Source organism: Vespa mandarinia, chromosome 1 (genome assembly GCF_050613455.1).
Source record: "Vespa mandarinia isolate Hongniang chromosome 1, ASM5061345v1, whole genome shotgun sequence".
Classification (NCBI taxonomy): domain Eukaryota; kingdom Metazoa; phylum Arthropoda; class Insecta; order Hymenoptera; family Vespidae; genus Vespa; species Vespa mandarinia.
In genome coordinates this window covers 16,471,492-16,605,000 of record NC_140810.1, presented here as the reverse complement: position 1 = coordinate 16,605,000, position 133,509 = coordinate 16,471,492, and the positions used below count along the sequence as shown (strand labels likewise).

At 30.1% G+C, this 133,509-nt stretch overlaps 22 protein-coding genes, 2 long non-coding RNA genes and 1 pseudogene across 55 annotated transcripts in view; 13 read left to right on the top strand and 12 right to left on the bottom strand.

The window, feature by feature from the left end:
• mgl (low-density lipoprotein receptor-related protein megalin) overlaps positions 1-6,585 on the bottom strand; it is a 47,471-nt gene extending 40,886 nt beyond the window's left edge. Inside the window, exon 1 of the mRNA XM_085661881.1 lies at positions 5,729-6,585. Within this exon, the coding sequence (XP_085518007.1) occupies positions 5,729-5,921 (193 nt within the window). The 5' untranslated portion in view covers positions 5,922-6,585. The remainder of the gene's footprint in view (positions 1-5,728) is intronic.
• A 6,093-nt stretch (positions 6,586-12,678) lies between these two features.
• Positions 12,679-15,526, top strand: COX6B (Cytochrome c oxidase subunit 6B). The gene is made up of 3 exons (XM_035871188.2): positions 12,679-12,817; positions 15,063-15,149; positions 15,231-15,526. The coding sequence occupies exons 2-3, from the start codon at positions 15,085-15,087 to the stop codon at positions 15,397-15,399; spliced, it is 234 nt and encodes a 77-aa protein (XP_035727081.1). The 5' UTR covers positions 12,679-12,817; positions 15,063-15,084; the 3' UTR covers positions 15,400-15,526.
• LOC146873333 (uncharacterized) lies at positions 12,682-14,977 on the top strand. The gene is made up of 2 exons (XM_085661911.1): positions 12,682-12,817; positions 13,710-14,977. Exon 2 carries the CDS (start codon positions 13,761-13,763, stop codon positions 14,568-14,570), a length of 810 nt encoding a protein of 269 aa, XP_085518037.1. The 5' UTR covers positions 12,682-12,817; positions 13,710-13,760; the 3' UTR covers positions 14,571-14,977.
• Positions 15,527-15,772: 246 nt separating the features above from the next.
• On the top strand, positions 15,773-17,059 carry LOC118443750 (U6 snRNA phosphodiesterase 1). Its single transcript, XM_035871192.2, has 4 exons — positions 15,773-16,086; positions 16,156-16,298; positions 16,397-16,728; positions 16,828-17,059. Exons 1-4 carry the CDS (start codon positions 15,989-15,991, stop codon positions 17,014-17,016), a joined length of 762 nt encoding a protein of 253 aa, XP_035727085.1. The 5' UTR covers positions 15,773-15,988; the 3' UTR covers positions 17,017-17,059.
• LOC118443744 (tonsoku-like protein) lies at positions 16,987-21,989 on the bottom strand. Its single transcript, XM_035871178.2, has 6 exons — positions 21,382-21,989; positions 21,012-21,269; positions 20,753-20,921; positions 20,256-20,671; positions 18,135-20,183; positions 16,987-18,048 (listed from the first exon to the last, which is right to left on the bottom strand). The coding sequence occupies exons 1-6, from the start codon at positions 21,392-21,394 to the stop codon at positions 17,102-17,104; spliced, it is 3,852 nt and encodes a 1,283-aa protein (XP_035727071.2). The 5' UTR covers positions 21,395-21,989; the 3' UTR covers positions 16,987-17,101.
• A 1,637-nt stretch (positions 21,990-23,626) lies between these two features.
• LOC118443687 (SUN domain-containing ossification factor) lies at positions 23,627-47,661 on the bottom strand. Of its 4 annotated transcripts, XR_014983098.1 has the most exons (8): positions 46,952-47,661; positions 46,448-46,628; positions 46,088-46,206; positions 30,976-31,625; positions 28,809-30,730; positions 27,242-28,528; positions 25,949-26,103; positions 23,630-24,644 (listed from the first exon to the last, which is right to left on the bottom strand). XR_014983098.1 is itself a non-coding variant. In XM_035871035.2 (6 exons), exons 1-6 carry the CDS (start codon positions 47,008-47,010, stop codon positions 27,224-27,226), a joined length of 4,236 nt encoding a protein of 1,411 aa, XP_035726928.2. In that variant the 5' UTR covers positions 47,011-47,661; the 3' UTR covers positions 27,127-27,223. The 4 variants fall into 4 exon arrangements, 1 of the variants encoding a protein (XP_035726928.2); XR_014983099.1 differs by lacking the exons at positions 46,448-46,628; positions 46,952-47,661 and adding an exon at positions 31,907-32,161 and having other exon boundaries at positions 23,627-24,644; positions 46,088-46,204; XR_014983100.1 differs by lacking the exons at positions 46,088-46,206; positions 46,448-46,628; positions 46,952-47,661 and adding exons at positions 31,907-32,161; positions 42,242-42,497 and having other exon boundaries at positions 23,627-24,644.
• On the top strand, positions 38,980-41,993 carry LOC118443688 (uncharacterized). The gene is made up of 3 exons (XM_035871041.2): positions 38,980-39,276; positions 39,538-39,705; positions 40,185-41,993. Exons 1-3 carry the CDS (start codon positions 39,187-39,189, stop codon positions 40,386-40,388), a joined length of 462 nt encoding a protein of 153 aa, XP_035726934.1. The 5' UTR covers positions 38,980-39,186; the 3' UTR covers positions 40,389-41,993.
• LOC118443689 (oligosaccharyltransferase complex subunit ostc-B) lies at positions 47,647-48,620 on the top strand. Its single transcript, XM_035871043.2, has 4 exons — positions 47,647-47,907; positions 48,032-48,105; positions 48,172-48,389; positions 48,472-48,620. The coding sequence occupies exons 1-4, from the start codon at positions 47,769-47,771 to the stop codon at positions 48,488-48,490; spliced, it is 450 nt and encodes a 149-aa protein (XP_035726936.1). The 5' UTR covers positions 47,647-47,768; the 3' UTR covers positions 48,491-48,620.
• Positions 48,621-48,746: 126 nt separating this feature from the next.
• On the bottom strand, positions 48,747-50,317 carry LOC118443797 (calcium and integrin-binding protein 1). The gene is made up of 5 exons (XM_035871274.2): positions 50,019-50,317; positions 49,858-49,892; positions 49,527-49,774; positions 49,257-49,455; positions 48,747-49,191 (listed from the first exon to the last, which is right to left on the bottom strand). The coding sequence occupies exons 1-5, from the start codon at positions 50,067-50,069 to the stop codon at positions 49,170-49,172; spliced, it is 555 nt and encodes a 184-aa protein (XP_035727167.1). The 5' UTR covers positions 50,070-50,317; the 3' UTR covers positions 48,747-49,169.
• Positions 50,318-50,571: 254 nt separating this feature from the next.
• LOC146873332 (uncharacterized) lies at positions 50,572-51,265 on the top strand. Its single transcript, XR_014983112.1, has 2 exons — positions 50,572-50,769; positions 50,971-51,265. It is a non-coding gene; the product is annotated as an uncharacterized LOC146873332 (long non-coding RNA).
• Positions 51,266-51,680: 415 nt separating this feature from the next.
• LOC118443736 (maestro heat-like repeat-containing protein family member 1) lies at positions 51,681-58,876 on the top strand. Of its 4 annotated transcripts, none has more exons than XM_085656914.1 (23): positions 51,681-51,698; positions 52,040-52,096; positions 52,181-52,326; positions 52,399-52,607; positions 52,690-52,856; positions 52,941-53,235; positions 53,309-53,512; positions 53,590-53,680; positions 53,756-53,908; positions 53,984-54,127; positions 54,213-54,493; positions 54,580-55,105; positions 55,181-55,338; positions 55,427-55,511; positions 55,580-55,767; positions 55,868-56,126; positions 56,188-56,365; positions 56,444-56,637; positions 56,745-57,119; positions 57,191-57,508; positions 57,588-57,938; positions 58,017-58,186; positions 58,253-58,876. In XM_085656914.1, the coding sequence occupies exons 2-23, from the start codon at positions 52,054-52,056 to the stop codon at positions 58,440-58,442; spliced, it is 4,725 nt and encodes a 1,574-aa protein (XP_085513040.1). In that variant the 5' UTR covers positions 51,681-51,698; positions 52,040-52,053; the 3' UTR covers positions 58,443-58,876. The 4 variants fall into 4 exon arrangements, 3 of the variants coding, with proteins under 3 accessions (XP_085513040.1, XP_035727053.2, XP_035727052.2); XM_035871160.2 differs by lacking the exon at positions 51,681-51,698 and adding an exon at positions 51,735-51,916; XR_004838777.2 differs by lacking the exon at positions 51,681-51,698 and having other exon boundaries at positions 51,735-52,096; positions 58,096-58,186; positions 58,253-58,302.
• LOC118443737 (uncharacterized) lies at positions 58,233-60,447 on the bottom strand. The gene is made up of 6 exons (XM_035871162.2): positions 60,261-60,447; positions 59,977-60,200; positions 59,700-59,889; positions 59,485-59,627; positions 59,207-59,419; positions 58,233-58,373 (listed from the first exon to the last, which is right to left on the bottom strand). The coding sequence occupies exons 1-6, from the start codon at positions 60,354-60,356 to the stop codon at positions 58,355-58,357; spliced, it is 885 nt and encodes a 294-aa protein (XP_035727055.1). The 5' UTR covers positions 60,357-60,447; the 3' UTR covers positions 58,233-58,354.
• Positions 60,448-60,563: 116 nt separating this feature from the next.
• On the bottom strand, positions 60,564-62,107 carry LOC118443634 (uncharacterized). 3 transcript variants are annotated; one of them, XM_035870898.2, is made up of 5 exons: positions 61,966-62,107; positions 61,600-61,896; positions 61,319-61,532; positions 60,920-61,036; positions 60,564-60,849 (listed from the first exon to the last, which is right to left on the bottom strand). In XM_035870898.2, the coding sequence occupies exons 2-5, from the start codon at positions 61,753-61,755 to the stop codon at positions 60,650-60,652; spliced, it is 687 nt and encodes a 228-aa protein (XP_035726791.1). In that variant the 5' UTR covers positions 61,756-61,896; positions 61,966-62,107; the 3' UTR covers positions 60,564-60,649. The 3 variants fall into 3 exon arrangements, with proteins under 3 accessions (XP_035726791.1, XP_035726790.1, XP_035726792.1); XM_035870897.2 differs by having other exon boundaries at positions 61,600-62,002; XM_035870899.2 differs by lacking the exon at positions 61,966-62,107 and having other exon boundaries at positions 60,920-61,000; positions 61,600-61,755.
• On the top strand, positions 62,078-65,310 carry Kpc2 (Kip1 ubiquitination-promoting complex subunit 2). 4 transcript variants are annotated; one of them, XM_085658587.1, is made up of 10 exons: positions 62,078-62,186; positions 62,572-62,758; positions 62,837-63,030; positions 63,100-63,260; positions 63,329-63,540; positions 63,606-63,790; positions 63,930-64,063; positions 64,136-64,274; positions 64,355-64,588; positions 65,294-65,310. In XM_085658587.1, exons 2-9 carry the CDS (start codon positions 62,580-62,582, stop codon positions 64,495-64,497), a joined length of 1,347 nt encoding a protein of 448 aa, XP_085514713.1. In that variant the 5' UTR covers positions 62,078-62,186; positions 62,572-62,579; the 3' UTR covers positions 64,498-64,588; positions 65,294-65,310. The 4 variants fall into 4 exon arrangements, with proteins under 4 accessions (XP_085514713.1, XP_035726779.2, XP_035726778.2 ...); XM_035870886.2 differs by having other exon boundaries at positions 63,873-64,063; positions 65,294-65,308; XM_035870885.2 differs by lacking the exon at positions 62,078-62,186 and adding an exon at positions 62,322-62,452 and having other exon boundaries at positions 62,565-62,758; positions 63,873-64,063; positions 65,294-65,308.
• Positions 65,035-66,347, top strand: LOC118443636 (coiled-coil domain-containing protein 25). The gene is made up of 5 exons (XM_035870900.2): positions 65,035-65,162; positions 65,294-65,341; positions 65,422-65,513; positions 65,593-65,975; positions 66,079-66,347. Exons 1-5 carry the CDS (start codon positions 65,138-65,140, stop codon positions 66,158-66,160), a joined length of 630 nt encoding a protein of 209 aa, XP_035726793.1. The 5' UTR covers positions 65,035-65,137; the 3' UTR covers positions 66,161-66,347.
• Positions 66,332-68,954, bottom strand: Tgt (tRNA-guanine transglycosylase). Of its 2 annotated transcripts, XM_035870888.2 has the most exons (8): positions 68,589-68,954; positions 68,095-68,274; positions 67,918-68,007; positions 67,673-67,826; positions 67,460-67,592; positions 67,211-67,372; positions 66,934-67,102; positions 66,332-66,851 (listed from the first exon to the last, which is right to left on the bottom strand). In XM_035870888.2, exons 2-8 carry the CDS (start codon positions 68,272-68,274, stop codon positions 66,507-66,509), a joined length of 1,233 nt encoding a protein of 410 aa, XP_035726781.2. In that variant the 5' UTR covers positions 68,589-68,954; the 3' UTR covers positions 66,332-66,506. The 2 variants fall into 2 exon arrangements, with proteins under 2 accessions (XP_035726781.2, XP_035726780.2); XM_035870887.2 differs by lacking the exon at positions 68,589-68,954 and having other exon boundaries at positions 68,095-68,495.
• Positions 68,955-69,846: 892 nt separating this feature from the next.
• LOC118443633 (dolichyldiphosphatase 1) lies at positions 69,847-72,254 on the top strand. Of its 2 annotated transcripts, XR_004838754.2 has the most exons (7): positions 69,847-70,070; positions 70,393-70,493; positions 70,593-70,771; positions 70,853-71,080; positions 71,167-71,324; positions 71,790-71,881; positions 71,951-72,254. XR_004838754.2 is itself a non-coding variant. In XM_035870896.2 (5 exons), the coding sequence occupies exons 1-5, from the start codon at positions 69,971-69,973 to the stop codon at positions 71,294-71,296; spliced, it is 738 nt and encodes a 245-aa protein (XP_035726789.1). In that variant the 5' UTR covers positions 69,847-69,970; the 3' UTR covers positions 71,297-71,509. The 2 variants fall into 2 exon arrangements, 1 of the variants encoding a protein (XP_035726789.1); XM_035870896.2 differs by lacking the exons at positions 71,790-71,881; positions 71,951-72,254 and having other exon boundaries at positions 71,167-71,509.
• A 282-nt stretch (positions 72,255-72,536) lies between these two features.
• On the top strand, positions 72,537-77,634 carry EndoB (SH3 domain containing GRB2 like, endophilin-B). 5 transcript variants are annotated; one of them, XR_014982310.1, is made up of 10 exons: positions 72,537-72,695; positions 73,375-73,516; positions 73,608-73,736; positions 73,821-73,983; positions 74,051-74,114; positions 74,202-74,237; positions 74,837-75,027; positions 75,619-75,732; positions 76,536-76,750; positions 77,411-77,428. XR_014982310.1 is itself a non-coding variant. In XM_085657882.1 (10 exons), exons 1-10 carry the CDS (start codon positions 72,633-72,635, stop codon positions 77,519-77,521), a joined length of 1,149 nt encoding a protein of 382 aa, XP_085514008.1. In that variant the 5' UTR covers positions 72,537-72,632; the 3' UTR covers positions 77,522-77,634. The 5 variants fall into 5 exon arrangements, 3 of the variants coding, with proteins under 3 accessions (XP_085514008.1, XP_085514027.1, XP_085514012.1); XR_014982309.1 differs by lacking the exon at positions 77,411-77,428 and adding an exon at positions 76,890-77,170; XM_085657882.1 differs by having other exon boundaries at positions 76,536-76,671; positions 77,411-77,634.
• Positions 77,635-77,920: 286 nt separating this feature from the next.
• RpS18 (ribosomal protein S18) lies at positions 77,921-79,259 on the bottom strand. The gene is made up of 4 exons (XM_035870903.2): positions 79,121-79,259; positions 78,581-78,766; positions 78,405-78,506; positions 77,921-78,131 (listed from the first exon to the last, which is right to left on the bottom strand). Exons 1-4 carry the CDS (start codon positions 79,121-79,123, stop codon positions 77,964-77,966), a joined length of 459 nt encoding a protein of 152 aa, XP_035726796.1. The 5' UTR covers positions 79,124-79,259; the 3' UTR covers positions 77,921-77,963.
• Positions 79,260-88,738: 9,479 nt separating this feature from the next.
• On the top strand, positions 88,739-89,758 carry LOC118443660 (uncharacterized). 2 transcript variants are annotated; one of them, XR_014982432.1, is made up of 3 exons: positions 88,739-88,970; positions 89,083-89,409; positions 89,494-89,758. It is a non-coding gene; the product is annotated as an uncharacterized LOC118443660 (long non-coding RNA). The 2 variants fall into 2 exon arrangements; XR_004838758.2 differs by having other exon boundaries at positions 89,083-89,422.
• An 11,031-nt stretch (positions 89,759-100,789) lies between these two features.
• LOC118443860 (histone-lysine N-methyltransferase SETMAR pseudogene) lies at positions 100,790-101,251 on the bottom strand (annotated as a pseudogene).
• A 2,572-nt stretch (positions 101,252-103,823) lies between these two features.
• On the top strand, positions 103,824-109,001 carry eve (segmentation protein even-skipped). The gene is made up of 3 exons (XM_035870982.2): positions 103,824-104,010; positions 105,056-105,255; positions 108,345-109,001. The coding sequence occupies exons 1-3, from the start codon at positions 103,824-103,826 to the stop codon at positions 108,999-109,001; spliced, it is 1,044 nt and encodes a 347-aa protein (XP_035726875.2).
• A 12,072-nt stretch (positions 109,002-121,073) lies between these two features.
• zetaCOP (COPI coat complex subunit zeta) lies at positions 121,074-122,696 on the bottom strand. 3 transcript variants are annotated; one of them, XM_035871277.2, is made up of 6 exons: positions 122,594-122,647; positions 122,402-122,523; positions 121,854-122,099; positions 121,641-121,774; positions 121,484-121,574; positions 121,074-121,244 (listed from the first exon to the last, which is right to left on the bottom strand). In XM_035871277.2, the coding sequence occupies exons 2-6, from the start codon at positions 122,486-122,488 to the stop codon at positions 121,197-121,199; spliced, it is 606 nt and encodes a 201-aa protein (XP_035727170.2). In that variant the 5' UTR covers positions 122,489-122,523; positions 122,594-122,647; the 3' UTR covers positions 121,074-121,196. The 3 variants fall into 3 exon arrangements, with proteins under 3 accessions (XP_035727170.2, XP_035727173.1, XP_035727174.1); XM_035871280.2 differs by lacking the exon at positions 122,402-122,523 and having other exon boundaries at positions 122,594-122,696; XM_035871281.2 differs by lacking the exon at positions 122,402-122,523 and having other exon boundaries at positions 122,605-122,628.
• A 230-nt stretch (positions 122,697-122,926) lies between these two features.
• Positions 122,927-126,955, bottom strand: Sqor (Sulfide quinone oxidoreductase). Of its 12 annotated transcripts, XM_085659609.1 has the most exons (10): positions 126,785-126,901; positions 126,558-126,669; positions 124,932-125,046; positions 124,750-124,861; positions 124,437-124,661; positions 124,143-124,343; positions 123,849-124,058; positions 123,588-123,774; positions 123,246-123,492; positions 122,928-123,161 (listed from the first exon to the last, which is right to left on the bottom strand). In XM_085659609.1, the coding sequence occupies exons 3-10, from the start codon at positions 125,042-125,044 to the stop codon at positions 123,095-123,097; spliced, it is 1,362 nt and encodes a 453-aa protein (XP_085515735.1). In that variant the 5' UTR covers positions 125,045-125,046; positions 126,558-126,669; positions 126,785-126,901; the 3' UTR covers positions 122,928-123,094. The 12 variants fall into 12 exon arrangements, with proteins under 12 accessions (XP_035727136.1, XP_085515735.1, XP_035727128.1 ...); XM_035871235.2 differs by lacking the exon at positions 126,558-126,669 and having other exon boundaries at positions 126,887-126,955; XM_035871241.2 differs by lacking the exons at positions 126,558-126,669; positions 126,785-126,901 and adding an exon at positions 126,909-126,943.
• Positions 126,956-129,753: 2,798 nt separating this feature from the next.
• LOC118443867 (uncharacterized) overlaps positions 129,754-133,509 on the bottom strand; it is an 18,032-nt gene continuing 14,276 nt past the window's right edge. The window contains exon 8 of the mRNA XM_035871458.2: positions 129,754-130,978. Within this exon, the coding sequence (XP_035727351.2) occupies positions 130,907-130,978 (72 nt within the window). The 3' untranslated portion in view covers positions 129,754-130,906. The remainder of the gene's footprint in view (positions 130,979-133,509) is intronic.

Below are 133,509 nucleotides of genomic sequence, written 5' to 3'. Positions count from 1 at the left end.
AAAAACAAAAATAAGAAAAAAAGAAGAGAAAGAAATTAAAAATCCATGTGAAAATAATTACGATGAAATATATGAGAAACTTTTCAAATATCCGATAATGGAAACATAAGATGTTGGTATATTCCATCGAACAAAACACGCTATCGTACCCATAAAATTCCTCTTCCATCTTTAAACGGATAGGAAACGACGTACGATGAATACAAAGTTAAATAGCGGCACCAAAGGAAACTCGTAAAGTCCCATGGATCGAAAGACAGCCAATGGTAATCCAATGTCTCGTTGAAGTTACAAAGTTAGACACGGACCTATTATATAAAACAATATATCATTTTATCCTTTTTTCTTTCTTTCTTACGATACAACACAAGGTACGTAACATACGTATAGATATTTTGAAATTTGCATTCGTATCTTTATAATGAATATTTCTTTTTTTTTTTCTTTTTTTTTTTTAATTCTTTTCCTTCTTTAAAAGATGGGATTTACACAGTCAGCAACTTTCATATAGCTTTCGAAAGATTCTTGATCGTTAACAAAGCAAGTCCAATTTATGCTAGCAAAGAGAAATAAGAATCGCGTGCTTGCGAAAACTTTCTCGCGAAGGAATCAGAGCTTACAAAAGTTCGTCTGTGCCGTTAACGAATCGTTCCTCTTCGTTGTACATATATGTACATACATACATACACGTACGTACATACATATATACATACGAAGGTTGTTTCATTGACCCACTGATTCGTCCCACTTCCTTTTTACCGTCTCAACACTCTCAAAGCAAAGTATCTATCATTTACCATGGATCTTCAACGATATGGATCTTTTCTTTTTCTCCATCCAGTAAGACTTTATTATAAATATCACCCATTAATATAACAATCAATGCAATATCATTGGAAAAAGAATTTATTATGTGTGTGTGTGTGTGTGAGAGAGTGTATGCGCTCTCGCATATATATATATATATATATATATATTATATATATATATATATTATATATATATATATATTATATATATATATGCACAAAGCAAGACAGCAATTCTCTGGTTTATGATTATTATGATTTATGTAAACTTGTCGAGCATGTAAGATTAACGTTTTGCCAAGCAGAAACCGGGTAAAGCTAGGTAGATAGGTACGTAGTTAGGTAGGTAGGTGGGTAGTTAGGTAGGTAGGTAGGTATGTAGATAGTTGGTAGATAGATAGAACTTCGTTTTGAATCGGTTAATCCTCCTTGTCAGGATATTGGAAACAGAACATTTCTAGGGTTTCGAGTTCGCCTAGCTTTCGTGGCAATCACGAGTAAGATAGATAACATGATTACTCATGGAACGAGAAGAGGATTAAACTCTCATACTTTCATCGAATAGATATATATTAAATTAATGATATTGAGGAAAGAAAAGGCTTTAAAATCGGCGAGTTACGTGTAAATTTATGTATCAAAAAGGAGAGAGAGAGAGAGAGAGAGAGAGAGAGAGAGAGAGAGAGAGAGAGAGAAAGAGAGAAAGTATTTTACATATATGTGTATAAAAGTATTTATATGTATACACATATCTACATATTATTCACATTATTATATATTTACTTATATGTATATATAATATATATATATATATATATATATATATTAATATAAATTTTATATTACCAATTCGTTAATTATTTCTTTTTCTTTTTTTTTTTTAAACTTTATTAATATAAAACTCATAATTGATTTTATATCAATTATTAAAAAAGAAAAAAAAAAGAGCGAAAAAAAAAAGAATATTTTTCAAAAGAAAATTTGTACAATCATATAATGCCTTCTTTAATAATATAAATATTTTTGCAATTTCTAAATTTATAATAAAGTATAAAGAAGCGCTTAAGAAAAATACCGGAAAATATAAGAGCATATCGAAAGACAGAATATGGCGGTTGGTGGTTGGTTGGACGATTTAAGGAACATATATAGTTTGTTAGAAGTCACGGCCGAACGAGAACGAACACGAGCACGAGCACGAGAACGAGAACGAGAACGAGAACTTTTATCCTAAGCGTGCGTGAATATATGGGCATACGTATGTATATGCAAAAGGAAAAGAAGAAAAAAAGAAAGGAAAAAAAAAAACGAAGAAGGAAAAAAAATCGTTCCATTAGAACGCGTTTTTTTTACGATTAAAACGAACTAAACAATTTCGATGTACATATTCGCATACGATCTTGACGAATCGCTAAGTGAAATTTAATAATAATATCGTTCTTTTTTTACAAAAGAAAAAAAAAATATTCGCGTTAAGGAATGAATTTATGGTTTTACGAAAACTAAAGAAACAAGACATTAAAAAAACAGAAGCGTTAAATTAATTTGTCAATTTGCCGGTAGACGGACAATAAAACTCTACATCCGCTTGATTCGACTGTACGATAAATTTCTTCTCCTTCTTCTTCCTCTTCTTCCTCTTCTTCCTCTTCATCATCATCATCTTCATTATCGTTCTTTATTTTGCCTTTTTATTATCGCATACGTTCGTATGTAACACACACACATACACACAGCCAGACAGACAGACAGAGAGAGAGAGAGAGAGAGAGAGAGAGAGAGAGAGAGAGAGAGAGAGCGAGAGAGAGAGAGAGAGAAAGAGAGAGAGAGTGTGTAATAAAAAAACATGCACTCTTCCGTGTGCTATATCTTCGTGCATGCATATCAACCATATATGACACAAGATACTAAATATGTCACTAATTGTAAGTAGAATGTTTATTTCTACTTTCTCATATACATACATGCATACATACATGCATGCATGCATGCATGCATATATTAGAGATACGGATCTTTGCGAGTTGTACTTTATTTGTTTTTTTCTCCGTACAAAATTAAACACACAAACGCACACATGTTAACGCGCATAGAACAAAATAATTTTATTGCCAAGCGAAGCTGTCGATTGATTAATATAAAAACACAAAATTCCTATCAGTAAATATATATATATATATATATATATATATATATATATATATATGTATGTACTAAGATTAATAATATTTCTTTATAATTCGAACGTGTCTTTCGACATTCGAACATTCAAAAGATGAAAGTTTGACTTTATCGATAAATAACACAAGACGAATAAGGAATAAGGGGAGAGAAGTAGGAGACGAGCAACGGAACCAAGGTCAACACTGTTACACCTTCCTTTTTATCGGCTCGACGAAGCAGGTCCAAAGGACTGCCTCCCTCCCTCCTTCTTACTTCTCCTTCTCCTACTCCACCTCCCTCTCCCCAACCCCGTTTCATCCATCCATCCATCCATCCAACTAACCAACCAACCCCTCTACCCCGCTATATTACCAGCACAAGCTAGCACAGCACACTGCACGAGACACCATCATCGTCATATCCATCTCGGTATAATGGCTTGCGCGTATACTTTTTTCGGATCTCTTACAATATCCCAATGGGAAAGGAAGGAAACCGGTTTGAGTTTGGAGGAGGCACCCGTGTAAACACATCAAATGCACCGAATTTTCTTCCACCTTACGCGCAGATTAATGCCTGTTAACCTTATTATTTTTTCTCCAATGTTTGATTGTTCCAAACAAACAAACAAAAAAAAAAAAAATAAAAAGAAAAAAGAAAAGAAAGAGAAAAGAAACAAAACAGAACATAAAAAGTACATTCTTTTTAAAAACACTTGTAATAATACCGAAAATGGTATACATTTATATGTATATTTATAGGACTTATACAGATTTTTATATATACATATACATATATACATACATACACATATATATTCATTGTCACTTTCCATTTTTGTACGTTTTCAATAACTTTTTATACTTTTTCATTTAATCGATTGAATTTATTTCGTTCGATTTATTTCGTTTATTTGCGTGTAATTTTTTGTTTTTTCTTTTTTATTTGTTTCTCTTGTTGGAAAATTTGCGAAAATCTTTCAGACCATCCGTAATATGAACTTAACGTTTGATACTCGTCTAAAAGGCGACGATGGAAAGAATTCTTGTGAAAACCGGTTTCACGTAGTCGTGTCGTGTCGTGTCGTGTCGTCGTCGTCGTCGTCGTCATCGTCATCGTTGTGTTGTCGTCGTCGTCGTCGTCGTCGTCGTCGAAACTCAACGGCATTCGTGTAGTTCGATTACAATCTTTCTTGCCTAGCCAAAAAGAGAAATCTCTTTTTGTGTTTCTTATATTCTCTCTCTCTGTCTGTCTGTCTTTACGCTCCCTCCTTATCTCCCTCTCTCTTTCGAGGTGACACTATGACCAGAGAGGAGGCCACGTGCCACGCGTATTATCTTGTTGAACATGCATCGCAACTCGCAATTGAAAGCTATATTCTTCTTAAGATTACTAGTGTTTCATTTTTTTTATTTATTTTTTATTCCTTTCATCTTCTTTTATTTTTTATCTTTTTTATTTATTTTTTTTTTTTTGAATCTTTTATTTCTCTCATCTTCTTTCATCCTTTTTTTTTCTTCTTAATTCTTTCATTTCTTTTATCTTCTTCCATTTTTTTAAATTATTTTTTCTATTTCAATTTTTATTCATTTAACAAAATTAGTTCATATATCATTGATCGTAGATGATAAGAAAAAAAATAGAGAGAGAGAGAGAGAGAGAGAAAGGGTGAGAGAAAGAAAGAAAAAGAACAAAAAAAATTGATTGTAATTTAATGAGAATTTATGTATCTGCTTTGGTATTCTCCTTTTGCTTCTTGCAGACGATAAACATATTCAAAGCAATTATATCTTTTATTCGTTTTCGATTCATTCAAGGTCCCTTATCGAGAAGAATTATTACTTGATCTAACGTTACCAAGAATGAATACGCTGAAAATAGCTAATGCTACTTCGCGATAGACCAGCATGCATTATCGATGAACTTGAGTCTCACGCGTAAGACGAGAACGGAAAAAAGAGAAAAAAAAAGAAATAGAAGAAAGAGAAGAAAAGAAATGAAAAAAAAACAACTGGGAGATAAAACGACAGAATGTTTACCAGTCGAATGAAAACAGAGATCGGGACATGTGCATAACGGCACAATGCTGGTAAGGATGGAAAAATATTTTTCACACAAGATTACACTTCGACAAAGACGAGAAAAAGAAAAAGAAAAAGAATGAGAGAGAGAGAGAGAGAGAGAGAGAGAGAAAGAGAGAGAGAGAGAGGCAAAAAACGAGAATAGTTTCTTCTTACTACGTTGTTCGACGACTTCGGGACAATTTTGTATATCCCGAAGAGATTTGAAAAAAGCGCTAGGGGTTTAGGGGAGAAAGATTACAAAAGGTATTCTTCCTTTCCACGAAAAGGATAACCTAATACAAAAAAACATAGCATCACGTGGGGGGACAGACATATTTTTGAGGATCAGAGTTCAGATATCTTTCGTCTCTTTTGGTCAACAAAACTTTGCGTAAGTTAAATCGTTTTATCCTTTTTCCATTTCGTGTCGCAAATAGCCGCAAGATCTTTATTTCGAAAAAGAAAAGAGTAAAAAAGAAAAGAAAAGAAAAGAAAAAAACAACATAAAAAAAGAGAGGAGAGAGAGAGAGAGGGAAAGAGAGGGAAAGAGAAAGGGAGGAAAAAAAAAGATCAATCGCGCATAACGGTCGGTCGAACTCTCTTTTTATGCACTATGAGCGCGGGAAATTTAAAATAGGAAGAGACCGTATAAGTAGGTGTCGTTGACCGGTGAAACATTGCTAAATGACTTACCGACTCTGAGGGCGTCGATCTTAATGCCGAAGAAAAAGAGCAGTAGGACGAAGGCGTGAAAAACGAAGAGAGAACTGGTCCGATTCAGCCGTAAAGTTCTTTGAGGGCGATAGTCCGTAGCACATCCGGAAGCACGTTCACCACCAGAAAAGACGGTGCGCGGCCGCCGTGGCTCCGGCGCAGCCACCGCCATCGCACGCCTCCGTGTCGTTCTCCCTCACCGCACTCCGAGCACACAGAGCCGAGCCACTTTTCCTTTCCCCGCTCGATAGAGGAAGGACCGAGTGAGTGAGTGAGCGAGAGAGAGAGAGAGAGAGAGAGAGAGAGAGAGAGAGAGAGAGAGAGAGAGAGAGAGGAAGAGAGAAACAGAGAGTGATCCTCGAAAATTCGAACGGGAACAAAAGCTTTTTCCTTTCGTATTGTTTTCTTTTTTCTTTCTCTTTTCTTTTTCCTCTCTTTTATTCCCTTCGATACGAGCTTCCCGTCGTAAAAATTTACGAACGTACTAATTACTAACACTATTACTTACTAATACGTATGATATTACTTTTCTTCTAAAAACTATCTTATTACTAGTAACCCACCGGTCCGGGGTTATACCTGGAGACTGCGTCGTTGACCGCTCTCACGCGTTGAAACGAAAGAACAACAGGGATGGGAGAGGGGGAGGAGGAAGAGGGGAAAAAAAGCGTGAAAAAAAAGAAGACGCGAAGAACGAGACGGCACGAGATAATCGTCCGAGCCTTCAATTCATGGCTCGTACGAACGACGTTTACCCGGTCGCGGACAGTAAGCGACTGACTGCTCGCTCTCGCCGGCAAACTAACATGGTGACACGGCGTAGCGGCAGGTTGGCCTGTACGAAGCAAGCTCCGTCAACCAATCATAATGCTCCAAAGCGAGAGCTACTCCGCACCCTCGATGATCGGTCGACGATCGACGCGCCGATCGGATATCTTCGCCGATCCTTGTATATATACATACATACATACACACATATATACAAATATACGTAAAATATATATAATACGCACCATCGTCGTCGCGTTGTCATGTCGTTGTCGTCGTCATATGCTTGTCGACTTTCCATCGTATACATTACGATTGGTTGTAAAACATTTTTTCTAACTTCCATTCCTTCTTCATCTTCTTTCTGTTTATCACCATATCTTTTCCGTATTAATTCTCCGTTTGTCTCTCTTCTCACTCGTCCAAACCTCATTCTTACCTTCCATTTATTTCATATATCTAGAAATATATGAAAATAAAGAAACAAGATGAGAAATCGAAGGATGGTAATTATTCTACATACATATATACATATATGTATGTATCACCTGAGTTGCCAAGGCATTATCTTTCTTCCATGTTACACAAATATCCTATTCATCTTTCATCCTCCTTTCCTCGTCCTCCTCCTCCTCATCCTCGCTAATCGACCTGTGACGTACAGATTGAGTAAAATGAGAGCTTTGCATACATCTCTTCTTTTTTTTTCTTTTTCTTCGTCGAAACGTTACGAATATAGAATTTGGAAGACCCATTGATTAAATATGTATGTACGTCAAATAAAATAGGTTAACTTGAGGTAGGCTTTTCCTTCCGTTTAAAGGTTTTATCGCTTTTACATATCGTTTTTACTTGCCGATCCTTCGATATTAATTCTAAAATACACAAATAGTTTTTTCTTTTTTCGTTTTATTTTTCTTTTTGTTTTTTTTTTTTTTTTTTATACCTAAGAAGTTTCTTTTTTCTTTTCCTTTTTTGTTTGTACTTTTTTCAAAAGAAATAATTTATGGCACGGATCTTCGTTGAAAACAAAAAAGAAGAAAAAGAAAAAAGGAAAAGAAAAAAAAAAAGAAATTTAATCAACAATTCTTTTACTTTCCATTTAATCGACATTCCTATATTATTTCCAATATTTAATTGAATTAAATGCCTAGAACGAAGATTACATTTAACGCAGATATTAAAAGGCAGATCGGTGGTTGGCTTTATTAATAATGCAATTCTGTATGCGATCTCTAATCGATCGACTAACGTAAATATGTATTATAATAGCTTTCAAAGAGAAGATAAGACCAGACAGACAATCGACGAACTCACTAACACGTAAACTTTTCATAAATTCATATCACGTTCTTATCCACTTGCCAACCTCAATAAAGACACGCATATCGTTAACATGCTGATGACGTTCCATCATTTTGGTACCATGCACTACAAAAATTCAGGACTCCTATCATAAATCGCACAATTCTAATATTTACACGAGGAAATAATTTATTTGCGATACCGTTGTCATATTAACAAAGAAAAATATGATGATGATGATGATGATGATGATGATGATGATGATGATGATGATGATGATGATGATGATGAAGAAGAAGAAGAAGAAGAAGAAGAAGAAAACTAACCAAATCTGACTTATCATAATCATTAAAAAGATTATATTTTGCACGTGATTGATCCATCAAGTTTCAAACCGATGAAAGATTTTCTGTACATAATATAACAACGAGAATATTTGATATCTCCTAGAGCTTTTGTGTTTCACAACATACATACACACACACACACACACACACACACACGTATACACTACGACATTTTTAATGACGGGAAGGATAAATTGAAAAAGTGACGGGGGCGGGGAGAAAAAGAAGGAAGAAGGCTTCGGAGAGTTACATCGGACGGAATTTTCCAAATCTATGTACATATATATATATATTTGCGAGGAAAAGCGTATTCACGAGATTTAACGTCCCTCGGAAATGACACGCTTTAATGTATACACGTTACGGTTTAATAAAAGTAAATACAATGAAAATGTTTTTCCGCCGATCCTAGACCATCCCTATTCTTCTTTTTTTTTCTGTTTTCTTTTCTTCTGCTTCTCGAAAAAATTCTAGCTCTAGTTTTATCATACTCCGTATCAAAGAAACGAATTCGTTTCATTTGCTGGCAAACCGTGAGTTTTAAGTTGCGTCTGGGTTTGAGTTACATTCCGTTCTCTTTTTTTTTCTCTTTCTTTCCTTTTTACACATCTTGCATCCGAGCTGTGTTTTGAGTTTGCAAATTTTGCGTATCATGCAAAGTGGGTTGCAAGTTCTTGCGTATCTTATGCCCGTGTTGTAACTTTTCCATATCTTTCTTATCTGAGACAAGTACACGACGACCTAAATTGAGTCTTGGTTTCGTATTTTACGTCTGATTTGTGTCTCGGGTTTTAAGTTTCGTTTACTTTTGCTTATCTGAACAAAACGCATGCGAGGATTTTTAAACGGTAAAGTAGAAATACAGGAAAAGGAAGATCAGAAAATGTTTGTAGCATGAAATAAAAAAAGAATTTATAGGAGAGAGAGAGAGAGAGAGAGAGAGAGAGAGGAGAAAGGTTTCTTAGAGAATTAGTTCTGTCAACGTAAGACCGTAACATCTTTCAAATCGTTTCGTAGCTTCTACACCGTGTGACAGATGACGAGCTAAACGTTATACCCAAGGAAGCCTTATATCAAACAATATGTATGTCTGTATATATAAAGGAGGGAATGAAAGGACGAAAAAGAGAGAGAAATCCGGATGCCACGGTGGCTTCGCTTGCATTTCTAGTCGGCGCCTTCACGGTACCGCGACATCGCTAGAGACAATAGGAAAGGTCGTGGAGTCTCTGGTATTTTGCTGGGTCTAATAGACGTATTCAAGCGCACACACACACACGCATACATACACACACATCATATATACATACATACATCATATATATATATACATACATACATACATACACCCTACCATGCATACATACATAAATGAGAGAAACGAAAGAATAAATTCTGAAGAGATAAAAGAAGAATTAAGAAAAGGAACGAAAACAAAATGATGACAAAATGATGACAAATTGCTTGAAATTGATCTTGATCGATAAACTCTTCTATGCATCTATTATTCTTATTACTAATCAAACAATATATATGTATGTATGTATGTATGTATGTATGTATATTTCAATATGAATATATTTCTCTTTTATTAATAAATATAATATTATTAAGTATTTATCAGATATAATATTATTAAACAATTATTCATTATTATTATTATTATTATTATTCTTAATAAATATAATAAGCTAATAAATCTATCATGCATTTGACATAATAACTGATTTATAAAAAAGGGAGAGGAGAGAGAGAAGGAGAGAGGGAGAGAGAGAGAAATAGAGAGAGAGAGAGAAATAGAGAGAGAGAAGAGGATACATAGATTGTTGCAAAGCATATCGGGCAGAAGAAGAAGAAAAATAAAAAAAAAACAAACATAATAAAAAAAAAAAAGAATAAAAAAGAAAAGAAAAATTGCGACGTATGCGCGCGAGTGCGCACCTGTGTACTAGTCGCGTGGCGTGCGTGTGTGCGCGCCACGAATGGAAAAAAATAGAGGGCGAGCATGTGCGCGCGGCGGCGAAGGTGCGCGCGCGGATCGTTGGAGGGAGAACGAGAAAGAGATGGTACTTTGTTATTTTGCTCGTGTGCGCGCAGAGAGCCGGCAAGCTGCGCGCTCGTGTTCGCGTTACTTCGTACCTCGTGTTGAATTGGGTGTGGGATGGGTATGTGTATGTGCATGTGTGCGTGTAAGTGTGTGCACGGCCGCCTGGCACGGCCAGGTACCAAATGCCGCAAGGTCATGACTCGAGCATACTACACACATAAGCAGTACGATGTTGCGCCCGCACAGCTCTCTTTTTCTCTCTCTCTTTCTCTCTGACTCTTTATTCATCTCTCTTTCTTTGACCCTTTATTTATCTCTTTCTCTTACTCTCTCTCTCTCTCTTTCTTTCTTTCTTAAACTTTTTATCTATCTTTCTCTCTCTCTCTCTCTCTTTCTCTCCCTTCCCCCTTATTCTTTCAATCCTTCTCCCTATGGAGAACCAATCTCGAGGACTACCTCTTACACCAGAAAGGACACCTTATGAGAGGGCAACCTCATTGGGGAAGGAGAAGAGAAATTTACACATATACATATATTTACAATATCTCTGAATGATCGGCACAAACTACGAGATTCCATATATTTAAGTTTCTATAAAGTGCAACTTAATATTATAATATACGATTTCCAAATCCCTCCCTCCTCTATTCTAAATATACACACATACACACACACACACACACAAATAGACTATGCGACGAAGATATGTAACTGTTTACGTAAAGTTTATCGTAAGAATAAAAGTTCATCGCTTCATCTATTTCTTGATTGACTTATATATATGTGTAAAAAAAAAAATAATGAAAATCTAAGTAAAAAGAATAATATCTATATTATTTTTAATGGAGTAATGGAAAAGATTCAATGACTATGATCGACCATAGAAGAACCGCTGAATTCAAAAATGTCAAGGATCCAAATTCCGTTATGCGGCCTCGCGTAGAAACATTATTATACGTCATGGTAACAACAGCTTGGATGAGTGGATGGATGGATGGATGGATGTACAGATTGGTAACTACCATAAGTGGTTTGGAAATAATGACTTTTTTTACATATATTGTTTTTCGTATATTCTTTTCTTTTCTTTTCTTTTCTTTTCTTTTTATTTCTTTTTTTCTTATTTTAGTATATCTCTGAATGAAAATGTTCCACGTAGATATGTATGTACGTGCGATAAAAGGAAAAAGTACGGATTCACCGGGAACGTTCGAAGCACGCATTGTTTTTTATTCCGTGTCTCTCTTCGCTTTAAAAAGAGACGAGTGCTTGTTTGCTGACGTCGTCAGAGAGTGGTACCGAATGGTACCTTTACATTCTCACGGTGGGTAATCTTTGCCGTTTCCTATGAGATTGCACGTCGCAACGAGAAAAGGTACACGTTTCAAAAGAAAATTTTTATGATCTGTGCAAGAAAATCAGTATTAAAAGGAAGGGGGGGAAGAGAGAGGGAGAGGGAGGGAGAGAGAGAGAGAGAGAGGGAGAGAGAGAGAGAGAGAGAGAGAGAGAGAGAGAGAGAGAGAGAGAAAATAAAAAATAAAGAAAAAAGGAAATGATCTTTTATCATTAACTAATCAAAAATAGACTACCACAATAATGAGAATGAAAAATGAGATTTTAATCTACATTGTATGCTTACAGAATACTATTAACTTTATTAATTTATATATGTTGTATATATACATGTATACATATACGTATGTATATGTTGAACGTACAAATAAATGAATTCGATTAATAAAAACATTGTGTGAATTAAAACGTAATACTCATTATATGTTTCCTAATGTTTCTATATTGTATACATTCTATCTCATGGAGAAAAGAGGTTACTAATTCGCACACACTCATCTATGTTTATATACGAGCGAAAGTATATTGTTAAAAGACAATTAAAGTATTACTTCTTTTTTTTTTCTTCTTTTTTTTATGTGTCATCAAGAAAATTACAGGATATTTTATAAGATAAGTATATTTTAATTATACAGAAATTCTCTAATGTAACTTTGACCTGCATTTGTAAAATATCTGATTATAATAAAGTGTGGTTCATGTGAGATATTAAGAACGATAGGTTAACGAGCATTATCTAATTAATATCTTCTTACCTATCTTTCCATCTTCTAATAACGAACATTCATCATTTATTACAATGCGTATTATTTAATCGTATCCATATTAACATTAATTGAATTTGTCCAAATGCTGTCAATATATTTGCGATGATAAAAATAACTTTCTAAAGACATTTTTTGACTGTATTGGACTGGTTTACAGTCAATGATACTATTTTATGAAAGGTTAGTTATAAGATATAATCATTTCTGATTGGTTATATTTTTAGGTTAGAAGAGATTTTCGTTAATTCACTTTTATTGGTTAGGTTCTTTTTTGATGCATTTTGGTAACGATCATTTACACGTCATCGAAAATCTTGCACCCTCATTCGTTGATTCCCACGGATAATTCTGCGCATGTATTCTGAAAATCGTGCTTAACTATACTCCTAGGCAGAGCAAACTTTCTTCGTGCGCATGACGTAACGAATCTTCTGGTATACCTCTAGTAGCCATTTTGTTTTCGTCGGGACGGCTGATCAAGGTATTGCATTAAAGATAATTTGTGTAATTTTAGAATATTATACGATCAATAGTATTAACAAACACTCAAAGAAAGTTTCGGGTAGTTTAATATAATTGTTAAAATTTAATTTATCAAATAATAATAATTCGTAATACATATAATCGCAGATAAGAAACTGTTCTGTACAATATAATGCTTTTCAATCGATCCAAATTTCCTTTCAATCTTCTATGAAATGGATAAAAATATTTGTAAAAATTAATGTTTATCCGCAATATTATCTTTTTTTATTCAATTACATTGTATATTTGATCGTAGAAGTCACCCCTAACCGAACGTCTGTTATAAATACATTTATCTCTTCAAAGTAATTGGTAAAAATTTGTAAAACCAATATCAATTGAGTTCTTGAGTTCATGTCGAGTAAAAAATGATATGTCATTATATTTTAAATAAAACTACAAAAGTTGCCTTTATATAAGAGTTTACGTCAAATTAATAAAATATTCTAAAATTAAACAATTTCTTTGAAGATAGTAACGCTCTGACTCCTTCATGCACACTCATGAATATAATCCATTCGTGAGATAGTTTTATAAATGTTCCTGGGAGTAAGAGAGTTGAAATTAAATTTATACATGAATAATTATAATATTCTATATCTATAGAAAGCAACGTTAAATCAATTCTATAAGCTTACTATTAAATTAAAAATGATTATATCATGACAGATATAAAAAAATGTTAAATATAAAGCACAAAGATGTTAATATATCAAAGTATTTAGTATATATTCTCTCGCTCTAAGTCTACTTGTCTCTTGCAAATGTGTATTTAGAGCCAGTCATATAAAGGCCTGATGAATTAAAATAGGCTGTGTACTTATAGAAGGCAGTTTCTATCCTTATAGGTATCCATCTGTCCGTTCACCCTGGTCAGTGAGGTATTTGAGCTCTTCACCATGGATTCAAAACGGCATGAATGCAGCGCCAGGTCACACACAGACTCACCACCTACTCCACCCTCACCTCCCCTGTATAGCTCAAGTTACACAACGCATGACAACTACAAAAGCAGAACATCTCGTCGATCGCCTTCGCCTACAGACTACAGGAGCAGTAAATCTTCCCGGAATGAATCGCCACCGGATAGACGAAGAAGGAAAAGGAGTACTTCCAGACCTTCTCCAATCCGATCTCACAGACGATCTCGTTCGAGTGACAGAGACAAAGATCGGGATAGAGACAGGGACAGGTCACGGAAGTATTCACGAAGAGATAGATCAAGATCTCGATCAAGGGGAAGGTCTCGTTCAAGAGACAGAAGACGCAGTCGTAGCAGAAATAGAAGTAGAGACAGGCACAGATATAGAGAAAGTCGTAGACATCATAGAGCACCATCGTATGAATCTGATGCTTTTGAAGATCATGCAGATACGGTTGTAGCACAACAACAGCCCGTTCCACAGCCAAATGCCTTTAAAAATGATGGAAGTTTTATGGAAATGTTTAAAAAAATGCAAGAACAAATGCAACCTGCACAACAACCAACAACTTCTGTTCTTGAGGAAAAGCCAGTAATACCACCACCTTTGATGGTTGGAAAAAGACGAGGAGGAAGAATCCTAAAAACTGGAATGGTTGCAAAACCAAAGACTGAGCAAACTGTTGAACAACCCAAGGATGCATGGTCACTTTATATGGCAGAAGTGAAAAAATATCGTGAAGTTTGTTGTCAGGAAGAGGATAATACTAGACCATTGGTCAAATAATTAATTTTTTTCTCTTCTTTGTCGCCTCATTATTCCTATAACAAATGTGCTGTGAACGATTAATTTTTTTTTATTTGACTTTCTAATGATTGAAACATTATGTGACATTCACGAATATCGAATGGTAATTTAATAACATACTTTGCACTTAAGTAATTTCAATATATTTTTTAAGGGTATGAGACATGACTTTTGAAATGAAATTAATTTTTAATCAAATCTATATAATATCTGTAATATGCTAATTTGAAACTGTATATGAATGCCTTTATAGACAAAGTATATTATTTAAACAATATTCTTATGTATGAAAGAGAGAAAGAGACTATAAAAAAAAAAAATGAAATTGTGATAGTGATTAGATGAGGCAAGAGACATATGGCCTAGAGCGAGGGACTGTATACAAAGTATGTAGCAAAGGGTTGAAGGGGTGACGTGTAATATTTACAGAAAAATTTCAATAGAAATTAAGTAACTTATAACTTGTTAAAGAGTATTCTAAACTGCTGCCATCATGTCACAAGTAGAGTGGAAGACAGCGCCATTTGATCCAAGGTTCCCAAATCAAAATCAAACAAGGTATGACTTTTTGAATATGATATTAAAAACATTGATATCATTAATAATTTGATGATATTAATGATCTTAATAAATATGTAGATACTGCTACCAAAATTTCTTGGATTTTCATCGCTGTTCCAATAAACACAGTCAAGATTATGAACCCTGTAAGTACTTCAAACGAGTCTACACTTCTGTATGCCCGAATGATTGGGTTTCTAAATGGAATGATCAAGTTGAAGAGGGCACATTTGCAGGAAGAATTTAGAAAGGTTGTTATCTATGAACTTTGCCTTCCCTTTTAGTGAATTCTTTGTGAAGAACAGGATATTCAGATCATTTTCTCCTGTTTGTAAAGTAATTAATAATTATTAAAATGAGAATATAAATATGTATGTATGTGTATATTTTGTAATACCTTAAAACCTTCTGCCGTTCTGATAATTTTATTTTTCATTTTTTCTTTATTTTCTCTTATATACGAATCTTCATCATATGTTTTGAAATATAATTTAGAGACTTCAAACTTAATGGAATTTACTTTCTATTTATAAAAATGAAAAATTACATTTTCCAAAGATTATTAAAAATTTGTATTTTACCATTTTACTTCCATTTTTATACACAAACTATATTGTTATTATACTTATGAACTATGTCTTTATCTTAATGAAAATATTGTTACACGAAAGAAAATCAATGCTTAAGTAATACGATGAGATAACTAAGTAATGTTGTTTATTAGTAGCAATCAATTTTACGTTCACCAATAAGAGTCAAGATATCGACATATACTCCGCGAAAATTATTTTCTTTATCGAATATAGTAACTTATTTGGAGCGAAAATTTTTAAAATATGTCGAGTATTAACAGTTTGAATTTAATTAGTGAATATTATTCGTCTAATTCTGAAGATGAAGAAGAAAATGAAAAATATAAAAAAATTGATGGAAGGTAATCAGATGTTTATAGGTTAGATTTTGATTATTTAGAAACATGTAAAGGTATATTTTTCATTTACAGTCTATCTGTGCCTCAAAGTATTCTATCATGGAAAGGTGTTCCTCATCACGAAGAAATAATAGATAATCCGTCAGATCATAATGGAAAGATAAGAACTTTTAAACATGAACGTGGCAATTGGGCAACGTTAGTTTATGTAAATTGTAAATGCAAGATTTTGTAGTGCACTAAAAAATGAAAGCTTATTAATGCATATTGCAGAATGTTAGAATAATAAAATGTTTAATATTTTTTGTTGTAGATACACCTAATGACGCTATGCTTTCTTGGATAAAATCAATTGCAACTTTATTGCCAAAAGATAGCAATATACTTTTCGAGCAATTCCATATTAGTCTTACTCGAACATTAATTTTAAAATTTCATTGGATTGAATCCTTCGTCGAAAGTTTAAAAAAATTATTTCAAAAGACTAACAAATTTACTATGGAACTTACTGATATAAAAGTATATTGTAATGAAGAAAGAACTCGTACATTTCTTGGAATAAATTGTTACAGTAATGTGTTAAATTATTTAATTTCTTCTATTGATAATATATTGACAGAATATCAATTACCACTATTTTATGAGGTAAGAACATGATGATTTTCTAATGTACTTAAAATAATTTTGTGAATTATGTCAGACTTATTGTCATGAGATTCACGTAATTATTTTTTTTTCTTTAAGGACCCTTCATTCCATGTAAGTATCCTTTGGTGGGTAGGGGATAGAGAAGACTACCTCAACAAAGTTCTATCTTCAATCAATTCTAGTTTTAATAAATTTTTAATTGATTATACAGAAGAAAATTATGTACATATTAATGAATTATATTGTAAAGTAGGAAATAAACTTTATACATTCAAATTACAATAAAATTATAGGTAATAATAATACTGTAAATACATAGTTATATTAATAAGACACTAAAAGCTTAATTTATCATTCTATAATGTCATAACTATGATGGTTTAAAAATTGTAAGATTGTGTGATAATTTATGTACAATACCTTTTCCTTCCCATAAAACTAACCAAGATTGACATATATCAGGTATCATATTAACAATTAAAGTACATATTTCAGGATTCTTTATAGTTATATTTGGATCAGGTGGTTCTGTAATATTTGTACATCCACTGATATCTATATATCTTAGTGTAGGCCTATGATTCAATAACATATGTACAGATATCAATGAAACTTTCGAATTGCCATTAAGTATTAATTTTGTAAGATTTGGTGCTTGTAAGAGTATAGATTTAACATCATCATCAGTAATGTCACAACAAGCAAATTCAAGTGATTCTAAAGTCATAAAAAAAAATTTGGAATTCTGAATGATATCAGTGATAAAGGAACTCCGAGTTGGATGAAGCGTATTAGATAAATTTAAATTAACTAATTGTCTTTGTAAAGAATAGCATTTGCTGTTACCATTTAAAAAATTCCACGATAAATCTAAATTTACAAGATTATTACTTTCAATGGAAAAATTAAAATCATTTAGTTCACAGTGTCGTAAAGACAAAGTTTGTAAGTTCTTTAATGGTGCAATCAGTTTGTGAATTGTTTCTTGAGAATTTGGTCCGAGTGGATTATAACTAAAATCTAGTACTCTTAGTTGAACTGGTAACTTTTCTATCCTTAACAAACAATTGTGATCAATATCACATTGTTGCAAATATAATTCTTGCAAAAGTGATAAATCTGAAAGACAATTAGACAATATTTTTCCACTATTGAGAAAAACTCCTCCAGACAAATATAGTACTTGCAAATGTTTTTGATACTCTAGAGCTTTAAGCAAAGGTTCAAGTTCTGTTTCCTTTGTTTCATCTGATTTAAGTCGGAAAACAGACGTATTTTCGCACGATTTTAAACATTTTATTGTTGTCTCTTCTGGCACTAAAAATATAAAATATTTTTAATTATAATTTTATTATTTTATTGATAATGATCACTTAGATATAAAAAATATTTTTTTATATTACCTATTTGAATAATTCCGCAAATTGTTTTATACCTCTCTACAATAGATGGTATTTCTATTTTGATAATTTCACATTTTAAATATTTTATATTTTCATTTCCTTTTATAATGTGAATTATATTTTCAGAAGAAATTGGATCTCCTTCCATTGTTTTTAAAACAAGCTCCACTATACATCCAGTTTCATCACAGAACTTTTTCCTTATATCATCTAAGATAATTCTTAATATATCATCTCTTTCTTGCTCAAGTATAACTAATTTTAAATCAAAAATTTTATTTTTTATAAAAATCTGTAAATTCGTTGATATTCCATTATTACTTTGATGAGATGAATTATCCAGAATATTTGAACAAATAGGTGAAGGAGTACGAGATATAGAATTCTTAGTAAAACCAGTAGAAAATAAGGAGATTTGTTTATTTTTCTTTTTTCTAAATTGTTTAGGTGAATTAACAGGACTGGTTACTTTACTTGCATTACTATTGTCACTGTCTTCTAATGCAATAATATTATGTATTTCTTTTTCTTCTTCTTCTTCTTCTTCTTCTTTTTCGTCATCAGTATCAATTTTTTGTCGTTTTACACGTGTACTATTTGTCTCATTATCTATATTGAAACTATTTGATTTTCTTTTGGTAGTTGTATTGAAAGTATCATTTGAAAATTTTTTTTTGGAACTTGTGCACATATCATCTTCTAACCAGTCATCAACTAAATCTTCTTCAGTATCTAGAAGAGGATTTGTTATTTTACACTTATCATTAGAATTCATGATTGGTCTTATTAAACTACCTCTATGTTTTAAATTAGCTATTGTTCTTTTATAATCTTCTCCAGCAGATATCTTCTTAGGTTCTACTTCCTCATTCTGTGTTTCTAGATCTATTAATTTTTTATAATCATGTTTAGATATAGGAGATTGTTTTTTAGATTTCTTTATACTTGTTGGCACCACAGATACTAATTTTTTATACATATTATCATATTCCATTTGTTCGTTTAATGATAAGTTGCCTGCACGATCCTTCCAACTTTCTAAGCAATCTAATACTGTATCTCCTTCTTTAGTTCTGAGAGTAACATTTGCACCGTATTCCATTAACAGGCACATCATAGATAAATTTCCGCATGATGCGGCGTCATGAAGAGGTGTAATACCCCCACACAATGATCCACCTGGATCATTCACGTTTGCTCCACTTTTAAGTAACAATTTAGCTATTTCTATGTAATCATGATTTGCAGCTTCATGGAGCGGGGTCCAACCACAGTGATCTCTTATGTTCGTTGGATGTCCTGCTGTTAACAATTTTTCTACATTTGCAATATTACCATTAATACATGCAACATGAAGTTGTGTTTCTCCTTTTTCATTTCTCCTCAATGCAAGACCTCTCTTAAAGCGTCGTTTTGTTGTTTCAATATTTTCTTTAGATTGCAATTCATTTTCTACATCCGACAAGTCTTCTAAACAAATATCTCCTCCAATATTTACACTTTCTACTTCACTTTCACTTTCACTTTCTTCATCGATAAGATGATTCGTCAGATTACTTAATTTTTCTTGGATCATTTCTGTAGTATCTTTATCTTCTGTTTTCTTTAAATAAAGTAAGAATTCTTTTAGAACAGATATTTGAAGTTTTTTATTTTCTAACTGTTCTACCGTGGATAATGCTAAATTATAAGATTTTTTAATTTCTGCATCAGAAGATTTATTAGCTATTTGTAAATCAGCTAAAAAGAGAGCAGACCTACATATTTCATGTGGATCACTACATAATTCAAGTTCTCTAATAGCAAACTGTAATGCTTCATCATATCGATCTGCATCGCGCAGAGTTTGTGCTAAACTTATTAAAGCAGCACCTATTTTCTCACTTCCACTGTCTTCTGCACATTTTAGCATTTCCTGATAATAATTTATTGCTTTTTCAAAAGAATGTACAGCTACAGTTGCATCTCCTAATGTTTCATACAATTTTTGCTTAACAGATATATCATCTTCAATAAATAAATTTTCTTCGGTTCTACATATTGTTACCACTAAAAAGAATCAAATAATATTTAAATATAAAATATTTTTCATTTCGAATTTAACAAATATTGTAAATTTACCAATTCTTAAATATTTCTCCACTTGTTCATTCACATTCTGTGGTAATCCCTTGGTCAAATATAAAGAAACTAATATTTTACGGGCATCACTCCATTCTCCAATTTTCAACAATAACTCTGCTTTAGTAAGATGCGCTTCAGCTTTTAATGATACATTGTTTATATCAGCAGCAGTATCAAGATGCTGCAATGCTAATGCAGTTTTACCTCGACGTTCATATACAGCAGCTAAAGCAATATTTGTTCTATGTAAGTCCTCATTCAAATTATGTTTTTTACATAATATTGCTGCTTTTTCAATAAGATCAATTGCTTGTTCAAGTTCTTTTTGAGCTTCAAGTATTAAACCTAAATTTAAGAGCAATCGTGTACGCATTGTCATCATTTCTTCTAATTTAATATTTGAATTTTCTAATCTATAAATAAATAAATAATATATATCATTTAATAGAACATAAAAATAATCATATATTGAAGATTAAAAATGTATAAAATACTCATTGCAAAGACGTATACTCCTTGTATATGCCTTTTTAGCATCGACTAAAGCATTTTTTTTTCCATCGGATTCTTTGGGTTGCGTTTCGGCTAAGCAAAAATATGTTCTTCCTAATGTAGCAAAAGCACGCTGTTCTTCCAATAAATTTTTTACCTTTTGGGCACCCTCTGTTCTAACATATAAATTGTAATAGAGTCACTTATCTTATTTAAAAGTTATATTAATTATTTTTATTCCTGTATATGTATCATACAAACCAAGATATTCATTCAGATGTATCAATGCCTCTTCATAATTACCAAGACCAGTATATACTTCACCGATCATTCTATGCGCAATTGCGCAATTCAACTCGTCGTTTAAAATTTGACAAATTTCTAATTGTTGCATATATTCTTGTAAAGCATCCTCTAATTTTCCAGTTTGAAAATATAAATCTCCAAGTTCTTTAATAATTTCAGCCAAATGCTGTAAATTTCCATCGCGCTTTGCACGTTGTTTTCTTTTGATAAGTCCTTATTTTAATAAATGAAAAAATATTAATTAAAAATATACTAATGTAATATATCAGAATTATTCATAATATATTTTAATTTTATTATGATCATTCGAATACAAAATACTTACTATCTTCTTCCATATTGCAATAAATTATGTATCAATAACAAAAGTCAATGGCACTGTTCATAACCTCACATTTGCACGACGTAAATATATACTTTTTTTTCAAATTGTAGTAAACTATAGTTTTAGTATAATAGTATTTGGTATATAACTATAGTATAACAACTTTTTGTTGATTTTTTTTTTATTCGTTACATAATATAAATATAATCTAAACTCTAAAATCTTTTTATTTTCAGTATATGCCAAAAGATTAGAATTTTATATTTGAAGGACTACCATAGTACATAAAGCGAATGAATTCGAAGTTCTCTTTACGCACTACTTGAGTATTTGTAGGTTATGAATATTTTGACGAAAAATTGTGTATATTTTTTTTTTTTAATATTACTAAAACGTATTTCTGTAAATGACAATAAGTATAAACAGCAATAAAGAAAAAACACTTTTTTTTTTATACGATATATACATCAACTCTTTTGGCAACTTTATTCTTTCGCATTATAGAAACTTCACACAGGCATATCTTTATAGTTGTATTTATATACATGTACATATACAATCATCACGATAAGAAATAAAAATTATTCTAAAAGTTAACATAAAAAAAAGGAAAACAAACAAAATGAAAGGGATTATATATATATATTTTTTTTTATAGTCTTCTTGTCATTTATATGATAATTGATATAATTAATAACTTATATATATTCTAAATTGTATAATAATTGACTGAATACGTAATATTACATTTATTTTAGTAAAATGATTTATGTCATTCTGCTATTTTTTTTGTTAATTTTTTTTTCTTTTCATTTTACCAACATATACCCATGTGGTATATGCTGTTTTGATTTACAATGATCTAATGTTTCGTTTTCTTCAATATACATACATAATTTATTTTAAATAATATCATTCAGATCAATAGGAATAAGCAGTCAGTTAATCTAAAAGTAAACATTTTTTTATCTTATTAAACATAACTATCCATTACGATTGAACTAATTCTTAACTAATTCTTTTACAATGATCTTTGTTATTTCAATTTTCAAATGCTATAACATTACATATCAGGCTTATTTGAAACGATATCACTTAAAGCTAATTATTGATGTTACTTTAGCTCGTTTTTGTGCATAAAATTTTCATGATAAATTATTTAATTCATTTAATTATATTAGAAATTTATGGCTGCATTTTCTTTTTTAAAAAGTCATGCTCAAAAACAGACTTTTTTATAACCATTTCTAATGAACAGAGGATATATAAAACATATTCTCTGAGAATCTTCTGAGGAACGTATGCACAAAAGCGGACTTTTCGTTACGATATTCTCGCTTTCATTATATTTACATATAATTGCAAATATCGCACAAATATTCGAAGCATAGCATATTATGATCTAACCGTGTTTGAGCTTCGAATAATTTTAATAGCTTGCTAAGAAGAAATAAAATAGGAAAAGAAGGAAAAAAAAAGAAAGAAAAATACAATAAAGATAATCACACATTAGATATTACAGAGACTAGGCAAATAATTGTCTCGAAATGACGTAGCTCGACGTTCCTTAGATTAAATAGTCTTGATGACGCGAGTTCATTATATTTTTTTCTTTAATAAATAATACACGTAACTTCTCTAATATAAGCAGATATTAAATACATTAAGCGTAAATATTATATTCGAGAGTTACTTGAATACTTCATTGTTATTCATATACTCACATGTCACTAATCGGTGGAATTCTTTTTTTTAATAATCCAATTAAAAATTTTTAATATATTTCTATTAAGATTGTCTAATTCCATTTGGATTATTATCATCAATAAAATTTACCAAACAATTTTCATAATAAAATAATATTATATTTTATATACAAATCATTATAAATAAGATGAAATATAAATTTTTAAATAAATTCAATCAAATAGATTTTTATTTTATAACAAATATTGTAAATAAAGAGAAATACTTCTCAACCTGTACATATTTCGTCGAATTAAGTACAGTCATTACAATAGAACAATATAATTATGATCAATTAATAAATTTATAGATAAAATATACACACATATATGTATATATAAATATATATATAGGAATAAACAGTGCTATTCTCACTAAATTGAATAATTGAAAGTCGAGCTTCGCATTTTTATCACACGCAGTGAAAATATATATGTATATATGTTGTATGCATGTATGTATGCATGTATGTATATATATATGTATATATATATATACATACATGATATATATATATATATCACTATCTAAAAAAAAGTGATTATGAAAATGATAATAAGCAATTACGATGAATATATGATTATGAGTACATATTTTTGTGATCATGGGAGACAATGATCAATTTTTTACTTTAGTACTATACGCTTAAATTCATGTATCATTTACTGATGTTAATAATTAAGATGATTATCTATATCTATAGAATATAAATATATATGTATATATATATGTATATATACGTATATATGTATATTATGTATGTATATATATATACTCGAATGAAACTCGAGAATCGAGAATTGATCGAGTATATAGCACGTATTCTCATCTTCATTCATTATTATCTTAGAATCTTTAAATGCACATTAAGTAATAGGACACATCTTGGTTAAAGTTTAAGTAATTCTTCTTCTCTTCCATTCTTCTCTCTCTCTCTCTCTCTCACACTCTCTCTCTCTTTCTTTTTTTTTCTCTTTATTTTCATATTTCACTTGGAAATTATGCTTCCACCATTGTCATTCTTCACAAGTTAAAGGAGTGTTTTATCACAGCTCGTTTTTTTAATTCTTCTTTTATCTTATTTTTTATTATTATTATTATTATTATTATTATTATTATTATTATTATTATTATTATTATTATTGTTATTATTATTCTCTCGTTTTACCAAATACGAAATGCTGGCACGTTATTTCTTTATGTGTCCGACATATTCTTTGCGACAGTCTTAATAGAATTAAAAGGGATCGAGTTCGTTTATGCGAGATAAACATTTATGAATTCTTTTTCTTCAATTTTTTTTTCTCCAATAGCTTTTAAAATTCATAATTTTTTTAAAGAATGAGATTAATGGCGGTAGATGAATTTTTTATCGGGTTTATAAAAAATAAAATGGTAAGAAAAAGAGGGAAAGGCTTGAAGAGGGCGGTAGGAGGAAAAGGAGGAGTAAGAGGAGGAGGAGGAAACAGCAAATGAAACGATTAAGTAACATTGCTGGAAGACATTGTGATGAATTTCTGTAAAAGAAAAAAAACAGTGAAAAGAAAAACAAAAGAAACACGAGCTCGATTAAAAGAATTATAAAATAAGTGCAATTATATTAATATTATTCTATGGATATATTGATCTATCGCAAAGCAATCGGTGATTTTTCACGTACACATTGTGACTTAGAAATTTTCGATTGCGATAATTAAGGAAATTATAAAGATGGATTTCTGTTAAGAATTTCTATGAAAAGAAAAAAATGTATGTATGTGTATAATTTATATATATATATATAAATTATTTATTATATATATATATATAAATTAAAATCAACATTTACGACACGAAGAATATATGTAAACGCATATTATAATAAGCAGGTTTCATACGATCAGAAAGATCTATTGAAATGAAATTGATAATTAATAAATTAAAATTGTAATGTGATATAAACGATATTAGGATATATATATCGATTTGTATTTATTACGATTACAATATCTGTCGATAATTAGCCTAGCTAAATCGGTCACATTCATAAGTTTCGATTTTTTCCATTCTTGTTTATTCATTAACATTAAATCGAATAATAATCGTCAATCGTCTTGATATAAATCTCTCGATATTTAAGAGTATCGCGACAGTCCATTCCGTTGGTCAACAAGAATTTTCTTTCTTTCTTTCTTTCTTTATTTCTTTATTTATTTATTTATCTATCTATCTACGTTATTCTAAATATCTATATTAAGATCACCGGTTTTCCTTTTCTTCTCTTAATGACATGTAATTCAATCTTTCGGTTATTCAAACCGCAACCTCATTTTATCAAGAATTTTATTTTACTCTCCTTCTCGCATCTCTCTATCTAATTTATGTTAATTATAACAATAATTATTAGAAGTGAGAGCGAGAGAGAGAGAGAGAGAAAGAGAGAGAGAGAGAGAGAGAGAGAGAGAGAGAGAGAGAGAGAGAGAGAGAGAGAAAGAGAGAGAGAGAGGAAGAGATCAGAGCGACTACAATATTACATTTTACGATGATTTTAATCAAATTACAAAAAAAAAAAAAAAAAAAAAAAAAGGAAAAAAAATTAAAAAAAAAAAATAAAAAAAGAAATAAAAAACTAGCTCTAGAGATGTAACATGCGTTTAAATTTTGCAAAATCGATTATGTTCTTCTTTTCGATAACATAGATAAATGGAAATAAAATTATAGGCTTCTTGCAAATGCTAATACGTAAGTATAAAAACAATAGTCATTTTCTATACGTTCTATTTAACAATTCTAATCGGACGCTGTATTAAAAATGACAAGATATTATGAAAAGAATACTCACATTTTAGAAATTCTTAAAACACATTTCTATATGATAATATATTTCCTTTTGGGTAATTTTGATAATTTACTTAAGAATTAAATTATTCAGTATCGTTTCCATCTTTGAATAAAATATTTGGAATATTAACGTATTTGGTGGATATTTCGGCAAGTCTGAAAAAATGTTAAAAGAAAAAAAAAAAAGAAAAAAAAAGAAAATAAAGAAACGATATATATATACACACACACAAATATGTATATATATCGAAAAGAATAAAAAAAAATATTTCTAATGTCTTTCTAATTTATAATAATTTTCTAATCACTGACTATGACTATATGACTAATCGCTCCAAGTCATTCATATTTTATAGTAGTTTTCTAAACTATAAATTTATTTTGAGAAAACTTTGCTTTGTTTCTAAATATACGGGGAGTTATATATATATATGTGTGTATACAAGATGTAGCAAAGCTACACGGTGAAACTTCAGAAATGGATTTCTCATATGTAGAAAGTAAAAAAAAAAAGAAAAAAAAAAATACAGGATTTATTAGCACGGATCTGGATATGTTTAATTCCTGAATTATAAAATATCTAAGTAAGGTCTTAAATGCATTGACATTCTTAAAAGCATAAAAAAAAATCTATTGATGCGAATTCAATAATTTGAGTAAATTAATCAACGCAATAGAATGAATGACACGCATATAGTATAAATCGCATACGTAAAATTTCAACAACATCTAATAAGAAGATAAAAATTTTGGAACATTGTTCGCAACTCAATGAGAGGATGAGCTAAGATCTGTATTCAAGTAGAAGGTGAATTACAATTTAAACAAATTCATTCGATAGAATCAATAGATAGAACCAATTTCTTTTTCTTCTCTACATATGAATCCATTTCTATAATTTCGTCGCGTAGTTTTGTTACACCAGGTATAAGTCTTTTAGCTATTTCATCTGTTTAAACATATCAAAGAAATAACGACTTTATCGTTATACGATTGACACATCCATAAAGTTCATAGGACCCAGTGTATTTTAAAATCATAAATAATTTGACTTTAGAAAGAAAAACGTCAGGAAAAAAAAGAAAAAAAAAAAAGAAAAAAAAAAGAAAAAGAAAAAAGAAAAGAAAAAAGAGACAAAAAAGAAAAAGGAAAAGAAAAAGGAAAAGCGAAATCTGAATGTGTTTCCGAAGAAAAACGAGATAATACATTCCGACAATTATTTTTTCGAACAACTACCGGATCCCTGGTATCACGCACTGGCAAGTATCTACTTCAATCAAAAAATCTTTCTCACCATCTTCTTTAGACCGCTACTTTTCTTCTCTTTTTTCCACGAAGTCGGAGTAACGCTACTACTTCTCGATTCATCACTTTCATCCAATAAACCGTTCGCAGCACTACCGTTTACGTTGCCAACCTGTATTAAAAGAGTTCTAGATGTCTCTGGAGATTCCTTGTGGGAGGATCTATCGCTCGAAGAATTTCCTGAATTAGTTTCCCACTTTTCTTCTTTAGTACTTTGCTGCGTTTGGCCAGTGTTGTTAATCGAGCTTCTCTTTTTTCTTGCTCCTAAAGCTGTCTTCATGAAGGATGGAGAACTTAGTTTTCCTTCCTTCAATATCCCACCATACTTGGAAGAGCCATTTTTGGAAAAATCAGTAATCTGTGAGGTAGAGACAGGTATGATAGATCTATCTTGATTAGTTGAAAACAAACGTGTCTCGATAAAATCGGCATCTTCTGAATGGCCAAGTATAACATTACTTTCACGAGCCGTTACCGATTCTTTCATACTATAAATCATTTTATCATCATTACTAAGCTCGCTCGTGATATTTGTCATATACTTCGAATCTTTGACTTGGCTATGTTGAACTTGTATTTCTTCGATTTTCGGTGGATCAGTCGACGAAGCTCTTTTCGTTTGAACGAACGTGTTCATTGGAGGTACAAGACTTGAAGTACTTTTATATTTGATCGTTTCGCGTTTTCCTTCAATACCAACAACAATCTTTGTATTTGCTTCCTTCTTACGTTTCCTTTTTCGTTCCTTTTTGGTTTCGTGGCAGTGATCGTCAATCATAAGATCGTGATAAGTGGTTGATATATGAGAGGCGATCTCACTTGGTCGTCGTTTCTTGATCTTCTTGCTAATAGTTGAAGTGTTTGACAAATTTTCAGCACTTTTTCTACGTGTCGTATTTTTCTTAGACGTTGCCTGTTCTTCATCTTCATCCTCGTAATCGGTGGCTCTTCGGCAATAAGAAAGGACAAGAATAACCACGAATACTTCGAGGCAAATGAGAAGAGCGTGTTGGCCAATAGCAGAGAATCGTCCACGCCAACTGTCTCGATCATGTAGAATCGATTCGACCGATTTCGAGAGTACTGCTATCTCTTCTCGTAAGGCAGCGATTTCGTTGAGTCTCTTTAAATCACGTTCCTCACCTTTTCTCGACTCTTCGCTCATTGCCGTTATAGCACGTTCCAAAGAACGTTGCATTTCTTCCACTTGCTTTTTGTAACGTCGACTCAGTTCCTCTAAATATTGACCGCTCAGAGACATGTTCCTTTCGAGTGCCTGTCGAATGAAATTATATTTAGTAAATAAGAAATATTTTGTTTCTTTTATCATAGAACACGCTTACCTGTATAAAGTTTAATCGTATATCTTAATTAAATCCCTATCGGGTCAAATAGAAAATATTATGAGACTTTGAAAATATGTGGATTAAAAGGGAAACCAATTTTTTTTTATATAAGGATATTCAATATATACTTCGACAATTTTATCGTTTAAAATATTTTTAAACTGACTATATTATTCGTCTTATTTTTAATTAAACAAAGCTGTCACTGACCTTGATTCTGTTGGATAACCTGAGGAAAACGGACTCTTTTTGTTGTGGCGTCGTACTTGCAGTCGGTTGCGCGTTCAAGGCAGCAGCCGGTCCATTTTGCAAATTGATTGCATCGTTCTCTAAGTCCTTCAAATCCGAAAGCAATGTGTCAAAATTCAAATGATCTTGTGAAGATAATTTCCCTTCTTGTTCACTAGACTCTCCCTTCCCTTTACTATCAATTTCCACTTGTTCTAATTTCTTCGTTCCAACGTTTTCACTTTTCTCTGTTCTTTCAGTTTTACTCTGAATAATAGTTTCACCGGATTCAATTAGAGATGAAGGAAGATTATTATTGATTTCTTGAGTAACGTAAGTTGTTATTGGTACACTAGCTACTGTTTGAGTTGCGGTCTCGGTAGCTCCAAAGATCGATAATTCTTCAACAATTTTCAACGTAGGTGTTGGCAAATTTTTAACAAGTGGTGCAGTTGTAATAATTTCACCTTGTAAAGTCTCTTCCGCCGTTTCTTTGCTAGGTTCCAAACTAGATAAAGACGGCTCTTTCCTTCCGAGATCCTCCTTGCTCAATGTTTTTGTTGGTTTTATTTGTAAAGCCAAACTCTCGCTGCTGGATAAGCTCCCAACCAATGTCGAAGTTGTAGCGTCCAATTTTTCATTAGAAGATTCTTGACGTTGCTTGGCATCCTTCGAAGTTGTCACAGATGTGGTAGTGATTTGTGATGGAGGGGATACGACAGGAAGGTCGGTGCTCTTATCGATGCTTTCCGCTTTTAATATAGCATCCTTCTGCGTTACGTTCTCCGATTCACTACCAGGGATCTCGTAGCTAGTGTTCATCACCACTTTGCGTTCCTTCGTTGCTAATACGTTGCAAAGCGCGACTATGTACTCAGGCTTGAAAACAGAAGAAAAGAATGTTGCCTGAAGATTTCTTGCCGTACTTTTTGATCTGCTTCCATTTTCTTCCTTCGTTCGATTGATCGAGGATATGTCGATACCATGATCGGCACATAATCCATCTTCTCTGAGAGTCTCATTCACCAGATGGTTCTTCAGAAGATCGTCCAATTGTCGATCCCTGCAACCGACCAATTGAAAAACTTTGGCAAATTTTTGATCGGAACATTTAGGACAGAGAATGGTGTATCTAGGTGTTGTACAACTGTCGTAGGAATTTTCTAATATCGTGCCAGAATCTATGCTTTGTTGAATCTTCGTTATGTTATTCCCAGTCAAGTCGCTAGACTTAACCAAAACTTCTGCTGCTTTTTTAACGATACTGAGAACGGCATCCCTAGCGCTACCAAAGAGATTTGATGGTACACCGTCGGCATCAAGTATCTCCTCTTCGTCGTTGTCCTCATCGTCTTCGGCATCAGAACTCGATTCCCTTGATATCTGATTCTCTGTTTCCGTTTCGAGCACCTCAAACTCGCTCGTACCGTAAGCACGAAAGAGAGAAATTGGACAAAAATGTTCGGAACCGTAATGAGATTGAAGTTCCACTTTGATAAATTGTCCAAAAAGTTGAGGATGCAATGCAAAGCTTTGAATGTCTCTCTCGTCTTTCGCGGTAAAGTGACCAACCGGACTCCAATCTCGCGTTGGAAAACGATCGCTAACGTAAACGGAGAATTCCTTTGGTGACGAACTAAATAGTTCGAAGTTTGCCAATTCAATTTTCTTTGCCTGAATGGCTTCACAGAGTTCTACCACAAACCAGACGCGTGAGGTACAAGTATTCAACATGTACTCGTCTCTAGTGGCAGCCAATACGCTTTTAGCGTGCTGAGCTTCCGGATTAACAGCAACGATCTTCGCACCGCAATCCGGTGAAGCATAATTCTTCGAACGCACCTTCATACCGCCCATACCTCGACCTGGTCCTCCTGGATTTTGCACCGAGGCGTTTGGATGTGCTGCAAGTGTATACCAGTGGTCAATTGAATATCTACGAAATTGAAAAGTATTTGAGGGAGATCAGCTATTGCCCCATCCGAGAAATAAGAATATATAAGATAACAGTCAGAGCAATAGATCCCAAATATGCAGTTGTGTAATCTAACAAATCACTTTAATTTCTAGATCAAATAGTCAATTAGAACACATGCCACTTAATCTACGTTGAATCCAAGTCGAATCTCACTAGAGATTCGATACTCACTCTTCTTCTTTTCTGCCTCCTCCAATCGTTTCTGTGCCCATTCGCTAAAAGACGGTATATCCTCGTGCGAGTCGGATGGCCCAGATGCAACAAGACCATCGATGATCACTGCAGCAGCCACATCGTCCCTATTGCCTCCACTGATCAATCGAACTCTTGCTGCTGTATCATTCAACTCGGATGCAGTTGCAAAAGCTTCCTCGACTTTGGCCAAATCTTCTGGTAGCACCTGCTCGACTTCTTCTTCCTCCTCTGATCGAACTTCCGATTGAACGGCATCGACGGCAGCATCCATTGCGACCTTTTGTTGTTCAGCTCTGACGACCACCACGATGTCAGCAGTTTTCTCGTTAACGTTTCTTCCATGTGGTGTCCCATGCAATCCCAGAAGTTCACCCTCGTCTGACAAAACATTCGTATCATTATCCTCTTCGATACTTTCTTCCTCGATCGTTGAAGGACTCGGTATCTGCGTGGATGGTTCAGCATCGTGTACATCCTCGGAGTATATCCTATCATTATTCTTCGTACTAGAATTCTTTACGGATGTATGTGGATCGAGTTCAATTTTTGGCTCAGCTAGGCTCTGCAATTCTGCCGCCGCTGTATCCACCAAGGTCAATACAACTGCTTGCCCGGTCTCCGATATTCTGTGAATAGAGTATCTGTTTTTCTCATGTTCTATTTCAAATAAATAAATTATTCTTGTAGATAAATACGATAATAATAATAATAATAATAATAATAATAATAATAATAATAATAATAATAATAATAATAATAATAATAATAATAAAAAGATTATAGAAATAAAAGAACACATCGAGTATCTCCTGATCTTCCTAAATTAATAATACTTTCAAAGAGGTAAAAAGATTAACACCGATAAAGATCGCAATCGATAAAGATCGTTTGATGATAATGTCCTCACCGATCATAGAGGCAGGTGGGGACGCACCACAAGGCTGCTACTACCGTTAAATAAAGCGCAGCAGCTCGTAGGAGGTACCTTAGCTGTCCCCCTGAATCATCGACCCAGTATAAAGGACATTCGCCTTGGTCCTTCACCATACCCTTGGCCATGTCCTCCTTAGATCGAAGGATCTCCGATGATCACGGATTTGTCATCATTTTAATTTCTATTTTCTTCACCTTCCTCGTTTAGATCTCGATCATCGATCTTAAACTTTTATTCAAGTTCAACTCTCTTAGACGACATTGTTTAAAAAAAAATCGTTAAATAGATAAATATTTATTGTTTAAAGAACAGTTTGTTAGCTCGTTGAAACGATCGCGTGATCGTAAAATTCAATTTAAACATCGTCTCGAATGTAGGATATCACAAATGAGTCATCTATCGATCGATTTGAAAGGTCATACGAATTATCTATCCTAAATCAATTTCTTCGAGCAAACTAGTTTATAGTTATTTAATCATGTAATCGAAATATTAAACTACCAGTAGTTGTAATAAATTGACAGAAAATATTGTATAGAAAATCGATTAGGAAAAAACAAGGAAAAAAATACAATATGTTCGTGTATGTGTGTGTGTATGACATATATATATGTATGTATGTATGTATATATGTATCTATCTATGTATCTATATATGTGTGTATATAAAGAAAGAAAAAAAGAACAAAGGTACGAATATATATTGCTAAGTTTGATGTGAAGGAGACTTTAAAAATGTGAGACAGCTACCGTGAATGGTAAGAAGGTCATCGATAGTTTCACGGTCTACCGAACGTTTTTCAATGGTCAATCAATCCGGTTTGCGAGTCGTGAGCATCAACGAGAAATTACTCGCTTGATGTTAGCCGAGATAGACTTGTATAATTTATGAGCCTGAGGTGCCAACTAAACCCTTTCGATACGATAATTTACAAAGACGTTGATATAAACTCTTTGAGATAACGATCTCAATACAGTTGTTTCAGTAAATGTTCATTAACTTGTTACAGATTATATTAATCGAAAAGTTTCATTGCGGAAACAACAGTGAAACTACGGGCATGCGCTGAGATAAAGTGCCGGTCATACCAATTTAACGAGAAAGAAATATATAAAGTAGGTATGAGGAACAAAAGCGTATGCAATTAAGAGAAGTCTTAGACTTTTTTTCTCTCTCTCTCTCTCTTTCTCTCTCTTTCCTTTTTCTTTTTTCTTTTCTCTCGGAAATTACTCGTCAAAGATGAGATTAGCCGGTTAAAGTATCGTTGCTTTGATAAACGAACGTTTGGAAGTAAATGGTGACAAATCGACGACTCGTTCCTGTATCGAGTGTCCTAACGAGCCCAACTAACGCTCACTCAGACTCCTACTTCTAAACATGGTCAAATCGGCTTGGAAAATCGAGAACGTCTCGTTCACCGAGTCCTGATTCGACGGGACAGGGGAAATCGCTTTAGAAAGACGAAGGAACATAATACATCGAGATACCTGATCACTGTTGCCATGCGAGAGAAATAAAGAGAGAGAAAGAGAGAGAGAGAGAGATAGAGAGATAGAGAGAGAGAGAAATAGAGAGAGAAAGAGAGAGAGAGAGACTACTGGATTAGAAAATAAAAATGGAACTACATGAAAGCACTTGAATGTTTCTTCCCTCCTGTTTCATTTCCCCACCTTCCTATGTGGCTCGATTTTAGCGAGAGAGCACCTGGACACGCTCGTTTACAGAGAGAATAATCTAATCCAGGATGAAAGTATCGCCGGTGGAAGCGTTTCTAATAAGCTTCCTCCTCTCGTGCGGTGTACATACTCGTCGCCACGAGAAAAATCATCGACCGCGCGTGCATTTATTCATTTTAACAAGACAGCCAATCAACTCTAAGTGACTACGCAGAAATACTCGTTCCGTTTTATGGATCCCGATGGCCTATCGGAAGAGTATAGGATATATATCTCCTGTTCGATCTCGTGCGATTTATCGGACGTAAACCTGTCTCCGTTTTAATTGTCGGTGAAAACGCGTTCGGAACGAATTCATAGTCTATGCTGTTTTCTAATACTTATTTCTCTTACCTACGTTAAAATGTTTATGGAGTCCTTAAGGAGAGAGAGAAAGAGAGAGAGAGAGAGAGAGAGAGAGAGAAGAGAGAGAGAGAGAAATGTGAGAAATAAACACGAGAGATCGATTAACGAGTTGTGACTTTAATCTCGAGTTAATGTCTAATCATCGATAGGAAAGTTTGCCTTCAAACGACAAGACTAGAATATCTCGTCTAGAAATGTGGGTTAATCTCATCATAGAAATCTCTGATAATTCGCGAATAGATTTGGCTCCTTGTTGAACTTTGTAAATGTCCATAAGAAGATAAACGGTTCTAAAAACTTGTTTTTTTTACGAAAGAAGAAGAAGAAGAAGAAGAAAAAGATAAATTTTATTTAAAAAAAAAAAAAAGGATTAGAAATATCTCTTATAAGACAGGGATCTATTCAAGCTGGAAAAATAGAAGACACTCGGGGCCGATTAGTTTATGCTGATAATTTAAAATTGTCTTTTCAAAAGAGTAGACAAAAAAATCATGTTCTTAAAATAGGAGGAAAATATATATATATATATATAAAAGAGAAATGAAAATGTTCTTCGCCTGCACATATCCGCATATGTCCGCATACGTCCCTTTTCCTGTAGACCAAAGAAAAAGGAACGACAAGACACTTTGGTCTTCTCGCGACATGGGCGCGGTGAGAGATCGACCCACGCGTAAAGTAGACCATTGTAGTCGAATAAAAATAAAATTCCTTATGGTTAGGAACGTTTCGAGGAGGCGGTGCTATGCTCGCGGCTAGGTCGAAGCACAAGTATCAGCTTCCATCGTAGGGAAGCCGAGAAGTCGATCGATCGAAGTACGCGATTACTTAACGACCGCCGTTAAACCGCGTTCCTTTGAAAGAACCACTATTACTCAGAGAAAGCCTGATTTACATTCGAAACGATCGAGATAAATCAGACGGGCGGGATGGTAGGCGCAGAATTCCAAAAATTTATCAACTATAAACTTGCAACGAGATCGGGCAGCGCACACCCAATTCCTCTATTCTCTAGTATTCGCTTCGAGAGATTGTTGCAACATCAATGTATTTTTTCACATGAAAGAATGACATCGTGGGCCGAATTGTCGACATCGAACGATATCGCCAACGGTTTCTTCAATACACCTAAAAAGAGAAAGAGAAAGAGAGAGAAAGAAAAAGAGAGACGTTCCCCGTCAAACATGAGAGGCGGTTCATGCGTTTCCGCTTTCGCTCGTAATGGATACTTCCCACTGATTCTCGAATAACTAGGTACCCAACATTGATTGCAAGCCGACCACGATTGATTGGGAGTCAATTTCAAAATTCGTCGATTATCCTTTTTTCTTTTTTCTTTTCTTTTCTTTTTTTTTTTTTTCGTTCAACGATTCTTCCTTCCTTCCCCTTTATTATAAAGAGGAATTGGATTAGGAAATATAAAAAGATCGAGAAAGCTTATGAATTGGGTTACCGTCATTACAAATCCCACCAAGTCGTTATTCACGTGCATACATGTTAAATAATAACATACAGCAATGTCGTCGTCGTCGTCGTCATCGTCGTCGTCCCTGCTTACGTAAAAATTCAGTTGACCTAGAAAGGATAAAAATGCTTCACCGTGTATCCATGTACATATATATATATATATATGTAGAAATACGAAAGGAAAGAAAAAAGGTCGGCGGGTGCACCACCGTCATTGGCTTTTGACGATGTCAAAATGAGCTTTTTAGAAAGCTCGCTCGGCATCGATGCAAGGAGGACAAAAATTCTTAAGACGATTTTTACAGCTTTTCATTTCTTATCCTTTTCTATCCTCCGAACGTTTATTTCAACGTACGATAAGTACGTATACAAATTATACATGAATTTTATTGAAACGTTATTACGTTATGATCGATTGTCGATTCATTTTAAAAGCAATTACTCGTAGTTTATTGAAATAGAAAGAAAAAAAGAGAGAGAGAGAAAGAGAAAGAGAGAAAGAGAGAGAGAGAGAGAGAGAGAGAGAGAGAGAGAGAGAGAGAGAGAGAGAGAATAAACCAGATTGATTTTCTCTCTCTCTCTCTCTCTCTCTCTCTCTCTCTCTCTCTCTCTCTCTCTCTCTCTCTCTCTCTCTCTCTCTCTCTTTCTCTCTTTCTCTCGAAATGAATAATGCCGAGTGATTTTTTTTTCTTTTTTTTTTTTTTTTCTTTTTTAATATATTACTTCCAACAGCTTCTCCCATCCATATTCGATTTATCATGGACGTCTAGCGTATTTCACTTACTCTCCGACGAGCACAGTTGCACTTTCGTTACGGTACACTGACGAAACGCAGTATCAAAATCGTTCGCCGTGAAAATTGGTGGATCGTGAGGCAATAGACTTTAAACATTAAATATTGACATAAATTTTCATTATCTAATTTTATCCTGTTCAATTGCAATGATGTAAAAGTAATCCAGTAATAAACGATCAAAGAATGAACAAATCAAACGATATATTTTTCAAATATTTTATTTAAATAAGAATAAACGTATGTAAAAAAAAGTATAAAATTTCTTTTCTTACATCTAATCTTATTTCTTTTATTGTTGATATTTTCGATTCAAAGAATGCCAGCAATAATAAAATATTATAAATATTAAACACGAAACAGCCAAAAATTAATTGGTTCGACATCGCCCGATCTCAAGTTAAATTAAAAACTGAAAAAATAAGAAGAATTAATATTAAGATAAAATGGAAAAACCAAAAGACATACCTCTCTCTCTTTCTCTCTCTCTCTCTCTCTCTCTCTCTCTCTCTCTCTCTCTCTCTCTCTCTCTCTCTCTCTGTATCTATCTATCTTTCTCTCTCGATAAATAATACCTCATCGTAACTCAAAGCTTGATTTCTCCATTTTACTTGACTATTTCCATCTGCCTGCGGTCGTTTCACGGTGTTCTATGTACGCGAACTACAAACTTCTTTGCAATTTCTGTTTCACGCGTTTCCGTAATCGCCGTGTCGTGCATACTAGTTCACCAACTATATAGTTTAGCTTCGTTCGAAAGTCGTTCGTTGAACGTTAAGTTTGTCTCGGACACTTTTATCAAAGAAATTGGATGTCGTTCGGAGAGACGCGTACATACGTCCGATGCATCGTAAATCCATTACACTGTGACATTCCTAAAAGATGACAGAATTGTCCTGCGAATCGTACATCAAGATGAGAGGAAATCAAATAAGAAACTTTCTCGCGATAACATTATTTTTTCATACTTTTCATATTTTTTATACCGTCGCTCGTTCCTTCGATGATAAAATTTCCGAATAAATTATTTCGAAATCGAATTCTTCGTTATTTGGAAATTAAATTCTTCAATACTGAATCCAACAAATGAAAAAAAAAAAAAATATAAGAAACAAACCAAACAAAGAACGTAAAACATATAAAAAAAATACATGTTATTAACGAACGAACGTTTGTTATGCTTATGTTAGAAAACAAAAACGAAGAATACATGTTAAATACATGACAAACGGAATACATGATATAATTCTTTTAGTTGATATCGGAATATTCCATTAAGAAAAACATAACGTGAGTCATTGAGATAAACAAATTTTATCCTGTACCGATATCATTCCTGTATATCTACTTTTTCAAGATAAAGTTAAAAAGAAAATAAAAATTGGAATGTTCCAAGTTTAAAAAAAGAAAAAAAAAAAAATAAAGGAAAGGAAACTTAAAGAAAATAAGGAACATATAAAATACGATTAAGAGAGGTGATACGTGCGTCAGTCTAGAAAAACCATGAAGGTCGATGTGAGTCCCTCTTTCTCTCTTTTTTCTCTCTCTCTTTCTCTCTTTCCAAGGGATCGGCCCACATCCAATTTCGAGTTCATGTCCCAAATGACACCATAATTGTAGCAAAGTGCGGTAAGAACTATCAAAGCATTGGAAATAGTAAAAGAATAACAAAAGAATAGTACGAAAGAGAGGGAAGTAAAAGAGAAAGAGAAAGAGAAAGAGAGAGAGAGAGAGAGAGAGAGGCAAGGAAGAGGTTAAAACTCGGAAGGACCGATGACGAGCACGATTAATTAAGAATGTGACAATGAGAGATGAATGTAGGTGTTGGTTTGCTGAGCACGCGCGTGTCAACTGGCTTTTATGCGATTCGGTGCATAATATGAAACAAGAAGGTGGTTCGCATATCAGGGCTACGATGTTCTGTTACCTGCGATTACTTTCATTATTTATTAGCAAGAGTAGAAGATGCATGTTGCTCGATCGAATATATAATTTTGTTCCAATTTCTTTGATGATCTTTTTTTTCTTTGGGAGGAAAAAAAAAATTTCATTAATAAATCCTTTAAAATATAATTTAAGAATTATTATGAATTCTAAATTAATAGCGATTTTCTAATTAAACTGGCTGTACATGTATAACAGTATATAAAATTCAATTAATCTACACTATGGAAAAACGATTTGTTCGAGCACCATCAAAAGGGCCATCGTTATAAGGATAGTCCTAATGAGGAAGGATTACAACTGGTTGTAAAGTTTCCAATTTAGTCGAGATAGCGAAAAGTTCCTGAGTAACCTGAATCTTCGCGTCGAATTATTCTCGACGAGATCTTCGATTTCATTAATCTTAGTAATATCTCAAGTCCATAGGTGTATATATATATATATATATATATATATATATATATATATTTCTTATATATATATATATAAGAAAAAAATTAAAAAAGTAGAAAGGAAATAAAAAAAATGATATCGATATTATATTAATACGTATATATTAATATACATTATATTAAATTAATTATTATACAGTTGAATAATTTATTTTCAATAAATTTTGATATAAGTATCTAAGAAAATAATAGAAAATATTCTAATATATTTGATCTAAGGTTGAGTACCAAAAACGTTGCAATTGCGAGTTAAATGCACTTAGACGGCAAGGAAGTGGGGACTTACTCTAGTTAACGTAAATCGTATACCATCGCTAGTCTTACGCGACTAGAAGCGACTAGACGGTCGGCTCTTGAAAGACGACAATTCGCAACGATCTGGGCGTTGTTTGGTTCATCGTAAAAGTGAGAAAGCGAAAGAAATAGAAAACGACGGAAAATACAAGGTTTTCGTTGGTGAAACGATCAAAAGTGTGGGGATTGGATTTTTACGATCTTTAAGTTGATCGTGAGAAAATGTCGGAAGAGAGTGAAAGACCATCTATTTCATTGAGACTTCAAAAATATTTCAAGGAGGTTCCTTTCTTCTGTAAGATCATCGAACTTGTAAGTGTTACTATAGCCATATTGATCACTTTCTCTCTCTTTCTCTCTATTAATTTTCAATTGATTTCTTTTAAATATATTTTCCCGTCGTTCCGAAATCTTCTTTTCGTATCATTAATTAAATTTAATATTATGTAAAAAAAAAAAAAAAAAAAAAAAAAAAAAAAAAAAAAAACTTTTATCTAAAACTACGATCTTAGAAAAAAAAAAGAAATAAAGAAAAAACTATTAAATACGTTTCCAAACAATTGGACTTTCTAGATCTTATGCATCATATCACTTGGTCTAATAGTCAACCCTTTTAATGAGATTCATCGAGAAGACATAGACCATGTAGCTATCGTCTACATATCTCTCTGCGGCTATATTTTGATAAATGCTATCATCATCCTGTGCCATTTACTCGGTGATCGTATACCAAAGAAAACGGTAAGTGGATAACTCTTTCTATTATGCATAATTTTACGTGTTCTTATTAAAAAAGAAAAAAAAATCACGATAATCCTTTGACGACCCTTCATGTGGAGAGAGAAAAAAAAAGGATATCACGAAAATAATTCTTTCGTTGGCACTACAATTTCCATTCTAGTCAACGAGGACACGGGACTCCTGCGAGTACAAATTATTCAAATTTGATTGAGAAATGTTCTCTGTTAACTGGAAACGTGTAGTTCATTGTGCTTGCTCGATAATAGTCTCCCGTTATGTTCTCTTGTTTTCTAAAAGACAAATGATCTAAATTTAGAATTTCCGAGGACGTATTTTATAAAAATATATTTCGAACAGAATTTTATGCAGCGAAAGTGAAAAGTGCAAAGTTGAATTGATAAAAGAAAATGTTAATTAAGACAAGACGATTAACTCGTTTAGTTAAAGACTATGTCACCAAGATCATTTTTATTTTACAGGTTATAGCATTTTCTGTAATGGGGGCGGTACTTTGTCTTACAGCTGGCTTTATCCTGATTAGTGATTGGACCGACTTCCCCAAAAATTTAATATTCCAATACGTGGAACAATACAGCCATCAGATGATCTCGAGTGGAATTTTCGCTATTATTGCGGCAATCGTTTTCGTATGTGACATATATTTCATTAACAAGTACTATTAAAATCTTTACTACTAACGAAATGTGAATCAATGAGCATTGATCTCCAAAAAGTGAAAACATTCTCAAACTTTCTTCTTTATATCTCGCATTAATTGATCTACTGACTTTTGCAAAATCATGATAACATTATTATCGCCAATGTGACGAAGTTAATATAGACATAAAGAGAGAGAGAGAGAGAGAAAGAGAAAATGTGTATTTTAGATCAAAATCAATATTCTCAAGAATTTAACGATTGCGTGATAGGACGAAACAATTATTCGAATAATTTCATTTAGAGATTTCAGAGAAACAATTAGCTTTTATAATTTGCAAAATGCGAACATATTTTCGAGACGAACTGTACGTTATCGAAGATATTATTACTAAATATTGGGAACATGAATGATGAGAATTTGTTATCTAGTTCGAATAAAAAATCAACATAAGCTAGATAAATCAACGAAATATTGCAACAACTTGTTCGATGTGAAGTAGTGCGACAGTGAAACAAGTCGACGTGTAGTCAGACCGACAAAAGATAACCACAACGAATGGTTTAAGCTCACGTTAGCGCGTACCATGATCTATTTTATTATATATGTATAGTATATACACACATACAAAAAACAAAGTTCAAAGTTAAAATAATTTGATATTATAAGAAACCAATAAATTGAAATCAAATGATTTTTTATAGAATCATAGTATTTGATCAATATAAATAAAAAAAATAAGAAGCTCAACGTTGAAATAATTTGATACTATGAGAAAATAATGAAATATCCAAATCTTTTGGCTTGAAATAGAAGGATTTTTCAAGTATCGCAATATCCAACAAATTAGGACGAAGTAAGCTATTACTAACTTTTGATTATATTACTTCAAAAATAGAAGAAAAATTTTGTAAGATTCCCTCGTCGGATACTGCAACTTTGAAAACTGAGAGCGATTCTACGCTCTTATCGATCCAAACGTCGAAACATGTCTTCCGCAATATACATACTACATCTATATATTTCGAAAATATAATACATTCTTCCAAGTAGAAACGAGATTTTTGTTTTTTTATCGAATCGAAATGTAGACCTCTGCAGAAGATAGACATTTAAATTGTTATTAAGTATTAATAACAATACATGATACATTTGTGATGAAAATTTACTGATACTTTTGATAAACGATTGACTATTTATTATCATGCGAAACGTTGTCGATGTACATAGAGATAAATATACGTGTGTATACATACATACATACATACATACATACATACATACATACATACATACATAGATGCGTACACAACAGGTATATCGTATGAAGGTAAGTATCATAGATGCAATTACCAAACAAGTAATACGAAACTCGGCCGCAGTCGAGTACATTAATAAAACATAATTAAAATAATAATACAGCGACGTCTTCAATCTCGATAACGCACTTCGATTCGAATATCGATGAAATAATCGTGATTTCGATGACCGACAAGAAGATTTTAATTTTTCGACAAAAATTACTTTTCGACGAAATATGATTTTAGAAGGAAGATTTTGAAACGTTTGATAAAGTATAATATTCAGACGCTTAAAACAGAACAGTTTCTTATTTATAAAAAAAAAAAAAAAAAAAAAAAAAAAGAAAAAAAAATATTTGAAACCGGATCAACCTATTATTGTTAATATAATTTCATCGATAGATGACGCAATTGTTTTCGAATGTTCGAGAGATACTTTATGACGATTTTAACATTTGGAAGATATAAGAAGAAAAAAAAGAAAAAAAAAGAAAAAAAAGAGAAAAAAAGATAGCGAGGAAGAGAGAGAGAGAAAAAGAGAGAGAGAGAAAGATACAAAACACCAATTGTTGCCTACCAAACTCACCACTACCGGTTCCACTTATAATATCCCAAAATTGAATTATAACACCTGTAACCGACTTTGTTTCACTTAATCTCACGAAAAAAATACACTTCTCTTACACTCTCGCATCTTGAGATGCTGTAAACCCTTTTCTCCGCATTCGTTGTAGCTAAGAAGAATGAAAACATCTACATCGGTAGACGTCCTTACGTCGACTGATGTCCTCCCTCGAGCAGCGCCTCGAACGACCCTTCGCATCGGCATCCCCCACCCCTATCTCACACCCCACCATGGCTAACAGCGCCACGCCGCCGCCACTATCGCTCTCCGCCCACATTTTACTCCATTTAGAGCATTTCCTCCCTCTTCGAAACAGTCGCGACTTTCTTCCTTTACCGATGCTTTCTTGAATCCTTTTCGTCTCGTTCTTTCGACGATTCCAATGCCCTACGAGACAGTTTTATTTTTTTTTTTGCTGTCTCCAAAGATTTATACCAAACCGTAATCTCTCTTATCTTGGATCTTTTTTTTATTAGACCTATTATTATCCTTTCTTTTCTTCTTCTTTTTCTCTTCAAAGGCATACTTTCTTTGAAGATACGACCGACCCAGAAAATGAAGACACGATAGATACGTCTAATCTAGGCTATGAATGGATAACATAAATCTCGATACTCTCGATACGGAATTCGAGAAAGCGGTTAATTCATCGAAAGTCCACGATTCGTTATCGTTTCACTCTGTGAAATTTATGGAGGACATTTATATGAAGTATCGATTTTTTTTTTCTTTTCCTAATTTTTTTTTTTCGCTTGTATAAATATGTATTATATTTGATATATGTCTTTATGAATAAATAAAATATCCTTTTTATAGAGGTTTCAATATAGTTTATTTTATATCAATTTCCTCCAAGTAGCCGCACACACGTTATCGATCTGGCTTCGTTTGATAATTGGTGCATCACTCGTCTCTCCTACGATGCACCAAATATCCGATAATGCATTGGTGGAACTTAGCCAATGCAGTAACTACGACAAATGCATCTAGTGACTATATTTTAATGTTCGATTCTTTTACAAATATATTGAACTAATATTAATCTTATATTCCTTTCGTTATATTTCGTTCATTTATATCGTTTCAAGTAATATGAGTAAATTACAAGTTAATTTGTCAATAATCAAAAACAAATATCGAAGCCACAATTAAATCCAATCGAGTTAAATTGAATCGAATAATTTTACTACTTACTATTTACTTTATAAAAAAAAATTTTATTCATTATCATCGCCTCCTCTCTCTCTCTCCCCTTCCCCCTAGCCCTCTCTAATGTAGTACTCGAAATTACAAAATCGTTTATCAAAACAAATTCTACAAGAAAATATTTAAAAAGGAGGAAATAGAGTAAGAAAAAGAGGAAAGTAAGAAAACAACTTTTAAATCCTACATCACGACAATGGGGCTTCGTTCATGTCCTAAACATGACCCTGCAAAGCCAGTTTGATTTTGCACCCAAACACTTTGCGATGGCTTCTCTTTGGCATTTCCACGTGATTTTAACATCACGTGTCTTACATCCCTATTCGATCGTTTAACCCACAGTTACCGCAACGTTTACTTGTTACATAATACTTGAATAGAAATTTTCGAGAAAAAGAAAAAATTAAAACAAAAATATTTCTTCAGTATGTATATATATATATATATATATATATGCAGATATATAATATCTATAAACGAATAAAAAAAAAACGAAAAAAAGAAAAAAAAAACTGTCACTAAACGTTTCAATTTTATCGCATAAATACAATCGGTATACAATTTACGTAGATAGAAATAATTCTTTGTAATTTCCGTTGAAAGGATATCAGAGAATGTCCATGGCATGCGATATTGAGTAACGACAGCTGTCAAAGCTACTTTTATCGACTTTTCGATGCTAGTTTCCAGCTATAGAAATATCTGATACTAGTACGCAACGTTCTCGTTCTAGGAACTTTTAACTCGATTTCGGGGCACCTTGAGAGAAGAAGGAAGATATCAAAAGCTTTAGCCCTTTAACCGACTCTTTCTTTCTTTCTTCGTTTTTTGTTCTTTTTTCCTTTCTACGACTTTAAAGTAAATGTTAAATAATGCGGTAAACTGGAAACACGGTGAAGGAAAGTTACGAGTAAATCGCGTTATGCGCTTTTAAAGCTTTAAAAGCGCGCCAAAGTTTAAACGTTGTCACCGACGACGACGACGCGGCGACGACGACGATGACGACGACAATTTTGTTCTTTTCGAATCCAATTCATTTAAATTGATTACCATTTCTTTAATTAGCATAAGACGATAAAAAAGAGTTTTCAAAGAAACCTACATCTCCCACGTGAATAACTTCAACAAATAATAAAATCGTTTCTTTAGGAAATCATTCAAATAACCTGATGTTTATTAATAGAATCCGTGAAATATAAGCGTATAAGTAATTCGATATAACATGTCTATTAATGAGAATATACTATGGCAAATATATTGTGACGCAAAAACGTTACAACGCAACTTGGCAATCACCATTTTCTTACGTTAGAAGAAATTACTCTTATAAATTATTCGATATAAATTATTTATACGTTATCGTATTTCCAGTCGATGTATATCGGTCTAATGACCATACATCTAGTTATCATAGTACATATACCTCTAGAAAATTAATTATACGCAATTTAACATACATTAAAATTCTACAAAAATTTTTTTTCGAAGGGGAAAAACCGAAAAAGATAAAATAATAATTACGGCATTTACGATAAAATAATTGTACGAAATCATTGTGCATATATACACAAGTGTATATCTTTACCTATAAAATTGAATGCATATGTGACATTGATTAACGCGTGTTGGAATAAATCATTGGCATTTCGTATTTGTCTATATTTAACGACGAAAGAGGCGCCTAATTTACATTCTAACAATAAACTACATACTCGTACGTTAACGAGCGTAACACCCAGTGCCATTAACCGAAGAGAACAAGAGAACTATTATGTCGATCAAAGTCATTGTACCAACAGATGTAAACAATTCTGCATACAATTTATTATACCTTCAAAACTTCAAAATGATTCTCGTAGAATTGCGAATGCTTGAACAAATTACAAATACTCTTTTATCAACGATTATTATCAAAAATAACATCAATATTTATTTTCTGTTTGTACTTTTTTCTTATCGCAATAAAATGTTCTTGAAAGAGCACAATTAATCTGTTACGCGAGTTTATTCAATATTCATAATTCCTCCCTACCATTTCGCCATCTACCCAATCTACAAGGAAAACAAAAATACATACAAGATAAGACGCAGGAGACGACTCGCGTGATTAAAGTCAAGATTATGATACATGTCTGATGAAATGTCTGAGTATCGAATGTCCGTAATGAAAACAGAAACGCACCAAACGATTTATGGATATTCTGTTCCGGAAGAAACGGAGCAAACATACGATTACTAAGTCTGTAGTAATAAGATACAAAACATATTTAAAAGAATAAAAAGTAAAATAAACGTAATGCTAATCTAATATATTTTTATTTGATGTATCGTGTATCAATGATCTCTGTTTAAAGAACACGATCTTGATCGGTGAAATGAATATTTTCTAATGATTTGATCATCTAGATTAATGCTTTTACATTACGTGAAAAATATCAAAATTGCATCATAAGATAACAATTAATATAAATGATGTACTCGTGATAATGCGATTAAAATGTAGATAAACGTAATAATTTGTTAACTTTAATTATCTTAGGCAGATCGATTCATTCAAAAAAATGTAACCAATTTTTAAGAAAAATAATGACTCACCCTTGGGAAAGATTAGGCTGTTGTATGATACTTTCTGCTATAATCTCCAAATCATTTTCCACACGATCATCCAATGTATTTACAGTGTCAAAACTAGAAGTTACTTTGGTAGCACTCTCCTTAGAAAAATAAGGATAAATATTCAGAATTATATAATAAACAATTATATAATATTACATAATATATATATATATATATATACATAATATATATATAATAACAATTATATAATATTGCATAATGTATATATCATAATAAAACTGATTGATTTCACAAATATATCCTTCATATTATTAATAATAAATAATTATTTGCCAAGATCAAATCCTTGGCTCTTCAAATTTATATTCTGAAACATACCTCGAGAAATTCATTCTCTATTGCTGGACTTTGTACTTGAGCAATCGTAATTTCTGGTATTTCATATTTCTGATTTTCATCATTAGTTGTAAAATTATCGAACACATACAGATTTCCATCATTTTCCGTTCCTGTACTTTCTTCTGTACTTTCTGAAGCAACTATTAGAAACAACACCCCACTGTAAAAAAAAAAAATTACAATAACAAAAAAATTATATTTATTACCATTCAAATTCAATCCATTAATGATATAAAATAATATACGTCAGAAAACAAGAATATAAATGAGGAGGTTATGTGATTTTGATTCATTGACAAATCAATAAATTCAAGAAAAAAGAAATCTTTTTTAAAGAAAAGAAATTCGGTATTACATGTACAATGTGAATTTTTATATTTTCAATTTGGACTGGCAAAATATATGTGTGTGTGTATATATATATATATACATATACTTCTTAAATTAAATGTTAAATGTGAGTAAAGGGATCAAAAATCTTACCTAGACACAACCGATGTGAAAAGTAGTGCCCAATATACGAAAGTCACACGAAACTTCATCTTTCTTGTCACAGAAATCTCATAATATCAATTGTGTTAAAATGTACGCCGACTGAACAACCATGTTTTTTTACGCGTACACAATCATCACTACCACCACTACCACACAATTGCAAAAACCTGACGTGGTGCTATCAAAGAAAAACTTCCGGTATTGAACGTGTCACATCGGCCTTTCGAAAGTTTGAAAATATTCACCGTGGCAAAAGAAAATATTTTATAATGCGATCGTTCTTCATCCAAGGCTCGAAAACTCCGCGAAAGAGCAACATTTCGATCGAGATACACGCCTCCGTGTAAAAATGGTCTCTCACTACGTTCTAAACAGCTGATCACGTTGGCGCATGCGCACACCGATTCACATGCACCATGCGACGTGATTATGAAGTTGCTACGTCTTATTTCATAAGCGGCCTCCTTTTTTTTTTATATCTATACAAACACTTTATTAAACGGAATACAAATGTTAAATAAGCAAAGATGTTGACCACTTTACGACTCTACATAAGAAACATGAAAGTTATTATAAACTTATTATAAAATTTGCTTTATCGAAACATTCGATTATTTAACGATACATATCGAAAACATCGTTATCGATATACTTTCACCTATATACTTTATGGTTTGATATTTGGTAGCATTGATAATGAAAGACGAATGATTACGTTAATACACGTCAACACCGGCGACTCCAAATTTTCATATCTTCCATATATCTTTCATAATTTTGTACTTTACTATTATTCTTTTTAAAGATGGAATATATTTATAAAATACCGTTCTTCGTTTTAGAAGTGCCCAATTTAAAACTTAAAAGGCCATCTTGGTTCGTGAAACCTAGCGCGATGATAGTTTTTTCTTTCGTTCTTTTATCATACTTTTTAGTGACAGGAGGTTAGACCTGAAAATACAAATTTTGTTTTTTAATATATATTTATTGCAATAATAATTAAAAAAAAAAAAGGTTTATTTACATAGTCAATTTTGAGTAGTATTACCAATTAAATGCATTTTCTAGGTATAATATACGATGTAATTGTTGAACCGCCCAGTGTAGGATCTACGACTGATGAACATGGTCATACGAGGCCTGTAAGTTATAATTATTAATTTCCTCAAAAAATATAATTTTATTAATTAGGTTATAAATCTTTACAGGTGGCATTTATGCCATATCGTGTAAATGGTCAATATATTATGGAAGGTTTAGCGTCAAGCTTCCTATTTACTTTAGGTGGTTTAGGTTTCATTGTACTTGAACAAACGCATAGTCCATCCACTCCAAAACTTAACAGAATTCTTTTAATATGCGTTGGATTCATTAGTATAATTGTCTCGTTTATTACATGCTGGATATTTATGCGTATGAAATTACCGTAAGCTAATTATTTTTTTAATCGTTTTAATTTAATTTAAATGTTAACTTTATTTTGTTAAATTAAATACTTCCTTTTTCAGGGGATATTTACAATCATGAATGGATTTTTCTAAGGTATACGCAAAACATAACTTTGAAAAAATTTAATATCACTTTTTATAAGAAAAAGAATAAATGAAACAAATTTCTTGTAAATATATTATTTAATAAAAAACAATGTTTTTTTTTTATTAAGAATACCTATTAATAAATTAAGACAAAATAATATCTTTAAGAATTATACATAATAATATCTAAAACGTTGCAAATACTATGACAAAATACAATAAAAAATGCAATAAATTGTAATTTTAATTACAATTAAATTAATACTTAAGTTTATACTATATAAATACGCATGTAGTATAAATTTTGTACTGCTGTTTAGACTAAAACTTTAGAGTAAAGAATATCTTTAACATCATGGCATATCTTGAAGAGATTATATTACTATTACTAATGAGAAATATTATCTTGTGGAATACTATATAAATAGAATTTAATTTGTGCATAAGATCCTGTAAAAAGTAACAAAAAAAATATTCAATTGGTGTTATTGTTATTATTAGGCCTGACCATTTGGACTTGGCACATCTTTGGACTTTTAACGTTACTTTCTAATGTTCACATGAAAAAAAAAAATTATTTAGGCCTAGTGCCAATAGCAGCTATAGCATTATTATTATTATTAATATTCAGTCTTTCATTAACTATACTTTGGTCATTTTACTATTATAATTCACAAGCGTATACGAAATGTCCTGTAAATAAAAATAATATTACCTATTTGTTATTGAATCACTATTTTATTTTAAAATATTCTTACTTGGAAAAGTCACTGCTTTTTTCTATTATATGTTCAAATTCTGCAAAACTAAGAGCACCATCATCATCCAAGTCAGCTTCATCAAGTATGTATTGAAGAAGTTGTTGCATATCCATTTCACTTAGTCTTTGAGGAGCTGTTAATCTATCAACTACCAACCTTAAATCTCCAGTTCCCAACATATCATCACCATCAAAATCTATAAATAATTAATAAATGCATTGTTGTAATCATGACATAAATATTGATAAGCGTTATAAACAACATTACCAAATATTCTAAAAGCATGTTCAGCTTTCACAGCTTTTGGAGCAGCATCACTAAATACAGACATCATGTCTAAAAAATCTTCAAATGTACAATCTCCATCTTGACTAGAACTAAAAACTTTGCAGATTCTATCTCCAAAAGGATTTACTCTTAATTCTGGATATTGTAACATCTTGGACATTGGAAGCTTTGCATTCCTGTTGTGTCCAACCTTTTCTGGAGCAAGGGCTTTAAATTTTTGATGTGCACTATCATGAATTAAAATAAAAGTATTTGTAATCATTAATATATAGAAATGTCAATTGATAATAAATAAAATATATGTACTTACTATAGTACTTCTTTTTTTGTGAAGTATGTTAGATCCTATAAAAATTAATATAAAATTAAACAATGAAACGAAATATAAATTAATGTATTTGATATATATGATGTATTGTAATAATTTTTTTTATCAATTATTATAATACATTATTAATAAATATTTATCACCTGATAATCTTGTAATTCCTCTTCAGTAAATTGACTTTTTCCTGCTCCCATTTCTTTATATTTACTTTTTAACAACAAGAAAAATTTATTTAGCTGTTTCTAATTCAAAGTTACCCAATGAAAGATATATATCGATCAGATAATTATTGTTTTTTATATCTTATGTATTGAAAGTATATTATACACTCATTGTTAAGTATTAAAAACATGATGAGATTGTTTAATTGAACATTATTTTACTAAATATACATGCCACTACTGATTAATAACACAGAGCTAAGTAAGATTTGGTAAAATCTAAAATGATTTATCACTTTGTCGCTAGATAGCGTCGTTAAATTATATTTAATTTTCTACTATTACACATTTCATTTACTTTTTAATGAAAAGTTTATTACATACTTTAAAAAATAATATATTTTTCGATTATTTGCTGTTTGTAATAATGATTTCTAATAATTCAATATCGTTTATTAAGAATTTTGATATCATTAAAATTTAAATTTTCACCCTCTTACAACGCCATCTTCCAGTCAAATGTAACATAAAATATTTTAGATCGATAAAAATAAATGGACACATTGTAGGTTGCTGCACGTGTACTACACAATCTTATCGTCTTTTCACAATAAATTGTATTCAGATAATTTTAATAAAACAATTGATAACACAATATGTTCGGAAAAATGTATAAAGAAATTAATAAAGTAACAGGTGTTATAAAAGGAACATATTACGATGGATTCAAATGGTATGTACAGTATATTTAATTTAATAAACACTAATTATACATTTTCAGATTTTTTTATATGAACCACGCATAACCTTGAATTATTTTTAAATCAGTGTTAAGGGAATAACATTTTTTTCTTGCTTTTTTGAAATACTAAACATACATAGATTTGGTTTTAAATTATTTAATATATGTAACACTGTATTTGTATTTTTATAGGTCAGTGGTAAAAAGCATTGCATTTTTTGCACTGGGAGTCAAAATTGCTTTAGAATGCAAGGGAATGGATATTATGCCACCGGTTACAGTGTAAAACAAATTTTATAACATGATGATTTGTTAAGCTTATTGACATTGTTAATATTTCATTACCAGCAACATTCAATGATGAAAAGTAATAATTTTTAATTAAATAGATTGTACTATAATTTATTATCACCCGTTATTTTATCACTTCTTTTTGTATATATAACAAACCAAAAATTAAAAATGAAAGTATATTATCGTGTATTTTCATTGTTGAAATTAACCTAACTATATATATATACATATTTATATTTATATTTATATTTATATTTATATTTATATTTATATTTATATAAATAAATGAAGACAAAATATTAAAAATAACAAGTAAAAAATATGAAATAATCATTTGGTTTTATTTAATGGATTAATATTCATTAGTTATATATCAGTCTAGTACTTTCATTTAAAATTTCTAAACATTTACACGACATTATTTATAGTTACAAAAATCACTTATTACTAATTTCATTTTTTTGTTTATTTTTAATATTTCGAAATCGTAATATCAACAATTATTAAAATAATAAATTTTATTTTTTAAATAATACATTTATGTGTATTTGTGTATGTAAAAATAAAGTATTTTCGTTTCAAATTGAGTGTAAAATATAGTTACATTCGGAGATAACACGAATGTGGTAAGTACTAACACTACCATATTGATATTGTATTACCGTATGTATATTAAACTGATAATATTACTTGTTTGTGATGGCGTGTGATGATATTGAATTTTTGTTACTTATTCGTCAGTAACGATATGATAATGCCAGTTTTCTAATCTATTGAACGATTTTGAAAGATATTCGCCTCAATTAAAGAAAAAAAAATAGAAGTTACAACGTGACACGTGAAAGTATACTTTTTTAATAAATACGATCTGTCATATATTTATTGTATAAACGAACCACTTACAACGAATATGATCAATTTATAATTTTAACTGTTTATTTATGTAATTCTAATATATTTTATTAAGGATAATAATTCATCATGAAGGAAGAAATCGAAAATTCTTGTAATTCAGAGCTACCAGGTATCATATGTTTAATAATAACACAATGAATGATTTTTAAGATATCTTAAGGGAGATATGTCAGGTTATGTTATATTTGTTTAGCGGTAATTGGAGCATTATTGGACACATTAGATGATAAATCAGTAGATGTCAGGCAATCGGTAAATGGAGCAATTAAAACAATATCCGAACAAAATCCTGAAGTTGTAATTCATGCAGCTGTATATTTTTGGGAACTCCATAGAAAGGTATATTAATTTACTATATGTTAAAATTGCATAATTATCTACACAGCTTATAACAAATTATTTTTTTTTAAGATATCTTCAGAACATATGGCTTCTTTACTAACAGTGATGTCTGAAACATGTCAATGTCATGGCGCAAACTTGAATACAGATTTAGCATCGTCAGTTGCAGAACTAGCTGTAAATGAACTCTTTGGCAATGCTGAAAAGGAAGCAGTAGAATTATTAATTTCATTGAGTCAAGTACATTGCACACAGGCAATAGGTGGCCTGTTGACTAAGTAATTTTTCATCATTTCTTTGATTATACAATTATCATCTATTAAATATTATATTTATTCATGATAATATATTTCTTTATAGATTGGAACCTGGAATACTACCATACCATACAGTAGTTCGTACTATAGGAATGATTGCAGAACGTAATCCATGTGCAATGATATCTTTCTTCAAAATCACATTAACTATTATGATCCCAATGTTAAATCAAACACGTGATGAGATATTAAAACAAGCATTCTGCCTTAGTAAATTTCAGCCATAATAATAATTATAATGAAAATAATATACACCTATAATGAAAATATTTTGTTAATGAAAAAATTTTTCAGCATTTGGAAAGATTGCAGAAGCTATAAATGATCATATATTAAATTTAGACAAAGATTCAAGCCCAGAAATTAGTAAAGAAACATTTAAAGAGGAAATATGTTCTGCATTTGATATATTAACATTCAATTGGATAAAAACATCTAAAGATTGTAAAAGTGTGGAAGCAGTGTTGTCATCAATTGTATATATGATACCATTACTACCACAGGAAGTAGATTGTGAAAGAATCATAAAGTTAACACCCATGTTGTTGAATTTTTGTAAAAAAGTTAATACACGTTTAGCAGCAGTTAGGTATGCAATCATTTTCAACTCTCTTTTATTTACCATGATGTTATAATTTCATCAATTTGATTGAATATTGTAGAGTTTTAGCAGTGGTCTTAAGTTGTGCCACAGAAAATGAGAAGGAAGCTCTTCGCTCACTTTTAGAACATATACATCAAGTTTTATCTGAATTAGTTTGTATAATTCCATTTGAAGCATCTCGAGATGTACTTCTAACACATTATCAAGTGTTACAATGTTATAGATCATTGATTATATTATATCCAGAAGAAGGCTTAGAGAGGTAATGATCTTTTATTAAAATAGGTTCATGGTATTATCACTTATAAAAAAAACTTAAATATATATTATATATTATAGAATCTTACAACAATTGAAGTCCACATCAGTATCACAAAAGGCACGGGCGTTGGTAGTTCTTAAACATCTTATTAATACACTTCCATCTGAGGTAATAAAAATATTATAATAAAAATTATATATTTCAAAAAATAATGTAAATATATTAAATCTTCAATATTATTAGGATGATACAACTTTACAACGAATTGCACTTAGTTTACAAGACTCATTGGGAGATAGTAGTGCATTGCAAATGGTTGGAGCTATTGTGACACTTGCAGCACGTCCTACAGTCCCACTTTTACCATCACAAAGAGCAATCTTTGTTCGTTACATGGTAAATGTTAATTATTATATATTGAAATTATTCAAATTAAGTAAAGAAGCAAAAATATATTGTCAATTTTTTAAGATAACTCATTGTGGTGTAAAGAATGATGAATCAGAGGCATATGCAGAAGCATTACATTTGCTTGCAACCACTGTAGAGGGTGCAGAATCTTGGTTATGGCCTTGTCTAATACGTGCTTTACTAGATCCAGCTTGTGTGTCGTCGGTATATATTGATACAATAGTTCATAATACAAAAATATTATAAAACTTAATATATAAAAATATTTCTCATTATTGGTATTTTTTAGGTAGCATCTATATTGCGTGCTTTAGCACCTCTAGCTGTAAAAATAGTTAATAATGGTAATTCTTCCATTAATCAACGAGATTTTCCTGGTACAAAAATTCTAGGCAGATGTTTGGAATTGCTTGGAGATGTACAGAATCGCCTACCGATTGTAACATTCCTAAAGTGTGCAGCACCTTTACTAGGACACCAACTTATGCCATATTGGGATGAAAAGTTAAAGGAAATTACACAATTTTTAAGAGATGATTTTTCTATTAATATCAAATTTATTGAACAGCGGTACGTTACATTTATTTATTTTTTTTTTTTTTTTTTTTTTATAACAGAGATAAATTATACTAAAGATTCTATTAAAATAACTATAGGAATCTCAACTGGGAAGAGAAAATGGTAGAATTTTTAGAAGAGAGCGTAAAGTTAGAAGGAGAAGCATGGAGCTTAAAACTCGCAGATGAATTAGCAGTAAAAGCTAGTATACCACATGTCGCACCTTTGTTAGCATCAATGTGTAGTAGTAATGCTCATATAACACTTCTCATTGAACTTGCACGTTCTGACGTATCCAATGAAGAATTTGCAAGAGCAGTTGGAATTTGTTCTAAACGACATTTGGATGTTGTAATAAAATTAATGGAAGAAGCTTGTATGGCAGAAAATACTAGAAAAATTCCTGTAAGATTATTAGGTTTTGTTAAAGATTCAAAAGCTATAGCCACAGCAGAAGCAGCAAAAGCTGGCTTGTTAAGATGTTATGCTGAGATTGCACAAAGGGGAGATGTACAAAAATTGTATCCATCATTGGAAAAAAATATATTACCATGGATTATACGACAGATAAATGATTGCAAAGAGTTAACTACTAAAGAAGTTGGATTATTAGCATTAGAACAGGTAATTTTATATTTTTACGTTAATAATAATGCAAAAGTATCATCATATGAACATACATAAATAAATTTTGTAAAGGTTGCCAATGCTGTTCATCCTAATAGATTTGAAAAATCAGCTGGATTGCATGGAAAAAGTAGTGGACTTGCAATTTTATTAGGAATTTTGCAAACATCATCAGGATATAGACCACTACAACTGTACCCAAAAGTATTGAAGACTATAGTGTCACTGGTGTATCCTTTTATTAAAAAAGAAAAATTTTAACAAATGTGCCAATTTTATTATATTATAATATAGAAAAATTCCTAAATATAATTATAGACGTATACCACCACAATTGAATTCAGAAGAAAGAGGAATTGTACTGAGCACAATTTTGGATAAAGTTATAGGTGCCAGTACAGAGGTATACAATATATAAACATATGAATCAATATGATTTCACATAGCTCATTCTTTCATTTTTTTTCACAGGTAATTCTATTGTTACAGTCAGAATTTATGCAGCAGGTAATAGATGAATTAGGAATTGTATGTAGTGAAATTGTATCCGATTCTGCTGATGCATTAGCTGATCTTATTGACATAATGTTACCTTGGATGCAATCAAAATCAACCACTGAAAGAAAAACTACCTTATTAGTATTAAGGACAACTCTTAGGTAGATTAACAATTTTTTAATAAATATTGACTTTCATTGATTGTTATTATTATTATTATTATTATTTTAGTTTTGTATTAACTTAATTTTGCATTTATAGATCATACTATAATTCTTTAAAATATACTTATCCTGGTGGTAAACTAGAACCAGGGAGGCTTATGGGAAGAGTTTTATCATGGTGTGCAGATTCAGAACATTCGCTTAGACCAATAGCAATAGATTGTGTAGCATTATCATTAAATATTGGAGCTCGACATCGCGCTTTATCCCCTGATAATAATTTAGACAAAGACTTACATAATTCCAAGAAAATTATTGTTGGTGAAGACCCAAAAGCTTGTTATGATGGCATTAAAGTAAGTTCATTAAACTTTATGGTTTCATGTATAATAAGTGTAATGGTATATTTTTATTTAGATTTTAGCTACAGCTGTATCTGAAAGAATTAATAGTGGTGACATTATCAGCCTAGCAGAAGGTTTAATAGAAGGTTTGTTATTTCGTGGAGAAGCGAGTTTTGCTGCAAGTGTAGCTCTGTCCCAACATTTTAAAATTAAGGGATCAGAAATATCTATAAGTGATATTACCTTAGTTGGTGAGTTCTATAAATTTTTAATATACATCAAAATTTAATATGATTAAAAATGTATAATGTATTTTAATTATTATATAGATAGTATTATTGCACAAATGAGACAGATGGAAGATAATAGTTATAGAAGAAATACTGCAATTGCTATTAAATTCCTAATGGAACATCATCCTGAAGAAGTAATCGAACGACTTTTATGTCAACCACTGCCATTAGATAGAGGCAGTGAAGAATGTTGGAAGGCACTTGGTGTTAGTTTAGATTTAGGTTCTCGTGTACGTTTTAATAACATTTTCTGCATTATAATTAATTGTTTTAAATTAAGTGAAAATTTTTTGTTTAATTTTATATAACATCAAAGTTTCCGATTTTATTTGTTTAGGCTTTGGAATTCCTTCTGACAAAATTAGAAAACAATAATTTATTTGCGGAAAATGCTACTGTACAGACTGCTAAAAATGGTATAGCATCTTTTCCATCATTGGCAGCTATTGTAGCTCTACGACATTTACTACAATCTCCAAATTCAAAAGAACTGGTTGATAAACAGTTATCAAATCTATTATCAGTATTATTGAAATATCTTGCAGGATGGTTACATGTTGATGCTCCTGTATGTGTTATTAGTACTAAATTCGGTTATGTGCCAAATAGAGAAGGATGTAGGATAAATCCACATACAGAAGCTTATTCTGTATTAGTCAATGTATTAACTGTAGTAGATTCAAATATAGCATCAAGTTTACTTAATGAAAATGTGAGCACAATAATAATTTTATGATTATGCATTACAGCTTCTAGTATCTATTAATAATTTACAAATTTTAGATCTTTTCCTCTGAAGCACAAGCTGAGGAAAGTGTAGTGGCAACAGTACGTACAATGATGAGATGTATATATACGAAGAATAATGTATTATCAACTTTGACTCAGTCTTTGGGAAAAATGATGACAAGTACGATTTCTGCCCAAAGAGCAGTAGCTGCAACTTTTTATTCTGAATTAATAGGGAAAGTTAATTATGATGTTATATGGCTAGATGCAATTATAAATACATTGTATGAAGCAAAAGCTGATTCATCTCCTTTGGTTAGAAAATTAGCTACTATTGGACTTGCAAGAATTGCCTATTTAGAGCCTAAACAGGTAATAAAATTTACTTATAGATAATATCTAACTGCTTATTCCATATTTAGTACATTTTTTATGAAGTATATTGTTTCAGGTTGATGAATATTTTGATAATTGTATGGATGCATTACTTGATGGTTTGGAAGAATCTGCCACTGGAGATGGAGGTAATGATGTGATTTTAGAATCACTACGTGGTCTTTCTGTACTATTATCAGTTCAGTTTGGGCGTTCAGTAAGTCCTCGAGTTGTACTTGCTTTAAAACCATTCATTGAAAAAGAAAACTGGGAAATGAGATTAGCAGCTATAAGTGCCTTAAGTGCTGTAGCTTGTAGTTGGCAGAAAATGGTTACTTCACCAGATGATGATATAAAAAATCACCTTTTGGGTTGCTTACCCTGTCTTACTATAAGACTAGAGGATGAAAATGTTACAGTAGCTAAGGTATCATATTAGTAATTAGTAATTATTTATTTGTTAACTTTTTGGTGTGTATATACTTTTATTATCTATAATCAATAGATAGCACAAGAAGCTTTACATAATACAGCAAGATTATTACAGTGTCAACCATTATTTGATTTAATACATGCTTCCTTAGGACTAAATATCGAATTTAATTTTGAAAAATTTATATCGAATTTGATACATTGTCTACAAAAAGTGCTTCCACAAAGAGCAGAAGAACTCAGGTATTTATAAATTTTGAAATATTAATATGAAATATATTTTACATGTTTAATAATTATTGTTTTCAGAAATGCTGTAGTTCGAGGATATTCAAGATCTGAAAATTCTAATACTAGGGCAACATCTGCATTACTTTTAGGATATTTTGGTTCACCAAGGCCAGAAGATATTCAAAGGTTGCTGCAACTTCTACGGGATACAGAAAGTATTGTTAGAAAGCGTGCTGCATATGCACTATCTTTATGTTTTGTTTTATGATGTAATGAATAGCTTTTAGTATCTTATTCTCGCAATGTTTAAATATTTTAATGTAAGATTAAATGATTCTACATCATGGTTGTTATATAGTAAAGTATCCTTTGTCATTTTATCTATATAAAGCTTAATATATATATATTTATACGAAATTAATAATTATAAAAAGTTTATATATTTATTTAAATAATCTACATAAAAGCTATAATATAATTATAATGTAAACACTGTGAATAATCTAATGCTACTATTATAAAAACAAAAAAAAGCATTACATTTTATATATACATTTAAATAATATTATTACAGATATATTAATAAAACAAAACTCCCTTATTAGAAATATTTTATCTATTAAATAATTAAACATGTATTGTTTCACATATATAACATTGTCAACGGTGTATGGAGTGTTGCTTGCTAAAGCGTTCAAATAATTACAGCAAATTTATAAATAAATATAATTGATTAATAATAATCTTAATTTTCAACAAAAAGTAAATTTACCATATAATATTAAGTGTTTATATAATTTTTCAAAAATGATAAACAATAAAGAATTTTTCGAGACGATTGTTTTTAATTTAGGACTTTGAACATCTGCAATATATATTTATATATATATATATATATATATATATATATATATATATATGTATATATATATATATATACATATATATATAGAGAGATTATATTCATTATATAAAATATTAGATTATAATTAAATATGTGCTATTTTAATAAAATATATAAAATATACATACCGATGAAGTGCCTGTGATATAGATAAATCTGGATGAACAATTGGTAATACCTTTTTCTCTAAAGGAATACCTAAACCTACGCATGGTCTATAACCACCATACGTCAGAGATAACTTATCATAAGCTATACGCAATTTATCTTTTTCTAACAATCTTTTCACTTCCAATCTTTCATTACTTGGTTCTGTTTCTAAATGTTTACTTTCTGAGTTACTAGAAATAATGAAAAATATTTTTGTAAATTTTCAAGGAAAATTCATAATGTAATGTAAATTTACCTATGTATAGGATCAATTTTTGATCTAATATTATTCAAAGTTGACGTAGTACTCATAGAAAATAAACGATCTTGCAATTTATCCCATTTGTCAGCTTCGGTTGGAAACCGTGCTGATAAAATACACAATGGTTTTTGCATACTCTATAAAACAATAAATGTTTTAAATAGTTGTTCCAATTTGTAACTATAACAATGTAATCATGTAGTCCATACTTCTTTACATATTTCTTCTACATTTATTTCAGTATGACATGGATGTTTTGGTTCAAAATCACCCCAAACATCTTTAGAAGCATGATTTGATGTTGTCATGTATGTAAAATCAACCAATAGTTTTCTTGTCTTAGAATTCTGTATATCATCAAGACTTATACCTGGAGTCATATACACACGTGGCCTAGATCTATATATTGTTAAAATATTTCATTATTTACATTAATCTTATTTAAAAAAAGGATATTTTACATATTACAAGTATTATTTTTCTGACCTTATTACTTCTTGATACCCATGATCTCCAAGAATTTTGTGTCTAATTGATGGCTTTACAGAAATACTTACTGTATCTCTAGATTCCCAAAGAGTATTAAATGGTATTTGCTTATCATAGCTTAAGCATTGTAAAGTATCATGGGCTCTAACTGTCTGTTTTGATAAGTCTAAATATTTTGCATCCTTTAATGGACTTATAACGTGTACTGTTGCGGAAGTTTTCTAAATGATGTGATTTTTTATGTTACAAAGTATAATTGTTTTATATGATCATAAATTTACCTCTGTTAAACTCAACGGATGATGTACATAATCATATTTATAAGTAGTTGGTTCTTCATATAACTCTATATTTTTTTTGTACATACAATTTGTCATAGTTTAATATATGTCATTCAAGTATATCAAATAAAACAAATCTGGATTTTTAATGCAATCCGTATTAATATGTAATAGTGAAGTTTGATATATATTCTAGATATATCATTGTTTTATAAAAAAAAAAAAAAAATGTATATATATATATAACCAATAAGAAATCATTTTGACAGATTATATATTATTTAAATAATTATACATTAGGGATAAAATTTGATATAATTTATTTATCTTGTAGGATTAGTATAATATGAAAATTGTAGAAAATTTACTTCTACTATTTAATATTAAATTTATTTACTATGTAGCTTCTCAATGCAAACACTAAGTTGTTGAAGACGATGAAGTAAATGTCTCATATTTGCACTTGATTGTCTTAAGCCAGATTGTTCGCTACCAACTTCTTGTCTCTGACCCAATTCAAAATGAAGTCTGGCTAGACGTTCTTGCTGTTCTCTTATCTCTGTCATATGTTCCATACTGCAATCTTTACCTATTATATGGATTAAAAATGTTATATATATATTTTACTTATGGATATAAAATTGATAGTATATACAAACCAAAAGCTCGTAAATTTCCACTATGAAAATCTTCTAATAGTTGTAATAAAGCTTGTTCCATGCGTCTGACATCAGGTACCTCTGATAAAAAACAATGATGTTTGCATGGTGTCATATCTATTATATATTATGACACCAAAACAAAATGAAAGAGGTGCAATTAAAAAATCAAAATAATTCAAAAATATTCTTGTAAAAACAAAATAAGTTTAAACGTAAATAAAAAACAAAATTAACAATTACAAGGACACATAATAAACACATTACTATAGACAACATCGCAAAAATATAAATAATAATACACACGTGTGTGTGCGTGTGCGTAAGATATATATACATATATATATATATATATAGAAAATAAAATGTATGGATAAATAATATACTATAAATTAGTACCTTTTTGTTGTCGATTGAGCCTTGGAGGTTCTGGTCGATTAGGTCTTTGTTTCTCTTTTTCATTAAGATAAATCAAACGAGACTGATTGGCAGTATGATTTGAAAAATTAATGGCTCTACCAGAAACCATAGAACCTTGACTAGTTGCTTGGCCAGAACTACCCTTACTAACAATAGGAGAAGTCTGAGTATTGCTTTCCCATAATACTTGTTGCTAAAGATGTATTAATTAATTAATACTTGTCGATATTACAAACATAAAAGACATACATAATTCGTACCGATACATGAGAACTATGTGTTTCATTTTTACTTGGATGTTGTGATCTTGCTGGTGTTGAAGGAGGTGTAGCTTCACCACCACGACTAAGTGGTTCCTCACATTCTTCTTCTTGAACTAATTGTTGTAATTCACCACAACCTGATACTTCCACCATTACGATAATTTGTTAATTATAATTTTTTTGGTAATTAAAAATTATCTTGATAGACACGTTTACAAAATAACATTTATCATATTAATAAAATGCAATAATGTCTTCTACTGTTATGCTTGTACCATAAAAAAATTTCCACTTCTAAAAAAATCACAATACTTCTCAATTTTACATATGATAATATCACTACACAACAGAACGTAATACTACCTCTATTTCTATTATTTACTTATCATCTTGGACAGAACATTTATTTTTATGTAAAATGACAATACAATAATACACATGCGCATAAAGGTGATCTATCAATCGTTTGGTGAATATCACTATATGTTTAACCAACACATGTGAATGCTCCTTAATAATATTTTAGTTGTTACAATCGTTGACGTATAGAATTATAGTGAGTGCCAATTTGGTTCATATCAGCTGTAAGAAAAATACTTTTATTGTTAGAAAAATTGACAAACAACATTAATTAATTTGATTTCGCTATATGCGAAATTATGCGAAACTATGTGTTATCTCTTTTAAGACGATTAAAACACAGTAATTTTTTTATAAGTATGTAACTTAAAATTGATGTAACTAACTTTTTGTATATTGATGTTAATAAGCATATTGCAAGAAGTCAAAATTTGAAACATTATTCAAGAAATAATTAATTACATTCCACATACATTCGTTTATAAACGAAGTGAGTAATTTGTAATGTTTATGTGACAGATTTACTTAAAAGGTCAAATAAACATTTTCTTTTATAAAGGTACAAGAGATTTGTAATATATATATATATATTTTTTGTATTGACACAAGCCAAATTGATGATTCCATGGATGCGTGGTCGAATAGCAGAAGCCTGGCATAACAGGAAGAGCTCAAGGACAGCTGAAAGGCAGTCCTTGACTCTTTCTTCTAACGATACAGGCAGTTCGGAAAATAATAGCACCGTACAAATGCTACCATCTTCAACTACTAAGTGCTTTAACGTGAACGTTATCAGGTTATTAAATTTATAATTATCAATTAATTTTGTTAATATTACAAATAATAAATAATTACATCTATTTTGTTCATATAGCATGGAAGGTCATGTATTGGACGTTGGGGTAAGAACTGATTTCACTGTAAACAAAATTAAAGAAATAGCAATGAAACATTTTTATGGCCAGGATATATCTAAATCTATTTCTAAGTTTCGTTTAATCCATTCATCTAAGTTTAAACAACTCATAGATGATAAAGATATTAACGATCAAGAAATTGATGAGCATGGTAAATTTTTAATACTGTAAACAATAAAATAATAAGTCATTTACCATACATATATTATTTTTATTTTAGATGAATTAATATTAGTAGAAATTCGGCCTGTTTCTAACAAAGAAAATTTCCCAGAGGAATCTTTAAAAGGTCCAACTGAAGAAGCAATAACAAATGTTACTAGTGATTTACCGATAAGAAATCCACCTAAATATATACCACCTATTAATTTCTCTTTTGATGTAATATTATATTTTTGATAGTAGTAGTAATAGTATTTCTTGAATATTTTGCCTTTTTTTATTAACAGTTTCAGAATGAAACTCGTAAAATTTTAATAACACTTGTGGAAGCATCAGCAAGACTATTAATGGGTAGTCGAGAGGCACCAAAGCTCTTTGAAATGATTAAAGAAAAATTTAAAGAACGATGTTGGCCAAATATTGATTCTAAAGCTATAAAAACATTAACTGATATGGGTTATTCTTTTAAAAAGGTGATTACAGCACTTCATGTACGAAAGTAAGTAATATGATGTTATATTTTTCAAATACAATATGACGAAATATAGTACCTTATATTTATAGGTCTGATGTAACAGAGGCTTTAGAATGGCTGATAGAACATCAAGATGATCCAGATGATGATTACGAAGATGAAACAACAGTAGTTTGTTTATATGCCAAAACAGATGTCAATGAAGCAGGTCCTAGTTCTTCAACAGGCAGTACAAAAATAACCTTTAAGGAAGCATGTGCTGATATTTTTAGTGGTAATGATATTACCCATTAAAATAATTTAACTTCTCTAAGTTTATCACTTATGTTAAATATATTTGTTGTACTAATGTTCAGATAGGGAAGCTCAATTCGTGAAAGAGAATCTAGTAAATATTGTAACTCTCTTATTAGAACATTTCCGGCAATTTAAGAAATTAAATTTTAAACCAAATCCAAGAATGATAGAAACATTTTTGGAAATGGGTTTTGAAGAGAAAAATATAATAGAAGCATTAAAAATTACTGGAAATAATCAATTTAATGCTGTAAGTATAATACTATATCTAATGTAATGTATTCCATATTACAATTAATTCAAAAATATCTGACTTGTACAGTGTGAATGGTTACTTGGTGAACGACGACCTAGTTTACAAGATTTAGATATTGGCCTTGATACAAATGAATCCATTTATCATGCAATTATAAGCAATCCTCAAATACAACTCAGCCTTAATAATCCAAAAGTGCTTCTTGGTAAATATAAATTTACAATTTTTGATTTAATAATTCCACAAATTTTTGATTATTTTTTAGTAACTAATAATTCTTCTCAGCATACTTAACAATGCTAGACACACCTTCAGCATCATCAGTATGGATTAATGATCCTGAAATATATCCTGTATTCAATCAAATATTTAAAACATATCATGCTGAAAAACATGCCATCCATATGAATCGTTCTAGGATGAATTAATATTATTAACAGATATAAAAATCTTCAATATCTGTGGGATAAACATATTTTCATATAAACTTACAAAAATAGATCCTACAGGAAATACATGGTATGTTATAATTGAAAAAAAAATCGGAATTTAAATGTAATTCATTTAAAAAATCGCATGTTTATTAATTTATCATTGTTCCTAATGATTGTATTAAAAAATTAAATATAATATCAGTCACTTTAATTACTAGCACCGCTGTTTGATGAAAGTAATAACTTTAAAGTAATATACAAATTTTGATTTAACCATTTATGATAGAAATGATTTAAAAGAAATAGAAATATGCTGTATCTATATATGCTTTGTACTTTATATTCAAATAATAAATTAATAATTTATCTGCAGTAGTACTAATTATATTTTTCAAATTTTTACCTTAAAATAACATTAATATAATACAACGTTAAACTTATAGACTTGAAATTGAGTTCTTTGTGTTATTCTGTTACAAAATGAACATTATTCGAGTATATATGTACTAAGAAGAATCAAGTGAATATAGTAACTGATAGTAAAACATTGGTAGTTCAGTGGCGTTAGTGTCGACATTATTTTTTGACAGTTGTTTTCGTTAACACGTGCATTTACATCAATATTTGTGGAACGATGGTATATTATTTTACAAGCGAGGGTAATTTATCATTTTCCTTTTATTTGTTTCTCAAAATGTACATAGATTATATGTTACTTGTGTATATAGTTATAATTATGTTTTTTGTAACATTTTGTAAGGTTAGAATAAATTATTATTTTGAATTGCAGTTGTACAACCGCCAGTAACATTATTTATGGGGGTTGATAAATATGAAAGTAAGTGAGATGATATAATTTCATTAAATTAGACAATTAAATAACGGTTATTATTAATATTATATTTATACAACATTTAGATGAGGATTTGATTAAATGGGGTTGGCCAGAAGATGTTTGGTTTCATGTGGACAAATATTCTTCGGCTCATGTGTATTTACGATTACATATGGTAAAGATGATATATATCTATTCTGATATTATTATAGTATATAAATATACAAATGAACTCTTTTTTATCTTTTGTTTAGGGTCAAACAATAGATGATATCCCGAGTACAGTTTTGGAAGATGCCGCACAATTAGTAAAAGCAAACAGTATTGATGGAAATAGAATGAATGACATTGATGTAGTTTATACAATGTGGTCTAATTTGAAAAAGACTCAGGGAATGGAAGTTGGTCAGGTTGGTTTCCACAAAGAGAAAGATGTTCGTAAAATCCATGTTACAAAACGTCAAAATATTATTGTTAATCGACTTAATAAAACTAAGCGTTCAGAACAAGTAAATTTACAAGCAGAAAGAGAACAAAGAGATAAAAATGAGAGAGAAGATAAGAAAAAACTTTTAAGAGAACAGAAGGAAAGAGAAAAAGCTGAAGAGAAAAGACGTCAAGAAGAAGCTGAAATGAGGTACGATAGAATGTTCATTTCAAAGTATTTCCTATTTCTAATTAATTCTTCTGAAACTAAAATATATGTATGTTATTATAAAATATATATTCCTTTTTTTTAGAAGCTACAATTCATTATTTAATTCATCTAATATGACATCAAATACAGAAAATAGTGGTTATGATTCAGATGACTTTATGTGATGAACTCAATATAATTTAATTATTACAAGTGGTGCCTATTGTAGAATATATTTTAATTGATATTATAGAGAATATAATTGAAGTAAAATGGAAAGCACTTGTATTGAATGTATAATTTGGTTACTAATTGAAAATTTGTTTTTAATATTAATACAATGTGAAATTATTAATAAATTATGATATATTATGTATTTTTTAAGTTTATTTAAAAGTATTTTATTTTAGTTGTATATTAATAACATTTGAATTATAGTACATAAGTAAAATTTAGTAATATGGTACATAATAAAAAATATTTAAAAAATTGTAAAATTATGCATTATATGGGTACCAATTTCATTAATTGTTATAATAATGTAATATTAACTGTCTGCAAGGCATTAACTATCCATTCTGGGTATTTTTTATCTGGATACACATTTAACATATAATTTTGTACAAATTCAGGATATTTTTGTTGCTTTATACTTTCTCTAATATCTTTCATTAAATTCATTTGAAATGCTATATTATGAACTGTTAATAAGTGACATGCAACTGTTTCTATTGTAACTATTTGGTGAAGATATGCACGTGTATATGTCTTACAAGTGCTACATGGACAAGATTCATCAATTGGCCTCATATCTTTACTATATTGGTTTTGTCTTAAATTAAGTTGACCTGTACGTACTAAAGCACAACCGAATCTCTGAAATTATCAATTAAAAACAAATTGTTTTTTATAAAACTATTTTGAAAGTATAATAAAGGGTACATAGTGCTTTACTTACAGCTGTTCTTGTTGGAAATACACAGTCATACATGTCAACACCTAATGCACAACACACAACTAGATCTGTAGCAAAACCAACACCCATTAAATAACGAGGTTTATTTTTTGGAAGAATATCAGTAGAAAGATGTACCATTTTCCAAAATGTATCTTTACTTTCACCACCACTATAATAAATTTTTAGTTTCTTTATATATAACTATATAATTCATTTTTTTATATACAAATCTATAATTTATAGAGTTAGGTGTATTGTATTTATAATAAAATGATACCTTAATCCTCCAATTGCATAACCATTTACTTTTCTTTTCGTTAATTCATGCGCACATTCTGATCTTAATTTAGGATCTAATCCACCTTGTACAATAGGGAATATACTTTGTTCATCAAATCTTTCATGTGCCAATAAACATCTATCTAACCATCTTACTGTTCTACAAATTAAATATTACTATTAATAGTATTTAATTATATTATTATAATATAATAAATAAAATATGATTTATTGAATCAATGTTTACCTTCCCATAGCTTCTGTCACTCTTGGTCCAGTTTGTGTACTTTTAACTACATCATCTAATTGCATTATTATATCAGCACCAATTGTATTCTGAATTTGAATAGAGCGTTCAGGAGTTAACATGCAATCAGTATCTTACAAAAAAAGAAAGAATATCTACAATTAAATACATGATTTATAAAATGATTGTACTTTTTGCACTCTTACACATTACCATTATATGGAGATTTAAAGTTCACTCCTTCTTCTGTAATTCTGGCAAGTTGTAATAATGATACCATTTGAAACCCACCAGAATCAGTTAATAATGCTCTTTTCCAATTCATAAATTTATGCAAACCTCCTGCTTTACGCAATATTTCGGAACCCTAAAACATTATAATTACACAATAAGATTTACTATTTAAACTTTGAGAAAATTTAAAAACCAAGATTTGTTAAAAATAAGAGATAAAATACAGGTCTATTCCCAAGGTGATAAGTATTGCCAAGAATTATTTGACAATTCAATTCTTCTAATTGTTGAGGTAATAAACCTTTCAGAGTACCCTAAAATATATCATAAATAATCTCATATAATAAACATTTTTTTTTAAATATATTTATATAACACTATAAGAGAAATAATTAATCTACCTGTGTTCCTACTGGCATAAAAACTGGTGTATCTACATAATGATGTATTAAAGTTATTTTCCCAGTTCTTGCTTTGCTAGTTCTACATTCTGCTAAAATTTCGAACTTCAAAGGTGATGATTTTTCTTCTGTCATTATTTGTAAATTATTTAAATTTAATTTTTTCAACCAATGATGCATCTGCATACAAAATAACTCCACGTGTGTATGTACATAAAGTACACCGTAATGTAATTATTTTCAAACTTGTAGTTATATTATTTTCATAAAAATCAATGTTATTTACAAGATTTAAATTAATACATAGTTTAAAATAATATACATAATAAACTTATTTATTAAAATATCTTTTTTCTTTACAAATAAAGAAACATGAAGACTAGAAGATATCGTTTTATATCTTATAAACATATGCATGTATGTATATATATATAAAACTATAAAGTAGCTCTGTTAATAAAACGATATATACATAGTCGATGTGCAATACTCACTTGACTTTCATTGGTAATACATTTCAGCTCACAATATAAAAGTAACAATCGCTTACATAAAGACGCGCATTATTTATTCGCCGACCAATCAGGTGGCTCGAGTTACAGATTCATTTAATGATATTTACGATTAATGATTCACTAGTTTTTTGCCAATACGCTCGTAAGAAAATCTCATTGTATTACATAGATCTATTTGTATAGTATAATTTTCATTGTTGGTATCATAAATAAATTATTTTTATACGTTTAAGACTGTTCATCAAGCTTTTGGTCGAAAAATTACCAAAATTATAAATTTATGTTTCTGCGTTTAAAAAGATAGAGAGTCGATGTGCACTCGTCGGAGTACAACAGAGAACTAATTCGCTAATCGTCAAAGTTAATGAAAATACTGTTTATGTTTATATTATACAAGGCCAACTACCCTGAGTTTAATATTATTAAGTATTGGAAATTTATTATAAAATTATTTTAAGTTTCTCGCGCGTAACGATCTTTGTAACATTGGACATGAATTTTCTTATTGTATATTCCTATATCTATATCTATATACCTATGCCGTAGTATCTTTTATTCAAAGAATGACCGAGAAAGTTTGCGTAGATTCTTTGTACGAGAATTATGAAATGCATTTTTTTGCGTTTGAAGTGGTTTAGGAAATCTGAGCATCAGCTATTCACGTACACGACAAGCAGTTAATCGCTATTTCATAACAAACATAGTCTATTCATTCGTGATATGGAAGTCAGTAATGATGATACGAGCTTCTCTTTTGCCGCAAATTTCGAGCAGCGCCACAGTATAAAACTTTCTACGAAAAAAATGTCAAAAACAGTATTTACGCCAACAATGAGAACAAGCATAATTATTGATTAATTTTGATGTTGAAGATCTCATGCTGAAGAAGAAAGTTTTTTATAAGACATATCTTTTTCATATTTTTGAAAATGCTTTCTATTTGTACGTAAACTATTCTCAAGAAATATCATTTTTTAATACGATTTTTTTCAAAGAAAGTAAAGCTTTCTCAAAAATTCGAAAAAGTGAAATTTTAGATTTAATCTTTGTATTTAAAATGATTCCTTGTTCATCAAAATCGATAAAGAATTATCCCTGTTCTCATTATTGGCATAAAGGATTATAAAAGCAGGGATGATGAATAGCTGTGCTTTGTTCGTGATTAGAATTCCATAATCGATAGTGCTGCTGCTGCTACCATCTGTCGGTAGCGTAGAGGTATTATCTTTAAAAAAAGTTATTATAGCTCATTCAAGTTTATTAGCTCTCAGCGGCTCTCAGTTGTTCTCAGTTGCTCTCAGTCTTATGATTGCTGTTTTAGAAGAGTCCGAAAGTCATGCGACTTCAAATTTTTCGGTAACATGGCATCGCTCGACGACGAGCTTAAACCACATTTCGTTCACGCGACTGATGAAGTGGAATGGGTTCCCTTGTCTTTGACTTTAATCGAATATCCACAAGGTAAAGATTTTTCAGTATTACCACAATCAGAAATATAGTCGGCGTCAGTCGGAAACAGACATGTGCGATCATCCTAATTTCGGATTCTTCGTGTATACATTTTTATTGCTACCTGTTTACATGGCAGGTATCATTGATTTTTCACAAATTTTTTTATATCATATTTTTTTGAATGAAAACATAAAATCATTATAACAATACACTTTGTGTTGTGTTGTAAAATAACAATTTCCTATTTTTATTATTTTTTCAACTTCATGTGACCAATAAGTTTTATTTTTTTTTATTATTATAATTAAATGCAATGTTTTTTTTTTTATAGGAGACATATTTGGTAAATTATTGGCCCTAATAAGCTTAACACCCTTCGTTATTTTAACTGGTTTTATGACATTGATTCTCTTCAGAAGAGATTTACATACTGTAAGTAGAAAAGATTAGAAGTTCTGTTTAATTTGTATTTATGTTATCCTATATCTACAGTAATCATTTACAAAGTTTATTTGTTATTATCTTTTTCAGATTGCATTTTTTAGTGGAATTATATTGAACGAATTTGTTAATTTAATATTAAAACATACTATTCGTGAAGTAAGACCATTAAAACGTGATGGTATTTACAACGAATATGGTATGCCCTCTACACATGCACAATTTATGTGGTTCTTTACCGCATATGCAATACTTTTCATATGCATTAGGTAAATATTTATTTTGTCATTTTATCATTATATTATCGATTAATCTAATGATGATCTAATGATAATTTGTTTGTTATACAGGTTACATCACAATAATAATAGCACAATATCTGAAAGGTTTTGGCGAATAATTATTGTGGCTGCCTGCATAATAGTAACTGTTTTAGTGTCTTATGGCAGAATTTATTTACAATACCACTCAATCTCCCAGGTTCTATGCGGTATGCTTGTGGGAGCCACTTTAGGAGTAGCATGGTTTTTAATCACACATACAATTTTGACTCCTTTATTTCCTCTTATTGTATCGTGGTGAATATTTATCTTATTTACTGATTTAGTGTATCAAAATCCTATGATTTTTATCCTATGATAATTATGAAGTATATTATTTTTAGGCGAGTATCAGAATATCTGCTGTTGCGTGATACAACTTTAATTCCAAATGTATTGTGGTTTGAATATACAAATATTCGTACAGAAGTTCGAGCACGTTCGCGAAAGCTTGTGTCTATGAAATCACAATGACGTTTAATGGCTGGCCAATGGGCTAATAGTAAGTAAACAATTGTTGCCTTTATAATGATATAATTGTGATGTCGAGCATCATTCCATTGAGTTAGCAGAACTATACCACGAACCATCATAACTCTATTATATAAATATTGCATTTATAAGTGATATTGAAATGTACCATTAGAATTATAATAAATATAGATATGACCTTTGTATATTTCTAAATCTTTTGTTACATTTATTATATGGTCAATTAAACGTTAATTCCACAAACCAATTTATGCATTAATTTTAATTGATAAAAAATTAAAAAATATTTATCACATATATATTTGGAAGTGCATGGTATCATGAACTTGTAGGAGGAACAAAAGTTTTATTGGTTTTTAATGTTATGAAAAAATGTACTTTATATATAAATAAAATTTCTAAAAAAAGAACAGTCTTCATTTTTTTTTATCTTAATTTCAACCTATTTGTTTGTTGATTCATTGAATTTTTGCAGAATTTTGCACCTTTGGACTTAATAAACAGTTCAACTCACGTGTAAATTCCATTACCACTTGTTCTATGGAGAAATTTCATCGTTTGGAACAGGTAATTATCCGATGATAACTAGATGAATGAAGAAAAACAGTATGATACAATAGTTCAATTTTTGTTTAGTGATAATTCCAGGATAAAATCCTGAACTTCCTGCAGTTTTTTCATCAAAGACATCAATATTAATTGGACTACTTTCTTGAAGAATTTCTTGATTATAAACTAAAATAATGGTCCATTGTCAGGTACAAATATTACTTTTTGCTATATGAATACCTTTTAACTGTAGGATAAGCTGATCAACCCAAATAGATTCATAGAATTTGTGATGAGCGATAATTGTATTTCATATATTCAATATAAGAACGTTTATTTTTTTTATAAATGTTGTGTCTTAATTTTCAATCTTCCTAAAATTTTTTGAATAACGTTCAGTGTCTTTAATAATTTAGTAAATAATGTATTTCAAAAGAAGTTCATAATCTATTGAAATAAAGCACTATTAAAAAAAACAACAATTTTATTTGATTTCCACCGACATGTATAAGTATAATAAATTAATTAAAGTATTTAAAATTGTTCAAAAAAGAATACGAAATTTAAATATATATTTTACTATGTATTATGATAATATTCTAGAATAAAAGGCGGGAATATTTGAATACTAAAGAATTTATACGTAAAGTTCAGCGGCGCCACTTTACGGAAATTCGCAGAATTATGGATCGATAGAAAATAAGAAGCAATAGAAAATAAAAAGCAATAGAACGTACTCGTTGAACAATCGCGTTGTTAAAGAGAAAAAATGGATTTTAATGTAAAGAAATTGGTTAAAGATGCTGGTGCTGTACTGAGCAGAGTTGTACAGGTAAGATTTTTATAATTGATTGTTGGAAAAGTTATACCTTTATAACATAGAAAAATATGATGTGCTCTACTATCAAGTCGTTTGTAAACGCTGTCACTTCTGACATTTTGTACTTTTCTTGCACAAATTAAAATTCAAATATGATTGACAACAAAACATCGATTAATTTTCCTTAGAGGTTATTTAACAACTTGACATATATATTAGAAACTTAATTTGATCTATATAATACGACCTCGCGAAGAACCGTTTTTTAACCTAATTGTAATCTATGAGAACAAAATTGACAATGAATGCATTAGCCTTCTATTACACATTTATGTTGTATGAAGTATACGCATAATTTGTCGATTGTATAATACGTCATTTGAATCCATTAATAGAATACCGTATATTTAAAGAAATAACATATAATAAAATAAATTCTACTAATGGCATTACAACTATATTGTAGACAATTCTATTATTGGATGACTCAGTTTATACGTACCAAACAATGACTAATACCATTATTATATTCTTTTTAAAAATTATCACTTATTTCTTATAATCACAAAAATTACAAATAATCTAATTTTAAATATCAGATTAGAATTTTTTGAATATTTTTTCTATAAAATGATACATTTGCTATTGAATTTTCAGAGAAAAATCCATAATCAAATTTCTATGTTATTAGTTAACAGAGGAAACATTAGGTACATCTGAGAAAACTGAATTAGATGCACATTTAGAACATCTTGCAGAAAGAGCAAATGCAACTAAAACATGGACAGAAAAAGTTCTCAGCAATATGGAAGCTGTACTTACTCCTAATCCAGGTATAAAATGACAAATTGGAAAGTTAATAAAAATAAATAAAAATAAAAATAAATAAACAAAGAAATAATGATAATTTGGATTTTATTCTAGGAAATAGAATTGAGGATTTCTTTTATGAAAAAATCGATATAAAGAAACCTAATAGGCTCAGCAATCTTGAATATGTAGGCATTGACATGATAGAAGCGGGAAATCATTTTGGAAGTGGAATTGCCTATGGTATGTGTCTAGTATCTATTGTTAATTGATTATTTTTATGAAATTTGTTATAATATATTTTCTCATTTTTATATTTTATTATAGGTAGCGCTTTGATAAAAGTAGGTCAGTGTCAACAAAAGCTGGGACAAATTGAAAGAGATTTTATTGGAATAGCGGCTAATTGTTATATACAACCATTAAGAAAGTTTCTAGATGGGGAAATGAAAACTGTTATTAAAGAGATGGCTATTTTAGAAACCAAGAGGTAATATAAAATTATACATTTAGTTGAAAGAATATTCGTTATCATAAAAGAATGCAATTATGTTTAGGTTGGATTTAGATGCATGCAAAAATCGAGTAAGGAAAGCCAGAAGTATGCTGGGTCAACAGAGTGTAAGTTCTATTGTCGTTTGTTTAACTAATGCATTTGGTCTGTATGTTTATTCTGTGTTTTGTCCCGTACATTGCTGCATTTCATAGGACTCTGGCGTTTCACCCGAAGTATTACTTGATCAGGTATTAACGAAGTTAAAAGTTCAGAAATATTCACTCTTATGCAATGTGGTTTTTTTATTTTATTTTATTTTATTTCATTTCATTTTATTTTATTTTATTTTAATATATTTACACATTGCAAACGAGTTGAAATAATAATAGGAACGAAACAGAACTAGTAATACAACTGTAAATATTGAATAACTATCCATTTTTGTTTGTCTTTCATCCTGCCATCATTTGTTATAACTTTTACTTATTATGTATTTTTATATAAGAAGGAATACAGGCATTACATTTCATACTACATTAAGTAATGTATTGCGACCGTTCAAGATTTTACATCATAAAATTATCCCTTATTGTTATTTTTTCTAATTGTTATATTTGTCTATATATGTTAATTACATCACACATAAATACCTAAACAAGTGCAAAGCCATCATTAATGCATGTACATATAATAAATTTAACAAAATATTTATTTATAAGTACTTCATAGATATATAATGGAACTATATAATTTTTAAGTAAAAGTTTAAAATTGTTTATAACATATTTTAATAACATATTTGAATTATACAAAGAAAGAAATGAAACTTGAATATTACTAAACTTAGGCAGAGAGGGAGCTGAGGGTGGCACAATCGGAATTTGATCGACAGGCAGAGATCGTGAAACTACTTTTAGAAGGAGTATCAAGCTCTCAAGCTGGACATTTGCGATGTTTACATGAATTTGTGGAGGCACAAGCACGTCACTATGCACAGTGTCATGCAACTATGCAAGAATTACAACGTGAGCTTGCTGGGTGAGTTAATTTATTTATTACATTTGTTAGTGGTGTCTTTTGGTTTTCCCGCACAATCCTTGCAGTACACAAATTCAATTTTTTCTGTATAGCTATCCTACTCTTTGGTGATCCGAGTGAGTAATGTTGAATCTTGAATATTTCCATGTACAAGATATAAAATGTTTAGAAAGGCTTTAGAACCATTACTCATTCGTAAAGATCATCATACTATGTAGTTAAAATAATTGTTAATTATTGTCTAAAGTTTTTTCAGTTTTTTTCCAAGAAGAATTATATGGGAGTAATTCTGATCTTACTTCTTGGAGAAATAAAAACATAGTTAAAAATATTTATTACGTGTAAATATAAAATATCAAGATATCTTATTGAATAATATTCATGTCCTCTTTTTTTTTAATCTATTATTATAATAGTGCATTTCATATCAAACTTCTACCATGAATATGATCAATGTTGCTAATTTCTGCTGATTTATTGGTAATGGTAAATTAAAATCAGTTTCTGCTATATCCTGCTTTTTATACTTCTTTCTTCTCTAATATTCTATTTTCCATTTTCTATCTTTTGCTTGCATGGTGGGGATTGCAGGGCACGTCAGCCGAGTCCTTTGCTAAGAGTCAACAGCGAAGAAGTGATCGAGCTAACACCCTCACCCACTTCATCCCAAAATCTGCCTATAAATAATTCTCTTGCTGATTCAACGTATGTTACTGCTACCTTTGACACCAATACCTTTAAAATCTAATTTCACATTATGATTTTACTTCTTAGTATGGTAAATGATCTCTAAACAATCAATGAAGAATTATTATATTAATGAATTGTTCTTTTCACTATTGAACAGATAGCTGTTATCAATACATAATCACTTTAAAAATATATTGAAAATATTAATTTTTTGAAATTGTTGAATTTAATTTGTTAATACATATCAGTAAATAAAATATGTTTACAAAACATTCTATATACTTTCTATAAAATATGCATGAAAAAGAAAATTTCTATAATTCAATAATTTCTTTATTTAGATAGCAGAGATAAATCATATTCTATCTTTCTTTAGATTTTGAAATTTCATTATTTAGTCTAAATCTTTTAATAAATTTATATTATGGTTCTAATGTATATAGTATAATTATCTATAAGATGAATTAATTTGTTTTTATTTATTGTATAAATAATGCATCATCATGCTTTACTTCATATTAATAAAATAATTTACTGCATTTATTTTACTAAAATAATTTTGAAGGTGTGCTTGTTTTATACGTTATGTAAACAAAAGTGTTGTATTTAGAATACATATATGTTATATTGTTGTCATTACTTTGGCTTTATTATTTGTACATATACAATGTGCACGCTTTTTTATGGCACAAATAATTTAATTTGTAGTATAAAATAGTGTTGAACACTATTTTTTTTTTCATTTTATAATTTTTCAATTTATATATTTTTTTAAGTATAATCATCAAATTCATCCCATTATAATTTATCCTACCCAGCTTATCTGGGGGTCCTTATCACTCGACTACCTCAACAAATCCTACTGTACAAGTGGAAAATGGTCAAGATCGTGCAAGAGTAGTCTGTGACTATGATGCTAGGGATTCAACCGAGCTTAGTGTCATGCAAGATGAGGTAACCAAATTTGTGATTTAGGTAGATGACAGCATGTGTTCCATGTATCCATAAACAAGGCATGATATTCATCTGAACTGTAAGTTAGATTTTTGTTGTTTTAATTACATATTCAAGTATAAGTTTATTTAATAAATTAAATTTTCTGTTTATTAGTTTAAGATAATTTATTTTTACTTACTTTTCTCAAATTGAAATGATAAACTTTTTATTTTTAGGTTATACTATAATCAAGTTTATAAATAATAAAATAAGAAGTTCCATATAATACTCAAATGGAAGTGATCTAGGATAATAAATTTGTATTGTAGCAGAATTGGCATTATACTTACCATGCGAAAAGATGCATGATATAATATTAATTTACTTTTAAATAGATTATATATATAGTAAATGAATAATTTTTATATTTTTGTTAAGAAAAGTCGTAATATTCTCTATCTGTTTATTATTCTTCTGTATATTTTGTTTATTAGAATTATTAATATTAGTTATCATATACACGTTTATTCGTTTAATTGTATATTTATTCATATTTTGCATGTTAAATAAATACTTATAATTTGATTTAATGTTAAGATTTATATCTTCCTAATCTTTTGTTGTCTTTTAGAATAGTCAGAGATAAGTAAACCGTTTAATTGAAATAAGTGAACACACATAATTATCATCTGAATTTATCAGATGCAATGTTTAGTGTTTAGAATATATACTACAGTATGTTTTATTATATTTATAGATAATTTCCATTATTGAAATCCCTGGAGATGAAGATTATTTAATTGGAATAAGAGGCAACCAACGAGGGAAAGTTCCTAAAGCATATCTAGAAACTATTATCAGTTATTAACATAAAATCAAAATTCATTATTCTCAACTGCCTTAGAGAGATATTCTATAAAAATTTTACATATATATCTATATACGTAAAATTTACGATAGCAATTCAAAAAATTCTTTACTTAAAGTTGTAATTTTAGTAAATTAAAATATGCTAAAAGTTCTATTGCATAAAACTATTAATAAATTACTATTGTTATGCTAGAAATTGCTGGAAATTTTATGTGCTTTTCCAAAACAATGTTAACAAATGAATTGTTCTATCGCAAAATAATGTTAACTAATGAATTTTATTAAATCTGCATTTAAATATATTATTAGAACTAAATACCACTTAAGCAATATTATTATCTGTACAGTCAATATTTAACTTATTAAATTTATGTAATTTATAAATAAAACTCGGAGATAAATAGTTTTCAGTATTTATTGTTAATTAATGAAATATAAAATTACTTCTTCTTCGATACACCAACAGTACGACCACGTCGGCCAGTAGTCTTTGTATGTTGACCACGCACACGTAAGCCCCAATAATGACGTAAACCTCTGTGAGCACGAATTTTCTTCATACGTTCTAAGTCGTCACGAAGTTTAGAATCTAAATTGGAGCTAGTAAGCTACAAGAAAAATTTTCTTATAGTATTTCTTTGAAATAACAATTGATTTTTAATTTATAAATATAGGAAAACAAACGATCCTATAGTTTTAAACGTGTGACGCACAATTTATATATTTACATTTAGAAGTAATAATCTAAAAAAACATGAATATGCGCAGTTAATTTTGCACAACCTACTAACCAAATTGGTATGACTATCTTATACCATTGGCCGTTTAGTTGTGCATTGAATTTAATATTAGTATTTTTTTCAAAATTGAAATTTATATACCTGAGAGTATTTTCCATCAACAATATCTTTTTGCCGATTCAAAAACCAGTCAGGTATTTTATATTGCCTAGGATTAGCCATAATAGTAACAATTTTTTCGACCTGTAAATAGCGACTATTTGTTAAACATACAATTATATACAACATAATATCATAAGATTATTAATTTGCCTTACTTCTTCTTCCGAACATTCTCCAGCTCGTTTGTTTAAGTCAATATCAGCCTTTTTAAGAACAATGTTGGCATAACGACGACCAACACCTTTGATGGCTGTCATCGCAAACATAACCTTTCTATTACCATCGATATTCGTGTTCATGACACGAAGTATATGTTGGAACTTTTCAGGAATGACGAGCGACTGTAAATATAATAGATAACAATGATAAAACTCATAAAAAATCTACTTGTCAACAAGTCATTACAAGATTTATTGATAGGAATGAAAATAAACAAATAAATAGATTGAATATAGAAATAATCGAAATAAATGTGAAGAATTGATTTGTAAACACTATGATGATCCATGATGACTGTGAAACGAAGAATAACCTCTATTTTTGAATTAAACTATTTTTTCCATAAAAATCCAAAATACCACTGATAGAAATTATATCATTTAATACTGAACAATATTAGCGCAAATATTTATACACTTTTGCTAAGATTCCTGCAATAAAAACGGAATTAAATCACAAAATATCAAACAACTCACCATCTTGCTAACTTAGCAGTCACTACAAAGAAATAAAACAGGAAGCGGAATTTGTAATATCGATGAAAAGACATCGACGACTATCGATTATCGAATATTATCGAATTTGTCGAAGAGAAATTCACTTGTGAATTTTATCTAATGTAACATTAATTTTTTATCGAGTAATATTAAATTATTAAAAGTAAATATTTTATTTTACTAATTTTCATTATAAATTTACATTATAATTTCAAAATATATCACGTAATAAACTGCGTTAATCGGAACTTCGTCTGCCATCTGTAGGATCGTTGCGTAATTATATTGTTTTATTATAGGAGTTTTGTAGTACACGTAGGCCCTCTAGTGCTAAATATAAAAGTGAAAAAAAATTGTCGGTATCGAAAAAACTGTAAATACATGAAAAATTGAATCCTACAAAATATTTTCATATATTTCGGACGTGCCTTAATCTATAAAAATAATGTGAAATATTTCTCTCATTGTTAGTAATGTGAAATAATAATTGTTTTCTTTTTATAGTATGTTTTCTATCAATCGATAGTAATGGTATAACAATACAAAAAATAATGACACAAAAAATTGTTAATGATATTAATCATCATATAACAATCAATTAGAATCCAATTATTCTAATCTTGAAGTTCATTTTTTCTTTTTAATACGAATCGAAATTATCACACGTACAATTTGATAAGAATTTGATAACTCGAAAGCAATCGCACTCGTAGGATGGTGGAATACGATTTTCTGCCAGTTAGTTATTCGAAATTTTTATCCCTTTTTTAGGAGGAAAGAGAAACGATAGCTCGTAAGATAATGCGAAGAAGAAATTTCGAAGCGTAATACCCCTCTGATTCGTTTTATAGCAGTTATTCTTTTGAATTAGCATAGAATAAGAAAAAATTTGTGAACATTTTGGATTCCAAGTGTCAAATTTGTCTATTTCTATGTTTTTTTTTCTATTTCTGTATGTTAAAATATGTTTCTTTATGATATATCAATTTTATTATATGTTAATAATCCTATTATTTAAATAATTATCTTTGCCTATTATTCATATAATCTAGAGATGAATCGTGTAACTATTCATTGAAAAATTTCAAATATTATTCATTTAAAATTTGATTCAATTATAAATTAGTCAAACGAATATGTTAAATGTTCGCTTTATTAAGGTAATTATCTAATATGATCCCTTAATCTCTTATTGAAAATAAAAAGGATGTGCTAATACCTATTTATACAACCTTCGAGGGATTGAACATCTGCATATAATCTCGTGAGTTTTTCGTATAAAATTACGATATATTTTCTTGAGATCATCATTATATTTAATGTACCATTATTGTATTTATCATATCATTATATTTATTGTACTGTCATACAATCATGGCAGACAATATCTTCGAAATAAAAAACTTTCCGAAGATAGATTTAAGTTAAACTCCAGCGAGATAATCGACAATAACTAATGTCAATTGATCCAAGAAATAATTCATTAAATGGTCCATTATCTGAGAATGATTCTGACATGATGGATGAAAGTAATTATTATTACAACTTATTACTCTTTCTTCTTTTTTCATTTTACGACTTTATTGGTTTATTATTTTTACATATTATCATTTATCATAAAATTAATATCGATTAATATCGAAATATTGATCTTTATTACTGTTTCTCTTTTTCTTAATAACTTTCGATTTATTATTTTACTGCAATACAATTATGGAAGGCAATATTTTCGAAAGAGTTACTTTCGAAAAAGACGTCTTCAATATTCTTGAGGCATTGTTTACACTCTATTTAAAAGTAAATACCTACTCGACATCGTTGGAACAAATCATTTACTGCAATTTTTCCCTACTCAGTATTTTTTTTTGCCAAGTTTTTCCCATAACATCCTCTCTCTCTCTCCACAGGCCGTAATCGCACTCACTTTACCACACAGTACTTCCTTTTAATATCACATCATACATCCTTATCTACGTATGCATCTACTAGATAGTACGATTAATATGTAAAAATAATATGCAATTACTAACATAAAAAAAAAAAAACACGTTTAGTTATTTTCCTTAAGAGTTCGAGGACTGTTCCAATCATCAAAGTAGTGTTGATTGTTTCTTTCGCCGAAAACTCAAGTACGGATAATGGTTCGAGTATGCGCAATACAACTGACATAGGGAAAGAATCAACAGGCTTTTATATTGCGAACCAAAGCTATTAGAAAAGGATTACTTTTCTCTGATTGATCAATTCTAATCGATTTCTTATATGAATCAATTAATCTCCACCTTTTAGTTTTTCTCCTTTTCAATTGTTTCCTGAAACAATGAATAATATTAGATAATTCAGGTGTGTTGTAAGCGTCGTGATGTTTACTAATCACATGTATTTAATTTTTACAAATCAAATTTGACTGACTGAATCATGATAGGCGAAATATAATAGTATAATAATATAATTATATATTGTTGTAATAATATAATTATATACTTATATTAATGATGATTTTAAATATGTTATTTTTATAAATGTTATATCATTTTTAAATATGATAAATGATTTTTATGATACACTAAGTTTACCAGTGAATCACGCTATGTGATATATGTTGAAATTCTAAGTTGTGCTTTGACAGAGAGTGCTAATTTGCTTCTTAATATGTTATTTTAGGATTATATTGTAACTCAACTAAGATAAGATTAGACTTCGGCTAACGTAATTTGTTGATAAAGGAAAATGGAAATGTTATTTCGGTTGATTTTTTATAATGTAAAATATAAGAATTTTAAATTGTAGTTGTAAAGATTTTGAATTATAATTGTGGGCGTATACGGATAGTTCGTAATGGTCATACCGATGCTAATCTAATGTATTGGTCCTTGTTCTGGTGACTGTCATAACTCATAAATTAATATATTAAAGAAAAAGTCAGATAAATCTATTTTATCTATGATTTTATCAATGATTTTATATTATAAATTTATTTATTATTAAGTTTTTTAATACATTTTCGAGAATTATGTTTAACTAAAAATGTTTAAGTTTGAATAATAAGTTTATCATATAAATCTCATTTTAGTAAATATACAATAAATTTCTAAAAACATATATTCTTTAATGATATACAGGCCTTAAGAATGAATATTAATTTATTCTTTATTCGTATTCACAATTTGATTATATACCTGAGTATCCGCACTATCGGTTATGATTAGTTATAATCTGGTTATCACATCATATCCCAATAGTTTATTATTTAATTTGGGGATTAGTTTATCTTGGATTACCATTTTTAATGGCACTATTTTCGGAAAATAAATTATAATTTTTTAAAAAGATAAAGAAAAAAAATAAACATAGAAAAGAAAAGTAAAGTTTAATATATTTAATGTTTACTTTTTTTAGTTTTATAATACTTCTATATTTATTCTAACAGAGTTGCATTATAATAAACAAATTAAAGCAAGATCTGACCGGAAGAAAATTCGTAACAAAGGATTCTGAAACGTATATCGAAATTATTATCAAACGATAAATAGAAAAAGAATATTAGTGCGGCAACGAACCTATTGTAAAATTATTGTAATTTACTTATTATTAGTTTTGGAAATTAGGGACGTAGTACCTCTCTAAAGTACCTGCTTATCTTAATTGATTTTTCTTTTATAGAAAATATAACTATAAGAACTTATAAGTCGATTTGAAAAGAACTTGAAAGAAGAATTGTTCAGACATTGATTGCCCTAAAATAAATCATTTTTAGTATTTTTGTTATAAATGAAATAACTAAAATTTTTAAACTAATTTTGTAATTGTAATTTTGAAAAATTATAAGAATCAGGAAATGAAAATATAAAGAAGGTAATTGTCAAAAATATTATATATTACAAAAAAGAAACAATAAAAAACCAGAAATAACCATTACCATTAAAAAGAAAATGGCAAAAATTTATGAGATTGAAAGACAATAAAAGAAAGAAGTGGAAAGATATAAAAAGGGAAGATGATTTTCAGAAAAATGGAAAAGGATTCTAAGGAAAAAAAAATGAAAGGATTAACACATCGAGCCTTAGTTAAACATCGTTGGAAGGAGTTAATCCTTCCTAGACAAATATTTTTTGTTGCCTCCATTTTGCTACTAGAACTACTTTTTTCGTATATTTCTCGTAAAAAAACCAGCCCTCTTTTTGCTTTGCTTTTTGTATCTATTATATAAGGTGACGAAAGAGAAACTGTTTCTAGCCTAGAAAAGTATATATCGTTGTGGGCCTGGAGTCATAAACGTGAGAAGAAAAAAAAAGAAAATAGAAGAAAAAAAAAGAAAAAGGATGGAAAAAGAACGTCTTCTTCTTCTTTTATCTAAGTATTTTTGGATTTTTACGATTTCGCTACAAGAAAATGACGAACAACCCTTTTTTGTGCTTAAAAAAGATGCCATGTTTTCTGTAAACAATATCGAAAACGATTATTCCTGTAGCGAGGAAGATCTCGTTTCTTTGATGTAAAAATTTTACTTTTTTCCTTTGGTTGACATTTCTTTACAATCTTTTTGCCTTTTTTGCCGAATCTTTTTCTTACCCAAAAGGATTGTTAAAAAATGTAAATAATCTAATTTCACGAAAATACAATACAGTTAAGACATGGTAATTTTATAAAGTATAGAAGATCCTAGAAAAAGATAGACTATCTGACTGATTCTAATGTTAATTTTCCAACATTTTCGATGATTTTCTGTACGTAAATAAGAATTGTATAATACTCTCTAACTGTGAGCTTCCGTCGTAGAAAGTTACTTCAGAGAGAAAGGTCTAGCGAGCACTGACCTGAAGAAACAGTTTTAAAATCGAATTAATGTTGAAATTTCCTAATCAAAACTTTGGTTCATCCATGATAGTGGCCTGTATTTTGTAGTCACCGGTTATATACATGAAATCTACTTTTACGTTCATAAATTCGTCCAACGATCTCTTCGATGTTTTAATCAAACTAAAGTCACTGAAGTTTTATCCAACGCTAGTACTACTATTTCATTATCAACGATACCTATCTCCCATCTATGTATATATCATCGACACGGACATTTTTTTTATAACTCCACCTGTGAATTCATCGGAAGATTGAAATACGTGAATGTCATTCTTTACCATAAGTTTTTCTTCAATGTCGAAAATTAATCATATCTTCGATTTTTAGCAATTGAAAAAAAAAAGATCAACTGAAATATTCTATTCTAAATGAATGTTTTAAAAAGAAATATATTTTTTCTTTTATATATATATATATAATAATAATAATAATAATAATAATAATAATAATAACATGACAAATATTTTATTAAATAATTATTGTATATGAATTATGGAAATGAATGAAATTTTTATTGAAAATCCATTAAAAGTAATAAATTTATATTATTCCGTGTAAATAATGAATATTAATGATAATGATAAATTCTACGAGTATACTAGACAAGAGGATTTTTTAATAACAATTTAGAAGCTCGGGAGAAGAAGTAAAAGTAAAAAGGGATGCGAGGAAAAAGTACGAATGTTCCGCACGCTCAGACGTATCTATGACTTAATAAAACATTTCGGTCAAGGCTGACAGTAGGTCATTCGCACAAATTTAAACGTTAGAAAATAAAAAGAGGAAAAAAGTAGAGGAAGCTTAGGTAGATATAGAAGAGAAGGAGCAATTAAAGTGGCACGTGCCACACTGTGGGAAGTCTACTAAAGATTTGACAATATTTACAAAGCCCCCCAGATAAAGTAAATTAAGAAGAAAGATTTATGTGTTTAACGAAGTAGATTTGACAATATAGTATTTTTCTACAGGTGTACAAAAGTTTTTTTACAAGTATACAAATATTTTTCAAGGACGAACGTTTTTTTTATAGTCGAGTTTTACGAAATATTAAAAAAGAATCATCCTCCCATCTTCCCTAAACTTTCGATTCAGTAACTGTTACTGTTACGAATTCATTGAGAAATTAACAGATCAGCTGATATATCGTAAAAGATGATTTTCATTATCCTTGGATAATGTAAAATCATTTAGGCTAAAATAAAAATTCATTTGGGCTGATTTTGTCGAATGGCTAAACAAAAAAGATAAGCATTTTGACGTATCTTTTCTAAAATGATAGCAAACTTACGAAATGAAACCTGTAATAAAATACATTCATTGAAATTACGATCGTGGACATTGTCAAACGTGGACATGGTTTCTACGTATCGAATCGCTGAAATTGTAGTTTGACAATGTGTTCAATGTCCTTGACACAATATTTGCACGTCGAATTTAAAAAAAAAGGAATGCGACCTTTTGAAACATGAAAAGGAGAATCGATTCAGTTTGCTAGAAAAGACAGCTTCTAAAGAGAACAAAAAGCATCAGTAGGACATCAGCTTCGAAGTTTATCACAGTCATCGTACCCTGGAGTTTTTGTTGTACCGAAAATAAACCTAGGACAATGTTTTGACAACAATGAATCTTCAGAATTTTTTTTATAAACAAATACGATTTTAATAATTTCTTGTCTGACTATCAGTATAATTTGCTTAAATCATTCTAATCTTTTAATGGCAATCATTATAAGCCTCGAGACACATACTCTCGAGAATAGAATATTCAATGTAATCATCGTAACATGTATATTTCATAATTGTGTAAAGTAATTCCATAAAATTTGTATAATTTGAAATAATTAATTTGAGAGTTAATTATAAAAATTATATTTCCTTATGTTTCTTGAATTTATTTGTTAAATGTATGAAAAATAATCATCATTTAAAATCTTTAATTTTTTTTTTGGAACAGATATAATTACGTTCATTTAATGCATTACATAGAGCGAATAGACATCAGAGAAAAATAGTGTAAGGATCTCGCAAGCGAAGATAAAGTTAAGAAAGGATGAAAGGAAAGAAGGATGGGGCATCGTTGAGGTCGCAGCTGGCGACGCTCAAAGCCAATTATGCGAACGTAGCACGGGATCGGCGTCGTTTTCGCAAATCCCTATCCTCGTGTACGTGCCGACGGACAGTGAGACGAAGCGAAAAAGGGTAGTTTGGGGTTGGATACGTGATACAATACGAAGAGAGAAGTACAGACTTGACTGCGCTATAACGGATTAACGGCTACGATTTATTTGCAAGTAATTGCTTCCGCCCTTTAATTAACTCGCATTTATTTCGTATAATGGCGTGTGGCAGTACACGGACAGCTATCTCGTTGCTCTATTTTTCTAGCATTTTCGAAGAAAAGAGTAGTATCACCATCAGAATATTCTCGATTATAATGTCGAATTCTGATTCGAAGAGAAATTTGATTCGAGGGGAAATAAAGATCGGCAATTTCCAAAAGACGATTCTGACTAATACGAAAAATTTCTCCTATCTCTACTAATAACTATATAAAGAACGATAAAGTATAGTCCCAATATACAGGATTATCTTATCTTTCTTATTATCGATAGTTGGCGAAGAACCAATATGAGCATTGTACGGCTGCCATGGTTACATCCAATATATTCGCTCAATGACGAAGAATCCGATCATCCGCATTATTATCGTGCTTCGTCACAAATCAGGAGAGAGCACTATCTCATTTTAGCTTCACAACATATATATGTATATATATATACACACCGTGTTATATATTCTATTTATAAAGAATCCATTTTCAAAAGACTTTCTCTGTTAAATCTTCCTACTCTTACTCTCTGATCTTTCTTTTTTTTTTTTTTTGGTAAATCAGACAAATTTGAATAGAGAAAATATTGATTTTTCTATCGTCTTGATGTTAAACGTTTATCATTGCATTCATTGCATTAGCATGTTAAAAGACGAAATTGTTGTTGAAAATTTATGGCTTTGAAATCGATTCCTTTACATTGAGAGGAAAGTAATAATCGATGTAAAACAAATCTATTGACTCACTTAAAGAAGAAGAAATGAAGAATGTCATAAAATTCAAAAATAAAAAGAAGTATGAAAAGAAAATGATAATATACCAAAGGAGATCCGCTGTATTTGCTATCAACCAATGCAATTGATTTTAATGGATCCGCCTATTCTTGAACAAAAAATAACAGATCAGGCGCTGTTATTTTAATTAGTATATTACTGCTATGAAAATTTAAATCTTCTCCTTTCCTTCATGTGACTTTTATCAAAAAATAAAATTTTCGCGATACCGTCGTTACTTTGTATTTGTTTTTCTAACCTATATATCTATATCTAGAAATAAATCAAATAAATAAATTCACATGGATATTGTAAATGGAAAAATAGTAAATAGAAAATAATATTGGAAAGATCAAAAAAGAAAGTAACTAAACTTATACCCGAAGATGAGCAAACTAATATATCTATTGAGTATCGGTGATAATGATACCTTGAACGTAAACCCAGTAGTTCAAAGTAGCTAAGAATATTCAAGACCGCATCTAATTCGTAAATATCCGAAACACAATCCATTACGGCGAGAATCTTCTTTCAATAATTGTCGAAGTCCTGTTTACCAACAAATATTGTGTATTTAAAGATATACCGACTTTCTCAAGTTTGAATTGCGTGAAAAATTTACTCCTGTCACGTTCTCATCTTTAGTCCACAACTTTTACGCTACATTATTGTCAATCAAATTTTCTTGGAGACACAAGATTCATATGAACCCCGAAAGTGAAAGTTACGAAGAAACGTTAAGAAGCATTAAGAAAAGTCTAGAAACGAAAATTGCAATTCACTGATATTTCTGCCAGAAAAAAAAAGAAAAGAAAAGAAAAGAAAAGGGAAGATATTAGTTACATGGTAAAATACTTTAACGAACTTAATGTATCATAGGAAAAAAAAGAAGAAAAAAAATGGAAATATCAAATGGTTACCTCAAATTCTACCGGATGCTTTGGTTTATGACTGAAAAAACTTTACGGGCAAAATGAAAAAATACCTCCCTTTGAGTTGAAATTCTTCTTGAATGAAAATGGGAAGCTGACAGATGGATCCTTTTTAACGTGTTTCGTTGCGGTTGTTTTTCTTCTCACATTTGATAAAAGAAAAACTTTCGTTTTGACGAGAACATTAGTAGACATTACTTGTATCTTCTTTTTGACAAACCAAGGACGTTTCATTTATTGAAAAGAATTTTCTAACCGGCTACTGAACATTCATTTATCCTGTCTTCTTCACTTTTCAAACTTTTCGTGAATTTCTAAAATTTCAAAAATATCCAAAATATATGAAAAATGAAATGGAGCATCTACGTAGTTGCTATTATATTTATCCACAAGCATACGAACACCAAATGTGAACAATAAATGCTTATTCTAATATAATATAGTTGTAAATAAATTATAATATCTAAAACAGAGTATATTTATTAATTCTACCGATAAATTCTCAAGCAGATTTGAGATGAAACTAACTTTCCTTCCAATTTCTCCATTTATATATATTATAACACATTAAGATTAGAAACTTTCCTTAGTGTTTTCTGATTGGTTGTTTGGAAATAGTGGGGATATAGTAAATAGTGGGGAGTCATAGTGTTAAATTTAACCAATATGATGTTCTTTCTTTCTTTCCAACCAGAGATCAGTTCTTCAAATTAATTTCAACTGTTTATATGTTTAATTGCTTTCACCAGCTTTCTGAATCAACGATTGCCCATGTGACTATTGAATATAATTGTCAGAAGAACTCTTAGATGTTAGAAACGATTCTATTTTACAGACTCTCCAGCTTATATATTGATTTACGAAAACGATTCCATGCGAGGAAAAGATTCTGTGTATAAATTATCCATTACATTCCAAGAGTATATAAAAGTGCGAGTGAGTTTCTAAATATTATTATTCTCTTTTTCCTCTTGCTCTTCTCGCCAAGATAAAATCCAATCTATCATTCGCCTTTCTCTAAATATATTTATATTCGATAAAATTCCAGGAACGAATTTGAAATTAACGAATTATTTTGTAAGAGAGATGAGAAGGATTGGAGATCGAATACGCTTCGTGTCAGAATGTCATCGCTATCAATGTTCTGTTTATCTTTCAAATGACTATAAATCACGGCGTTGACGGATCGTTGGAAAAAAAAAAAAAAAAAAAACAAAACAAAATGAGCAGTAAATGGAGTCAAGATGCACTTGCATCAATTCTCTTGCAATTTTCAAGAAAATGAACACTATAAATAAACATGATCGGCCAAAAATTCAATTGCATTGTCACAACAAAAGATCATCGATAAAATAGGATGCGCGTGTTAATGCTAGTATTTGTGTTTAGTATGATTATATGAGTATTTGTGTTTATTTAGATGCTATTAGTAATATCCTAATATTATAATTTTTTTAAGGGAAAAAAGATAAAAATAAAAAACGAAGAGAAAAAGAAAAAGGAAAATGTAGGAAAAAAGAAGAGATGTTAAAGAACTCCATGATCAGATTTAAAATTTTCAGCGTATAAGAAGTCAATGAAAAAGGTCTGATCAATCAAGAGTTGCGATGGAGCCGACCTAGTTATGTCACTCTAAATAAAACAATCCTCCTACTTACCATGTATTAATCTTGTATTAACCTATATTTTTTCAAAATTACAAACATTCGTGCATTTTTCTTTTACAAAAGTATACCCTAGAAACTTATAGTACTAGAACTTATTGTACTAATAGTAATATTTCTTGACTATTAATAGTTTTTTTCATAATATTTAGTAAAGATTTTTCTCCCATTATTATCGAGATAAATCTTTAACGATTTATTGTACTTATAGTTTCTGAAATAATTTTTAGCTACAAGAATACTATTGATATAATACATTAGTAAAATAAAATACATTTTTAAATACAAACAATTTAGTTAATAAATTTAATACATATCCATAATTATAATATTAAATTGTTTAAAGAAAAATGATATAATATTACCATAAATTTATTAAACATTAAAATATTTTATCCTTGTGAAAGAAATTGTCAAAACATTATTTAACAAAAAATTATTAATTAAATTATTAATAAATTTATTATAATATTGAAATACTCACTCTCATTGTATAAGTTTCATCTTGAATATCTAAGTTCTCTATAAAGTTGGTTTTTATTTATTTAACAGAATTTATTCTTGTATTAACAATAATTTTATCACATATATGCCAAAGAGCTTCCACATACTATTTGGCACCAAAGATAAAAACTAAGACATACAAGTCACTTTAATGTTGTTACTAAAACAGACAAAATAAATGCTCTTAATATAATTTACTTATATACATTTTACATTTTAAAAGTTAACGATTGTATAAATGTGTTTTTCAAAAGTTGTCCTCAGCCAGATAAATAATTTTCTATAATGTACCTGGACATTTGACAGCAATATTTGAAAATATAAATATAATTGTGTCATCCTTCGTTTTTTTTATTTTATTAAATACGTATAATACAATGTTTATAAATAAAGAAAATTTATGACTGTATATCTTATAAAAATATTACAAAAATCAGATACATATTTATATGATGTGAAATAAAATGACATGCAATTGTAGTAAAGAATATAATTATTTACCTTACTAAAAATTTAATAATGTAAAATTATTAATGAATTTCTGTTGTTATGCTAGGGATAGCTCAAAATTTTGTATGCCTTTGTAAATCTTTTAATAAACCTTTTATATGTTTAAACATTTGACATAAACATATAACATGAGTGCGACTCATATGTTCTAAGTCATTCTAAATAATTATAATTATAACATATTGAAATAAAAGAATTGATATTTAACTTATCTGAAGACAGATAATCTTGTAGTTTTAAACATATGAAGGATAGTTTATATATTCGTATTTAAAAATAAATACTAACCTAAACAATATGAATATTGCGCAATTAATTCTGCGCAATCTACCAACCAACAAATTAGTATGATTATCTCATACCATTGGCCATTTAATCAACAATATATCGGGTCATATATATTGCTTTTAAATTTCGAGCACCATCTGTACGATCGTTGCATAATAATATTCGTATCAAGCGAGTTTAACCATACGCGTTCGCCCTCTGACGATATAAATGAAAATCAACAAATATATAATTACGATAGATATCGGTATTGAAGAGAATTGAACATGAATCGAATCAGCGAAAAGAAAAAATTGTATCATTAAGTTTATAAACCTTACTATTACGTTATTATTGAATAATATATAATATCAATTGAACTTTCAAATTAAAACTTTTTTTTTAATATATGTGTATATAAAAAAGTTAAAAATCATATTATTCTAATAAATTATTTATATTGTAAGTATTATTCAAGTACATATATTAACGAGTTTAATCGTAAACGAAATCGAAAATATTGTCTTAGACATTTCATAGGAGATTGAGACTAGTCGACATAAAGGATAACGAGGATGAAAATATATCTATCCAGATCGAGCTTATCTTCTCGCGCACTCGTAAACCTTTGAACGATGCCCTTAAAAACTATGAAAGGTAGCAGTCAGTAGTGATAGCAGTGTAGATTCTATTAAATCCTAATTTTGTTGTTCTTGCTGTTGCTCCTACTAACAATACAAATGACGGGAAAAATATAAGATACATTTGTATCTATTACTACAGCAAGCAATCCAGACTCTGCATAATGAAACATTATTTCCTTCTAATAAAAACTTTCATATACATCAGACAAGCTAACACGTGGGCATCCACAAAAATAAATCGAAATATTTCGTTCATTGTTTGTCACATTTAAACGAATAATTGTTTTCTTCTTATAGAGCGTTTTCTATCAATCGATAGCAATAATATAACAATATAACAAATGATACCGTAGTAATAAATGATAAATGATATTGAAGAATGATTAATGTTTGACGAAGAGTTTAATCATAATTCTAATCTCAAAGTTCTTTCTCCTCTTCTTTTATTTTTTTTTTTTTTTAGATTGTTCTAATATTATCAAATTTATCGGTACGTACAATTCGATAAGAATTTGATAACTCGAAAGCAATCGCGCTCGTAGGATGGTGGAATACGATTTTCCACCGGTTGGTTATCCCAAATTTTCATCCCTTCTTCATTCCAGCTACGGTAGAAGGAAGGAGAAACGATCGTCCGGAGGGTAATCCGGCGAAGAAATTTCGAGGCATGATCCCCCTCTGATTCGTTTTACGGCAGTCGTTCTCTCGAATTAGGATGGAATAAGAAAGAATCTGTGAACATGTTGAATCCGAAGGAATAACTTGCCTACTTCTCTGCTTTTTCTCGAAGACGAAAGAATTAGATTTTTATGTATCGTAGAAATTATTTTTTAAATGGGTATATATTATTCTCATAAAGATTTCTTTTATTTTTATTCACATAGACTTTTTCTAATATATCCAGAAAATATATTCTTTCTTTCTTCTTTTTTTTTCTTTTTTCTTTCATTTAAAAAAACGCACCATTCATCGGAGGATTTAGCTTTTTTAATGACACGTCCAAACGCATAATTTATCATCCTGTAGTAATGCCATACTTGATAGAACTGGTCACTAGATTATCGATGACTGATGTTTTAAATGGGATTATCTATACAAGTATTATCCAACATATGTTAACGTTTCGTAAAATAACATGTCATATATATATATATATATATATATATATATATATATATATATATATATATAAAATTCAATATTTTCATTTAATAAAATAAAATGAAAATATGTATCTATTTTTATAATCGAGATATAGATGTGATTAATGAATGTAATTAACTGGATAGATATTGAACGTAGTTCTGTTTTTCTCAGACCGATTATCCTATCATCCCCTTTTAGAAACTCCCTCCGAAAAGGATGTTAAACCGAGTGATTTAACTTCTCGCAGTAGGGATCATCGCGATTGTCATCGTAACATCATGTATATCCGTTACATATGGAGCAATCGTGTTTATTATTTTGTGGGGCGCCAACATGCGTGTCCCCACGTTACACTTGCTAGAAGGGTAATCCGTACCTGCTGTCAGTAAATAAGAGAATGAGTTGCTAAGGGGTTAAAGAGGATAAAAGGGTTGCCGAAGAAATTAATCGAGCGTAGAACAACGGCTCTGCTGGATAATTCGAAAGGATTATTACATGAGGATAACGTGAAGAAAATTGTTCAAATAATGTAAAGATAAAAATCGTTGTACAATAGAGAAAAAGTGATCTTGAAAAATCTTAAATATCATTCATTGAGAAATAATTCGATTATGGATCAGTCAAACGAATACGTTAAACGTTAATCTTAGAAAGAAAATTATCGAATATGATCCCTTAATCTCAGGGCAGGTGCAAGATAGATTTTTTAAATGAAGAGAAGCTTGTCGAAAAGAAGAAGGGTGTGCAAATTGGTGGAGGAACAATAGAGATATATGGAGGAGAAATCCGCCGAAGGGATTACCTAGCAAATATTTATGTAGCGAATCCCACGAGACAGAAGAGGATCATCAAATTCCAATGACAAAACTAGCCTCGTTGACGCGACCCCTCGGCCTTCGGAGGGTTGAATACTCGCATATGCTCTCGCGCGTCTTTCATTGGATTGCAATAATTACAAGATTTTTTTTCTTCGAGGGTGTGTTCACACCCTCCTTCTCCCTTTCTATTTTCAGTTCTTTATCCAGCACTGATTTTGATTGATGATGATGCTTCCCTTATGGCTTTTTCGAAACATTTAGTTCAGCCTACATCATTATTCCTGTATGGAAAAATAAAAAGAAATATTATTGTCATAGTCGATGACTTTCTTTTATATCTAATCATTGTCGAAGAATAAAAAATGGATAAGCAATCAATAAAAAATTTGACCCGATAAAGAAAGATCAAAATCAATGAGATACAGAGTGTATACCAATCCAAAAGTATATAAATTACTTTCATTATAAATATGACGTAAAAAGGAACATAAGAGAGATTTCCCAGCGCATAACTTTTTTCGCAACCTTATCTTTTCCATCCGCAATTTCTTGATACGCTTCCAAGGCGAGGCAGCGAGTTGCCTTTGATAAATAGACCGCTATACCTTATGAATGCTTGATGATGGCATTTCACGAGGCTGCTCATCCACCCTTACCGCATTCGAGGCGAACACAGCGCTTCGTCCCTACGGTGATAGGCGATGAATCTCTCTCTCTCTCTCTCTCTCTCTATCTCTCTATCTCTCTATCTCTTTATCTTTCTCTCTTTCTTTCTTTCTTCTCCCTCTCTTTGCCTTTACCAACCTTCTATCTGCCCTTCTCCACCTTCATACGACTTCTAACCACCAATGAACGACGAGCTTGAGGATCCCTGATACGTTCTTTTCACCTTCAATAACGTCTAAGCTATCGACGTAAAAACAAACTAATATATTTTTATAAAAATTACACACAGTTTTTTCACAATTTCATTTTCTCGTCAATATATCGATATATCATTACTGTTTCTTCGGTTAGTTCTTTTTTTTCTTTCTGACAGAATATTCAATTCCATACATTCGAGTTAAAAAAGAAAAAGAAAAAATGTACAAAATAAAATATTTGCGTTTCAATTTGTTGATAAGATCTTTGATAAATCGATGCTACTTCGTATTCTAACAAACAACGGTGAGGGATTATAAGGAAAAAATCGAATATCCTTTCACATCTTTTCGGCATTCGTCTCTGTCTCTGTTCCTGTCCTCCACCCTTAACGCCTTGCCACCGCCAATCGGATGCTGCGCGAAAGAGGAGGAGCGGCAAAGCGTAAAGCTCCCCTCCATTTCGCAGAGCCTCCCTTCTTTACCTTCTCGCTTTGGTCTCTTCTCTCGTTTTGGCCCCCCACGAAGTATTGACCCGATATCTTCTTCCTCTCTCTTTCTCTCTTTCTCTTCTCTCTTCTACACCCCTTCTACCTAGCAACTCTTCCCACGTTGATAAGCGAGATTTCTCAACCATCATGGCCGCCACATTCACTGGGTATATTCCTTTATACCTTGCTTGTACGTTTGACGATCTCAATAATTATTTTCTTTCGAATTCTACTTTTAAAATTCTACTTATTTTTTTTGTTTCCTACATAATCATAAAGTTAAGTATATTATTTGAAGTAAATATTAATTTATTGTTCTAATTGATCCTTTTACAAAACATAATTCAAGATTGTTCATTGGTATATAATTATAATATTAAAAAATGTCTCGAAATTCGAATAATGATCGAATTTATTATTTGTTCTTATCAACAATATACCCATTTATATTTCATGCTGATTAATTTTGAAATTATAATTGTACTTCAGATTAGAACGTTATATCATGTAGGGTGAACGTTAAGCTAGAAGCGTAATAATCCGTATAATGAGCTGGTCTACGCGAACCAGTTAATTAGAACGCGTTTCGGTAGTTCATGCAAAACATTATCTTCTCTTCTCGCTTACTCGCAGTCATGAGGATGGCTGACCTCTTTCAAAATATTCGATATACAGTTTTTTTCCAATGACGTACACTTTTTTCAAAAGTTAACATTTGATTTGACGAAAGTGCGATAATACAAAATACTTCAAAACTTAAACATATCAGCGGATAATTTAAATTATATATCTAACAATATATATATATATATATATATATATATATATATATATATGCAAAAAGAAAAAAAAAGAAAATAGAAGAAATGGAAGAGAAATGTATTGTAGGCACTGTGTATATGCCACCTACAAATTCGTATATTTTGCGTCTACAAGAAAATGTTGCTACGTAACTCGAGATTAGTGCCAGGAATGCTCCTACTTGTCTTCTTAAACAATTTTCTTTACTTCACTTTGTTGATATTAAAATAAATCGGACACACTTATTTCAATATATATTTTATCGTATTATTATACTTAATATTTTTGTTTTTTTTGTTTTTTTTGTTTTGTTTTGTTTTTTTTTTGTTTTTTTTTTTTTAAATAAGAATATAAAATTATTACGTTGAATAATAGAATATTGTTCGATACGTATTTTCTTTTCTCCTTTTTTTATTAATATTTGTATTGAACCGAATACACGTTTTAATCGTATATCAAATTTGTTGATATAAATATTTAAATAATTTAATGTGTAAAAATTTATTATTCAAAATCTTTTGTTGGATAAATTGAAATTTTTGAGTAGCCGCGCCCCTGAGATATCCCAACGATATCCTTCCACGAGCCAGGCATGTTACATTCCCCAGGACGGTAAAGTCTTGCCGACTAATAAGTTTCATCCTCCGCGTAGTGAGCACCAATTATGAACTTGCTCTGGCCATAATTAAAAAATGTAATTTCACCGCCAGACTTCCACGATCTTAGACATTAACGTTCCACTATATTCTCTCGTATTGTACTGGTGAAAATTTAGAAAGAAAACGTGTTTTCAAACAATTTTGTCATTTATAACATGAACACGTGGAACATATGGTCAACATGAGAACGTGGTCATATTTTTCGTATATTCATGGCTACCACATTTTATTCATATCTTTAGAAATATAGTTCTTTGAAAATATACAATAGTATTAGTTCTGCAGTTAACTGTCTACAAAGAAACTGTCAAAAGAAAAAATATCAAAACAACAAAAACATGATAAAATTTTAATGACAGAAACTAAAGGAGACATATGCTTGAGACGTAAGAGAAAAAAAAATTATGCGTATGTGAGTTTACCAACGTATATATATATATATATATATATATATATATATATATAAACGTATATATATATATACGCACACACACACATACACAAATACAGACATAGAAATAGTGCATCTGTTCGCGAGGGATGATACCGTTCTTAGGATCGAGTGATGCTTCAAGTATTCGCGTACGGCCAAGTGAAGAGGTTGCGATATGCTACTTAAATCGTGAAAGCTTTACGACGTGCCGACGGTAGGGAACAGCGAAACGTGTAGACAAACGTTTCACTGTGAGAGCGGCTTAAAAGGTCAACACACAAAGTGTATCATTAAAGACTGCTTCGCCTAACCTGTTCTCTTCTTCTTATATCGTATATCGTAAGAAACTCTTATCTCATTAAGTTCCATTAATATCTATCTTGAACGCAAGAAGAAAGATATTATTTCTAAATGATGTATACTATATTTGCTATATTGTTCTCACATTTATTTATTACCTATACTTCAAAAATAATAAAATAATAAAATAATAAAATAATAAAATAATAAAATAATAAAATAATAATAATAATGATGATGATGATGATAAAGTGATAAAAGAAAAAAGAATTTGACGTCAATTAATAGTAATTTTTAATATAATACGTAAACGGTATTAATGAATGATAGATATTATCTAGGTAGATATTATCTACATACTTTATTTATTACTAATTTAAACAAATTGCTGTTTATTTTATTTATAGAAAATTCGAAATATCTCTTCAATCCTGTGACGTATAATTTAATCCAAGACTAAAGTCTAATGCAAGAAGGTATCTCCTCATAGCCGCTATCATAGCCGTTCGTTGCTAGAGAATGGTGGAAGATAAAAGGGTAGGGATAGATGGGGGTCTATGCTTTCTCAAACATAATACGGCGTCAAATTTATAACCGAGTTAGCAAAATCTCTCTCTTTCCATCCCCCTCTCTCTCTCTTCCCTCCTCCTCTTTCTTTCCCACCCACCCTCTCTCTCTCTCTCTCTGCTCGTGTTTAAAAGCACAGCCTCGAAATGACGAGGTGAAATGGTGGAAGAGATTCAGTGAGTAGTTCCGAACGAACGAGGTTGACGCTTTGATTAAATTATAGAATAATCGTGCGAAATTATAGGTATTAACTTTCATCCCGACGCGGACACCCCCTGGAGAGTATACTCCAAGAATTTATTGCAATATTCCTGTTCTTCCCGCGATCTACATCTTTCTGATAATGAAAATTGATTTTTTGTGTCGCTATTGATCACTGCGAGAATAAGTAAATAATCTAAATTTTTTTTCTCTTTTAGAGATAGAAATATATATCTTGTACTTTGTAAAACTCATTTATCAAAAAAGGATTATTAAAAATTTGTAATTTAAACAATTTCTAAATAGATAAAGGCAATCGCGTTAAAATCGTGTTAAATTCTAAATTACAGCCGTTAATAACAATTATAAAAGTATAGTTTTCAAAGATCGATCTTTATTTTAATGGTCCTAAGTAAAGTTTCATGTAATTTCAAAGAGACATTCTCTGCTACGTCGTGTTCAAAACGAACGCACCCTTGAGACGCATCTGTCTCCTCGTAATACGCGAGAATAAAAAATGTCACGGGCGCCGATCTGAAAACGTGTCTACGAGCAGAGATTTCTCTTCCTCCGCGGAAAAAGGCGAGGAAAGAGAAAAAAAATGAAGTGCAGGAAGCAGGAAGAGAGGACATACGGTTCTTAAAAGAGAAAGAAAAAATGCACTTCTACATTGTACCGTTTCCTGGAGTGCTTCCAAATTGCTCCGAACGTATGTGGTTTAAGTGGTTCGCCTAATTTCGTCCTAATTCCGGCACTCAACGTTTGTCTTTCCAAATTGGATCGGTTTCTTAAAAAAAAAAAAAAGAAGAAGAAGAAGGATTTATATGAAAAATAGAACAAAGATTCTAATGATAATTTGTATAAAAAAAGGAAAAAAAGAAACACGATAACGATATTTAAAGGAACGATAGATTAAAGAAACAAAAGAAAACGATATTTATGACTTTTCTAAATAAAATACATTTATTGTAAATAAAATTATTCCAACATTTTTAATATTCTAAATATAGAATTCTTATAATTTGAACATTCATCAAATTCCTATATACATAAATAGATGACGACTGTAAAATTTTTCATCAATGAATAATAGAAACGATCATACAAAAGCATGACACGTATGTAGTACTGCGTAAAAAAGGAAAGAAATAAGTTTTATATTTATAAATAACTGAGGATTTCACGAGTGTAATCACCGACAAAAGTAACTATTAGTTAAACAAAGTATGTAAGTACGCATTCGAATGTTGGCGAGTGTTACAGGCAGGTTCGTGAAGTCTCTAGTGGACCGTTTTAATTAACACGAAGCCACGAAACACGCTTCAACGTCGTACAGAATTCCACCCATGGAATCAAGGGATACGTACTGGGATAGTGATGCTGCAAACATGTGTGATAAAAACGAATGAAATCTCCTAACAGGGGACGGCGAAGAAAGCGACAAAGGCTTTCATCTTGCCGCTCACGTCGGCCACCTTTTCGATGATATTTTTCTACGTAAACATAAGAATAATGTATGCCAACACACAGGCATTCTATACAATCAGTAGCACGCATATTAATGACAAATAAATCTTAAAAACGTTCCGACGAATAATCCCAAATGATAGCAATGAATATGATTTTCATATGTGTGCAAATTTTTCTTTTTTTTTTTACATCCAACGAATATGCAATTGGATTAAAAAAAAGAGGCTGGATTATTGTTCATAAATTTATTTAAATCGAATAAAATAATTCAACATAATGATATTAAAAAAGATATATATATATTTTTCTTTTTAATAACTTGTGTTCATAAAGACACTGTAAAATTTAAATTAGGAAATATCACTTTAACGTAACCACAAATGTTAACGAACTTGACACGGAGTATCTAAAGATGTAGATACGCGTACTGTGAGAATCTTTCTCTGTCAGCGAACGTGTGAAATAATCTTTTCGGAGTCATTTCGCTGTTTTTTTCGTGAACAACGAATGATAAGAGAGACTTAAGAGTTTCGAGCAGTTGCGATCCGTAAGAGCGGGAAATGAGAATGCGTCGAGTTCTTTTCAAGTATATACACATGCTCCACTATCGTACAATATTTCTTTTACCTTTTTTTCTCTGTTCTTTCAGTAAGTCAGATTTGGTTCGCTCTTTATATTCTCGCTGACTAGCAGAAACATCCTCGAATGTTCAAAATAAGATAAAAATTTATAAGAAAGATTTAATAAGGAAAATAAATCGATTTACTTTAATTAGTTTTATTGTTTTTAACAAATTTTTTAATTTGTAAAAAAATTTTGGTAAAAATTATAAACAAATATTATTATGTATAGCGATAAGAATAAAACTTTTTTATTCGATCAATTTAATTCTGACTATTTCTAATTTGATACGAAAGTATAGAAATTCATCATTGATTTTAAATATCTCACAATATTCTTGACATGTTTTGACTTTCGATTTATTTTAAAAAATTATTTTTATTATCAATAACGCAAGATCGTATTGAATGGATTAAATCTTTAAATGATTCGTTATTAGAAGAAAATTTTTTAAACAACATCTGTGCAGTACGTTCTTTTGTCATATCACCGATTGATTTGCAAAGCGTACCATTTGATCGATGCATATTTGCATATGAAATCTGAATTCTACTGAAAATCTTATGAACTTTTTTTATTTATCTAATATATGTATGTTGATACCTGCAATGAACATGGCCGGAACTGTGATAATATCCAAATTATAAAAACGGACATTCATAAAACGATGTATTGTTGGATCCCACATTAGGAAATATTCAACAATAATGAAGGAAAAATATTAGGTTGGAAACTATGAAACGGGCGTTGAATGAAAATAAAAAACGAAAAGCGCAATTTTTCACATTATTTATTATATTCAATTGAAATAATTTCCATTGGCATCTACGACTTTTTGCCAACGATTGGGCAAATCATATATCTCTTTTTGAAAAAAATCTTTATTTTTAGAGTTAATAAATAATTCAAAGTCTTTTATAATATCATTTTGTTTATTGTATTTTTTTTCTCTTAAAAATAATTCATAATTACGAAAAAGATAATAATCGGTCGGTGAAATATCGGGTGAATATGGAGCATATGCTAAAATTTCATATTGTAGAGAAATTAATTTGTCAACAGTAATTGAAGCTTTATGTGGTCGTGTGTTATCATGCAGTAATATTGCGCCGTGCCGATTGAACAATACTGGTTGTTTCTTCATAAGTTTCTCATGCATGACATCAATTTCACGACAATAAGACATCGCTGTTATAGTTTCGCCTGGTTGTAGAAAGGAATAATGGATCACTCCTTGGGCATTCCACCATATGGTGACCATAATTTTTTTTTTATGCAATTTCGGTTTCGAGGTATGTCCTGGGAGTGTATTCTTATCTACCCATTGGCTTGATCGTTTTCGATTATCATACAAAATTCACTTTTCATTACAAGTGATTATTTGGTGTAAAAATGGCAATCGTGTATTGCGAAGCAACAAAGATGCGCACTTATTCTATTAGGCAATAATTCTATTTTTCCTTCACTATTGTTGTATATTTCTTAATGTGGGATCCAACAATACATCGTTTTATGGATATCCCGACGATAATCTTCTCAATAATCGATTAAAATAGAAAAGGAAGAAGAAAAAAAAATTTGTAGTCGAATTTTGAAAATTTTGTTTTTATGATGAAGTTGAAAATCTTTCTTTTCTTTTTTTTTTGGACCTATCGCTTTCCCTGAAAACAATCGAATGTACAAATGTATTTATTTTACTATCTATTCACAATGAGAGATTATTTGTGAGATAGATATCTCTTCTTCACTTGATATATATCACTTCAAAGCCATTAAAAAGTTTGAAAGACAGTTAACGATAGCATTTGTGCGAAAATCGTACAATAGACCTTCGAATTGGATTCGAATGTTTGCGATGTATCGCTTCGCATGGATAGTACGATTGCTACGCGTTATGGACTGTTATATACTGGCACGTGGATATCCGTGTGGGAGCATACATATACATATATACCTTAGCGAATGTTACCAGGTATTGAACTGCATAGATTTAACGTAGAGCAACGTTACATCGTACACACGAGTAAATTAGACGCTTAATCAAACCGTTTAATCAGCGGCATGATTGCGACCGCATCTGCTTCGGCCGTTCCCGTCAATTATCTATCGTACCTGCTCTTCAATCGTATAATCGCGTTCAAATCTACCGGATAGGCTTTATTGTTCGATACGATATAACATTCGACTTCCTGACAAAAAGGCAATAAAGATAATAAAATTTTTTTAAATGTTCACGTGGCTTTCTATAAATATTTTTTTCATCATTTTTCTCATTTATGATATTAAACAATATTAACTATCCATTTTAAACTAATCAAGATACTAATTAAGATAATGTATTAGTTAGATATATATTTCATAATTTGGTGATTATTACTCGATTAGTTAGCTCATAGTGACATTAACAAGTAATAATGTTCGTTATTCGAGAAAAAAAAGACGAGTTAAATAATAATAATTCATTAATAAATTTTTAAGGAAAATAATATTTCATGAATTACGTTATATGTAGATTAGGATATTCTTTGCAAAATATTTCTCGAAGAAGGTAGAAATAAAATAGGAAGAATGAAGTAGACTCTTCTCACTTGGGAGAAAGTTTCTTTTTCGTTTCTCTCAATTTTTCCCTTTTTCCTTTTCTTTTCTTCTTCTTTTCTTTTTCTTTCTCTTTCTTTATGGCGGTATATTTCCAATGGTTGACCTTCTGCATTTTTGTTGTGTTTTTTATTTGTTCTTTTTTTATGGTTATAATCTAATAAGGAAAAAAAGATTTATAGGAAATCTGATTACGCATTTACTATTTATTATGTTTGTAAAAAAAAGAATACTTATTCATTATTGACGTTATCATCAGATCTAAAATAAATTTACGGAACTATTCTCGCAAATAGAACTATTCTCGAAAGTGAATATGAAAAAAAGACATCTCTTTCCAATCTGATTAATTAGATTCGTATCCCTTTTGCAGAACTTTTTTCTAGCTCTACATTTAATTAACTATAATTAATATATTCTATTACTATTGGGTTGACAACTAAGTGATTGCGAATTTCAAATAAGAAGGAAACGACAAAATCCGCAATCAATTGCCAACCCAATAATTAATAAATGTTGAAGTTAAATGGTATAAAACATAATAAATAATCTATGTAGGATATAATTTCATTAAATGAATTATTTAATAAAAATAAATATGCGAAGAAGTTTGGTCGTTAGAAAAACCAATTGGATGGATTACCCTAAACCGCATTATCCTAAAAAAAAAATAAAGAAAAACCTATAGTGGTGGGAGTAAACTGGAGTCAAGAAGAGGGGAAGATACGTGATATCAAATGGGGAGGTGGATCAGAATCGACCAATCAGGGAAGAGGACAGACCTTGTCGTAGCGCTTTAGTTCGTAATATATAAACTCGTTGGTTGGTCCCTTCTTTCAGTTACCCATGGAATTGTATAAGATGAACTCATGATTCTGAAATTTTGTTTCCTATAGTGCCTATTGTTAAAAACAAAGTAAATAAAAATATAATAATTGTGAGTGCATTGATAAAAAATATAAAAATAAATGTTGTAAGAACATTTTCATGGACGTAAAGTATCGAGAGAGATTTTTTAATAAAGAGCATAATAGTTAAATAAATAAATAAATAAATGAATAAACATATATATATAAGCATAAACTGTGAAAATTAATTTAATTAAAATCCAAGTTTAATCATCTTGTATGGTTAAAAATTGATAAATCAGTTATAAAAGTGTTAAGAAAACAGAGAAAAAAGTGATAAGTGAAAAAATAACACATTCCTTTACGAAAATAATAAAATCGAATGGTGAAATGCAAGAATTTCAACAGAATTTCGATGATCAAGAAAAAGATCACAACGAGGACGAAACGATCATTGTCGTCGATATTGTTCCATCACAATTTCAACTTCGTTCGTCTGATAGTCCACCTCATAGTCCATCACACAGTTCACGTCATACCCCATCACCAGGAAGCCTATCAAAAACACCAGAAAAAGGTAATATAAAGGTTTCAAAAACTGATTATGTTTTTATGTTCTTTCGTCGCATAGCTGCAATCGATTATTTTCTATGTTATTGTTTATCACAAGATAAGTATGAATTGAGAACATGTTTTTTCTTGCAACATACAACAAAAGGAAACAAAAACAATCAGAGTACTATCTTTATTTATATATTATATATATTCTATATATATATATAATATAGAATTATCAATATAACCTGCTTTTGTTCGATAAAATATTCCAAAAACGTATTTATTCTGAAAAGCAATATTTAATTGTTCCATATAACATGTCGTAATTTTTTCTCACTCTTTTTCCTTATTTCTTATTTAATATCTTTATTCTTAATAAAAATCTCCTTATCTTCTTCCTATTTGTTTAGTCAATGATCGTTTATGACCTATTCAAACAGATTGTTCGTATATTAGTAAAAATATGTATCTCTTCTAAATTGTAGTAGTTGTATGTCTGTTGGGATAATTAGAAATGTTATTTGTGGATAAAACTTTCGTAGAAATTGACTTTATTTTTTTTTGCATAGATCTCGATAGAAAACAGCAGTATATAAATTTTAAGGTTTGAATTGCTTGACTTGCTTTGCAATGAGAGATCTTCTGAAAAGAGGGAAAGTAATTCTTCTTAAAAGAGGAAAGAAAAAGAGAAACAGAGAGAGAGAGAGAGAGAGAGAGAGAGAGAGAGAGAAAGAAAGCATCATAGTTTACGAACGATCTTTTTGCCAAGAAAGAATAATTTACAAACTTGTATCTTTTTTTATAAAATTATTTTAATAAATAACAATTTTTTAAGAAAATTGGCCTCATTTATTTATTTAGTTGCTGTATTATTTAAATAGTATGTTTAATAGTTTCACACTTTTGAAATATATAGACTAATACATTCTAAAAGAATACATCTCACCTAGCTAAACTAGAATTTGTTAATTTGTCAATTAAAGTCTTAAGTAAATAAAAAATCTTGTTAATTATTATCTTTTAAAAAATCTTATTAATGATATTATATTTTTTTTTGATGTTAGGAAGTAGCTCGTCAGACGATCATCAATTAACTCAACAACCATTATCTTCTATGGACCCCAATATTCGAAGATATAGAACGGCTTTCACTAGAGAACAATTGTCCCGATTAGAAAAAGAATTTCATCGTGAGAACTACGTTAGCAGACCACGAAGATGTGAACTTGCTTCCCAATTACATTTACCAGAATCAACAATTAAGGTTTGCATCTACAAATTATGATAACTCATCAACAGGAAATCTATATAGATAAATCTATATAGATAAATAAAAAAAGAACAATCACATTTAATTAAAATTACACTTCTTATTGAATCTAACAAACCTACAATAGAATTAAATTTACGCTCAAGTTTACAATAGAATCAAGTTTACGAAATGACCTCGTCAGCACATGTAATGCTTATTTGTTGTTACAAGGTAATCATGGTCATTGATCATGGTCATTAAAGCAACAACTTTTCTAAATAAAATTGCAAAGTTTCTAAATAAAATATTTATGAGATATCAATATATAATGTATTATATAATGTAAATTAGAGATATAGAAACAGCTTATTGCAAAAGAAATGATTTTTTTCACTATTAAATGATCTCTATATATATCATCCAACGATGAAACATGCAGATATTTACAACAGATAGATATATTATAATTTTACTTCATCTTGTAAGTACTTATTAAACGTTTATAACTAGTAATTTTTCATAAAATATTCAATTATACAAAGGATTTGTTATTATAATTGAATATTTTATGATACTATAAGATTAAAATATAATGTACATTTGTAAATTTATTTGAAAACAAATAAAACCCTCATTAATCAATAATGATTGTATAACTAATGATTCGATATCAGTCAATAATGTTAACACTTTTACATTCAGAGATAATGCTATATATCTAAATATTTTTTTTTCTAGATTTTTCTTCTAGATTTTTCTTCTAGACACGTACAATATCTCAAGTTTTCAAAAAAAAAAATATGGCCTATTTGAATTTTCTTTCAAATTATATATAAGGTGAGTATAGAAAGTATTCGTATATTGATCGTATATTGAAACAAGACCTCGTGGGATTGTAGTTTATTAATTAATTTTTTATAAGTAATAGTACATATTATATGTTCGTAAATCTCTAAAGTAAATATAGTCTAAAAAAATTAGTTGTTTGTATAATTTACTAAATTAGCAAGAAAAACAAAAATTCAGTAGAAATATGAAAGTAATAAGTATTCGTGTAGTTCTTATTTCGAGCTGTTTTAAAGAGCATTTATAGCATAAACATATCACATTATTGTTTTCTATTTATGATTGACCTCGTCAATCTATTTCGAAATGTTATAAAAATCAGCAGTGTTCAAAACTTTGTATTATTGAAAATTATTATTGTAAATACGGAAACTAAGATAGAATAAAGAAAAATTATTATTAACTTGTGCAATCAGGGTAAAAGTTTATCACAAATTTCACCGATTATAAACAGATCTAGATCTATCATAGCACGTATAATTGATAGATACGGATTAAGAAAGAAGCTGCAAAATAATTCTAGAAGTGAACGTCCACGAAAAATTAATGAATATACTGGACAAGTTGTTATTAAAATGATAAAATCTAAAAGTGCTATAAAAATATTTGAACATATTAAAAATAATTTAGATATTGATGTATCTATTAGCTATGTTGCGCAACTTTATACAAAATGAAGGGTATCACCGTCGAGTGACCCGTAAAAAATATTTTGTAAGTGAAGCGAATAGGAAAAAAAGATCGTAATCTCCAAATAATAATATTAGCACACCAATGGTCTATTAGAATAGAGTGATGTTTAAAGACAAAAGTTTTTAGACAAGAGTTTTAGACGAGATTTTCAAGTCTGATAGACATAGTACTATTTGGAGGGAAAAAATTAACTAAAATTAGAAAACTTACTACCTACAATGAAACACGATGGAAGTTTTGCACTATTTTAGAATTCTACGAGTACTACTGGTGTTGGTTAAAATATAATGTAAATTAGTTTGTAAATGTACATTATGTAAATTAGTTATAAATGGACTAATGAATCACAGGGTTTACATTGACATTTTAAAATGCACTCTTATTAATGTAGAAAAAAATCGGTATAAAGAATAATTTTATTTTTATTCAAGACAATGATCCAAAACATACTGCGTATAATACAAGAATATAACAAAACACATTAGCATATATAAAAATTCGTGCGAATACTTATTGCTTTCATATTTCCGTCGAATTTTTTACTTTTTTTTTTTTTTGTTAATTTTGTAAATTATACGAACAACAAATTTTTTTTTGTTTTTTTAGCTATATCCACTATAGAGATTTGCGAAATATGTAACAATTTATTATTTATAAAAGATTAGTTACTACATTTTACGAAGTAAATATGAACGAAGTAAATATCTTATTTCATTAATTAAATTCACAAATTGATCAATGTACAAATACTTTCTACAGTCACTGTAGGTTGATGTGTAAATAATGTTTTGGTAAAGTTTCTAATAAATTCGATCAATATCTAGACATATGATTGGTATAACAATCTGTACATTTATATTTAGATGCTAGAAAGTTTTTTTGAAAAAATCAAATAATCGAATTCAATCGAAAACAATAGTAAGACATTATTCGCGTGAACTTTTTTAATCGTTTAGATGTGCTATGGTCATGCATAAATTATTTCTTTGATTGTAACGATAACAATGAAGGTGCTTATTTTAATCAATTCAAATGAATATAATATTATAGATAAATGAAAAATAGTTAGATTTATCTCCGTCAAATGAACTAACGAAGGGTCGATCACACCGGAAACGAAGACATTAACAGTAGCATTCTCTCTTTTTCTCTTTCTTTCAATGATTCTCCTCTCATCTTGGAAGCATGCCAAGCCCGCTCATTGCGGTTGAAGGTGCTAAGCATGTTCGTTAGCGACTATCTACGGGTCTTCCTTTGGGTTTAACGGATCTTTTAATTTTTAGTATTTTGATACTCGTGCTTTTACGAAGGTAATAAAGCATATGTGAATGGAAATAATCAAGGTGCTAAATAACGGAAACGTTTGCCGCTTTGATTTGATGTTTATTCAAATAATAATAATAATAATAATAATAATAATAATAATAATAATAATAATAATAATAATACTAATAATACTAATAATAATAATAATAATAATAATAATAATAATAATAATAATAATAATAATAATAAAAATAATAATAAAAAAGAAAAAGCAATAGATATTCCTATAATTTCAGGTATGGTTCCAAAATCGTCGAATGAAAGACAAACGTCAACGTATGGCGATGGCATGGCCATACGCTATGTATGATCCAACGTTAGCTGCCAGCTTGTTCGCAGCAGCCACTGGATCGTTACCACCAACATATCATGGAACGACGCACTTAGCATCATCATATCCAGCTGCTGCGGCAGCAGCATACTATGCAGCAACTCGATATTCTCCCTATCCAAGTACAGTTTGTCCCACCACCTCAGCATCCTCCCTCCACAGGCCACAACCGCGGACTGCGGCAACCTATCCTACGACTCACTCCCATTTAATACACCATACACTCCTACCTCCCCTCCATTTAACCGGATTGGGCGTTCCAAGTGTTGGCAGTACCGCCTTTCAAATCAACGGAGCTACGACTGCTAACGAAACAGCTACTTATAGGCCACCGTTATTAAGTCCAGTAGCAACACTCACAGAAGGAAGCATTTTAAGGACAACGCCAACATCAAATTCAACTACGGAACTAACCAACGGTTTGACAGGTAGCTCTTATAGAAATCCGATACTTTCCAAACTTAATCAAGATTCTGAAACATCCAGTGATTGCGATTGTAATTCCACAGCGAAACATCAATCTCATCACGCAACTAGTTCCCAACTACTCACGTATCGATGAAAAATTCCTATTGTCAATCTAAATTGTTTGTATAATAATCGTGTTCTTGTTTCACTTTCCACATGTTTAATCAACAGTGGCTGAATAGTGTTATTATATTACTAACTTATTCAATTTTTTATTAGGGAGCCAAGCAATTATAATAAAATTATAATGAAATAAATGATTAAATACAATAAAAACAGTATTTAATTATAAGATGATATAAAGTAATATGTTAATTTAGGATGAATCATTGTTCCTTCGAATCTAAAACTAGAATACTTAGGCAATACTTTTTAAATTATTTCACATCATTATCTTCTTTATCCGATTTATTTTCCATTATATTTCATTATCATAATACATCTATATGTTTTTAGTTGCAGGGAACAGCTAGAACATTGTAGCAAATGTATATATGTATATATATATATATATACATATATATATATATATATATATATATATATATGTAAAATAAACGTGAATGATATATATATTTAATAATTTAAGTATTAGTTCCGAGCAAAACTCTCTGGTCAACATTTTATTAGTTTCATAAGCTTATTACCAAATAAACGTAGAAACAAAATTAAATAGATATGTATATACTTATATGTTTATATATTGATTAAATAAATGTTTAAGAATATACATATTTATTTAATGTGTACATATGTATATAATGTAATTAATATACAAAAATTCATAACTTAAAACGCTACGAACTTCTATTCCAACTTAATGCTAAAATTAAAAGATTGAATTTTCTTTTATTTTTTAAAGTTGGCTCGAATCATATGCTTTCTTTTATCATGTTTTATAATTACATTGCATCATTTGAGAAATTTGAAGGATCTTTCTTTAATTCCTTTAAATATCACATTAATGATATACAAGATCAATGTAAAAAAAACAATGTGAAAAAGACAAAATATATATATATATATATATATATATATTTATATTTACATATATGCTTATATCAATATATTATTTCATAATGTGAATGACTCTTATATTAGAGTAATCAAAGAAGGAGGTTAATTCAATAGAATTTCTCTTTTCAATATCACAAAACAATGAAAATAATATATAATTATACAATTTTGGCAGATCTGGTGTAAACTTATGAAATTGATACGGTGAATTTCACAATGGTCATTTTCCGCGCAGCTTTCTTATATTAACCATTTTCTTGCTATCTTATATTTAGTTATTTTCTTACTTGCAGCATTATTCCAAAAAGATATAAATATAAAATTAGTTAAAAATCATTATTTTTCCTTTGTTTTCTTGCTATATTAATATTATAATATAAGTTTCGAAATTGAACTTGTTTAGAGCATTATATCATCATAGATTATAAAAAAAATTAATGGCATATATTGCCATTAAAACAAAGATATTATTTATTGTTGATGGATTAAAACAAATCGAGAAACATTTAATCCATTTGAATTAAACATTGACGGAAAAAGGCCATTGTGAAATGTAAAATGGTGCATTTTATAACATTAAATATATCTAAAAATAATTATGAATTTGTTTGGCTCACAAAACAAGCGAGTGTGGTTCTATATGTATTATATAGTGTGATAATTACAAAAGTGATAATTACAAAAGTCAACATGTATATATATTTTATAGATTATAATTATTTATATGAAGCATAATATTTCATTTATTTATCATCTGTATATAATATAAAATAAAAAAATATAATAAGCAATTCTGTGCAAGACATAGAATTAAGAATATAATTAAAGAGACTAATGTTATTTGAAGTATTCCTATACAATTTTTATTTATTTTAATTCCTTTTTTTATAATTAATTTGATAATTACTTATAGATCCTCACTACAGTTGATTTCTGTTTTGTTATTAATTTTAAATCAATCTACCCAACTGTTATCTCTGAGAAAATAATAATTATTTTTAAAGAACGATATATAGAATGTTATAAAAATGATCTCTCATTCGAATCTGTTCACTATTTCATTCACCCAAACCAGACAACTTTATGAAATATTAATATCCAATTGATAGTATATATACGAGTATCATCCCTCTATCTTGTCGATTTCACCCTCGACAATTTTCTACCGAGGGGTTAATAGTGACGAATCTTTTGTAAAAGCTGATCTAATATCTCTTATATATCCCAGATTTAAATCTCAGCAAATTACCAGGAATGTGCCTAAAGAAATCAGATTCGATCGAGAAATTACACTATTTTATCGAAAGGACTATTGAGTTTTTCTCTAACTACTTTTCGTGACAATTTACTAGTAAATATCATAAGCTCATACGATACTCAAATTATTTCTATTTTAATTTAAGTTACAAATTTTATTTTTTTTGTTCTGTTTTAGATACAAAAAAAAATGACTCGCAGAATAAACCATATTGGATTTTGGTGATAATTTTTGGTTACATCTGATCGAGCGAAACATCACCCATTGCTTAACACTCTCACATTCGACTTACGTTTTTTAAAAACAAAAGTCCCAAAATATTTCAAATTGACGAAGATTTATACGTTTTTTCAGTAAAAATAAAAATTTGTTAGTCAAAGATTTGTCAAAAGCGTTGCACGCAAATCTCCTTTTCATATACACTTCCATTCAGTTAATATACTAATCTATTAATTAATGTTATATATATTACTTAAGATTGTTAATTGAATTTAAATGTAGATACTTAATAAAAGTGAATATAAATACTTTTATAATCAATGAGCAACGAGCAACGAAATGGTCAATAAACAGAAAGGATGGTAATAAATCGAAAAAAAGGAAGTGGCAACCGAAGTGACAAATTTTAGAATTTTAAATATTCTTTATTCATTCACATAATGAACGTCTGAAAAGAAAGATAATCAATTTGACAAAAAAGTTACATTATAAAATATAATTATAATATCACATTATAATTAATTTTCAAATCGATTATGTACTTTCGTTTATTCTTTTGTAAAATATTTTAATAAATTAAAATAAAAATTATTCTATCTTGACATTATTAGCATTCTATTATTTTCACATAATTAATATAGTTTTATAAAATATTCTTATATTAGAAATTTAAAATATAAATATTATGTAATAAATAATAAAAGACATAATACAAGTAACTACTGTCATAAAGACGGAAGATGCAAAGATTCATAAGTTCTAAACAGACATATTCTTTGTTAAATCTAATAAAAGAAAAAGAAGAAGAAGAAGACGAAGAAGACGAAGAAGACAAAGAAAACGAAGAAGACGAAGAAGACGACGAAGAATAAAAAAGATTGTGAGAAAAATATGATTTTACGAGTTGCTTGAGAAGAAAAAAGAGAAAACTAACGTACTGAGGATTCGTTAAACATTTTTGAAAAGAGTCAATCCTTTTTAGGGACATACTTTTTTTTTGTTGTCTTCATTTTGCTACTCGGACCGTTTGCTTTTTTTGTATATTTTTTGTAAAAGGGTAGCTCTTCTTTTTTTGCTCCGGTTTTTGTACCAATTATACAAGGCAACGAAAGAGGAAATGTTTTCCGATCGAAAAAAAAAATTTACTGCCGTCGGTCTTGAATCATGAACGAGAAAAGGAAAAAAAAAAACAAGGGAAGAAAAGAAAAAGGATAAGAAAAGCATTGTAGGATTTTTACGATCTCCCTTCCAGAAAATATTCGTCCATGACAATCCTTTCTTGTCCTTAAAAAAGACACCGTGTTTTCTGTAAATAATATCAAAAACGATTATTCCTGTAGCGAGGAAGATCTCGTTTTTTTAATGTAAAGGTCTTTTGTTCTTATGCTTGACATGACTTTTTGCAATCCTTGCTGCTTTTCTTGCCAAACTTTTTTCTAGCTATGGTTGACATGACTTTTGTTCTTATGGTTGACATGACTTTTTGCAATCCCTGCTGCTTTTCTTGTCAAACTTTTTTCTTGCTCGTCGTTAAAAAGCACAGAAGAATTGTTCAAAAAAAAAATATAAATAATCTAATTTTACGAGAATACCACAGATATAATATGATAATCCTATAGAATACATAAGTTCTCCCCCATGCCCTAAAAAGAAAAACGAACTATCTGATATCACGAAAATATTGTACATTATCTCAATAAATACAACGAAAGATTCGACGGTATGGAACCTGCATTTATTCGACGAATCAATTTCACGCATAGATCCCCCATACTTAATCGGCTGTATGATCTCTTGTAGGACAATATTTCTCTCATAAACCGGAGGCATTGCGAATTTTCGGCCCGAGCAAAATTGGTAACAAAGCGAGAGCTCATAAATAAAGTGTAGTAAATGAAATGTGTAACACTCGTAGCAGGAACCGTAACTGATTCTACAATATCTTGGAGATTTTCTTTCTTCCTTTCTATAAATCGAAAGTTGTTCTTACTTCGATGGCCGATAATCGGTGTTACGCGTATCGACTGTGGGAATTAATTTATATCGACATATCGAACAGTGTGGGAAAACTGGTCTACAGTCAGTCGACTAATTTCGCATGAGAAGCAAATGTGGGTTATAATGTTCTATTATCCTCTCGACATACAAATAAAATGGAATTTAACGCGCCCGAAAAATACTGCAGCGTATATCCTTTCCCTAAAATGGGTTCATTTTAAACAAAACAGAATCGACACACGAGTGAAATAATTGAATAATTTAATGTACTGTACGGCATCCACCGGAGACCATTCCTGACGTCTCGGAGATGTCAAAGTCTACAATGGCACATGAAATGAATGACGCTTCTGTTTTGTTTAAAATAAATCCACTTTAAGAAAAGGATATACTGTAGTATTTTTCGGGCGCGTTAAATTCTGTTTTATTTATATGTCAAGGGGTTAAGTACGATAACAAATTACTTGTAATAAATTTTACTTTCGATTTCAAATCACCAGTAATTTATATCACATACTCATATATACTTACCCACACACGCACACACATACACACACACCGAGATAGAGAGAGAGAGAGAGAGAGAGAGAGAGAGAGAGAGAGAGAGAGAGAGAGAGACAGACATGTACTATATATTGTACACATATATATACACACACACGTGTACAATATATTGTACATATGAGCGCGCGCGCGTACAATATATTGTACACATACACATACACACACCCGCGTACAATATAATGTACACACACATAAACACACAAGCGCATACAATATATTATAGACACACACACATATGGAGAGAGAGAGAAAAAGAGAGAAAGGAAGAAACGACGGTCATAGAAAAGAAGCAAGAGATTCCATCAGGATGTAAGTCTGCAGTAAAACGAAAGAAAGTAGATTTCACATGCTCTTCGTCAGAAGCTAATAAAGGTTAAAGAAGAGGCGGTGCACTGTCGAGCCATAGGCAAGTTAATTCCATCAAGGGAGACCTGATTCATTATCCAATATCTAGCCTCGTAAATCGTGCCACCGCTAAATAAATTATTCCCTAGAAAATCGTCGTCTTGCGTTGACCTTACTCGATGGTTCTCACGATTTTCTTTATCACGTTACGTAAACGATCGTACACGTGACATTTCTTTCGATTCTACCGTAAATCAACGATAGAATTTTTTACGTTCCAACAAAATGCTATATAATCCAATTAATTAAACTATTTTCTGTATCTATAAGTTTTCATTGTTATAAAAAAAAGCGGAAACATTGCCAAACGGATGCTTGTCCTCAATCGCGACTACTTGATCGTCAATTAATCGACCATTATTAAATTATACTAAACACATTTGAACTGATAAATTTCTCTTCTTAACGAGTAAAATATAATTTGTATCCATTAAAATTACTTGGAAATAAAGTAATATCAATTTGTAAGTTGAATTTGAATTTCCCAGCGTTTTCAATGATTTTCTGTTACTGTAAATAAACGTTGCACAATACTGTCTATCTGTAAGTTCCCATCGCAGAAAGTTACTTTATAACGAAAGTTCAAGCCCTCACTGACCTAGAGAAACAGTTTTAAAATCGAAAGTCTAACCTTGAAATTTTCGAGTTAATATTTTTGGCAATCCACTTCGGTTCATCCATAAAAATTGTGTGTACTTTGCGGTCACCGGTTATATACATGAAATCTATTCTTACATCCATAAATCCACCCGTCGATCTCTTCGATGTTTTAATCAAACTAAAGTCACCGAAGTTTTATCCAGTGCTAGTACTACTATTTCATTATCAACGATACCTATCTCCCATCTATGTATATATCATCGAAACGGACATTTTTTTATGACTCCGCCTATGAATTCGTCGAAAGATTGAAATACGTGAATGTCATTCTTTACCGTAAGTTCTTCAATGTCGAAAATTAATCATATCTTGGATCCTTGGCAGTTGAAAGAAAGAAAAAAAAAATAATCTGAAATATACCATTCTAAATGAATGTTTTAAAAAGAAATGTATACTTTGTTCTTATTTTTTTTCATATAAAATAATAACTTGACAAATATTTTATTAAATTATTATTAAATTATTAAATTATTACGAACTATGAAAACAAACGAAAATTTAATTAAAAATGCATTAAAAACTTATATAAGAAGTAAATTTGTAAGAATAAAATGTATAAGAAGAATATCGGTCAAGGCTAACAGTAGTCCATTCGCACAAAGCCAATCAATGTTGTAATATAAAGAGAGAAAGAAAGTGAAGGAAGCAAAATGGATAGATACTAAACTAAAGTGTGGCGCGTGCCACACTGCGGGAAGCCTACTAAATATTCGACAATATTGACCAAGTCCCCTACATAAAGTAAACTAATAGAAAAGATTTATGTTTCTAACGAAACACTGTTAACGACACAGTTTCTTTGTTAACAACAGTTTTTTTCTAAGTGTAAAAACATTTTTCAAGGACGAATCTCATAAGATTAGACTTTTGATTCTGTAACTGTTACTGTTAAGAATTTATTACCAACAGATCGGTTTATAATAATATCCATTGTCATTGAACAAATTATTACATAGAAATTGGTTTGAGCTGATTTTGTCATGGTTAAACAATTAAAAATACATTTTTTCTAAAATGTAAGTAAGCTTCAGAGAAGAAAATTGTAATAAGAAATGTTTGTCAAAAGTAGATTGCCCGTGAAATATTCTCATTCGGGTCGAGGACGTTGCATCCTCCCTACGTGTCGAATCGCTGAAATTTTTGCTAAGAATTATGCTCGACAACGTGTTCAATGTCCTTGACATAATATTTGCACATAGAATTTAAAGAGAAGAAATTCTGTCTTTTAAAACACGAAGAAGAGAATCGAGTTTGTTAGAAAAGACGACTTCGAAAGAGAACAAAAAGTATCAGTAGGACATCAGTTTCGAAGTTTGCCAGAGTCATCGTATCCTGGGGTATTTATTATGTCGATAATAAACATTAGGACAATGTCTTGACAACAATGAATCTTTACAATTTCTTTTCGAAAAAACCCGATCGAATTGATTTTAATAATTTCTTATGTGAATATCAATATAATTTGTTTAACCCATTCTACTCCTTTAACGGCAATCATTATAATTCTCGAGACACATACTCTCAAAGATAGAATATTCAATGTAAATATCGTAACATAGCTGTATATACGTTTCATGATCGTGCAAGGTGAACCGCGTAATTCCATCAAATTTGTATAATCTTGAATAATCAACTGGAGAGTTAACTACAGAAAATATACATTTCCTTATCTTTCTTGAAATTATCTATTAAATGTAAAAAAAATAATCATCATTTAAAATCTTTTTTTTTTTAACAACAGAAATAATTATGTTCATTTAATCCATTACATCGAGCGAATAGACATCAGAGAAAAATAGTGTAAGGATCTCGCAAGCGAAGATAAAGTTAAGAAAGGATAAAAGGAAGGAAGGATGGAGCATCGTCGTGGTCGCAGGTGGCGACGCTCAAAGCCAATTATGCGAACGTAGCACGGGATCGGCGTCGTTCTCGCAAATCCCCATCCTCGTGTACGCGTCGACGGACGGTGAGACGAGGCGAAAGAGGGTAGTTTGGGGTTGGATACGTGATACGATACGAAGAGAGAAGTGCAGACTTGACTGCGCTATAACGAATTAACGGCTACGATTTATTTGCAAGTAATTACTTCCGCCCTTTAATTAACTCGCATTTATTTCGTGTAATGGCGTGTGGCAGCACACAGACAGCTACCTCGTTGCTCCGTTCTTCCACCATTTTCGAAGAAAAGAGTAGTATCACCATGAGAATATTCTCGATTATAATGTCGAATCTGATTCGAAGAGGAATTTGATCTGAGGGGAAATAAAGATCGGCACTTAGCAAAGGACGATCCTAACTGGTACGAAAAATTTCTCCTATCCCTACTGGTAACCATTTAGGAAACGATAAAGTATAGTCCGAGTTCCCAGGACCACCCCTTATCTTTCCTATTATCGATAGCTGGCGAAGGACCAATATGGCCTCTGCGCGGTCGCCATGGTTACGTCCGATATACTCGCTCAACGACGGGGAGTCCCATCATCCGCGTTATTATCGTGCTTCGCCATAAATAAGGAGAGAGCACTATCTCATCTCAGCTTCGCTGGGAGTATATACCGTGTTATATCTTCTATTCATAAAGGATCCATTTTCAAAAATGACTTGCTCTATTAGACGTTCCTAATCTTATTGATATCTTTTCTTTTTTTTTTAAATCAAACAAATTTGATTAAAGAGAATATTGATTCTTTTATCATGTTATGTTTTAGCAATTCTAAACGTATATCATTATATTGGCATAGAGATTAATTAAAAAACACAATTGTCATTGAAAAATGACGACTTTCAAATTAATCCTTTTATCGAAATAAAAGTGATATTTGATTGTAAGACAAATCTGTTGAGTCATTTAAAGCAGAAGGGGAAGAGAATTTCTCGCAAAATGCGAAGGTAGAAGAGGGTCGAAGAAGAGAGCGATGATATCGCTGACGAGAGCCGCCGTATTGGCTGCCACCCAATGCAATTGGGTTGGTTCGCTTGCTCTTGAACGGGCGATAAGACTATGCTGCCGCCATTTTGACTATTACAGTTCTGCTACGAAGACCTAAACTCTCTCCATCCCTTCGTGTGGCTTTTATCGAAAGATAAAGGTTGCACGATTCCGTCCCTACTTAAATTTGCCATCTCTTTTCTAACCCACGTATCTCTAGAAATTATCGAATAAATCAATTCACATGAACATTGTAAATGGAAAAATAGCTTTACGTAATTTTTCGTCCTAGAAAAATGAAATATGTTTTAGGAAATCTGATCTGATCGTATGAGTTGATCTTATGGATAAATTTTATAAAGCAAATCCATGCTTTGTATAAGAATGTAACTTTGTTTCGAAAATTAATTAAATAGCGATATTTGTACTACTATCGAAAGAATCAGAAAATAGGAAAAATGATGATTCATATTCATCGACGGGCAAACATGTGTTCCACATGACAATATATTATGGATTAAAATGGTATATAAACTATCTCTTAGATCTGAATTAGTAACACAAGGTAGCAAGAAGTATCCAGGGATACTTCTACCTAATATACGGATATTCCAAATACAAACCAATACAGTGAAAACATCAACATAAAGACGTTCTTTCTATAATTTACGAAGTGCTGTTTACCGACGAAGATTGCGAGTGGTGCTTAAAGATGACCCAACTTTCTTAGGTATAAACTATGTGAAAGACCATATTCTTTTATGCTGTTCCCTGTAATTTTTCATTTTTATGTTGCATTATTATCAATCATATTTACATGGATACAATTTACGAAGGAGAAAAATTTTGTCGAATTATGAGGAAAAATCAAAAAACAACTAGAAACGGAAATTTTTATTCATTAATACCACTACAAGAAAAAAAAAAAAAAAAAGAAAAAAGAGACAAAAAAAGACAAAAAAGAAGACAAAAAAAAAATAAGAAACGAATTACAATCGTAATTCAATAAACAAATTTAACCCATTATAGGAAAAAAAGAATAAAAAAATCAAATGGTTAACTCAAATTCTATCGGAATCTTTGATTTATGCCCAGAAAATCGTAAAAATACGTGCTTCCTCTGAAGTTAAAATAGGAAACTGACCGACCATCTTCTGTAAATACGTTTCGTTGCGGTTTTGTGAGTGCGAATGAGAGAGAAGTTTCATTGTAACATAAGCTTTAGTGGACATTACTTATATTTTTGACAAGGACGGTCCCTTAAAATGGACTTTCTAATAGGCTACTGAGCGATCAGTTATTCGCTTTCTTATTTTTCTTCGAGAGGTGAAATAATTTTGTTACATTCGAGCTATTATAACTAAACTTTCTATGAGCTTCTAAAAGTTCCCTAATGGTTTAAAAGATTTGAAAAATTAGATTTGAAAGCAGTTCAATTTTGCTTTGAATAGTTTTGTAAAGCATAAATGAATGGTCTCATACGTACGGTACAGCGATTAATACCAAACGCCCATCATCGAAGCACCATCATGTGCTGACATATGGGCTAAAAGGCTTTCCTAGCGTCCATCCAGTCGTCTTTTCTGCGGGGGTGGTAAATAGGGTGTCATCGTGTTAAATGGCCCTGATGCTCCAGTATCTATTCATGTGGTGTGCTTCTCCTGAATCTAACCGAGGCCAATTCTTGCGGCTAATTTCCACCGTTTATACGTTTAATTGCTTTCGCCAGCCACCTGGACCACTGGTAGCCGCAAGATGTTAGAAGCGATTCCATTTTACAGGCTCTCTAGCGTGTATACGGGGTTTATTGATTTACGAGAACGATTCCATGCGAGGGAGAGATTCTGTGTGTGAAGGGTATCCATTACATTCCAAGAGTGTGCAAGAGTGCGAGCGTTTCTAAACATTATTATTCTCTTCTTCCTCTCGTTCTTCTCGCCAAGATAAAATCCTATCTATCATTCGTCTTTCTCTAAATATATTTATATCCGATGAAGTTCCAGAAACGAATTTCAAATTAACGAGTTATCTCGTAAGAGAGACGAGAAGGGATGGAAATCGAATACGCTTCGTGTCAGAATGTCGTCGCTATCAACGTCCTGTTTGTCTTTCAGGTGACATGGCCATAAATCGCGGTATCGACGGGCCATTGGAAAAAAAACACAAAAAAAGTGAGCAATGGGTAGAGACGAGGTGTGCTCGCGCTCGACTCTCTTGCAATCTCCAGGAAAATGAACGCCATAAATAAGCTCGGCCGGCCAATAATTCCGTCGCGATCGTACAACAAGAGTTTTTCATCGTCGATGGCAAAAGGGTGCCGGTGCTGATACTGGTATTTGTGTTTGTGTTTCTCTGGTAGCGGGTGGTAGGTAGTAGGGGAAACGGGAGGGGTGAAAACGAGAGATTGCCGAGAGTTTGCTCGGTAAAGGGGGAGGAAGACGAAGAGGAAAAAGGAGAGGGAAAAAGGAGAGGGAAAAAGGGGAGGGTGAACGGAATGTTAGAGAAGCTAGCGTGTTCCGTAATCAAATCTAAAATTCCCAGCGTGGAAGAACCCGATGAAAGAGTAACCAACGGGTACGATCGAATCGACACCAGCCGTGTCACATGACTCCAAATAACCGGCCAATGTCCTTCGGCTTCTCTACGAAGAACCTTCTATATATGTTTTCATACCCCTCCTGCCATCCTTGCATCAATCTTTAGATTTCCCCGGAGATTACGGAAAAATTCGTGCGCTTCTCTTTTGCAAGAGTCTACGCTTTTACAGTTGTATCTCAATTATGCGAACATCCGTGGTGGAGCATGGGATTATTCAAAGTATGATATTCTTTATCTATTTATAAAGGATTTTCAAATGCCTCATTCATGACATTTATCTTTGTCAAAGGAAATTCTAAATTTATCTAGTGCATATAAAAATCATTTTTTCATGAAGATTGAAATTTTTAATTGTTTGAAAATATAATTGTATCAAGAATTAAATGAGAGATAGAGAAATTTAATTGAAATTTAATATTTACTTTCATTCAATATTTATGTATATGTAAATAAAATAGTACTCTCTTATTTAGTCAGTTTTAGAATATCGATTTAGTTTAAAAAACTTAAAGACCGGATAATGGAACCAAGTTGGTAATTTATTTATGGTTGTTCTTATAATGTGCAATAGCATTTTGTGATAATATTTATACAATTTTTATGACTGTAAAAATAATATTCCAATAAAGTATACAAAGAATTTATTTTAATAACGACCACTTTAGCTGCTCCTTTGCCGATTGCAATACCTAGAACAAAAGAAAAAACTTAAAAAATAATGAAATGTACCAGGAAGAAAGAAATGCTATAACCCAATTATTCCCAAGAATTACTGAAGACTTACAATCAGGGACTGTTCGAAGAAGGAAGAACGATGCGTGAACACAAAATAAAGAAATCGGAAATATTTCTATCCTCTAGGTTAACGAAGATATATCTAACATTTGTTAATTCGTTTAAATGAATGAAACACACAATTGAGTATTACCTGTGCAACTGTTTGCTCTCCAAGTGGTATATCGTCGGTCCTTAGTGCTACCCTTTGGACAACACTAGTAGCATCAGCATCTAAAATAATCCTTTAAAAAATCTATATTTTAGACGCATTATCAAGTTACAAAAAATATCAATTTTTATATACGTACCCTCCATCACAAATTTCATCCATTGCTAGCATTACTATATCTAAGCTGTCTAAAACTGCTCTTTTCTCAACATTCTTTCTAAGAATCTGACTTACAGAATCATATAAACAATTGAGAACGCTCATCAGAATCAACTAGAACATGTTTTTTGATATTAATGAAAATTATTTTACTTAAAAAGATAAAATTATTTCTATGAAAAATGTTATTTACCTCATTTTCATGAGAACTTCCCATTACATAGAAAAATAAATCTACATTGCTTCTATAAACACATGTTAAACCATCCAGCATAATAATTTCGGCATTAGCTCTGTGAGTTTTATTGAAAAGATTCTTTTCAAATGCTTTCTGTTCTTTTGGTGTTGGGAATATATTTTTATCATAATATTTAGCAAGAATTCTGTTGCCATCATTATCGAGAATAGCCATACCTTTAACGGTATATAGCGTTGGTTCCTGAAATGATAATTTTTAGATATAGGAATACTATTAATGAAACATAGTTTATATAGTAAGATTCATTTTAACTACAAACAATTTAGTTAGTAGTTTAATACATATCCACTATTATAATATTAAATTATGTTTGAAAAATAATTGTATATTATTATCATAAACCCAACTATCAAACATTAAGACATCCTTATGAAAAAAGTTATCAAAACATTATTTACAAAATTATTGATAACAATGACCAGAGAATATTAAAGAAATAGACAAATCAATCAATTAGTTATAAACGCAAGTAATTATCATACACATTTGTAAAGATCATTTTCTACAACGCTGTACGGCATTGCATGGAGGTTATGTTGAGTAGACTTCGACGACCCACCCCGATTCATGATTTCGACCGAACAAGACGACACTTTTAGCGAAACTAAATAGCAATGAAATGAATGTTTACATAAGGTATGCAAAAAATATCAATGTTATTTAACACAACCTACCAGTAACTGACCGTTCATATTTACGTTTAATTTGACGTGTCAAACGTGCCAACATAAACTATATCAGGATCATACTACGTGATTCAATACTATTATTATGGCGCATAAATTTAAAAAGTCATTCAGTGAAACTATTTTCTTATATGCGATAGTATAAATGCATATTGCTTTATAAGATAAAAATAAAATATATATATATATGTATATATGTATGTATGTATAATATCTATATGCATACAATATTAAGAATAAAATATTTTATTAATTGTTTCATATAATATCACATATACTCTGTACAATATATTACAATCTTAGGATTGAAATATAAACATCTGAAAGTTTTTATTTTTCTTCGATAATGTAAAAATATAAGAATAATGTAATCTATATATACACGTAATAAAATATTGATTTTTTTAAAATTATGGTGTCACATATTAAAATTCTGTTTTATCAAATTCGGTTACATCTACTAATATGTACTGTTGTTACTTTATAATTTTATGTTGTTTTAGGTTTCATAAAACTTGTAAATTTTCGGAAAAATTCAGGACCATTCCATAGACCTCTAAAATGATATAAAATAATTAAAGAAAATAACATTTTCTTCAATTCATATAAGAGAGAGCTACATAAACTATAAAATACATACTTCAACATAAGATTCCAATACATAAATGGGAAGAAATATTTTTTTAGTAAAAACATGAGATATAGCTCTTTGGATTGATCTATGGGAAATGTTTCCATAGGTTGTAATTTATAATCAAATTCAGCCATTATACATTTACCTTGTCCAGTTACTAGTGGACAAGAAGAATATCCTGTATACATCATTGTCATTGGTTTACCAGCTAAGTCATCAATGATATTCTTATAAAGAACTTTTGCCTGAGCAGCTATAAATAGAAAATTATATAAATTTACAACGTCAAGTTTTTTTCTTGTCAGTCATATAATATACAAATTATTTACATAATTATTTATTCATTACCTACTGCTGCCATAGTTTTAGAATTTGGTGTATTCAAACAATCACCTATTCCAAATATATTACAATATTTAACATGTTTTAATGTACCAGAATCTACACATAAAAATCCATTTTTATCTGTCAATTGAGGATGACATTTTAAAACATCTGGAGGTCCCATAGGAGGACATACATGTAGCAATGAGTACTGTGAATATAAATATATAATGTAAGTATTTAAATTATACAATATATTGTATAGAATAGTATTGAAGTACTCACTGTCATCGTACAAGTTTCACCTGAATTATCTAACTTCTCGAATGTTGCTTCTCGCTTACTTACATCTATTTTTACAAGATTTGTACTTGTATTAACAATAATGTTTCTTTCATTGCATATTTTCCAAAGAACATCCGCATATTTTTTAACACCAAAAATGACAGGTAATGATGTATTATAAATTACTTCTATGTTATTACGTACATTCGTCTGATATAAACAAAACAAATAGTTTTAATATAATTCACTTATGTACATTTTACATTTTGTAAATTAAAAATTGTATGAACGTACTTTTCTAAAGTAGTCTTCAGCGAGATAAGCAATTTTCTGTGGTGCACCTGGACATTTGACAGGAGTATTTGGAAAAGTAAATATAGCTGTACCATCCTTAGTTTTTTTAATTTTATCAAATACATGAGGTACAGTGTTAAATCCATAAATAGAACAAACTTGTGATTCTGCATTTTCAAGACCATCTACTAAACCTGGTAACTATCAAAATTATTATAGAAATCAGATACATATTCATATAATGGAAAATGAAAAGATATACAATTATAATAAAGAAAATTATTATTTACTTACTTGATCCCAATTAGTTTGTAAACCTAATGCAATAATTAAAATATCATATTGCACTGTATCGCCATTATTTGTAGTAATTTGATTATTTTCTGGATCGAAACCAATTACACTATCTTTTATCCACTTTGCATTTCGTGGAAGTACATTCTTCATTGGCTTTTTTGAATAATTGTATGAACCCATACCAACACCGATTAAAGTAAAAAGTGGTTGATAATAATGAACCTATATAATAGTTACACAAAAATTATAATTAAGTTGCATAAAATAATCATACTTATTAAACAGAGTATATCATAATCATTACTCTTACTTCTTCTGGTTCGACTATTATAATTTGATCGGATGATCCTTTAAACTTTCTTGCAAATTTTGCAGCCATAGTACAACCACCAGTACCACCACCGACTATCAGTATTTTGCAACTATAAATAGATAATAATTATAAATGAAAATAATCACAATTAAAAGACTAATCATAAACTGTCTACTTACGAATGATGAACTTGTCTATGTATGTTTTTAATAAATAAGCTTTTAAAAGATAATAAGGAATTGTGATTCATTGTGAGAGATGTATATAAATTCATGCTTTTTATATAACTCATCTCTGAAATAAATAAAACAAGAAAGAATATATTATTTATAATAATATATCGGAATTGAAAAGATTTATTTTCTACATAAAATTTAATGAACTAAAAGAAAAAGAATACATTGCACAATATATATATGTAAACATTCAAAAATATATTATTACATTACTTCTGGAATGTTTCAAAATATTTTTTAACATTGATATAGTTAATCATAGTTAATTATATTTTAGAAATTATATATAATACCATAAAAATGTTGTCTATATAATCCAGGGATATGCATGTAGTGAATACACCAACGAATTTTAATCGATTTATTTACTATAGTTTCGATAAATCTTATATGAATAGAACCAATTGTATAACGTAATAATATTGTTTTACCAATAGAAAGATATTGTACGACATGACGTGATAACCAATTAATAGAGATTATGGAAATCTGGTTCTATTTATTACCTAAATCTTTTATTTGACATAAAAACTTAAATATTTATCCTATCAAATTAATGGAAAATATTTCTATTCTTTCTTAATTACCATAAGATTCTGCATGTTTTTTTACCCGACGATTTATTTGTTAAATAATGTCATCGTAATATACATACAACATTTACAGCTTTTAATAGTCACGAGTCAATAAAATAAAATATAAAGATGTATATATCTACCTTTTATATCTTATCGTAATTTTTTTGAAGTGTTAAAAACTTCCGTTTTATTTCGTTAAACTAATTGCAAAGAACTACTACGTAGTTGGCACCATTTTGCCAATTAGCGAGGTAGCGCGAAATTTAAGTGGCGACAAAACAAAAGGGACTTTATACTGTTTTGTGTCAGTATTGAAAATATTTATCTTTTTTTTTCTTGATTCTCTATTCTCTATTTTCTCTAATTTTCTGAATTAATATAATGAACAAAAAGAAATGTTTCAAAACTTGCTATTCAAAAATCTTCCATGAAATTGATAATCTTTATATTTTTGAGAAACTTTTATTGAAAAATTTCATGTCACTTCAATATAGCTTACTTTTTAAAAATATTATAAATTATTTTTTTTTACGAATTTAGAACAATTGGAGAAGGAGAAATAATGAAGACTATTAATATATTATATTTTTAGTTATTTTGTTGCTGCTCTCTTTATTAAGGATAACTTTCTAACGCCGTCCCGAATTAGTAGGCAAGCTTAGCTCGTTTCCAAGTATTCCCAAACGTAATATTTTTCATTTTTTTTAAAAGAAATTCTAACAATAGATATAGAAAACTTATTCATTCAGGAGCACTTGAAACAGAAAAGATATACATATATATACATATATATACATATATATATATATATATATATATACATATATATTTATATATATAATATATATATATAAAACTTAATTTGACTTTTTACTGGAGAAAAATGATATAAGTGAATGTTCAATGTTTTAAATTAATTAGCATTCCTCTATCTTCATTTTTTCATAAAAATAGAATATATTCTGTAAGAATACAGTTAAAAATTATTTACTTCAGTTTGGATATTTTATAGTTATGATCTCACATCGAAGAGTAAAGATTTTTGTCGTTTGACAAAAATTCAAACGATTTTCTCTTCAATAAATGATGATCCATCACTGTTTCTAAAGGAGAGAAAAAAACAAATTTTTCCAAATAATAATAACAAATAGTGAACTTTGAATGTAGTTTTCTTTTCTCCAATTAACGAAACCAATTGGTAAAAAAATAAAAATTCACCTATTATAGAAATTAAAACTTTTCAATATGAACAACGTGATTTCCGAACAGAGCAAAGATATTCGATTTTTATGATAATCGGAAGGAGGAATACTCGCATACACGATTTCAAAATGAACCATACAAACTGTACGCTCGTATCTTCGCAACTGAGAATTTCTCCGAACCTGAGCGTCTTTTCAATGACGTCGAGTTTCATCGAGCTTGATAGTGAGCGTCGAGCTGAGTAGGGGAAAAAGTGGAAGGGGAAGATGCGCGAGCAAACACGCGCGAAATACAAATGCACGACTTGCGAACGATAATTAATAAGAGATATATATACACACACACACACATATATATATACGTATATATGTATGTACGTATGTATGTATGTATATTCTCCTTGAATCGTCGCTCCTTCTTCTTCTAACTCCTTATATACTAAAGTTTATATACATCATGGACGTGGGTTATTATTCTCTTGGCTTCTTTCTCGTTCGTCCATCTTTTTAAAAATTTCATTTCATCGTTATATACTTCTCGAACATGGAAAAATTAGTGGTTTTTTTAAGGGAGAAAAAAAAACAACTTCTAAAACTTTCCTGTTTTGTCGAGAAGCAATGGGATTTTCAATATTTTTTTTTTTATTTTTATTGTTATTATTTAAATTATTATTATTATTTATTTATTATTAATATTAATAATATTATTATTATTTCGGGAAAACACTGCCGATAATACCATCGATCGAATCTCGTCATTTTTCATATCGCCATCATTTTTCGACACCGACTCGCGACGATACGATTTTCCTTATTATGTTTCGCTGCCTCAGCGACATATGTACGCTTTACATTAAACATTATCTATTAATTAAAAACGATTAGCAATAAACGTCACTTCTATTGTAGAACAACAAAAAGCTAGAACTTCAAGAAAGTAATACGCATTTTCATGAAGTAAACGTTGAAGTTGATTCGAAAATTATTATGTATTTTCGAAAAAAAAAATAAAAAATCCTTTTATAATGCACATTTGCTCTTTTTTTTATGTTTATTTTTTGTAAATTTTTCGTATATACTTTTTTTCATTCAACTTGATTCCGACATTTTTTTTCCTTTTTTTTTTCTTTTCCTCTTTAGTTGTGCTTATATCGTATAGAAATCCACGCTCTGTCTGAAATGTAAAAGTTTTCTTCATTTTTCATATTAATATTAATTAAAAATGAAAAATATTCTTGCGTTTGGAAAAAATGGCCGACGCGTATTTTATCACGTCGAGAACGAGAAAGCGTTTACTGCTAATATATATTTATATAATATATGTTTATAATTGTTCGCTAAAGGAACGCTTTAAAGGCATATTACTTTATCGATATAATGTTCGAACATATAATACATTCGATCGTAACGAACAACGAACATGGTTTTTCCTCTTCTCCATGATCGTTCGTACTTTATCATTCGGTGCCGCTTTGATATGCACAGCGAGAGAAAAGATGTGCAAAGGATGAGAGAGTGAGATTGATTGGTTTTATATATATATATACTATATAAAAGAAGGAAAAAAAAAACAAAAACAAGATAAATCAAGAAATTAAATCATGTTTAAACACATTGGGATCGTTGGTCAAATAACATGAATTCTTTGTTTAACAGAAAAAAAAGAAAGATTAGGAATATCATTCATCTTATATATTTTCAAAAGTGTGACCCCGAATAGTCGAGACGTATGTATATGTATATACGAAAATTAATGTCTATTACACGATCGTTTCTCTCTCAGCAAGCGTTATTACACATTTTCAGTGTTCTCTGTGTATACGGTGTAATGCGTTCGTGTTAACATCGTGTATCAGTGTTATACATTTGGTTTATTTTGGCATACAAAATAATTTTATTTACAGTCTGACAATAATATTAATTATTTATCGATAGTCTTTTATACTAAGTGGCAATAGTATAATCGAATTACTTATTACATTATGCAGTTACGGCTATTTACATCAACAAAAGAAAAAAAAATTAAAAAAAAAAAAAAAAAAAAAAGAAAAAGAAAAATAAAGACACGAATAAATACCTCTTGGACGTGGTTCAAGTTTATCTTGTGTGCTTGCTCATTGACCATCTACGGATCGTTTCGTCGACAGGGACATTTATATTCTCAATAGGAGTTAAGATTCTGTGAAGGGATTAAACTATGTGACGCGCTAACAACTGTAAATGCACAATCTGTAAAATGAGCCGCACTACAATCTAAAATATATTTCTAAATATATAAAACACTAGTGTATATCACGCTTTCCGAAGAAAATAAAAAGTCAATTCATGTGAACGTGAGATACACGCAATACATATTTTCCACAACTATCCCTTCCAGAACTTATATTAAATTATTAAAAACAAATGAGAGAAAGAAAAAAAAGCAGAAAAAATAGATTGTTCAATATAATTGATCTAAGGAACTTCGAAATTCTTTTATCAAAAATGTCCTCATGCAACGAATCGATCGATAATCGATTTGATCGTTGAGAATAAAGCACAAAATGTTTAACGCTCTTGCAAACAATTATGCAAGATAGAAATATAGAGAATTACTATAGATATATTTATATATATATATGTATATAGACAGAAAGATAAGAAGGAAAATAGACATAGGAACAAAGATGAGAAATAGTGAGGTGAAAAGAGGCTAAAGCGAATTTGTTAGTTTACATGACGCAATCTTGATGCAAACAGTTTTACAATATAGCTTTACAATATTGCAATAGTCACTAAATGACGACTCAGCAAATTAAGATACTCTTGTATTATTTGTCAGCTGATAATTAAACTAATGATTTATTGTTCTTTATAATCTACCGTTATATATATATATATATACATATATATATATACACATATATATATACACATATATATATACATACATATATATATATACATATATATATATATATATATATATATATATATATGTTCCACGGTTCAATGTTTTAATAGAGATAAAGAAATTTTTACGAATTAAATGATACATAAAAATACAATAAATATAGTAAAAAAAAAAATAAGCAAACAGACGAATAGTACAAGCAGTATCCGCAATTACTTGTCAAAGCAAAGTTGACTACAATTGTGAAAGCCATAGATGCGTTTTAGCTTCATTGGCAGCCTCATATTCATTGAAAAGATTCAATGAATTCAATGATCAAGAATGAGGAACTAAAAATATAATGAGAATGAAAATAGAAGAGCAAGAGAGAGAGAGAGAGAGAGAGAGAGAGAGAGACAGAGAGAGAGAGAGAGAGAGTCCGTTCGCAAAAAAAAAAAATGTCTGCGGACTGGAACGAAGTAAAGCCGCTTTCTCTTATTTACCTATCGCGATCTAAATCGACCTGAGTGAGAATATCTTTTTCTTTTTTCTCCTTATTTCTCTCAAAATGTTTCTATTTAATATTTCGAAAGAAGCATCCCTCTTACGAATCAAAATTCGATTTACGTTAAACTTTGGCTAACGTAAGAGTTTACTAGTCTCTACACGTCCTTTTCGTTTGTGTAAGCGTCATATATCTTTGTTTTCTTTCGTTTGGGATGAAAAAGTGAGAAAAATAATTAAAAAAAAAAAAAAAAAAAAAGGAGACAAAAAGGAAAAAAAAATAAAAACAAGAAGAGAAGTTGCGTGTAGAAGAGCAAAATGAAATAAGAATAAAACCACCGACACCGACAGGACGCGAAACGACGATATACCATGAAAGAAACTTTCTCTTCTCTCTTTACACGAGTATATCGCACATTCAAAATCGATCGACAAGAAATCGATCTTTTCTTTCTCGTAAAATCCAATTTTGTTTCGATGACGTCGTCGTATTCGTCGTAATCATCGTCGTCATAGTCGTCGTCGTCATCGTCGTCATTGAAGCCTCGAAGTATTTTTTCTCGTTGGCTTTCAGGTGCATCGGGAGTTTCGTTTCTGTCTCTTCGATTGGTGGTAATGTAACATATAGAATGACTTCTGAGGTGGACGCACATCGATCAGGGCACTTCTTCGATGAATATATATATATATATGGATATATATATATATATCCTAAATTATTATGTCGGCTTACTGATGCCGTTTTATCCGGATATCTCGATACTACGTAGCATGGGATTGTTGACTTTGTGACACTTTGCTGGTACTCTTGTGATGACTGGACGTGTGCCTTTCCTAAAATCAATAATGAACAATGAGATATGGATCTATCGATATATAATCGAATAATCGATAACTCGCTATTCTTATCAAATATTTTTTCAAGAAAAGAACAGATACATTTTAAAAGATTATATTCCAGTCTTTGGACAAAGTTAAAAGAAATAAAAAACAAAATAATAAACAAAGTAAATACATAAATAAATAAATAAATAAATAAATAAATAAATAAATAAATAAATAAATAAGTAAATAAATGACTAATGAAAACAATAGCTTTATTAACGCGTCCGTATATGGTTTTATGTACTTTAAGTGTTGTATATTCTAAAGATCAATATTTCTCTTACAATAATATTGAAAAAATAATTCAACTGCACGAGATCATATTGTGTCAAAGCATTATATTATGGTGAAGTGAATGGACGATGAAGAAGCAATCTTCAGAAAGAAGTCATAAAATATATAGCATAGAAATGCTCTTTGATTTATCTATAATGAGAGTGGGAGTATAGGGAGAGAAGGGGAGGAGAGAGAGAGAGAGGAAGGGAGAGGAGAGACTAAACTCAACGTAGCTTACTATGAATAGTAGGATTAGATAAATGGGAGAGCATACGAGGAAAAAGTATTATGCGTCATGCTATGCACAATAACACAATATAGGCGCATACACTAATAGAACATGCACGTGCTAATTATACAAAATATATATATATATACACACACATGTATATATATATATATATATATATATATATATATACATGCATCATATAACGAAAGGAAAACACAAAGAAATAAATGTTTAAAGAACATTTCTGTAGTTTAACCTTCACCAAGCAAGCATCAAATGAAACGACAACGACGGAACGGCCTAATACTTAATCCTCGTGAAACGCGTGTTCTCGCATATATATATATATATATATATATATATATATATATATATATAATGTGTGTGTATCTGTGCGTGTTCCTGTTTAAGTATGTATACTGTATGTATATACGTATGTATATGACATATAATGAGAGAATTCTAAATTTCACATGGCGTTCCTATATCATACACTAAAGCTGTGATATGTTAGTACATAAAAAGATGCGGCGATACGATGTGCGATATTATTATGGTATTATGTGAAGAAAGAGACAAAATAATTACTAAGGTACGTTTCAATTTCACAGAATGTTTATTTCCCTTGATTTCTTTTATATATATATATGTGTGTGTGTATATTTTTTATTACTATTCTTGGTCAAACACATGAGGCGTACGATCCCTGCTGTGCGTTGCCTAATGGGTCAATCCTATCGAGGAGATCCATAATAATTAATAATTCTACTTTCGTATGATAAAGTATAGTCAAGGAATAGGCCACATTATATATTTTCTTTTATTTGGTTTTTTTTTTCTTTTCTTCTTCTCCTTCTTCTTATTATTATTAATTTCAATTATATCTAAGTACTGAAATTGTTCATTTGTATAATCGTGGTAACGTTAACGCTAACAATCATTTTAAACGCAATCAATGCCTATAAATGATTTTGCAAGCGCGATGCATTGCGAGATTTTGCATGCACGATCTTAAAAAGAAAATAGGTAGCATACGCGGGCAAATAAAATTTATACATTGTATACATACTTAACGCATTTGTTTGTTTCTTTCTTTTTTGTGTATTTCAGCATTTATACATTTTTTTTTACTAGAATCTTCTTCATCGATCTTCTTAACAATTACATTTTTGCTTGTTTTTATTTTTTGTTTTATTTATATCACACATGTCAAGCATCACTCACACGCGTGAGCAGACGCGCGCGCCTGTTTTGTTTGTATTTTTTTTTGTTTAACCTATTTTATCAATTTCTGTATTATTTATTTATTTATTTATTTATAAGTTTATCCCCTATTCTTTCTCTCTCTCTCTCTCTCTTTCTCTCTCTCTCTCGCTCTCTCTCTCTCTCTCGCTCTCTTATACTCCATATAGTCAAAGGATACAAAAGCTACATAGATTTACCTTAGCAATTATTTTGTCATCCTATGCCTGCCGCGAGTGCACAATTTTTAAATAACGTACAATTTTTATTCTTCTAAGTATATCTCTTCATATCTTTTCCTTATATAAGATTTTACGATACCTTTTAGATGTATACAATATTAACACATATTCGGATTAGATAAGAATTAACGCTCATGTTATAATAAGTTTTAATCAATTAAGAAAGAATAGAACGATCCGTACATATTTCTCTTTCATGATTAATTTTTATACAATTTATATATATAGCAAATATTATAAATAATGTAATGAATTATGTAATCAAAGTGAAAATAATATTCTTTCGTCTTTTAAATGATATTGTAGATATTCTATTATCTACACTGTGTCAAGATGTACAATTATTATTCTATTCCTTCCAAAAAGATTTAGCCTTTTTCTCACCCTCCAGATTATTCTGCGCATATAAAAACTTATACACAGAAACGATAAAAGAAAAATAAGAACGTCTGTTTACAAGTACATGTGCCCATCAAAAATAGTTTCTC

Coding starts and splice junctions, on each gene's coding strand:
- LOC146873333 (XM_085661911.1), top strand. CDS start 13,761: ATGGATTCAAAACGGCATGAATGCAGCGCCAGGTCACACACAGACTCA.
- COX6B (XM_035871188.2), top strand. CDS start 15,085: ATGTCACAAGTAGAGTGGAAGACAGCGCCATTTGATCCAAGGTTCCCA. Junction 15,150..15,230: donor CCAAATCAAAATCAAACAAG/GTATGACTTTTT, acceptor ATAAATATGTAG/ATACTGCTACCAAAATTTCT.
- LOC118443750 (XM_035871192.2), top strand. CDS start 15,989: ATGTCGAGTATTAACAGTTTGAATTTAATTAGTGAATATTATTCGTCT. Junction 16,299..16,396: donor AACGTTAGTTTATGTAAATT/GTAAATGCAAGA, acceptor TTTTTGTTGTAG/ATACACCTAATGACGCTATG. Junction 16,729..16,827: donor AATTACCACTATTTTATGAG/GTAAGAACATGA, acceptor TTTTTCTTTAAG/GACCCTTCATTCCATGTAAG.
- LOC118443744 (XM_035871178.2), bottom strand. Junction 20,672..20,752: donor AGTATACGTCTTTGCAATGA/GTATTTTATACA, acceptor ATTTATTTATAG/ATTAGAAAATTCAAATATTA. Junction 20,184..20,255: donor GGAGAAATATTTAAGAATTG/GTAAATTTACAA, acceptor GATTCTTTTTAG/TGGTAACAATATGTAGAACC.
- LOC118443688 (XM_035871041.2), top strand. CDS start 39,187: ATGTCGGAAGAGAGTGAAAGACCATCTATTTCATTGAGACTTCAAAAA. Junction 39,277..39,537: donor TCTGTAAGATCATCGAACTT/GTAAGTGTTACT, acceptor TGGACTTTCTAG/ATCTTATGCATCATATCACT. Junction 39,706..40,184: donor ATCGTATACCAAAGAAAACG/GTAAGTGGATAA, acceptor TTTATTTTACAG/GTTATAGCATTTTCTGTAAT.
- LOC118443687 (XM_035871035.2), bottom strand. CDS start 47,010: ATGAAGTTTCGTGTGACTTTCGTATATTGGGCACTACTTTTCACATCG. Junction 31,626..46,087: donor CAGCCTAATCTTTCCCAAGG/GTGAGTCATTAT, acceptor CTCTATTCACAG/AATATCGGAGACCGGGCAAG. Junction 30,731..30,975: donor GGAGGCAGAAAAGAAGAAGA/GTGAGTATCGAA, acceptor ATACACTTGCAG/CACATCCAAACGCCTCGGTG.
- LOC118443689 (XM_035871043.2), top strand. CDS start 47,769: ATGGAATATATTTATAAAATACCGTTCTTCGTTTTAGAAGTGCCCAAT. Junction 47,908..48,031: donor ATACTTTTTAGTGACAGGAG/GTTAGACCTGAA, acceptor TGCATTTTCTAG/GTATAATATACGATGTAATT. Junction 48,106..48,171: donor AACATGGTCATACGAGGCCT/GTAAGTTATAAT, acceptor AAATCTTTACAG/GTGGCATTTATGCCATATCG.
- LOC118443797 (XM_035871274.2), bottom strand. CDS start 50,069: ATGGGAGCAGGAAAAAGTCAATTTACTGAAGAGGAATTACAAGATTAT. Junction 49,456..49,526: donor ACATGCTTTTAGAATATTTG/GTAATGTTGTTT, acceptor AATTATTTATAG/ATTTTGATGGTGATGATATG. Junction 49,192..49,256: donor AAAAGCAGTGACTTTTCCAA/GTAAGAATATTT, acceptor TTTTATTTACAG/GACATTTCGTATACGCTTGT.
- LOC118443736 (XM_085656914.1), top strand. CDS start 52,054: ATGAAGGAAGAAATCGAAAATTCTTGTAATTCAGAGCTACCAG. Junction 53,909..53,983: donor CAATCTTTGTTCGTTACATG/GTAAATGTTAAT, acceptor CAATTTTTTAAG/ATAACTCATTGTGGTGTAAA. Junction 54,128..54,212: donor ATCCAGCTTGTGTGTCGTCG/GTATATATTGAT, acceptor GGTATTTTTTAG/GTAGCATCTATATTGCGTGC.
- LOC118443737 (XM_035871162.2), bottom strand. CDS start 60,356: ATGACAAATTGTATGTACAAAAAAAATATAGAGTTATATGAAGAACCA. Junction 60,201..60,260: donor ATCCGTTGAGTTTAACAGAG/GTAAATTTATGA, acceptor CACATCATTTAG/AAAACTTCCGCAACAGTACA. Junction 59,890..59,976: donor GGGTATCAAGAAGTAATAAG/GTCAGAAAAATA, acceptor AACAATATATAG/ATCTAGGCCACGTGTGTATA.
- LOC118443634 (XM_035870898.2), bottom strand. CDS start 61,755: ATGGTGGAAGTATCAGGTTGTGGTGAATTACAACAATTAGTTCAAGAA. Junction 61,533..61,599: donor CACATAGTTCTCATGTATCG/GTACGAATTATG, acceptor ATACATCTTTAG/CAACAAGTATTATGGGAAAG. Junction 61,037..61,318: donor GCTCAATCGACAACAAAAAG/GTACTAATTTAT, acceptor AATATATAATAG/ATATGACACCATGCAAACAT.
- Kpc2 (XM_035870886.2), top strand. CDS start 62,580: ATGATTCCATGGATGCGTGGTCGAATAGCAGAAGCCTGGCATAACAGG. Junction 62,759..62,836: donor TTTAACGTGAACGTTATCAG/GTTATTAAATTT, acceptor TTGTTCATATAG/CATGGAAGGTCATGTATTGG. Junction 63,791..63,872: donor ATGTGCTGATATTTTTAGTG/GTAATGATATTA, acceptor ACTAATGTTCAG/ATAGGGAAGCTCAATTCGTG.
- LOC118443636 (XM_035870900.2), top strand. CDS start 65,138: ATGGTATATTATTTTACAAGCGAGG. Junction 65,342..65,421: donor GGGGGTTGATAAATATGAAA/GTAAGTGAGATG, acceptor TACAACATTTAG/ATGAGGATTTGATTAAATGG. Junction 65,514..65,592: donor TGTATTTACGATTACATATG/GTAAAGATGATA, acceptor TCTTTTGTTTAG/GGTCAAACAATAGATGATAT.
- Tgt (XM_035870887.2), bottom strand. CDS start 68,280: ATGCAGATGCATCATTGGTTGAAAAAATTAAATTTAAATAATTTACAA. Junction 67,103..67,210: donor TATGCAATTGGAGGATTAAG/GTATCATTTTAT, acceptor AATTTATTATAG/TGGTGGTGAAAGTAAAGATA. Junction 66,852..66,933: donor TATTTCCAACAAGAACAGCT/GTAAGTAAAGCA, acceptor TGATAATTTCAG/AGATTCGGTTGTGCTTTAGT.
- LOC118443633 (XM_035870896.2), top strand. CDS start 69,971: ATGGCATCGCTCGACGACGAGCTTAAACCACATTTCGTTCACGCGACT. Junction 70,071..70,392: donor TTTAATCGAATATCCACAAG/GTAAAGATTTTT, acceptor TTTTTTTTATAG/GAGACATATTTGGTAAATTA. Junction 70,772..70,852: donor ATACTTTTCATATGCATTAG/GTAAATATTTAT, acceptor TTTGTTATACAG/GTTACATCACAATAATAATA.
- EndoB (XM_085657882.1), top strand. CDS start 72,633: ATGGATTTTAATGTAAAGAAATTGGTTAAAGATGCTGGTGCTGTACTG. Junction 75,733..76,535: donor AATTCTCTTGCTGATTCAAC/GTATGTTACTGC, acceptor TATCCTACCCAG/CTTATCTGGGGGTCCTTATC. Junction 76,672..77,410: donor TTAGTGTCATGCAAGATGAG/GTAACCAAATTT, acceptor TTATATTTATAG/ATAATTTCCATTATTGAAAT.
- RpS18 (XM_035870903.2), bottom strand. Junction 78,507..78,580: donor GAGAATGTTCGGAAGAAGAA/GTAAGGCAAATT, acceptor CGCTATTTACAG/GTCGAAAAAATTGTTACTAT. Junction 78,132..78,404: donor TTGATGGAAAATACTCTCAG/GTATATAAATTT, acceptor TTTTTCTTGTAG/CTTACTAGCTCCAATTTAGA.
- eve (XM_035870982.2), top strand. CDS start 103,824: ATGCAAGAATTTCAACAGAATTTCGATGATCAAGAAAAAGATCACAAC. Junction 104,011..105,055: donor ATCAAAAACACCAGAAAAAG/GTAATATAAAGG, acceptor TTTTGATGTTAG/GAAGTAGCTCGTCAGACGAT. Junction 105,256..108,344: donor TACCAGAATCAACAATTAAG/GTTTGCATCTAC, acceptor CTATAATTTCAG/GTATGGTTCCAAAATCGTCG.
- zetaCOP (XM_035871277.2), bottom strand. CDS start 122,488: ATGAATCGGGGTGGGTCGTCGAAGTCTACTCAACATAACCTCCATGCA. Junction 121,575..121,640: donor GATGAAATTTGTGATGGAGG/GTACGTATATAA, acceptor GATTTTTTAAAG/GATTATTTTAGATGCTGATG. Junction 121,245..121,483: donor GAGAGCAAACAGTTGCACAG/GTAATACTCAAT, acceptor CTTTTGTTCTAG/GTATTGCAATCGGCAAAGGA.
- Sqor (XM_035871233.2), bottom strand. CDS start 125,318: ATGCATATCCCTGGATTATATAGACAACATTTTTATG. Junction 124,662..124,749: donor TAATAGTCGAACCAGAAGAA/GTAAGAGTAATG, acceptor ACTATTATATAG/GTTCATTATTATCAACCACT. Junction 123,162..123,245: donor TATTGGAATCTTATGTTGAA/GTATGTATTTTA, acceptor ATATCATTTTAG/AGGTCTATGGAATGGTCCTG.